Source organism: Natator depressus, chromosome 25, assembly GCF_965152275.1.
Source record: "Natator depressus isolate rNatDep1 chromosome 25, rNatDep2.hap1, whole genome shotgun sequence".
In the NCBI taxonomy this organism is placed as follows: Eukaryota; Metazoa; Chordata; order Testudines; family Cheloniidae; genus Natator; species Natator depressus.
In genome coordinates, this window is record NC_134258.1 from 8279616 (window position 1) to 8392504 (window position 112889).

Here is a 112889-nt window from a genome sequence, read left to right on the forward strand (position 1 = left end):
AGAGTCCAGTGCACCGGCCAGGCCAGTCTGTCTGGCCCCTTGCTTGCAGGGGTTAGCAGGAAGGGAAGGGAGGCAGCCTGCACAGATCAGAGAGAAGGGCAGGGGGTTTGGGGATAGGCCCGTGCCTGGGAGAGGGAATGATTCATGGCTGAGGCTTTAAAGGGAATTTGACATTTGGAAAAATACTGATTCATACTCAGAGGAATGTAGGATCTTTTCCCCAGAGGGACTTAGGAGAATTAAAGATCTAAATGAGCTGTTGCCGCTCAAGAAAGATCTTGGAGCCATTGTGGATCATTGTCTGAAAACATCTGCTTAATGTACAGCGGCAGTCAAAAAAGCTAAACAGTGTTAGGCACCATGAGGAAAGGGATAGATAATGAGACAGAAAATATAATGCCACCGTATAAATCCATGGTACGGCCACACCTTGAATACTGCCTGCAGTTCTGGTCACCCCATCTCAAAAAAGATATACTGAAATTGGAAAAGGTACAGAGAAGGGCAACAAAAATGATTAGGGGCATGGAACAGCTTGCATAGGAGGAGAGATTGAAAAGACAGACTTTTCAGCATGGAAAAGAGACAACTAAGGATATGATAGAAGGCAGTGTTATTTACCCCTTTGCATAACACAATAACCAGGGGTCATCCAATGAAATTAATAGGCAGCTGGTTTAAAGCAAACAAAAGGAAGTATTTCTTCACACAACATGCAGTCAACCTGTGGAACTCCTTGCCAGGGATGTTGTGGAGGCCAAAAGTATAACTGGGTTCAAAAAGGAATTAGATCCGTTCATGGAGGGTAGGCCCATCAACAGTGATTAGCCAAAATGGTCAGGGATGCAACACCATAATCTGGGTGTCTATAGCCTCTGACTGCCAGAAGCTGGGACTGGATCACTCAATAACTGCCCTGTTCGGTTCATTCCCTCCGAAGCATCAGGCACTGGCCATTGTTGGCAGACAGGACACTGGGCTAGATGGTCTGTTGGTCTGACCCAGTCTTGCTGTTCTAATTGATGAGTGCAGACATCGGGGAGGGACTGAGGAGCTCCCTGGAGTCCTGGGTAGTGTTGGCAGGGGCCATGAGACCTTCCCGTGCACCACCATGCCAACACACCCAGTTCCAAACTGGAGCTCCCTGCTATACCAGCTCTGGGCCCCACTCACAGCTCGGCCGGTGCCCTCAGCTCCAGCCAAGGGCAGCCCTGAGGCACACCTCTGTCAATGCACCCCACTTCAGGACTGCCCTGGGCTCCCCCTACATACAGCTTTGCTGATGCCCCCCAAACCCAACCTGCAGCCCCCCTGCTATTCTAGCCCTGGGATGCCCCCTGGCCAGCCCTGCCACTGCCCCTCAATTCTAGCTTCCAGCCCCGCTGGTATTCCAGGCACAGGTGTGCCCCTCAGCTCTGCCTTTGGTTTACCCCGTACCGTGAAACCCCTAAGCAGACTGGGCATAGGAAAAAAGAAAAGGAGTACTGTGGCACCTTAGAGACTAACCAATTTATCTGAGCATAAGCTTTCGTGAGCTACAGCTCACATCCGATGAAGTGAGCTGTAGCTCACGAAAGCTTACGCTCAAATAAATTGGTTAGTCTCTAAGGTGCCACAAGTCCTCCTTTTCTTTTTGCGAATACAGACTAACACGGCTGTTACTCTGAAACCTGGGCATAGGAAGGCGTCACCCATCTCCCCCGCCTCCCGTGCCTTTTAAGCCTGATCTGCAGCATGCAAAGGGCCTGGTCTAGGCAAATGAGTCCGAGCACAGCACACAACCCCTGAGGCTTCCTCCCTGATCTGGGGGTGGGATTAGCTCCTTGCTCACAGCCCTCCTGGGACTGTGGGAATCACATGGCTATTAAAAGGTGCTCTGGCGTTGCTCTGGCGTTACCCGCAGAGACCCCCTTGCTCTGCAGCAGGGCCAGTCGCCGCCTGCCGGGATCTGGATTAGCTTCCTCTCTGGTGGCAAGGGCACACAGCTGCGCCCAGATCCACCCATGGGGCATCATTCCCTCCCTTTGGCACTTGCTGCTTGCCCAGGCACGTGGCACCCACAGACCACATCACACCGGGCTTAGGGGCAGCCACTCTGAGCCACGGAAAAGGGACAGCCAGGGCCCAATGCAAGGTGGCAGCCTTGCCCCTAGAAAAACCACCGAAGGGCCCAGAGCTAAGGCTCTCTCGGTGGGGGGGGGGCTGCGAGCCCTACAAACCAGTGTCTCACGGTGCTGGGAAAGGGCCAGAGAAGAAGGGCCGGGCCCTGGGTACATGATCAACGCTGCACAAGAGTCGGGAGAGGTTTGGGGCCAAGGTTTTGTTCCCCGAGAGGACTGGAACCCTGTGTTCCCAGCAGAACCCTCCTCGCCCGCCATGCCATCCGTGCAGGGCAGCGGGTCAGTCCTCCAGGTTGGCTCTTCGTTCCTGTAGCTTCCGCGCCAGCTCCTCTGATATGTCTACGGGGAGAGAGAAGGTGGGTACAGAACCCCTCTGGAGCTGGGACTAGAACCCAGGGGTCCTGACTTGCCATCATCAGCGCTAGCCACTAGTCCCCACCACCTACCAAAGCTGGGACCACAACCCAGGAGTCCTGGCTCCCAGACCCCTGCTCTGGCCATACAATGACCAGCAGTGCTACAGTCAACTGAAAGCCAAGGGCAACGGCCACATGCAGCCCCGCCTCTCGTGCCAGGGGGGCCCCCCTTACCTGTGGGGAGGTCTCCGACCCACGACGTGGCCTGGCGGGAGGAGCTGCTACCATGTTGCCGTAGGTTGAGGGTGCTGCTGGGTGTCTTCATATACTGGCCTTTAGCGGCTGGGTATGGAGAGTGCAGAGCTGGTCAACAGAGCACAGGAGCCCACGTCCCCTCCTCTTGCCCCTCCCGCTCCACCTCCCAGGCCCGGAGATCCTTCCCAGCACTCAACCCAGAGGGTAGCCTGGGACCTGCTTGCATGGGTAGCCCTGGGGGAATCCTGCAGTGCATTGTGGGGGATGGCGAACTTGGGCGCTACACCTGATGCCCTGGGCAAGTCACGTCCCTTTCCCGTGCCTCAGTTTCCCCCTCTGTACCACGTGGCTGTGTTTGTGGAGGGGGGGAGGGATAGCTCAGTGGTTTGAGCATTGGCCTGCTAAACCCAGGGTTGTGAGTTCAATCCTTGAGGGGGCCATTTAGGGATCTGGGGCAAAAATGGGGATTGGTCCTGCTTTGAGCAGGGGGTTGGACTAGATGACCTCCTGAGGTCCCTTCCAACCCTGATATTCTATGATTCTATGATCTACAGACAGGAAGTGCTGGAGAAGTACTCAGGGTTATTACCCACACTGCTGGAGGTAAGGTCGCAGTCCAGACAGCATTGCCCAACCTGCAGCTGTAAGGGGCTCCTGGACGCTGGGGTCCCAACCCAACAGGGTCAAATGAAAAACACCTTAGGGACTCGGGACAGCTCCCCCTTTATCTCCATTCTGGCACATCCCCCTGACCCCCTCACTGGAGCCACACACCCTCTGCTGCGCCCACCCTGCTCCCCACGGGGCTGAGCTTCCCCAGCCCCACTGACCTGCCAAGCGGGGCAGAGGGAGATGGTGGCAGAATGGGCTTTGCAATGGGGCCAGCAGGGCTCAGGGTTGCTTAGACCCCGCGGTGTGATAGCCAGCCCCACAGGTGGGGCAGGGGGGGGTGGTTCTCTGCTCCTGCATGGGCCAGTGGGGCTGGGGGAGGGAGCAACTCGAGTGGCTCCCGGGGCCTGAGCAGTGCCAGGTCAGGCCCCAAGTGACTGGGACAAACTGGGCTTATCCCGTGGGAACCTGCACCCCTCACTGCCCCAGGGGCATCCTCAGCGGCCAGCCGAGGGCTCGGGCACGAGCTCTGGCACTCGCGATGGGAAAGGGGGGTGGTTAGAGCAGAGAGCCCTGGGGGGAGAACGGGGGTGGGCACCGAATCAGCTGGCAATGGCTGTACCTGGCTTGCCGGGTGGTACAGGCGGCGCCTTGGTCTGGCCGCCCCTTTCCCAAATCACCTTCACGGGGCCCACTGTGGCTGAAAACAAAAGTGAAGATGCTCAGTCCCCTGGCTCCTCCCAGCACATCCCCCCACCCTAACCCCCCACCCCAGAGCTTGTCCCTGCAGCCGTCTGGGACGTCTGTCCCGTCACTTCTGAGCACTGGGAACATTTGGAGCTGGAGTCAATATTAGGGGTGGCCCTGGGCCGCTCAAAGCCGGGCTATGGGGTCAGCATCCTTGGCAGGATGGGGGCCACCCACCCAGCTCCTCTCCCTCATGTGCCCATCCCAACCCAGCCACCCTCCCGATCTGTGCCCTCCCACTGTGACATCCACTGAACTCCCAGTCCAGCAACTCATTTCAGCGGGAGTCAGGCACCTAAAGGCCTTTGTGGCTCTGGGCCTGGGCAGCTAGAATGCGGTTTCCAGCAGTCCCGGGTCACGTAGCATCGCTGCTCCCGTCCAGTCCCCAGCCAGGCTGGGGAGGGATCCAGAGGACTAGAACCCGGCTCAGCTGCCACCCACGCTGAGCTGCATCCTCGCACTCTGAACCCTGGGGGACTGAGCACCCCGCCCAAGGGAGACCCGATTGGCACCACCACCCCTCCCGAACCTCGGACTGGCCAAGGCACGCTAGGTCAGCATGGAGGAAATTCCAGGAAGTGGCTTGTGCCAGCCGGCAGCACCCGGCCTGTCGCCGCCACCAACCCCGCTCTCTTTCCCTGCTTCAGGCTCCGACTCGGATTCCTGGCTTTCCCCTGGCGCCGCCCTGAGGCCTGACTCCTGGTTTCCAGCTCCAGCTCCGCTCCCTAGCCTGACCCTGGCTCCCACACCAACCACCAGGCCCTGCTTCTGCTCCAACCACTAGGCCTGACTCCTGGTCCTACCCGCTAAGCCAAACCACCCACGCCCTGGTCGTGCCAGGCTGCCTCTGCTGGTCCTTTCACCTCTCCCTTTGTGCCCCGCAGGTTTCCCTCCTCCCTTTTCACTGGGATTCCTCCCCCTTCGCCAGTGACCGTCAGAGAGCCACCCCTTCTCCTACACTAGCCACCTGGGGACCGGTCTCCCAGGGGAAGTGATGGGAGCACTAGACATGACCCATCCCACCTTGGCAGCCATGGACTGGAGGGTCCAAAAGCCTTTTCTGTCCCTGATCTCTGGGAGGCCCCTTAGATCCACTGCTCTGCCCCAACAGCCCCCAGCATCCCCCAGTGGGGCTGGCTCCTTTCACCCTCCTCTGAGCTCCCAGGGGTGCTGCATCTCCCAGTTGTATCGCTGGTCTGGGGCAACAGATTCTGCATGTGACCAGAGCATTTTCCTGCCCCAAGGGCAGCCGTGGGGAAAAGGGCAGCGCAAAGCCCAGGCGTGGGGGGCGGGGGATAGATCTTCTGTAGCAACGTGGCCTCTTGTGTTCGACACACTATCTCCGTTCTGAAAGGTCTGGCACAATAGCCAGTTTACTCACGGCAGGCTGGCTTTGGCTTTGTTCCCTTGATGGCTGCCACATCTGAAAAAAAAAAAAAAAAACACAATTGCATGAGAGAAGGGGAGGGAGGGGGGAGCCTGAGCTGGGATCGCAGTCTGGGGTTTCCCCTGGAGACTTTTCTCCAGTACCAGGTCCCATTCCCGCTCCCCGGCGCCAGCCTGTCCCTCCTCGGGAGGGATCGTGCCCTTCCACGCGGCACCAGAGATTCCCCTGAAGAACCGCACCAGCCAGACTCAGCGATGAGGCCAGTGTTATTTCATTCACCGGCCAGGACGGGGAGCAAGATTTTACCCAGCTGTGCCAGCACAAGGCTAGGACCCAATCTCCCCAGACTCCAGCTCACCTTCATCATTCACGTAGGTCTCTTCTTGATCCTCCTCAGACGCTGGGGGCGTGGGAAGGGGCTTCGACAGAGGGCTTTGTCTGGAGGTGGGTGGAATCATTGCCTCCACTTTGGCACCGGCTGGGGAACCAGATAGGCACAGGGTTAGGTAAGGGGCACTGGCTGGCATGCAGTGGGGAAATGCAGACCCTAAAATACAGGGCTCAGGGAGAGCAGGCCAGGCCGGAGCACTCTGATTCAGCCTGGGCGGGGGGCAGGGTATCGTGGGGGATGCAATCGTGTGTGATGAGCACACCGGACATGTCAAATGCCACATCAAAATGGTGCCACTAGACATCAGGGCACTGCTGGGGGGGGGGGGGGGGGAAGCTCGCAGCGCTGGAGTCCCAGCCGGCAGGGGCAGGGCACTGCTGTGGGGGGGGGGAAGCTTGCAGCTGCCCTGTGCCAGCTCTCCAGAGCTGTGTTGCGGCCAGGCCATGGGAGGTCTGTGGGGCCTGGCATGTACATTCTTCACAACCCAACAGCCCCGAGCCCTGGAGGAACAAGCCAGGGCCCCTGAGCTGCAGCCTGGAGCAGGCGCCTGGAGCAGGCTGGGCACATTCACCTTTGGGGGGCTTTGGGCAGGGGGGCATGGATGTTTCCCAGACGCTCTCTCCATTCTCCTTATCAGTCTCCACAAACTCTGCAAAACACACCACAAAGAGAGGGGTCAGAGCTGGGGGGGCTGGCAGGGGAGGGAGTCTGGCCATGGGGGAGCATGGGGCTGGTGGGGGACGCTGGGCAGCCCTGTAAGGGCAGGGGGCAGAAGGGACCGGGTGGAGAGGTGGCTGGGGGGAGGGGGGGAGGGAATCCCCAGCAGTCAGATCCTCTCCGCCCCTGCCCTACCACCCCATGTGCCCTCTCCCCACCCCCCACCCCCCCAAGTCCAGGCACCCTCTCCCAGACACACACTGCTAATGCATGTGCCCCCCTGGGCCCACCCTGCCCCGCCCCCTTCACCCAGGCCCCATTGCCCACCCCCACTTAGCCATCTAATGTACATGCATCCTCCCCCATGTGCACCCTGCCCCCCCCCACACACACACAGGTGCCCCTCCCCAGAGGTATCTGCCACACACCCATACCTGTGCCCCCCAGCATGCACTGGCCCCGGCTCACCCACCCATGCAAACCCAGCCCCCCTGCCCAGAATTCGCACCCGGAGCCCTCGAAAAGGGGGAACCCACCTAACTTCTCAGCGTAATCCTCGTCCAGGATCAAGGGCACCAGGATCTTCTTGGTGTTGGAGACGAAGTACTCCACCACGTCGGCCAGGGAGGAGCAGTGGTACTGGGGCAGGGTGGGAAATCCTGTTAACCTCGGCTTTTGGCCACCCTCAGGCCCCTGCCCCGGCTTTGCACAACCCCCTCAGGGATCCTGCTTCCAGCCTAGCAGCCTGCGGGTAGCGCTCCCGGCCTGCAGGGCTCTCTGCTCCTAGCAGACACCCCCAGCTGGCAGTCAGCATGTGCCCTGCAGCATGGGGGTTGCCAGCCCCTGGTACGGTTATCCTAGCTGGTGTAACAGTCGAGGTTATTCTTATTTCTACACCTGTGGCTTTTTGGCCACATCATTGGTTCATGATACAGGGATGAATGGGAGAGCACAGCTGGGCACTGCTGCCCAGAACTGCTTAGCTGTGTGTGTGTGTGTCCTAGGCCCTATAGAGCTTACAGAGATTCTCCTGTAGCGTAAGTGATCAAGGCCCGGCTTCTATGCCTGCTATCACCATGACGTTCCTTGGTGGCTGTGCTTCCAGGAGCCGTTTGTTCCCCCTGGGGCCCAGACCCAGGTCCCAGTCTCTGCATAGTGGGGATGCAGAACTGGCCCACTCACCGGCCGATCAACCTCAACGACATATTGCTGTCCCGCACGGCTCACTTTGTAGTGCTTCACAACCGGGGTGCTGCAAGAGAAGGACGGGGAGATTGCACAACCCGACCCTCACACCGCTTGTGATCACAGCCCGTGCACTGGGATTCCCCTCTCAACACTAGTGCCAGGATTCACACTCCCAGCCCTGTGTGCACTGGGGTCACCCCCCCACACACACACACGTGCCAGGATTCACACTCCCAGCCCTGTGTGCACTGGGGTCACCCCCCCACACACACACACGTGCCAGGATTCACACTCCCAGCCCTGTGTGCACTGGGGTCACCCCCCCACACACATACACGTGCCAGGATTCACACTCCCAACCCCATGTGCACTGGGATTCCCCCCTCACACACACTAGTGCCAGGATTCACATTCCGCCCCATGTGCAGGCTAGTGTCAGACCTGCCCCCTTCCAGCCCTGGGCCCGTCCCCCCAGCAGGAAGCCCCCAACCATCCCCCGGCTTCTCACCCGTTCAGCATCTGACACGTGGTCACCGAGATGCTCTTCCCGTCGCCCCCTGGACGCAGCAGCATGTTGCCGCAGTCCAGGTTCCTCTCCAGCAGGACCCGGGCCTCTGTCCTGGAGACCTTGAAATAGCAGCTGCAAGGACAGGACCCAGTTACCGCGCCAGGCCCTCCCTGGGCGACCTGGGACTCTCCAACCCCCCAGAGCCGCTGGCCCATGGCCCAGAGCCTCTGGGCTATTGCAGCTCCGAGACCATCAGGATGGGGGAGACCGTGAGCTGCAAGCCCCCCTGCTGCTCAGTTCCCCACCGTGGGCTGGCGCCAGGGTGGGCAGCTACGGTAACAGGGGCCAGGCGGCTCTCCTGCTCCAGAGCACTGACAGAGGGCGGGAGGCCCTGGGCAAGGAGGCTGTTGGTTGGCATGCGCCGGGGCGAAGGGCTCGCTTCCGGGGGAGGCGCCAAGGGCTGGCCACTTGCAAGGCAGGATGCTGAAACAGACGGACCTTCAGCGGGATACCGGTACTGATGGGTCAGTGGTGAGGCAGGAGGGGAAGACGCCAGACAGGCTGGACTAGTGGCCTGAGCTGGCCCGACACAGGCTGGGGGACGCCAGACAGGCTGGACCAGTGGCCTGGCCTGACATGGCAGGATGGAGGCACCGGCCCACCACGCACTAGGCTCTCCCTCCAGCCCAGGCCCCACTCACGCTGGCATCTCCTCCTCCATCAACTCGTAGTGGAGGGAGCTCGTGGTGCGGCGCTGGCTCAGCTGGGCCCGTCGCTCCTGCTCTTTGGAGAGGGCTTCGGACATCATGTAGATGTGGCCGGGCAGCAACGTCAGGTTGGAGGGGACTTGCATCTGCAGGGACAGGGACAGGAACGACACACTGAGTCTCCCCTGCAACGGGCTACAGACCAGACAGGGGCTTCCACTGACACCGCCCTCTCAGGACCTCAGTGCTGCTCCCATCCCTGGCCCGGGAGTCCTCACACCCACCCTCTGTGCGGCCCAGGAATCAGCCAGCAGGAGGCACCAGCGCGGCTCCCACCTGCCAGCCCTGGACTCTGACCAGCAGGGGGCAGGCTCCTCACGAAGGGCTTCCCGGGAATGAATCCGACATGGGACAACGGGGCTGGGAACCGCTGGGAGGGGAGCCCAGGGTGGGCTCAGAGCACCCGACGGAGACCTGCCCCGACAGGGTTGTCAAGAAACACGGACTCAAGCCTGGACAAGGGCTCTCAAAGATGAGCTCTCGCCGCATGGGATACCTGGGGGAGAGACGGGGGACAGGAGAGAGGGCAGGGCTGTGTCTGCACGCGCAGGGTTGGCGGGAGGCGGGCACAGGTGAGTGTATCTAGGGTGGGCAGGGGCGGACAGGAGCGAGCGTGTGGGTACACAGAGTGAGCGGAGGTGTGGGGTGGGTTGTGTGGGGCGGGGATGAGCACATGGGGGTGCAAGGGCTGGGTCGGGTGGAGGGGGCCAAAGGGAGGGCAGGCAAGGGGGGCAGATTTCTCATTCCAACATCAGCCAGGTGCGTTACCTCCACCATGGTGAAGATGAAACCCTTCCACATCTCCCGAGCCTCCAGGCTCTCGGCCTGCAAGGGAAACACACGTTACTGGGGTAAAACCCAGAGCGCGGGGGTGAGGGAGGCAGAGGCCATGCAGGGCAAACGTACCTTTAACTTCACTTCCTGCCCCCTCAGCTTCAGGCTGAGCCCCACCCCCTCGTTGCTGGCCTGGGGGCCGCTCCGGAGGTAGCTGTCAGTCAGGGACAGGAAGTTGTCCAGGTCGATCTTCTCCACGTACTGTGGAGGGCGAAGCACAGATCAGTGCGGGGGAAAATCAGCTAGCCCCACTCCTGCAACCCAGAGCAGGGCCCTAGGGAGTCAGGGCAGAGAGGTGCCCACTAGGGAGCCCTGCCTGGCTGGCTGCCCCCCACCTCTTCTCTGGGATGCGGGTGCGTGAACACTTCTGGGTTGCTGGTTCAAATCCAGCCCTGCTCAGAAGCATGGCTGACAGGAGTCGGCTGGGTCTCAGTGGGCTGGTGCCCACGTCACCAAACCCACCCCTGCCATGGGCACCAATTGGCTCCCCAGCCACCAGGCCCATGGCCGCGCAGGCTATGCAAGCCTCTCACCCTTAATGGTGGCTCTAGGGAACAGCCATCCCCATGGGCGGGTTGGGGGGGAGAAGGGACTCTTTCCCAGGTCAGAGGGATCGAGGCCCTCACCACCCAGATGGGCATGGCAGACCCCCAGCAAGCCGAGCCTCCCCAGGAGGGATGTCCCCCAGCCAGGGCTGGAGGCCACCAGGAGAGTTGAGATAGGAGGGCCTGATCCAGAGAGGTGCTGAGCACCCTCAGCTCCCAGTGGTTGGGCACCTGCCAGGATCAGACCTCGAGGAGACAGATCCCCCCCATGAGGCTTTCCCAGGTCTGACCGGGGAGTGTCACAGAGCGGCTCCTCCGTGGGGCGGCTTTTGCGTACCTGCACGTCTCGGTTGGTGTTGTAGAAATACAGCGTGAGCCCCTGCAGGCCTGTCCAGTATTTCTTATATCCCTGCAAGGACAGAGCAAAGGGGCATTGGAGGCTGGGACCAGAGAGGGCCAGCCCAGGGGAGGGAGGCCCCTAGTGAGCATGCACTGTGCAGATACCTGCCCCCCAACAATGCCCTAGCCCTGTGCTAAACCTGGCATGGCCAGGAACCTGCAGTGGAATGTTCCCGGGATGTTACGTAGGGGGGACGGTGAATCAGCTCTTTGGCGGGCGGGGGGGTGTCTATGGAATGACAGTGCCCACCCCCTCTCCCTGCAGCCTGGTTCCATCTCTGCACAGTGGACCCTGCCCTGCCGGGTCAGCTGGTCCAGCCAGGCCAGCATCCCCGCGCCCGCCATGCCGGAGCAGGGGATTGGTCTCGGAGGGGGCTGCTTTGGCTTCCCTCAGCCGCCAAACGACACGTTGTCGTGCATTTTTCTCCAGCCGTGTGGGAGCCCTGGAACAGGGGCAGCCTGGTGGGGTCCTGTTGCCACCAGCGAGGGCAGAGCCTAGGAGAAAGGGTCGATTCTCGGCGCAGGCTGATGCTGGCCTGGCCTGGCCTGACGTGGCAGCCCCAAGTCGGAATCAGCTGCCAAAGGCCCGTGGGGGAGGGCAGAGCCCAGACATCATCACGCGTGGGCTGGTTGGGAGGGCTCAGGAATCAAAGGCCATCACTGTTCCCTGTTCGCCATCAACAGCGAAGTGTTGTGACCCACAATAAAGGTTCTGCAGCTGCCCCCCCCCCAGCGCTGCACTGACCCCGATGGGCCCCAAAGTGCCAAATTCACCCACGGCCGTGGGCATGCACGTGCCAGGATCATGCCCCCGCCCTTGGGCCGTCAGTGTCACAGAAGGGTGCCGGCATCTCACGCTCACCAGGTAGAGCAGCCCCACACGTAGGTGGGTACGTGTCAAGGCCACGCGTACGTCAGCATCACACGAGTGCAGCCACGTCACGGTCACACAAACCGGGGATGGCACGCTCATGTGTGGCTGTCCACAAGCGGAAGTTGTGCTTGACGTGAGTTTGAAGTCCCGGGTTTAACAGCAAGAGGACGGGCCTGGGAGTCAGGAGATCTGGGTTCTGATCCTGGCTCTGCCACGGACTCACTGGGTGACCTTGGGCAAGTCGGTGCCCCGCTCTGTGCCTCAGTTTCCCCATCTCTAATATGGAGCTGATGCTCCTCACTCACCTTTGTAAACCACCCCGAGATGTAGGGCTGGAAAGGAGCCGAGCGAGTGCAGTGTACAGTTTGAAGGTTATTCCTACGGGTCGCGTATAGGGTCACTACCCATCCCCAAACTAACGGGACAATGCTGCTCATCGCATCTCACTCCCACACTCTGAGGGCCTAGAATTCTCCAGGCTTTTAAAGAGACCCCAGATCTTCTCAGCCATCCCGAGAGGATGACACTGCCTGCTGAGAAGTCCTTATCCCATGACAGCAAGCTGGTGAAAGACCTCATCTGGGACAAACACCCTGCACGTCACATGGCATGGTGTCTATCCCCTACCCGGAGGAGCGCCTCCCTTCCCATTAGGTATAGGGTGTGAACGCGACAGTGTCTTATCTCCATGCCAGAAAGAGCTGTGCTCAGAAATCCAGACGGCAGGAATGTTTAGGGGCCATAAATGCAGCCAGGTTAACTAATGGAGGCCAGGCAAATGTATTTAAACGTCCAGTGTGGTTCAGCAGCGGATCATTTGCAGTGTTCGGAAAGAGAATTGCCACCTCTCGGGCTGTCGGACTGGTGCCCAGCACTAAGGGCCCGGCTACATCAATCCGCGTCTCGAGGATCAGGCTCATACTTCGTCCAACGACCACCAAAAAGAATGACCCAGGCAAACCACGTGGTAGAAAGCGACAGGGGGCTCAGCTTTGGCAAGAGGAGGGTTTGCGATGGAACAGACGCCCGCGAGCACAGGAAGCCTTCACCAGGCAGACCAGACAACGCACTTCCACAGAGCTGGAGGAAGTATCGCCTGTCCAACAACCCACCACCCCCACCACTGGGCCCTGCGCTCCCTTTTACACACGTACTCCAGGATTTCCCAGCCGTTGCCGCTTGGATTACCCTAACACTGGGGCTAGCTGCACCGCTCAGGGGCTGCCGTTTCTAAGAGCCGGTCTTCGTGAGAAAGCTGCATTGGTTTAACTCAAAGGGTGAATTTAAACTGGGGCCAGAGGCTGTGCGGACGCCCTGAGTGCCGGTTAAACCAAGCAGATTTCGGTTTAGCAAAAGTCGATTAGAAACCGGCTTGAGCTAAACTGAAATAAGTGGGTTCACACTACGCAGTGCACTGGTTTAAAGCCACACCTTAGGTTAAAACAGTGCAACTTTCTTGTCTAGACAAGCGAAACAGGCTCAAGTCCAATCAGGATTTCAAGTACCCCAAAGCCTGTGGTTGCCCTAGCTTGTTAGGAAAATGGGGGCTGCCAGTAACATCTGGCTTTGCAAGTTTGCATTTGGCTTCTGCCCATCTATCATCTACACCTGAAAGTGAATTCAGATTAAGGTAGGAAGTGGATTTAAAGGGTAATTGTTATGCCGGAACAACGGCGTGCCTAGGCAAGCCCGATGCAGCCACGGCAGGCGATTCTAGGAGGCCTGTCCCCGGGGTATCTGAGCACCCAGAGCTTGCGGGGAGGCACCTGGCAGATCCAGTCCTGCCTGCAAAGTTCAGCCCTGGCTTGTGGTTTAGAGTCCGACTCGCTGCAAAGTCCTGGAGAGCCTGATCCTGGGCTTTGGGATCGGGGCCACTTCTAGGGGGGGCTCTAGCTTCTTTCACCCCGAGCTGGCTCCTTGCCCGGATCTCTCCGCGCCAGGGCGCTGGTGTGGCAGAGCGGGCCAGGGGCTAGGGTGGGGGGAAAGACGACACCAGAGGCTTCAAGGCCATGGCTCAGCCCTTGGCAACTCAGAGCCTGACCCGGCCCAAGCCCCGGCCGACCACAGCCCCGGTCCCAGCCCGGAGGGGGGGCGGCCCTACCTTGTCCTGGGGCCCCTTCTTCTCCAGGAAGCCCTCGTAGTAGTGGGGGGGCAGGCTGGGCTTGGGCTTGGCGCCCCGCAGCGGGGGACGCAGGGCCATCTCGCCCCCGGCTCGGGGCCCGGGCCGGGCAGAGGGCGCAGGGGAGGCTCCCGCACGGCGCCCGGAGTCCCGGAGCAGGAAGCGCGGGCGGAAAAAGAACCAGGCGTCGTGGGGGTTTTGCAGCCCGGGCCGGGCCCTCCCATGCGCGCACCTGATTGGGCCGCCCGGCTCCCCGCAGGTGAGCGGGCCAGGGAGCGCAGGCAAGTCCCAGCCCCGGCCCTGGGAGGAGGCGCCGCGCCGCGCACCTGCCCGACCGGGGCTATTACGGGGGGAGCTGCTCCCCCCCCCCCGGCCTGGCCTGGGAAAGCAGAACCCCCCCTCACTGCTCCACCTCGCCCCAGCCTGGGAAAGCAGAAGCCCCCCACTGCTCCCTCCCTGGTCTGGGAAAGCAGAACCCCCTCCCCAGTGCTCCCCCTAGCCCCGGCCTGGGAAAGCAGAACCCCCCACTGCTCCACCTCGCCCCAGCCTGGGAAAGCAGAACCCCCCCACTGCTCCCTCCCTGGTCTGGGAAAGCAGAACCCCCTCCCCCCCAGTGCTCCCCCTAGCCCTGGCCTGGGAAAGCAGAACCCCCCACTGCTCCCCCCTGGCCTGGGAAAGCAGAACCCCACACACACACTGCTCGCCCTCGCCCCGGTCTGGGAAAGCAGAACCCCCCCACTGTTCCCCCCTGGCCTGGGAAAGCAAAGCCCCTCCCCCCCCCACTGCTCCCCCTCACCCCAGCCTGGGAAAGCAGAACCCCACACAGCTCCCTCATCCTCCTTGAACTGATTTGGCCCAAGACTCCCCTCCTTCAGTCTGCTTGAACCTGCTGCCCAGCACAGCTCCCCGCTGCTCTGTGCACCACTCCAGGCAGGGGGAATTCAGCCCCCTGAACCAATGTCCCCCACACACAAAGCCTGGGGGGCTGGAGTCAGGCCCCCTGCCACCAGGGAGGTGATTTGCTTTGATCGGGTGATTTGGGTTTTCATGCAAGAGCTGCCAAGCCGGCATTGTTATGAGTAGGGTTATTACCTGTACTGCGGTCGCCTAGCCGCCCCCACCCCCCCGCACACACACAGAACAGAGAGAGTCCCTGCCCCAAAGAGCTTCCAGTGTCAGTAGAAGATCAGAGCCAAGAGGTGGACACAGAGCTCAAGGGAACAGCGAGACAAGCCTGAGCACAGGCCGGTTCCATTAGAACCAGGAGCTGCTGCTTCGACCCAATTGGAGCCGGAAGCCACAGGCTCTAGGATCGGCCTGCGGTTTAGGCGGGAGGGCGGACGGCCGCTAAACCCAGCCCTCTCTCCTCCGCTAAACCAGGGCCCGCTTCGACATGTGGCCACACGGGCTGGCCGGTAAGTTCCCTGTTCCCAACTACTGCCTGGGCCTGGAGGTTGCAGTTTGTCTGTACAGCCTGGTGCCTGGCCCGGTCGATTTCACAGCTGCTGTTCTGAACAGTGGGGCAGCAGTCATGTTAACGTCCCATTCACGGGAGAGGACCCCACCCCACAGATAAAGGGGGCTGAGGGAGAGCAGGAGTATAGTCCCCCACTCCCCCCCCAGAGTGAGAGTGCTAGGAGCCGACCCCAACAATCAGGAGGCTGGCAGGCCGGGCGGAGAGCATGGGATGCGTTCTCCCAGCTAGGAAGTCCAGCCGGAGGGGTGCTGAGAGCGTCCCAGGTACCCACCCATAGTAGCCACCCTGAGGCGATGGCATCACTCAGATACTGCCCTGCTCAATGCTGGGTGCCCTGAGATTCCCTGAACAGAGTCTAGGACTCACACAGCCCCAGCTACCTGGCCTGCAGATGGGGACTGTGAAAGTGCGGGTATTTGGGGATGCTCCCTGGACTCTTGACACTTCCTATCTCCCTGGCCCCATGCCACAGAGCCTGCACTTTCCCCCCTGCAGCCTCTGCCTCTTGCACAGCAGCTGCCAGCTCCCCCCAGCTCCCTAAGACAGGCTGCTGGCTTTTGAACCACCCCACCATCTAACCCTGCTCCGAGCAGAGCGCTGGTTAAAAGGCCAGCAGCCTGTCCCCATTGGGAGAGATTTTAGGGGGGAATCTCAGCGTCAGCAAAGCCCAGCAAAGTTAACAGCGCAGGTTGGAACCCTGCAGGAGTAATTAAACAACTAAAGGAAATCCCCAGAAAAATACCGACTAAACTCATCTGAACCTTGCAGCGGAATGAGGAACTTGGCAGAGCTGAAAACAGATATTGTGGAATCTCCAGCCATGAGAAGGTCAAAATTCAGATCCTCCCCAGCCTGTGTTACTGGCAGCTATGCTGTTAAGGGCTGAGCTTCCCAGAAGGAGAGGCTGGGCAGCGCATTGTGCCACTCTTGTTATGCACAGGCCCTTGGACAACACCCGTAAAGCGATCTCTTGCAAGCACTGAGTGATGACCGAACACCACGCTCCCCAGTAAATACCAGGAGAAACCCAGTTCATAATAATGATCATAAATAGGCCAGGAAAGATTAGATTGTTTCATTTTTAATTAACTCGTTCACTGTCATTTCCAACTCTTTGTACATCTTACAAACTCCAATTTCAATTTAGTCCTTTCTTTTTGCACCAGCAGGATCATTTCTTTTTTTTAAAAAAAGCCTCAGATCCTATTTTGAATTTTCTCAGAAGAAAGGTCAGATTGGGGCTGTAAGGACGGTAAAAGGGGAGAGCCAGAAATAGAATTAAATATTATCATTGCATTTCCAATTAGTTTCTCAAATGACTGACAGAGCCGAACCTGGCAACAAAACGGGGCATTTGACATCTGCAAATTGTACACAATCTGGGCCCAATCCTGCAGTTGGATCCAGGCAGATGCAAGCCTGGCCAAATCCAGTTGTAGGAACGGATCCCATACGATTCTAACTTTGCGTCTTGCGAGTTTGTTTCCAGTGGCTTTTGGCTGCAAAAAGACAAAGAGGATAATGGACTATTACTGCTTACAGTCAAACCCTTCCGGCCTTAATTCCCTATATCAATCCCTGGAATTCCTCCCAAACCCTTAAGGAAAACAAATCTTAGCAGAAAAATGGTTTAAAGGGTACTGGGGCCATTGAGGGATCTGGGGCAAAAATTGGGGATTGGTCCTGCTTTGTGCAGGGGGTTGGACTAGATGACCTCCTGAGGTCCCTTCTATGATCCTGCTTTTATTGCTTGTGTCCCTTGCCCCACATTTTATGCACCAGTGGGGTCAAAAATCGATTGGCTGCATAATTGGCATGGGCCACTGGTCAGAGCTTCTTGCACTTCTTGGAACTGACGCTGGCTGGCTTGTGCCAATTAGATGAATAGTTTCAGAGATTAGAACGATTAGAACTGCAGAGGGACCAATGTCCACTTAGAAATCAATCTTGTGCATCTCATCACCTGTTCGTTACCTCCTGGTGTGACTAGCAAGTGCCAAAGGCGGCATGGCCTGAAAGAGATGAAAGGAGAAAACCTGTTTTCTTGTCTGTTTTCCTCTCTCTTTGTGCTGTTGACAGGGCACTGCCCGCAGCCAGTGTCACTGCCGGCCCTGCTGTCTGTGTGGGTCTTTCACACATACCCGAGAGAGAAAAAAAACATTAAAACCACAGCAAAACTGGCGGCTGCAGACTCCTGCTATGAAACTGAAACCATTTCAAGGTGGCGCTGGCCCTTTAAGGCCCAGTCTTGGGTGGCTGGCTCCTGGAGAGTGAATTTGTCTGTATTATCTGTGGCTGGGGTTGGATTTTGCCCCCTTGAGCCCTGCGTGCACCTGACAGGAAGACAGCGCGTCTGGATCCTGTTTGTTGCAAGAGAAAATATTTATTTATTTCCTGCTGCCCTTCTGAGGAACAATGCCCAAGACACAAAGAGCAGGCGCCCTCTGGTGGCAGAATGGCGGGATCACGCTGTCAGCCGCTTTTCCATCGCAGCCCCACATCACAGGGTTAGCTGCCGGTGGGGCCGCCCCTGGCTTACGCATAATTGAGGTTACAAATAAATATCGCTCCTTTCACCTTCAGCGGTTAACTTATCCGCACAGCGCGCTGGTGGGAGAGGTTAATATTCTCCCCCCACCCTGATGTACAAAGGAGGGAAACTGAGGCACGGAGTGAGGGAGCCAGAGTCAGGGACGGTGCTGGGAATAGAACCCAGGACCCTGACAATAGTATCTGCTGGTCAAATGAGTTGATTCTAACTGAATAAGGGAGGGGAGTGGGGTCTAATGGTTACAGCAGGGGGAGGGGCAGTCAGGACTCCTGGGTTCTATTCCCAACTCTAGGAGGGGAGTGGGAGTTAGTGGCGAGAGTGGGGCAAATGGGAGCTAGGGACCTGCAGCTGATTGGATCCGGTGTTTGCAAAGTGGGGGGGCTCCATGCCCCCCCCAACTGCACCCCCTCAGGAGCTCCATACACCCCCACCACCCCCCATCTCTCCCTCCAGGCTCCATACACCCCCCCACTACCCCCCAGGGGCTCCACAGACCCCACCACGCCCGATCTTCCCTCCATGCCCCCGCCCCACCTCCACCCGCCAGGAGCTCCGTGCACCCTCCATGCCCGGCCCCCCGCGCGGGGCTCCCCGGGCTCTCCCCGGGGCTGGGTGTCCCCGGCTGGGGAGCGGGAGGCGGAGACAAGCGGGGCCGCATCATCACGTGCTGGGAAGAAGCCGCCGCCGGAGCCCCAGTGTCTGATTCATCCTGCGCCGAGGGGAGGAACAACAGGAACCGGGGCCGAGCGGAGCCATGGCAGGTACCGGCCCGGGGGGCCCGATCTCCCCTCCTGCTCCCGCCCCCCCCCCCTGCGCCTGCACCTCTCCCTATCTGGGCTGGGTCCCCCCCCCGCGACCCCGCCCTGGCTGCAGACCCCCGCGCGCGGCCGCCCCCCTCTCCCCCAGTCCTCTCTCTGCGTGGCTCCAGCTGCCCACTGCCCGCTGCCTGCCCCCCAGCGCACCCCCCCGTCCTCCCCCTGCATCCCTCGGGCTGCAGGTCCCTTTCCAAGGTCCTGTTCCTGCTTGGAAGGATCCCCCTGGCTTCATCCACCTGCCTCGGGTGTCCCCTAGCTCCGCTGGGGGTGGGGGGGTGGGAGTGGCAGGGGGGTTGCCCCCCGCGTCTGACATCAATTCCTGGGAGAGGCTGGCCTGGACCGGCCCTTCCTGAGCCGTGGGGGCTTCCTGGCCGGAGTGCGGGAATAGAGCCCCCAGTCCCGCGGGGGGGTGGTGGGTGGGTGTGTGCACAGGGCCCCCAGTCCTGCGGAGGGGGGGTGCACAGAGCCCCCAGTCCTGCGGGGGGGGGTGTGCACAGGGCCCCCAGTCCTGCGGGGGGGGTGCACAGAGCCCCCAGTCCTGCGGAGGGGGGGTGCACAGAGCCCCCAGTCCTGCGGAGGGGGTGTGCACAGGGCCCCCAGTCCTGCGGGAGGGGGGTGCACAGAGCCCCCAGTCCTGCGGGGGGGGTGCACAGAGCCCCCAGTCCTGGGAGGGATAGAGGGGGGACTTGGATCTCCCAGCCCCAGAATCACCATTTCTGTTTGGGAAGGGGGCAGCCACCTGCTCAGCATGATGAGTGAGGGCTACATGAACCCCCCCCCACACACTCATTCCAGCCCCATGTGCCTCATGGCAAGGGAGCTATAGAATAACGCCCCCCCCCATCAGAGTTTAGGGCAGTGGCCTCTTCCCCCCCCCGCCCGGTGGAACAGGGCTGCGAGTTAAGGCCCAGCTCAGATTGTTACAAAGCTTTTCTCCTGCTCTGGCCAAACTGGCAACCTGCGGGGAGCACTGGCCGTCCGCAGGGACTGGCGGGAGGTTTGCCCCTGTGGCTCGACGGCTCCTCTGGGCTGCAGCTGCTCGGTGGCTGGGGGGGCAGACGCGGGCGCCGGGCGAGAGCAGGGACGGGCACAGAGTGCAGCAGGCCGTCGTGTGGCCCGAGAAACACGCCATTTTGAATTGACACTAACCTCCCCGGGGGCCTTTCACCTGACGTGTTAGGAATCTGCCCCACTGCTGTGGGGAGGCAGAGGGGGCGCTGCCTCCCCAGCTACCGCCCACCCCCTTGCCCTGCAGCCCCAGGAGCAGCTGCTCGGTAGCACCCCCCAAAGGTAACCTGGGGTAGCTCGGGCGGCTCTGTTGTCTGCTGGGATGTGGCAGCCCTAGCCAGGGTTGGAGCTCCACCCGCCTGGAGCCTCGGCAAATGGGTCAAATATTGATGTGGCCTCTGGACCACTTTGAGATAATGTGGCAAGGCTGGAGCCCCCCCGGGCTAGTGAAGAAGGTGGGTGGACCAGAGCCAGCAATTGGCGCCGAATGCTGACCCAAGCAGATGCTGCCCCCTTTCCCCAGCTTGCGAATTGTCCGTGAAATTCTCCGATTTGTTGCATATTGAAAATTCTTCGTGGCTCTCCCCCTCCCAGGCCCAGCACGCGCCCGATAGTCCCATTCGTGTGGGATTAGCCGGGTCACATGGTAGCGTTGCTGGTCCTTGATTGGGCGGTTTAGGTGACGAGCGCCGGCTGGAAATTTTATTCTCGAATGGGCCAGTTGGGATTTGGTCTTGGTGGACATTCAGACTCCAAAGTGACTTCTGGAGGGATTTGCCCTGGGGACGCTCTGGCACTTGGCAGCCCTCGTGTGTGACCGGGAAAGGGGCCGAAGGCGACGGCATCAGAACTGCCCTTCGAATTCAAACCAGGGTTCTCAGGCAGTTTGAACTCGGCTCTGAGAGGGAGGCTGGGCTGCTGGGACAGGCAAGCCCAGCTGGCAAGCGGTTCAAGCGCAAGGGCTCTGCACAGCCACGAGCTGTGATGGTTTCTGTGCCGATCCCTGCTTTGCGTGAGTTGGATGACCAGGACCCACCTGTCTGGCAGGGCCCCGCCCATGCAGGCACACCTGCTCCCTGTGCTCGGGCATCTCTGGCGGGGAGCCAGGGGCCACGTAGCCAACTCCCTGGGGGGTGGGGGGAGGATTCTCCCTAGCTAACCCACACAATACACCTGCCAGCCATTCAGAAAAGCAGGTGGTAGGTGCCTTTGGCTGGTGGGGTATCCAGCTCCATCTCCTCCCCAAGGGGTCCCAGCAGGGAGACTTGGGCAGGGTGACAAGGGTTGGATCGGCATAAGCAGGACTCTGGGGTATGGGGTGGCGGAGGGGTGCATGGCAGTCCGAACAGCGGGTACCTGGTTTTCTTTTTTCCTTCTAAAAGAGGCTTGTCCTGGTACGAGCGAAACTGTCCCAGGAAGTTTAGGAAGTAGATGCAACCTGCAGCTAAAGTGCTGTATATTGACCAGCTGAAAATTTAGGTCTTAAAATTTTTTTTTTTTAAGCCTGGCTTTCCATCTCCTTGGGCTAGACGCTCCCAGAGAAGTAAACTATAAGGGCCCAGCTCCTCGGGGAGGAAAATCAGCAGCGCTCCATCCAAGTCACGGGAGGGTAGGAGCTAGCGTCAAGCACTGGGCTGGGTCCTAGAAACCTGGGTTCAATTCCTGGCCCACCCACAAACTCCTTGAGCGAGTCACTTAAGGTGGCACTAAAATAGCCTGTTGGATTTATGATACAGATAATAATTATCATCCCTAGCTCCTCTTTGGGCCTTTCCATCTGTTGACCTTAAAAGCAATTTACAAAGGAGGGCAGCAGCATTATCCCTATTGTACAGATGGGGAAACTGAGGCACAGGGGGGCAGTGACTTACCCAAGGTCCCCCTGCAGGCGTTTGCAGAACCAGGGGGCTGCCTAACCCCCTCCTCCTTTTTGGGGGGACTTAATAGTGAAAAGCAGTTTTAGGGGCCAAATTTTCAAAGGCAACAAGGGATTTTGGGGACCTGATTTGAGACCCTTCAGAGGGGGCTGATTTCCAGGAGGTGCTGCATGCCCGCCCCTCTGCCCCTCAGCCCCCTGTAAGGTGCCTGAAGATGGGCACGCAAAATCACTAGTCCCTGCTGAAAATGTAGGCCTTAAAATTTCTTTTTTAGTTTTAAAAATCACCCAGGTTGTTAAGATCTCGGGTAAAGCCATGGTATGTTTGGGGTTTTTAACGGTTACCCTTTAAGAGACTCATTGGTTTATTCTCATGAGCTATTATACTGATCCTGTATCCTTCCATATCCCACCTATCTGAGGATCTCAAAGCACTTTGCAAGCTTGAGTGAGTTCAGACTCCCCAGCCCCTTGTTAAGTAGATCAGCATTGCCATCTTCAGTTTAGATGGGGAAACTGAGGCACGAAGCGGGGAAATGGCTTGTCTGACATCACACAGGTGGTGAACTCTGGAGTGAGACTAGGGCTCTGTGGCCCACAGGTCTTTGCTCTAACCACTAGATATGACACTTAGAGATGGGGTGTTGGTGGATAGATTTCACGCCTTTCTCAGAGCCAGGAACAAAACTCAGGACTCCTGACTCCTTGTCACCTGCTCTGATCCATAGACCGTGCTCTTTTCTGGACCTGGGGATGGAACCCAGGAGTCCTGACTCCCACTTCCCCAGGTCAGGCTGTGGTGTTTGTTTCCCAGCTCTGGATGCCGATTCTCCTGGAGCGGAGGAGTGCCTGGAAGAGGATGAGGAGGAGCTGGAGACGAGCTTGGAAGACCCTGAGAATGAAAGCGCCGGGAAGCCGGCCCCAGGGGGGCGCAGCTGCATCCTCACCCGGCGCGGCATCACCCTGCGCGTGCTGCTCAAGGACGGCCTGATCGAGCCGGGGGCAGGTGTGCTCTCCATCTACTACCTGGTGAGGGCAGAGTGCACCGGGCTGGTGCTCCTTCACCGCTGGTGGGTGCTGGTGCGGGCCTGGGGCTCCCTGGGGGTCTGGGGGTGCCCACAGCTCCAGAACTGCTGCCCTTTGTTCCAACAGCCTCTTTAATGGTGACTTAGATGCTGGGGCCCAGCCTGCAGCCATAGGGCCGAGCAGAGGTGGACTAGCCCCAAGCAGGAAGCACCACAACCTTGCGGGGGCTCTCTGATCTTCCTCCTGCTTCTCGGACAGACTCCTCCATGCCTCGCCATCCCTTCCTTGCCCCCTTGACTCCAGCTTCTTCCCCACATGCAGGCTCCTGGTTCCCCACCACTGCACTGAGCCCCCTTCACACCCCCAGGCCTGGGTCTTGCCTGGATCCGCTTCAGGGGCCAGAGTAGGGTTTTGGTGCTGGTGAATTCGGCCTGGGAGCCATTTGCTCCTGTACCAAGCCCGGTGAGTGGCGGGGAGGGGAGTGCCTGCTGCTCTCCGAGTCGGGTCTGAGAGTCAGTGGAGAGCAGGGCTCCTGGGTTGGTGGCTGCACACCCTCTTGAGGGGCAATGCTCGGGGCACCTCTAGTGACAGGTGAATCCCCTGCCCTCCTTCTCCTCGCTGGGCCTTCCCCAGCGGGTTCCTCCCCGTGCCAGTGTGTTAACGGAGCCTGCTCCTTCCCTCCTGCTCTCCCAGGGGAAGAAGTTCCTAGGGGACTTGCTACCTGATGGGAAGATCACCTGGCAGGAGACGGGGCAGGTGTTCAATTCACCCAGCGCCTGGGCCACATACTGCAAGAAGCTGGTGAACCCGGCGAAGAAATCAGGCTGCGGCTGGGCCTCGGTGAGGTACAAGGGGCAGAAGCTGGACCAGTGCAAGGCAGCCTGGCTGAAGAAGCACCAGCCCAATGCCCCCGCGGCCGAGGAGGTGAGCGAGGCGCCCCCCCCTCCCTTGTTTGCCCCCAGGGCCCCGGGGGAGCTGAGTCAGCAGGAACGTCTCGAATATGATGAACCCCCCTTTGCTGCAAAGAGGGGCACTCAGGCCTTAGCTTTTCAAGTGTGTTGGCCGCAGGATATTGGAGACAAGGTGTGGGAGGTAACATCTGTCATGGGACCAGCTCCTCATGGCGAAAGAGAGCCAGGCTTGGAGGAGAGCTCTGTGGGGCTCGAAAGCTGGTCTCTTTCACCCAGAGAAGTTGGGCCAATAAAAGATGTGACCTCCCCCCACCGTGTCTCTCTAGGTTTTTAAAGGGGCTTCGGCAGTTAGTACCTATAGGAACCTACCTGGGGAACAAATATTTAATAACGGGCTCTTCCATCTCGCTGAGAAAGGGCTGACCCAGCGCCTGGCTGGAAGATGAAACTGGATACATTCAGACTGGAAATAAGACTGTGTCAGACTGGACACATTCAGACTGTGTACATTTTTGCCAGGGAGGGTGATTAACCCGTGGAAGGATTTCCGTGTGAGCAGCTGAGCTCTGAACCCCAGGAGAGCAGGAGGGAGGCTGGGAGTCTCCCAGCTGGACCTTAGTTACCCGAGACGGGCCCTAGACTGGCAGGCATTTGGATGCCCGAGGGAACGGGCAGCGCAGCGGCCGTGGGGCACTGCCGGCTGGGTTCAGACCCTATGGGAGTGCTGGGGGGAGTTGCTTCTTGGTGTCATTGTGCCAGCAGAGGGTGCCCGGGGGAGGCTCTGCCCCTGCAAAATGTCCGTTTGCAGGGGCAGAGAGCTGGACCCAGGAGCATAGGCGTCCTTGGGGGTCTGGGATGGGTGGTGAGTAAGAAGCACCAGTTCCGTGCTGAAGCTGGGGTGGGGGGAGGCTGTTTGTCCTGCCACATCCCCTCCTCTCTCCCTCCCTGCCCTGCAGAGTTTGGTGAGCGAAGGGGAGGAGGAGGAACTGGCCGAGGAGGAGGAGGACGAGGCCAGGGAAGGTAAAATCGCCATCTCGGAGCCTGCGCTTGGCAAGAAACTGGAGGAGAAAAGCAGGAAGCACCAAAGCAAGAGCCTGGTGGAGCAACACAATGCTGGTAACGCTGGGTCAAAGGCCTGCTCCATGCTGGGGCTGGGGGGTTCCGGTCTGCTCCGATCCATGGCAGGAGTCTAAGGGGTGGGATTTGGACTGACCAGGGTAATTCTTAGACCTTGCAGCTCGCGTCTCCCTTTCCCTGATTCCTCTGCCCATCTAGGCCCGCAGTCCCTGCCTCGGCACTGGGTGCGAGAGCCTTCCCCTCTGCAGCCCCTGCCTCCCGAAGCTGCCACCCTGCATCTCTCTGCCTCCTCGCTGCAGAACACAGACGGGTCTAACATGGCCTTGGCGAGCTCCAAGTCCAGCAGAGATGAGGTGCAGGTGGTTTTTACCTTGCTGGCGCTGGCACTGGTCCAGGCCAACCCTAGGCCCCTCTCCATGGGGTTGGCTTCCATCAGCTACAGGGAGGTGAAAAACGACGGAGCCTTGTCTCCAGGAGGATTTTCGGGTCTGCCTGCACCGCAGTCGGGAGGTCAGATTGCAGCCTGTGTAGACCCACCTGACCTAGTGTTGGTGGCGCTAGCTCGAATAACAATAGCAGTGAAGCCCTGGCAGCTGCACGGGCTCGCCCCGCCCGCCTAGGATCCTGGTTCCGAACTGGAGTGGCCCCCGTCGGCACGGCTGCAGGTTTGCGGCGATCGTTAACGTGAGCTAGCTTGGATCTAGCTAACGCAAAGCTAGTGGAGTACGTCTACACCAGGGGTGGGCAAACTACGGCCCGCTGGCCGGATCCGGCCCTTCAGGGCTTTGGATCCGGCCCACGGGATTGCCCCCCCTGTGGTCGCCGTGGGCCCCGCGCCACTCCCGGAAGCGGCCAGCACCACGTCCCTGCGGCCCCTGTGGGAGCAGGGGCAGAGGGCTCCGTGCGCTGCTCGTGCCTGGGGGTACCTCCCCTGAAGCTCCCGCCTATGGGTACCTCCCCCAAAGCTCCCATGGGCCGGGAGCTCAAGGGCCGGCTTAAAACGGCTGGCGGGCCAGATCCAGCCCGCGGGCCGTAGTTTGTCCACCCCTGCTCTAGGCGGAGAGAACCGCAGAAGATAAGCAATCAGCACCACGAGCGAGGAGCCAACTGGATTTTTAAAGCTTCTTCAGGAGCGTAGGAATTGCTGTCCTGGGTCAGATTGGTGACTCCAACGAGTCCGGTGTCCTGCCTCTTTTTCAACTGAATTGTCAGGAGTTACTAAGACCAGGGCCCCACTGGGCTAAGCACCGCCCAGACACAGAGCAGTAGACAGTCCCTGCCTTGGACGGCTTACAGTGTACACAGGCAAAGGGTAGGAGGGCTAGGGAAACACATATGTTTGTACAGCACCTAGCACAGTGGTCCATGATTGGGGCACCTAGGCGCTACCCCAATACAAATCAAATAACGCCGCACAAGCAGAGTGAACATGCTGGCAGCAAATGGGACAGTGGCAGCATCAGATGCTTCAGAGGAAGAGGTGAGGAATGCTGCAAACGGCAGTTATGGGAGAACCTGCCGTTAGGGGATGTTTCTTCCTGACCCCAGGCAGGCAGTGGTTCGCTTATGCCCTGAAGCATGAAAGTTATACACAATTTTATTCTGTCTAATGGGCTGTTTGTCCTGTTGTAGCGATCTCAGGTGGTCACAGAGAGGAGGAAATGGGTTATTTGTTGTTAATAATAATCCCTAGCTCTTATAATTTCTCATCAATCTCAAAGCACTTTATCTGTAAAATGGGAATTATGATCCTTTTTAGAGAAACTGAGGCACAGAGCGGGGACGTGACATGCCCAAGGTCATGCACAGGCTGGTGGCAGAACCAGAATCAGACCCCAGGTCCCCTGAGTCCCAGTCCCCTGCTCTGTCTACTAGGTCACACTGCCTCCCTGGTTTGATTTTTAACCTGACAGCATCCCCTTCAGCTGGAGATCAGCAAATCAGGACAGCAGATGTAAAAGAACGGTTAATTCTGTCTGGAGACTTGCACAGGAAGTGAGAGGAATCCCTGAGAACTTGTCTCCACAAACCCTCTCTCCCCGCCTTCCCTTCCCTCGGCGTGTCCTAAAGGGGCCAGGGTGCAAATTGGACTATGTGGAGACTGGTCTCTTTGTCTTTGCAGATAACGGGCCCTACGGGAAGAGACCGGAGAGCAAGAACCGCACCCCCGTCCGTTACTGCACGTTGGGAAGCCGGGACTCTGCCAGGTAGCGCCCCACTGCAGCTCCCTTCCCAGCGTCCTCTGGCCAGCTGTTGGCAAAGTTCTCGGGAGAGCGAGTTCCGTCAATGCCATCACGTCCCCTCCCACCCTGACCTGCAGCGCCCCCTGCTGCTCCGCTCCTAAAGCTCTGCCCTTCCGTGGTATCGCCCCCTGCCATTCTACTTCTGAGGCAGTTGCGCGGCTTGGCGGCTTCCCTCCGCCCTGTCCCGCAGCACCCCGCTAGTCCAGTCTGGGATTGCCCGCCCCCCCCAGCATCAATGCTCCCTGGGAGCAGAGCGGGGCTATCTGCCCGAATCCAGCCTGGTCCCCACCTGTCGCTCCCCTGACAATTCAGCTCCAGCATCGTCCCCTTCTCCCTGTCTGTCCCGGCGAGCCCAGCCCCGGGGAGGGAGCCTGACTTTCCCACAGCACAAAAGGCTAATCCCCCCTCTGCCCCCCAACTCTCCTGGGTCCTTGGCCCAGCGTGCTGGGGTTCAGAAGAGACAAACCCCGGAGGGTGTCAGGTCAGCGCCGGCTGGGATTGGGGGATGCGTGGTGGAGAACGGGGGTCTTCTGTTCCAGGAACCCGCACACCCTCGTGGAAGTGACCTCCTTCGCGGCAATCAACAAGTTCCAGCCGTTCAACGTGGCCATCTCCAGTAACGTGCTGCTGCTGCTGGTACGTACCGGCCCCCCGCTTGCCCCCCACCCTGGAGCGCTCCCTCCAGCGTGGACCTGTTCGGCTAGGCAAGGCTCGTGCAATTGCCTGCATCCCTCTGGCTGGTAGCCCCCCCCAGCCCGCAGGGAGACAGAGGCCCCACCAGCTGATTGAAACTCCCAGGGTGGAACAGCTGCTGCACACAGTCCGATCGCTAACCGTAGTAGGGGCAGTTTGAGGGAGGAGGCGGACGATGGGTGAATAATGAGCGCCGCTGAAGGATTTGCTGGTTGCCAGGAGACATGTGGCAAAAACTTCCGAGCTGGGGTGGTGAAGGCAGGCAGCCCCGTGCTGGTGACCGAGAGAACTCGCAGACTGGGAACTTCTTCAGAGACTGCAGACAATGATCTCCCCTCAAAAGGGTGGCCAGCCTTTGTGCACCCCATCTCCTGCAGGCCACATCAACTTGTAGACTATTAGCAGGGGCCTGAGAGTCCTTCAGGATCAAAGCAAGATCCTGGGACTGCAACATGTGATATTAACGTTGCCTCGGCCGGAAGGGCAGCTCCCAAGGAACGTGCGTGTGTCGGGGTGGGACTCACGGATCCGCATGGCCCAGGGAGATGTGTTAAACCAAGGGTGACACCCACAGAACGCAGAAGACTCAGGGCTGGGATGTCACCCAGACACCTCCTGGTGGAGGCTCCCGGGGAAGGGGTGCGCAATGCCTTTGGATGCAGGGTGGTGGGAACTGAGGGGAGGGGTGCGGGGTGAAGGGAGGAGAGGGGGCGGGGGAGAGACCGGAGGGAGGGCAGGTGGGAACTGCCCTGGGTTTAAACTCTCCCCCCGTTCCCTCTTTAGGACTTTCACAGCCACCTAACGAGGAGCGAGGTGGTTGGCTACCTGGGAGGCAGGTGGGACACCAGCAGCCAGGGTAGGTACAGGCCGAGGTTTGGAGTTCATTTCCCGGCCGCGCCAGGCCCTTCCGAGGCTGCCTTGGGCCCAAGGTGTGAGGCCCCAGTCTGGGCCTGGGGTTCAGCCCCCTGAGGCTCGCAGGCTGGGGGGCGTTCGCTCTAACCAGCTTTTCTCGGCTGGGTGGAGTCCATGAGCGGCTGGGCCAAGCTGACTCCTGGCGTTTCTTGCAGTGCTGACGGTGCTGCGAGCGTTCCCCTGCCGGACGCGCCTCGGAGACGCCGAATCGGCAGCCACCGTCGAGGAGGAGGTAACGGATGGGGGGGCATTAGCTGGCCGCAGCCTGCGCCATCCCGCCGGTGTGTGCTCCAGGCCCGAGCAGGGCTTGCCCTGGGCAGCTGATCCCAGAAGACCTCTAATGGCTCCTCCCTCTTCTCTGTGCCCGTGCCTCAGATCTGCCAGAACCTCTTCCTGCGGGGGCTGGCGCTGGTGGGCTGGTACCACAGCCACCCCTTCAGCCACGCCCTCCCCTCGCTGCAGGACATCGACGCCCAGATGGATTACCAGCTCAAGCTGCAGGGCAGCAACAACAGCTTCCAGCCCTGCCTGGCCCTCATCTGTGGTAAGGGCCGGGCCGTGCGGGGGAGCCGGGGACCCTGCCCTTCAGCACGGCCAGCTGGGGACCCAGCTCCCCGCCCTGGGGCACCGTCTGGCACCTTGGGACCTGCTAGGGCTCAGCCACTGGGCAGCCCCCGAACCTCAGTCTGGCGCCCCGTGGTGCAGGGCGTCAGGATGCCCCTCACCCCCCGTCACGTCGGGGTGGGGGATGGACTGCAATCCCATGCTCCTCGCTCTACTTCAAACCCCCTCCCGGGGCTCCGGGGAGCTGCAGTCCAGGCCCTGGGCAGGCAGGCTGGGCTGCGGAGGGTGGTAACCCGGCCCTCAGTCCAACTCCTGGTGCTCTCTCCCCACAGCACCATACTATCCCGGCAACCAAGGCATGGAGTCCAAAATCTCGCCCTTCTGGGTCATGCCACCTCCTGAGGTGAGTTCCACACAGTGCCATGGCCAGGCCTGGAGCCTCCGCCCCTGCTCCCCCTGGCTCTCTGGACCATGCAGCCTGCTGCCGGCTCTCCGGGGGGGGTTCCTGGCAACGGCAGACATTGCCCTCTGCTAGTTCCCATGGCGCAGGGGCATTGGCCGAAGGAGCAGACCCTGGGCTGCTAGGGGCTACTGGAGCGGGGCCCCTGCTGGGGCGTGGGGGAGGACACAGTCTCTCCAGCCGGAGAAGCAGTCGGACCCCTCTCTGCCCTGGATAAACATCCTGGACACCTAAGGGAGCCGTGGCCAGGAAAAGGCCTTTTCCTGACACTTGGGCCATGACTCCACCAATCACGCGTGTGATTCGGCCCCAAACTGGCCCTTGCCCGAGGCTGGGCTGAGTTAACGCTGGTGCACCAGCCTGGCCTGGGAAGCTCCCGGCTCGTCCTGTGTAACCCAAGGCTGTGCCTGGCTGGAAACCACTGTGCTTCCTTTCCTCTCACAGCAAAGGCCCAACGATTATGGCATCCCCATGGAAGTGGAGCTCACCTACGTGCAGGACGGGTTTCTCACCAATGACGTCCTCCATGAGATGGTGAGATCCCTACTTGGGGGGAGGGGAACCTGAGCAGGGGCTGCGTGGAAGACCTCTCCCCCCACCCCTGGGAGTATCTAACAGCACCGTACACATCTCCTCGCAGTCCTAGGCTGGTCTCAGTAATTTCATGCTATGTGTGTATAGCACTTCTCCAGCGTAGGACCTTCATGTCTCCTTCCCCATCGTACCAGTGGGTGTGTTCCTTCACGGGCCCATGAAATGCAGCCATCCTGGGTTTGAGAGCCGCCTCGGGTGGTGAACGAAGCCTCATCTCCACAGACGGGTGTGGTGAGGGTGTCTCAGGAAAAGGGCTGTGATCATTAGTGTCAGTGCAGCTCAGACTGAACAGCGGCTGAAGGTCTGGGATGACACACACATACCCATGGTGCTCTGTCTGTTGGCTTTAGCCAGACGAAGCAGCTCCACCAGGCTCTCCCCATACCTCCAGCGAGTCCTCTCAAACCTGTTGTTCGGGGTCCTTTCAGAGAACAAAAATCCCACGGCTTGGAGCAGGGCGAAACATGCAGACAAAGAGCCCGGACGGAGGTGTGGGGTGTAGCCACCCTGTGGGTGAGCAGCGAGAATCAGATCCATTACCTGTCAACAGTTCCAAGCAGCAGCCTGGGCCCCAGCCCAAACCAAGTCCCCTCTACTCCTGTTAGCAGTAAGGAAGAGCTGGAGAGGTGGATAAGCAAAGACCATCACTAGAACCAGATGGTCAGAGGCCTAACGTCCCTCCAAGTCTCTCTAGATTCCAATCCTAGTCTTGACCAATCCCCTCCTACAGGCGACAGGAAAGCTCGGGGTTTCTTGGGGCTGACAGGCCAATCCTCTCCTCTCAGACCTCTTCCCCCACTGCTGCAAAACGGCAGGGCGCAGGTCCCGCTTTCAGTGGGACTTGAGCAATCCTTTGGCTTCCACTGACTCCCCTTTCCCTTTGCGGCTCCAGATGCTGCTGGTTGAGTTTTACAAAGGGGCTCCGGACCTGGTGAAGTTTCAAGATATATGGAGCCAGGAGCAGACCTACTTGGACAAACTAAAGGTGAGAAAATGGGGTTGAAACGGGAAAAAAGACTACCCATTAGATGCCACCTGCAGAGAAGATGGTGGAGAGGATGCGGGGGTGGCTTTTTCCACCTGGTTTTCTAGGCTTGCTCTGAGCTAGGTGAGGTGTTTTTACTACCTCCACATTAGCACTTCCGTGGCTGGGGAAGGTTGGATCAGTTTTCCTCATTGTAGCCGTACTCTCTGTGACTTGCACCAAGGTATTATGCGGTACTGAAACAACTCCAGCAATGTGGATGGAGCACACGGGGGTCTAATAGCTTATACCAGCTCCACTTCTGCGCTCCTTACTCAAGCAGAGTCATTGGAGAACAGGTCTAGTGGCCGGGGGCAGATAACAGAGTTAGCTTGTCCATGGTGAAGATCCGCGGCATTGGGTAGAACTCTCTTTCCTTACCTTTTAGGGGTAGACCAGGTGCTCGGCCTAGTGGGATGGGTAGTTCTGTACTGCTAGGCCCCTCCCTGAGATGGAAAATAAACAAAGCCGTTTCCATTTCAGGGCTCCCTCGCCTCCAGGACTCCCAAAGATCAGGGCTTCGCCCACGTCCTGGAACAGATTTACAGCCTCCTCAAGCACAGCAGCTGAGGCAAGGCTGGAGCCTGAATTACACTGAACTCATACCCAGGTGCCTTTACACCAGCTGGGGCTCAGCCTGGCAGCCCCACGCTTGGGGAGACTGGAGTCTGAGCCCAGTGCGGAGTTAGCAGGGACGTTGGATCTGCAAGCCTGGGGCAGCTGTTATACAGCCCTGAGAGCCGAGTCATCCTGCAGACGGGATCAGCGCTGGGGCTCGGGTTCGTTTGCCGCTGGTGGAGACGGGGCCTGGCTCGGGGAGCGCAGTACAACTCGGTGGTGTAGCGCGTAGGTCCGATGAGGGGGGGATGGTGGCAGCCTCTCTCCGGGTGTAAGTTATTTGTACAAGTGGTAGTTCTGATTAAAAAATGTTGCTGACCCACCCCGTGTCTGTGGGAGACTCCCAGAAGGGAATGTGTGCGTAGAACACTCCTACTGGGATTGAGTGATGATAAATCCGCCCCCTCTCGGGGAAAAGGAGCAGCTGGAGTCAAAGCGAAGAGACTTGACTGCTCTTTCCTGGAACAAGCCATCCCAGGTGGTTTTAAAGGCACAGCCTGCTGCGAGTGGCTTCCCGTCCCCATGAGAGGCTCTCTTCAACACAAGAGTGAAGTCAGTTCTGGAAGCAGCAGCCTTGTTGAGCCAGAGGTGGCAAGTGCAAGGGGGTAGGTGGAAGGGTCAGCCTGGCTGGTCCACTCACTCTGTGGCTCCTTTGGGGGGGGTGGTATTTCCACCCCAGGGACCAAGCAGTGCCACCCGCAATATGAAGTGGTGACACACACTAACGCGTGAGCAGGTAACGTGGTGGTTAGCCAAGGGGGTTTGCCTGAGTGAAGGAGAGGTTCTATTTCCATATTCCACTCCCAGCTGCCCTACCCCTTAGGCTGCTTGCTAATTCCACAGCGGTAGGGGAAGGAGCCCGCGCCTGACCCCCGAAAGAGAAGGCACACGCTTTAGAAAGAAAACATTTAATACTTTTATTTAGAGATTACAAGTCAAGATTTGTGGGTGTTCCCCCCCCTAAAACCAGGAGGAACTATAACAAAAGTTCTATTAAATTGTCCCAACTAAAAGACTTATTTCAATCCAACTGAATGTTCGCTGGACCATACCAAAGACACAACTCGGCCAGGCCACGGGTTTGAAAAGAGAAAGTTAGAAGCTACAACCTCAAAAAATACTAACCAGCTCTTATGGCAGGTCCGCCCTAACAGATAGGGGACCTGCCTCTGCCCAGCAGACCCAAGCCTGAGCCTGGTCCCTACTCCTGGTGGCTACCAGCTGCGCAAACAGGGAGCCTGGGTGGCTGTATGAGCCAGCTCTGAACAAAGCGCCTGCAAGTCTTGGCCTCTGCTGGGAGTTGGGTCAGTGACAGTATTGATGAGAGTAATAAACGTATATCAACATGCATGGTTAAAAAAGTTAAAAAGATTCTGTGTGTATATGTAACAGGACACCGAATCTGGCGAGCGAGAAAGGTAGAGGAAAGCACTGCGTCATGAGACGATTACATAGCGACAGGCCGAAACCCCCCACCTGCCGGCAGAGATTTGTTTGCTATTAAAAAAATACAGATACAGAAGCAATGCTGGGGCTGACGTCAGAAGAACCAAAGGGCCAGTGGTACAGGTGTGTTGGGCCAGGCCTTGCTGAGGGCAGGAAGACACCAAGCCCTGGTTTGAGGGTGATGTGGTGAGCATAGCATGCCCTGGCTGCCACACGCTGTGGGAGCACCCGTCACCAGCTTCAGTCCCTTGTGCTTCAGCTCCCTCTCAGCAAAGGTGGAGCTAAGGAAAGCAGGGGAGGTACGTTCTGCAAGACGTGGCTTTAGATGCCCCCTGCGGGTTGCCCTTGGAAGCAGCATCTCTCTTGTGCTGCGGTTCAGAGAAAGTGCAGTAAACCCCAGAGCAGCTCCACAGGTGAGATGGTTCTCTCTAGGCAGAGCTTCTCTTCGCTTTGAGCCCATCTATGCTGGACACAGCTGGGAGAAGTGGGGCAAGTACAGGAGCCACTGATGCCCCTCAGGGGTTGCGCTTTGTCCCATTGCCAGCAACAGGATGGGTGCTGAGATGGAAGCATATTTACATACTGAGGGGCAGAAGAGAGTTCCTGCGTGATTCCACCTAAACAGACAACACCAGGCCCCAGTAGATACCACCTCACGTTCTGCCTAAATACCAGGTCCCCCTGCCAAGCGGCTGCTTCTCGTCACCACAACACTGCTCAGGGAATGGACTGTCACCCCTGCTGGAGCAGAGCTGCAGGGCATCAGGCAGGAGAGAAGTATTGCAAGGACCGGTCCTAATAAAGGGCATGAAAAGAGGCGCGCCCACGGCTTCCCACTGGACCTCCTTTCTGGGTAAGGAAACAGGCCCTGAGTTAGAAGGTCTATGAACGCAGCAAGGCCTTCTCCCATCACACCAAGACAAGCAGCTCCTAAGGTTCCAAAGAGCCGAGGTGAAGGGAGCTGGGGAAGGCACAAAAGGATTAGACTAGATCAAGCCAAGCAGTTTCACCTTGGACTCAGCCTTTCATGGGATGGGAAAAAACACGAACATGGAGCAGGAGGGGAGATAAGGGCATGTTGGTTTGTGCCAGTGCATTATGGGCTAAGTAGCTGCCTTCCCATGATTGCTCTCATCTATAGGGAATAGTGCCTTAGCCATAATTTGACTATTGCATTATCCCATGCCCAGCGCCATACAAAAGCTGCAGGTACACTCCCCCCTGGCCAAACCAGCCTCTTCCAAGGGGAAGCAGCAGAACCAATTCATCTCTCTCAGTTCAAACCACTCTTCTGTGGGCAGAGGGAGCGGTTGCAGCAGGTGGAGGCTCAAGGCCTGTGGCCATGAAACAGAGCAGAGGCCAGAGACACTATGGGCTGACACCGGCCCTGGAGGACAGGAGGCGGCAAACAATCCAGCACAAAGCTGAGTGCACAGAAAGCAGGAGGTGGAAGCTAGGGGTGACAACAAGGGGGCTATTTAGTGTTTTCAAGCTGCTTTGTAGTGTTCCTCTGAAATACAATCCCCCAGCTAAGCCCTGTCCTTACACAGGAGCAGAATGGGTGAGTGGGAGAGGCCCATCGAGGCAGCAGGACAGGAAGCAGCCCTGCTTCTGCCTCCCACAGCAGCATAGAGAGCTTTGATCCATCACGGCCCCCCGCGTCAGTGTTAGAATAGGTGTGAACTGTAGGCAAACAGGAAGGATGGGTCAGTGTCTGACTTTCACCCTCATCGCTTCGCCCTTATCCTACAAGGCGAGCGCGGTTGCTGGTCGTGTTCAGTAGACACCAACCCCACCTAAGCTAAGCTGTGGAAGGTATTTTCCTTGCACAGTTTAATGTCTAGAGCCCCTCCTAGAAGAGGCTGCAGGTCCTGTTTCTCGCCCCCTCCCAACACACACAGGTGGTTCTCACTGGACTTGCCCTGTGCTTGGCCCTCGAGCTTGCCCGTAGGTAGGACACATGCACTCTGCTGCCCAGGTGCACCCACCTTCCCAGGATCTCCAGCGTGGCTGACCCGCTTCACGTGCTTTTCCCAAAAAAGACACATGACAAACCAGGAGATGCTCGACTTGGCTTATTGTACACAGTGGGAGGAGCCTGGTGGGGTTGAAAGTACCTAGTTCAAGGCCCAGAAGGGAAAACTTGAATGGGGCTGCCCAGCCCTTGCGGCTTGTTCCCTGCTGCCACCCTTACACCGATCCAGCACACGTGCAGAGCGAACGCCATCACGTTCTCTCAGCCCCGCCCCGCAGAAGAAGCCTAGTGTTGAGTTATAAAATGGAATGCAGAAGAGTAGGGCTCGCCCCGCCATGAGTTTGTATCCGGTGGGGGAGGAGGAAGGGGAAGGGCCACGGGGGAGGAGGGGGAAGATGCAGTTTCACTGTGGTAGCGGGACCAGCACTTCCACGTAGTTGAGTGGGAAGAAGCCAGACTGGCCGTTGATCATGCCCTCGTACCAGTTTTCGTCAATCTGATTGGTCAGCGTGATGATGTCACCCTCCCTAAAGCCCAGCTCGCCGTCGTTTTCGGGTTCAAAGTCATAGAGCGCCTTGCAGCAGGGCTGGTCCAGGTGAGCTGGAAAGAGACAGGCAGAGCCAAGGTGAGCCCGGCCCGCAGACCAAGGGAGCACAGACAAATCAGGCCTCACTGAGCAGCCTCACCCCCTGGGACTCCCTTACCCCAGGGCAATCCAGTCACCACTGATCGCCTTTGCAGGGTTTCCTATTCACTGCAGCACTGAACTTTTGAGCAGAAGTTAGATCCAAGAGCCATACTCGGCTCCCAACTCCCTGCCAGGGCCAACTGTTCGCTCCTGCATATTTTTAGTTATAAGAATGCCAAGGAAGGGGGCTCCCACCCTCCCCCGGCAGCTAATCCACAGTATAGCAGGGAACTTCCAGCCCAAGTTTTCCTTTTCCTCCTGCTATCCCATGCACCACGCTAAGTTACTTCTCCCTCCTTGAAAGGAGTTAACACCAAGCTGTAGCCTCATGAACCTCCCTTAGCCTTTCTGCCTTCCTAATCTATCCCTTCTTAGTCAGTCCCTCCAGCCGCCTGAGCCTGCTTGTTGCTCTTCTCTCAACTATCTCCAGTTAGTCAATGAAGATGGTTAAACTCCAGCCAGAATGATCCCCGCTGGGAAAGAGAGAAGTGAGAGTGTTACTACTTTAATGATCACCGTAGGGAAACCAACGGTCAGTTAATCTGTTAGTTGGTGACTGGGTTAGACTCAACACTGGATGGTAACGGAGAGAACTTGGAGCCTACAGCCCAGAGGGCCAGGATGGACTATGATTTCGGGTGCCTCTATGATTCGGTGCTCACCTGGAAACATCGTCCAGAGGCCTGATCTGCAGAAAGGGCCAAGCACTTGTCCCTCTGAAAATCAGGCTCCTTTAAAGGTGTGTCAAGTGGGGTCCCTAAACATCACTAGTGATTCTTCAAATCTTGGCCTGCGAAGCCAGATCATGTAGCAGCTTCGGTGCTAAACTAACCTCTTCCCCTTGTCCCACGGACCAATTTTCCACCCTAATTTTCAGGTGAATTGTGAATTTTAGTGCCCAAGTAGACAGCCCTGGAGAGCACAATCCTCTGTTTAGTCGAACAGATCCAGTATGGATGACAGTAGTTAAAGCGTCCCCTGTACCCTGCTCCATCCTATCTATATGCATCAACTCCGAGGCAGACACCCTCCTCTGGGTCTCCGCAACCCTGTCAGTCCTTGGTGTCTGTGCTGAGGATACCGACAGACAAGCAGAGGGCAGGGGAAGCTGCAGTTTCAAATACAGGTGAAATGTGTCCCCACTACCATCCTATTCAGTTCCCAGAGCCTTTTCCTTCCCACGCTTCGGCGAGAGAAAATACACCACCCAGGGCAGTTGGGGTTGGATGGACAAACCCCTCTGCTGTCCCCCAGAAGGAGCAGCATCTCTGAGAGGCTTCACGTTTGTGCAGCACTTCTTATCGGGTTTTCAAAAGCAGCAGAGGGGAAGGTTGAGGAATAAGGGACTTGCCCAAGGCCACAAAAGTTTCTTTGGCAGAGCTGCGAGTAGAGCCCAGATCCCCCGATTTTCAGTCATATGTTTCAGCCACAACACATTCCCCATACACAGGAAATGGGAATCTGGGGCATTTGGCAAAGGGGGATTTTGACCAAACTCACTAAAGCCAGGAGGAAAAACAAGAAGGCTTTCAGAATCCGTTTCTCAAGCACATTTGCCTCATCACCTGGAGTCCAGCTTTTACCCTTGGGACCCTTTCCAGGAGTGGGCTGCGTGAGATGCGTTGTTGTAGGGTCCCATACACTGGCCCAGACTCCCACTGCACTACAAGGGGCCAAGTAACCCAGCAAGTGGAATCCAAGAGAGGGGAACACAACGTCTCCGTAGCCCCACTTCCCACTCGATACTTGGGAACTTCCAGCTGGTTCAATGGATTTTCCAAACGGATGGGGTGACCGGGGCCACCCCAGGTAGTTGGATATTACAGCCAGGAACAACCAGACACTGGGAGAGGAGGCAGGAAACACCACAAGCTGCAGCAGGTTTATTTTTCAGAAGAGACTTTCCAAATTAACTCTGCATTTCCCAGCAGCAAAGGTTTCCCACAGGCAAAACAGCTCAGCCCCATACTGAAGCGAATAGCATGGGTCAGGCCACGCAACACAATCCCTTCCTGAGTGCTCAGTACCCAGTCCTCTCCTCCACCACACAGGGCTCTGAACTGACAACCCGCATGCAAGGCTACTCCCCATCAGCATTTCGATGCTGTTACTCTGTTTCCCCAGTAACCCAGACCACCCCTTCCAAAAGCAGAGGCCCTCCATCCCCACTCTCCTGCCTGTCTGAACTGTGCACCCAAGTTCAAGAACCACTCCAGCACCTCCCCAAACAGATCTGCTTGAACCTTCCCCTCCCCAAAGGGAAATGCAAGACCCGATCTTCTCTCTTGCTCAATATCACCACTTCCTGCCTGGACCTCCCATCACCCGGGAAAGTAACTGCAGAAACACCTCAACAGAGCCACGCTGAGCCCGCCCCCCAGTTCTCCCGTATCCTACAAAACTTTCACGGCATGCCAAGTGCTCCTTGCTTTCTAACTGGCCTCTGGCTATGTTGGCGTGACTGTTACAGCTCCAGGAGGAGTGAAAGAAGGAGGCAGAGTATTTGCTGGATGGGCCATATGTAACAGCAACTTGTTTTCAAACACGTGTGTAAGATTTCCTTTATGGCCAGAAACATTTCTATGGACAAAACGGGGTGGGCGCGCTTACGGAGGAAGAGGGGAAAGAGGCCACAAAATAAATGTTTCCTTCCAATTCATCGGGGGGGGGGGGGGGGGAACACTCCAGGCATTTTGTCCATAAAAATGAAATAGACAAGGGCCCAAATCTTTCCTTCAGTTACAACCCAAGTCACTTGGATGTGCAGGAGTCAGCAAGGGCAGAATTAGAACAAAGATTTTTAGTGGACAGACTAAAACCAGAATGAGTTATTTGGTGGACAAAGTGTTAGTGGCGCCAAGTGGCAGCTTATGTGAGAGCAGGAGTGAGGAGAGAGAAAGAGAGAGGGAGGGCACACTGCATGCAGTGTGGGGGAGGGGAACTCACAAATACTCCTGCTGGGGGTCCGGGATGGCTTGTCGGATCGAAAAGAGGAGGAAGCTGCTTCCAAATAAAAAAAGAGACATGCTTAAAACCAATATATAAAAAAAGAATCCCTTGGTACAGCCCAAAAGGGAGGGGTCTGTTAGTGGGGAGGGATATGGTATCCTACAGCCTGAGTTAGGTCAATTACAGGGGCTGGAGTGTGCAGGGGGCAGGAGGGAAGGACGACACACGATTTCTCCTATCCACCACTCACAGACCGCGATTAGATGACAACGCAGGGCACTAAGTGAGGTGGGCCACTGCAGAGTCAGAACACAGAGAGGCAGCCAGCCAGCACTGGCTGAAAATGGTCCCACTCGCACCAGAGCCAAAGCCAAGAACAGGGAGGATGCGTGGGCCAGGATAGCAAAGGGCCCCTGCTTCTAAACATTTCTGCCACCTCCTGGGCCGTCTGCGGCTCATCCAGCACAGGAACATTCTCGTCTCCTCCGAGAGGGCAAATCCCCTCCATTCCCAATGCCGCTTGCTATGCCAGCGCCTACAAAGCACCTGTGACAGCAGGCACCGCACACCAGTGACGTCTTTACCTGAGACTTTGGGGGTGGGGTTGCAAGAAAAGCCTCCGTTGGACTGGTCGGCGTCTCCAAAGTCATACGTCTCTCTGGGCTTAGGTTTGTACTCCCGCTTGGGGCGTGAAGAGGCCTCCTTCATTCTGAAGAGGCAACAGAGACAGGGTGAAGTCAGAGCGAAGCTGCGTCTGTGTTTATAGCGAGAGACTCTGGCAGCAGCAGCCAACTCATCCCGCTGCCCTGGCTGAGTTTCCATTGGTCAGTGGGAACTGGCTCAGGCCCCGGCCCCAACTATAGTAAGGGGCCTGGCCAGGGACTGTGATGCCCTCACCCTGATTTCAAAGGAAATACCACATTAGGACCCACCTTGTATGACAAACTCTTCAGAGCAGGGACCTTATCTCACCTAGCACACTGAGGTTAACACACACAACCACCTCTCCTGCACCGTTCGCACATCATCCCCTGGACAGGTGGGATGAAAGCTGAATATCCCCTACCACAATTGTGCCCATGCAGATGGAAGAGTCAGACTGTGACCGTCACCATTTCAGACCCAGATCTGTCTACATCCTACACAGATCCTGAGAGGTTAGACAACATCGCTCACGCCACAGAAATTAACACATGAAGCTCTGAACCAAGGGTTCGGAGAGGCTGAGGTTTGTGTGCAGGTCTCTACTAACCACAAAGATTCACAAAGAGTCTGTGTACTGGTTGGGGGAAGAGAGGAGTCATATCCTACACAACAAGGCCTTGCAACCCCCGGAGCGTCTAGATGAGTTACACGTAATTCAGTTCTCTCCCATCTGCCTTGCTCCTACCTCAGCCTCACCTGGCCAGACCAGTTTGGTTCTGGAATCCAGTTCCCCGGAGTCACTGGCATGAAATCTGTCAATTGAGTCCCACAGCATGACTGACTGGTTTTATTTTCACCATTCCCCCCATGCAGAGATCTGCTTTTGCCCTGGAAAAGGCTCCCCGGCTACCTCTCTCAGGCAGCAAGGGCAAATTCCCACCACTCTTGCCTTAAAGGGAATCTGCTTTCGGAGCATTATTTCTCTTTGGCCAGCAGAGGCCACTGTTCCAGTACTTTGCATTCTCTAACTTTCCAGGATACTCCCAACTCCTGCCCATATTAATTTAAACCAGAGTCTACTTGGCGCGCATCAATTCTCATGCATGAAGGAGGAACTCAAACACAAGGTAGTAATAGATGGAGAATAGTCACACTACTTTGCAGGATTTCTGGGGAACATGGCCTGAGGGAGATACCCTAGCAGGCAGCCCAACGCAAGCCCCCAGCTCTTATCTAGTGCGTTCCATCAACAGATCTCCAAGTGCTTTAAAACGGAGGTCAGTATCATTACTGCCATTCTACAGATGGGGAAACTGAGGCACGGGGGGAGCGACTTGCCCAAGACAATGCAGCACGGTGGCAGCAGAGCCAGGAACTGAACCAAGGTCTCCTGAGACTTTGTCCGGAGGCTCTAACCACTAGACCACACTGCATCCCAGTGTGGCAAAACTACACATATTTAGTTCTTTCAGGCTCTTTTCATGACTCAGCCCCTCCAGCAGAGCAGCCTAACCAGTATGCCTAGGAATCCAAACACATTTGAACACCACACCGGGGACAGAATCTTTTAACACCTCATTTGAAAAGAAGGTGCATGTGACTGGAGTGTGAATAAAGTTACATAGGGGTTAAGGGAAAAAACTGGGAACAGCAGGGGGATTGCAGAATTAGCTCCCTGCACGAAGATCTTTATGGCTGGCTGATATTAAACCTGGAGCCTCTTGCTTTTAACAGCCACAGTAAAGGTTCCACAGCCCAGGCCAGGATTCCTCCGAGCCCCAGTGCAGAGTCACTTGGGGAATGCATTTCCTCCCGTTCCTCCACACCAGACACTAATCTGTATTCCATTTACAAGACTGTGCTCCAGGGTTCCATCTGCAACATGCCAGGGGGCACATGGAAGTCACATGTTTGCAGCCCAGGTTACAGAGACACACTAACGTATACAGAGGATAGAGCAAGACTTTGCTGAAAAACAAGGAGTCACCCAAGCAGGCACCGAGATCCATCATCTCTGCTTTGCGGAATTGTGCTTGATTTTAGTGGCTGTCACCAGCCTGTTACTACTGTTCTCCTCCTCCTCTCCGCCTTTCTGCCGCCTGCTTGTGTCCCATCTTTAAATAGATCACAAGGTCTTTAGGGCAGAGACCTTGTCCAACCATGTGGGCCAGCACATAGGACAATAGGGCCCTGATCCAGATTAGGGCCTTTGGATGCTACTGTAATAAATCAGACACAGAGCCAGACATTCAGATGACAAGGGAAGCCAGAGGGGGCTAATTCAAAGGTATTTGCATAATGCTAGTTCATCTTCTTGATAACAGAGGCGGCAGGGTCTACTGAGTCGAAACAGAATCAAATCAGAAATGCCAACAGCGTTCTGGCCACAACTCCCACATCCAACACCAGTGGCCTGTTAAGGAGCTGCAATTGTTTACATGAACACAGGATTCGGTGTGTGCTCTGCCCTGCTCCCCAGCCTTTCCCCCTACCCGGCCCCCAGTTCAAGAAGGAATCAACTTGCATCTTCAATTTCATTGGGAGCATTTATGTTTTAATCCAGAGATGGCCAAGAGTGGCAAGAAACTATTAACCCAGGGAGTATGCAGGGAGGTTTCACACCAGATGCCAGAAAGTGCCTTTTGTAGAAAACTGATCATGCAGACACAAATCACTCACCATGAAAGCCTAAGAGATGCAGTGATAAAGCTACCTCAAAGGCTCCTACAGCTTCTATTGCCAGGGAATAAACCGCAGAGGAAGAAGCCAGATATTTTCTGGCCCCTAGCTCCCAAGTTACAGTGACCACCACGCTTCTCTCCTCCCACAGGATCCACAGTGGCCCTAGGAAGCCTCACCTGCGTTTGAGTTTCTCTGCAAGCTCATCCAGGATCTGCACTGCTTGTCTGTGGTAATCTACCTGGGCATCCACCAGGGCTGAGAGCTGGCTTACTTGCTCAATCTGCAAGGGTCATAAACTGCAGTGAGTGGCTTTCACACGCTACTACAGGAGAAGACTTCCATTGTTCCACTGGGGGCTTACACCCACACTGGGAAACATGTGAAAAGCAGCTTGAAATTTACATGCAGAGAGAAGTCTTAAGAGTTAGGGACCTTAAAGTTCAGTCATTCGCTAAGGCTCAGCGAGACAGTGGCCGATAGCTTGGCACCTCGGAGGACATGGGTTTAGCTGACATTTTGCATCATGACTGAATGAGCTGTGTCAGCCATGTCCTGACCAAACACAGAAGAGTCTCCACACTGCCTCATTCGCAGAATTATCAGTCTCAGCCCTGGACTGCATCAGCAGGGAGGGGGCTACAGGGTCAGGACTGAAGGGCATTTGCAAAGGGGAGGGCCCAGAATGGAAATATCAGGGGAGGGGGGTGCAGGATCACAATAGGGGCCCACTGGAAGGGGCACGACAGGAGATTCGGTGTCATTTTTTAAGAGCATTAGAGCACCAGACACTCTCCCCCGCCCCCCGATAAAAGCACTCAGCCCCCTGCTGCCCCAGACGCACATACAGCAGTGCTGCCGCTTAGGTAGCGCCCCAGCAGTGCGCAGACGAACGAAGAGGGAAGAGCGCAGTGATCTCTAGGGGACACTCACGTCAGTCTCCAGGAGGTTGTGCATACTCGTCTCAGCTATTTCCTTGGACTCTTCAAATTTCTCCAGGGCCTGGCGGAGCTCCTCATCCGGGATCTTCCCCTGACGTTTTTTCTTGTAGTCAAAGTCCAGGCGCCTGCCCTCCAGCTTCTTAAGATGGTGCTTGGGAGAGAAGGGTTATGAGCAGTTAAACTAAAACCACGGGCCGGGGCACCCAAACTTTTCCCAATGAACACAGCAAAAAACCAAACAACCCAGCCTCCCACCACCCAGAATAGGCAACTGCTGGCATCACTTTCAGACAGGCTCCCCGCAGACTACAGATCGCAGTGTGCAATGCTCCACAGGGGATGCCGAAGGTCAGGAATGAAGAGCAGTGCGGGGGATGAGGGAACTACTTGGATCCAGTTCAGCAGAGGATTTATGATTGCTGTGACTATGGTTTCTTTTTCATTGTTTGGAAACAGCCATAAAGTTGGCAAGAAAGTACATTTCCACCCCCACCCCCCTTTCTGTTCATAAACTGGAGGGGAACCAAACTGCCCCAGTTCAGCATGGGTCTGCTTGCCATAAATCACTTTTAAAGGAGAACTGCACAGCTGGCCCCTTGCCTTCGGTTCTCCGCCGGGCAGTCAAGAGTCTTTAGATACAACACTTCAGTTACAAGCCCTGGGCTCGTCACCTCTCTTCTGAGGCTGAAAGCAGACCGGGATCACGTCTGTCTTAATTTGTCTGTATGGCACCTGACAAGTTTGCGGGTGCTCAGTAAATCTATTATATAGCTAGTTCGGGAGTCAGTTCATATAGGTCACATTGTAAGCGAGAACCTGCTCTCATGCGATTTTGACTGGTTTGATATAGGTTTCAACGGTTCCCACTGCAAAACCTTGTGGTGTTCAAGAGCCTTGTCTCTTGTGAATGCGAGGAAGGTGCGGGCTAGCTATGAGCAGACCTCCTCAGCGGGGAGAAGTGCTGTGATAAAACATCCTTGTGGGGTTGTTTCTGGGCTTCTCATGATACGTAGGTGAGCAAGAAAAAGACACATGCAGCCCTAGATCTATATTTCAGGATACTGGGACACTGGAACTGAAAGCTGATCAATGGCTTATAAAATGCACGCAAGGCAATGTCCCCGTTTGTCAGTCTCAGGAATCCACAATGCAAACAATCGAAGTACCGGTAGCTACACAACGTAAGTCAGGAGATCTAAAGTATGTTATGAAGGTAGCTTAGAGTGTGAGTGAATAAATCTGGAAACTGTTGCAAGAAACATCCCCCCGTCATGGGCTGGTCAAGGAACAGCAGCGGCGGTGGCAGGGGATATTAAACACACCAGAGGAAAATGCGAGTGGATCCAACAAAAACACAGAGAAAGCATGCAAAACGCAGGGTAACAAAACCAGATGCTGTGCAAGTCTACTTCGGGTCCTGCAGTGATACTGGACATTACTGCAGGTGCTAAAAACCTGAAGAGGCCAGAGTCTGAAAAGGGTAGGTGGGGTGGGGAGAAAGAGAAAAATCTTCCGAGTTACCTGGATCTCTTTCAGGTCTTTGTCGCACAGGTTCTGGAGAGGATCGATAAAGTTCTGTTTGACTTCAATATCCAGCGAGTCTTTCACTTCAGCCAATCGTTTCATAGCTTCGCCAGCATCAAGAAGTGCATCACCTGCACATGAGAGAAGAAAGGAAAAAGAGAAAAAAAGAGCCAGATAGTTAAAGCCGGAGTCTATGGCAGCTGCATGCAGAGCCGCTCTGCCGAGACACTCAGCATGCAGGAGCCCCAGTCACGTATCAAACACCCACAAGTTCTCATTTGGATCAACTGGAGTAGCACAGGGAGGGAGCACAACCGAGTGGTTAGAGCAGGTGGTGTGGAATTGGGACTCCTAGCTTCTATTTCCAGTTCTGACACAGATTGTGTGACCTCTGGCAACTCATTTCACTTTTCTGTGCCCCACGGTCCTCACCTGTAAAATACGGAAAATGCCTACCTTTTTCACAGGGGTCTGAGACATCCTGAAGGCGTCTCTATATAAAATGATTGGAACTCTCTGATGCAAGGTGCTACAGGAAGGGCAAATGCTACGGTGGCCCCAGCTAAGTCTTCGGATTAGTCTCAAGGCATTTTGATCCATTTTTAAAATAAAATTTCCCCAGATGTTGGCAGCAACCCAAGATATTTTTCTTCATTTTTTCATTCATGCTTAGGTCGTTAACTCAAATCTATTACTGTTAGGTTCAATTTACACCCAAAATTAAAGATCTTATAAAACAGGTTTGTACAAAACCTTTCTATTTTCAGTTTTTCCTATGGTCCTTCCCCTGCCAGGGTGTCTAAAGTCTGACAAGCTAATAATGTCAGATGAACAGAAATGCTTCTGTGATTTGTTTTTTAAAATTCCAAAGGAAACAATTACGAATTAATAAACGATCTCCTGCCGTGTTTGCAACCCAAGCATTTCAGCACCGGGCTAGGGCAAGAGAATATGAAAGTAAATTTATTTATAGTAAATTTCAATCTATTTTCATCGCCCCAGCTAAAACAAAAATGTGCAAAAAGTCCATTTCTAAAGTTCTTTCAGAGTTAATAACCCAAGATACCGCAACACAGGGAAGGCTGCATTATTAAAACATACATTTCTAAACCTGATGGTGTCCCTATAAAGGAGAGGCTGTTTAAGGTAGCTATGTTTTATAGGGTCCTCTTAAAACTTACTTCCCCCTGCTACTTTTCAGATCCTGTATTGTACCAATGTTTTCTCCAGCCAAGGAGAAAGCTAGCCAGGGAATCACTGGAGTACAGCCACTCCCCCCAAAAACCTAACTGTTTTATCTTCCAGATCAGGGAACGTTCCGCCCCATGCTATGAAGTGATCACACAGCTGTGAGCCGTCCTGAACCCAGCCACATGGGAAGGCTGCAATGTTTTGGTGGATTAATACTGCTGTCATCAAATGGCTTCATTCCTCCGCCCCCACATCCCCACAAGTCACGCATGGCTTGCTTCATGGGAATGAGGCAATACCACGAGGAAAGATTTTTGGCTGTGACCCCCTCGGAGTCCAGTTGCAGTTAAAATTGCATTGTAGGGCTCCTGATCTCTTCCCTCGCTACTTTCCATGTCAAATTTGCTCAGTTTGAGTCAGCAGGAGAACTCTGCATCTTGAGGAGGCAGTTGACTGGGACTTCAAAGTTCTGGGTTCTAGACTCTGCTCTGCCAGATTCCCTGCCTGACCTTGGGCAAGTCAGTTAAATGCTCTGTGCCCCTCTTGTAAAATGGGGATGGCGCTTATAGGGGTGTGGAGAGGATTGTGACTGAATGCAAGGCGCTCGTTACAATGGGGGGAGCTGCAGAAGTGGCTACCGTGAGTTATATCAGTACTATTAATAAGGATTCTAAGCTCATTTCTGAGCCACGCGCCACCCATCGCACCAGGGAGCCCTAGAAATACAAACTTGGTCTGATCCTGCATGGTGCTGAGCACTTCCCAGGAGGTGTTGGGAGCAGAGGGTGCTCAGAATTTCCTAGAACATGCTCAACTCCGTGCAAGGCCAGGGCCAAACCTCAGATCATCCACAGAACTGTCGGCTGTGAGACAGTCTAGACTCCAGCTCATTTTTCTGTAGATGCATCCACTCCACAGCACTGACCAATGGCTGGTTTGGGTCACTAGAGGCAGCAGTGGCTAGGACTTTAAAAGACACCTGAAAGCAGATTAAAGCAGCAGAAAGATGGCTGGGGGCAGGGTTAAGAGTCTAACAAGGCATATCAGGAGCTCGGTTTGCATACACTACTTCTTTAAGAGGTGTTTTTGCCATCCCCTAATCCTACTCCTGACCCCAGTGAAATGTCATTTCCCTATCTGCACGGTCAGTTTCCTTTTTTTCCTCCACTTGACTCACGTGACCAGGTCAGTGATTTACAGTAAGATTTAAGGAAACCCAGTAACAGGAATTTACTTCCCATCAGCCCACTTAGGGGCTGGCCGGCCCAATGGAGCACTTACCGAAATTGGACTCGTCGCCCAACTCCTTCCCATACCGGATCATGCTCTCCCCTAGGAGCCCTTCCGACTGTGGATAGCCAGGGTTTTTCACCTGCCCGCGGATCTTCGACATCGTGTTGAGCATTGTTAGCTTGGCTCTGGAAGCTGGCACAAAGAGACAGACACATCTGTGTTTGCAATTAGTGGACTTGGCCAGCAAGCAGTGACTGTTTGCCAGCTATCCCCCCCCCCCCCCCCGCCCCAAGTTACTCCACTGGCCAAGAAAGCTTATTGTTTTAGTCTCCCAGAAATATCGCTGGCTCTAAAAAATGGCCCCTTCCAAGACAGCAAGCAGAAAATAGTTCAGAGCTCGCCAACAAGGTCTAAAGAGAAGTTCACCAGCCCTCCTGTCGTTCTAGTTAATCCCTGGAGTGCTGGAGTCAATGAGCCTGACTGGACTGTAACAGGAAGGCAGTCAGGCTCCAGGAATGACCGTGACACACTCGCCTCCCACCTCACAGGAGACAACTCCGTTCCCAAACACCCTGGAGTCAGTAGCCCGTCTGCTGCATCTTGAACCCAAAGGACATGGGTGACTATTTGACAGTCAATCTGATTTTCTGGGCTCAGAGAAAACATCACAAGGATGGAGGCTGCCCTTGAACAAGTGAAACATAGCTGGACAGGGGCGTAATTGCCAAGCGCCAGCTGGAATAGTCTAGAGAGGTTACACAGGGTGACATCAAAATTTAAATTCAGGTTCACATGGGCCCCAAAGCCCGAATGAGCTCTGCTAGAAGCAGAAACTCTACTTGCTCGTGGAAGGGGAGGACATGGCTGTCACACAAACTGGGCCAGCATATTTCCAGTAGAAGGCAGCAATACTTATAACCCAGTAGCCCACTGGGAAGGGGCCACCCAAAGCCAAATAGGCTGGCATTTCTGAGCTTTCCCCACTCTCTGCGCGATAATGGCCTCTCTCCCCTTGTGCAATGGGAGGAGCACCTGAAGGATGCTGGCAGAGCAGGGCTGGCTGTGGGCGCTTACCTGGGTTGGGCTGCAGGTATTCTGTAGTTCTGGTTAATACTTCTGTGACTGCCTTGCTGGTAACATCCACTTTCTGCAGGGAGAAGATGACCCAACAGCAGTGCAATCCAGTCAGTACCCGCCTCGGAAACGCGCGGAGAGGCACACAGAGCCGTCTGTTACCCTACTCACCTTTTCCATTTCTTTGAAGTCATCATCGAGCTTGGTCCCTTCAGCTCCACCGACCTTCTCGCTGACCAGCTGTAGAGACACAGCGAACAAGGGAGGGACGTGTCAGTCACGCTAGGGGCCATCCCGTTACAGCTCTGACCGTGCTCTTCTACTCCAGAATGAGGCAGACCCCAAAAGCAGCCTACCCCAGCTTTACAAGTTATAGGTCTGAACCTGCACCCCTTATACCCACTGAACCTCAGTGGCAGTTAGTGGCCCAATAGCATCAGGCAGCTATAAGGGAAACATCACAAAGAGATGCGATTCCTTGAAGCTGCAAAAGCTGGTGGTTAGAGTCAGCGCTTCCATGAGACTCTCTCATGGGTTTATTTTCTTTTCTTTTTTGGCTGAGCTTGTATGCCAAGGGATAGCTTTCGAACACTCCCTGAAAGTCGGAACCGATTGGCTGGAATGTCCCTGGCAATGGTCATGACCCCACTGATTTTGGAGAACATGCAGAACCCCTACCATCTGGTTAGCTGAGCCACAGCTTCAAGCCCCAGCGGTCTTTAGATTAAGGAACTGGTTGGTGGCATCTGTTAACACCTTCCAGTTAATACCTCTAATCCATCTCTGCCCCTTCGCCCAACAGAATTTAACCTGTCAACAATGCAAATACCTTATCTCCCTGACAGAAGAGAAATAATCAGGGTGGGGGAAGGAAGTAATGGGGCACAGAATTATGGAGCGAAGAGAAGCACAAACTCCTGGCATACGTGTGCAGAGTTCCTGGCATGGTGGGAGAATGAGGGGCACACAGAGCCCCTGAAAAGAGGGAGAGGGTGTGGGTAGCACTGAGCCCCTGAAATAGAAGGGAGCTCATGGGGGAAGAATGGAGGCACCTTGTGGGTGCAGTGAGGTTGGCCTAAATGAACAGTGTTGCCACCCCCTAGTAACGCTGCTTCGAGGTTCCATTACAGGGTGCATGACAGAACCTCGAGACAGACAGCTGCTAATGTGCCAGCAGCATCTTCAAATGCACCTTCAAAACTGCAGCCACACAGGAAAGTCAAGTCATTCAGATCACCGGACAAACTGCATTTTCCTAGCCTTGGAGAAGCCACAATACAGCTTCCGAAATTACAACAATCAACCGTTTCAAGTCAGCTGTTTGGGAAGGGTGGGTGCAAGATTTAATCAAGTTTTGTTTAAATATTAAGCAGGATACAATGCTGCTTCCACCTCGCTTTGGAACGTCAGTTCTCCTGATTACAGCAAAGGGGAACCTCAGCAGCAAACGGACCATACATAAGGAGAAGTGCAGAAGGATTCTCTCCTGGTGGTTAGGTATAGGTTACAGTTTATCCCTTCTCATGTTGTATAGATGCCAAACCTTAAAGGGCATAGGTAGGACATTTCATGGTGCACCTGCAAAGGAGTTACATACAGAGAAGAGCTACAGCTGTGCAGTCACTTGCAGAGTCTAGTGCTGAGTATTTTAACAGTTATTTTGTGACAGTGAAATCTGTGCTAATGGTCACCTAATAGTCAGGAAAATTCCAGTCCCCCTATATTAAGCAGCACAGTATGGTAACAGGAGGTTGCATAACAGAAAAAAAATAGTAGCCCTTTGATGGCCTCTAACAGGTTTCGCTTTAGTAAATATTTAGAGCTGTGTAAGCATGTAGGGCACTGTACAAACACTGGGGCAGGACCTTCGGAGACGCACCGTACACAAAGAAATATTAAAATACAAAGGGTCACTGGCGATCAGAGTTTTTTTTGAGCTTCAAAAAACAAAAAAACATTTTCAAAAGACCTGCAAACAAAGGGGAGAGGGTGAGAAATTGAGCTTGTGCCTCTTTCTAATGTAAAGGGGGGCTGGAAGGTTTGCGTTTTTAAAAAATAAAAAACTTTTCTTTTGCATTCCTTATGTAAAAAAAAAAAAAGAAAAAGAAAAAAGCAAGTCTCCGCAGGGCTCTGGCTTACCAGTAAACTAGGAAGGCAACGCCATGAGGAGTGAAGCCTAATTGAGAGGGAAGTGGTTTTGATTCAGATAATAAAAACAAGCAGCTTTTAAAACCAACACCCATGTAAAACTTAAACACTGGGAGAAGGTGGAGAGACAGGATCTTAGTCCCCTTCTTTCCTCAATGCAGGGTATTGGGAGCGCTCCCAATCCATGCCAGATCTCCAGTGAGTCCTCCAGCAAAATAAGGGGGAAGACCAGATCTTGCATGCATATTTTTTTAGGCCTTCTTTACACATCGGAAAGCAGAGAAAAAAAGTGAACAACCCCATTAAACTCCCAGGGGTGGCAGTTCTGTAAAGTGCTATATTCACTGAGAGTTCCGCCATGTAAGAGATTTGCAATTAAAATGAAAAACCTTCTGCATTCAGGTTAGAAAGGGCCCATGCTTGTGTGCTGTTCTTTCACTTCCTCAGAGGGGAAAAAATAATCCCTGTGAAGGTTTCCCTAGCATACTTTTGCCTTAGAAGACACAGAAATAATATTTTGTGCTTCTATTGGTCTTTCATTCAAGAATCTCAGAGTTCTTAAGCTGCACAGCCCTGTTTTGAGGCAGGTATTATCCCCATCTTACAGATGGGAAACTGAGGCACAGAGGAGTATGTAAATTACTAACTAAAGATTACACAGCAAATCAGAATAACTGGGCATAGAACAGAGGCCTCTTGATAGAGCCCTACTCTAATCCCGAGACCACAATCCCTTGCCACACTAATTGGGGGATTCACCAACAAGCATTGCTGTAGGAAGTTAAAAAAACAAAAACCAAACCAACCCTAGTTTCTAAGCAAAGGACACCAAGATCTGTAAGAAGCTACAGCAAAACCTAAATCCATTTATCAAGGTGTCTTTGGAGCCCAAGTCAAGATGGGTGACCAGGTGAGGTGTCTGAGTAAAAGAGAAAGCTCCCATTTGCTTGTCCAGACTGGGGTGACCAGATGCCCTGATTTTATAGGGGCAGTCCCAATAGTCAGGGCTGTGTCTTATATAGGTGCCTATTTCCCCCCCCACCATACCCCACACACACTCCCCTTCCTGATTTTTCACACTTGCCATCTGCTCACCCTAGTCCAGACAGAAAGACCTTGCGAAAAGTCTTTATTAAATCCGCCTAAAATAACATTCTTCCCTGCAGTCCAAATATAAGGAACATTTTCCTCCCAGTGCCATTCGGATTCTGAGCTGATAGCAGTGGAAAACACTGAGGAGACAATATACATTGTCTTAATGGCAAAGGGGGTCAAGTGATTTCTTTAGATCAGTGGTTCTCAAACTATGGGGCAGGCCTCCCAAGGGAGGCACAGGAATGTGTCAAGGGAAGAGCAAGCTGTGGTTTGGTTGTTTGTCTGTGGTTTTCTCTTTTTTTCTTTTTTTCAAAAAGAGCTCTGGCTGTCAGCCCCAGATGGCTGGGGCTCCTGCAGAAGGGCCATGCACACCCATGGGGAGGAAATAAAGGGGACAGCCAGAGCCCCGCCACACGAGTTGGGGCTCTCCTCCTCTCCGCCCCTAATCCCTCACCGGGAGGCAGTGGGGCTCTAGCTGTCAGCCCCCGGGGTGGTAGAAGCAGCGCAGAAGTAGGTGGCAATGGGCAGCTAAGTCTGCTGTGAAAAGTGATATTGGCGAATATCACTTCACATTGCCACCCTTACTTCTGATCTGTGTTGGCACCGCACCGCCTTCACAGCTGGGCACCCAGCCAGCAGCTGCTGCTCTCCGCTCTGCCTTCAGACACAAAAAAAAGGGGGCCCGATCAAATAATTTTAAGAACCACTGCTTCAGATGATTTAGCAGTGCTAGGCTCCAGAGGGAATGGTGCCCCAGGGTGCTTAGCAAAAAGAGATGGGGGCTGTCCTGCAAGACTTGTAGGAGGAATGATTGTTACAGTAGCGAGGGGGAGGGACCTTCAGAGTTCCAAAGAACCCCCAGACCTCAGAACCAGGGCTAGCAGGAAGGAGAAAGGAAACTGGATACTGCACAGTTCAAATGGTTCTCAGTATCAGCCTGCACGGGTATAGATAAGGAACCTGGATACTAAAGGTTTGTGATCAGAGGACAACCAGGATCAACAGCAGCAAAGTACTAGAAGCAAGAGATGCATCTCCCTCTTTCCTTGATATTTACAATTTTGGAAGTGTCATCGGGCCATTCACAGCTACAGAGGGCAGCACAGATCTCTCCAGGGAAGAAATGCTTGGAGATCAAGCAGCACCTCTGTACCAAAAGGATACAATGCTGATCAACAGCAGCAGGATAAATCCTTACAAGGCAAAAAAAATACAACAGTTCAGTGACACTGACAAACAAGGGAACCTCACTTGGGCCTAGCTTCAGTAACTGGAAGCTCGATTCTTTTTGGAGGAAGGGAAGCTGTGGTTCTGAAGAAGGCTGGAGACACTAGTCAGACAAGAGTTGCTATATTTAACCCACAGACATTCCAAACACTGGGGGAGTGGCTCAGGCTTCTGCTGTCCAGTCCACCCAGTATGACTCTCAACTGGAAATTACACTTGCCAGGTGAGATTCCTGTGTACCTGTAAATCATGTTGATCCAGATCATGAAGGGGAATCTCACCAGACTATCCAGCCTCACAAAGTGTGTGCAGGCTATTCTGAGCAATTGTCATCTAATGCAATCAAGCTTTTCCCTATTTACTTTGCTTCCACTCTCACAGAGAAAAGCCAGAAATAGTGAAGATGATGGAATCAACTTGCCTGGGATATTGACAGGTGGTGAGAAGGTACGCCTAGGAAGGGGCTCTGACCAAGCCCATTATACTCCAAACAGAGCCAAGTCATTTGCCTGGAAAACATTCTACCTGCCACCAACCCAGACCAGGGTGTCTGCATGGAGGTGGTCCTCCCTGATCTACTTGCTAGCAGCAAACAAAGGGCACTTGACTTTTTGTTGCTTTTTGAGGGGGGGCTTTTTTGCACAGCCACAGCTCAGAATCCCAGCACACACTTCCACAGGGTAACTACTAAATCAGGAAGAAAGATGAAGACATTCCTTACTAACAAGACTAAAGGCTTATCTCCGAAGCAGGGAAAACAAGAATCTCTGCCCTCCATTCCCCCACCACAATGGGCAACCTAGGATGGGTCTCTGGACTGGCAGAGCCAAGATGTACATTTCCAGCAGCCAGGCTGCCTTTCCTGCACCTCTCACACTCACCAAATCGGAATGGATAAGACAATTGTATTGTAATCATTACAAACAACCCTCATAAGAAACCTGTAACAATGCACATGCAGGCTGCAGCTGTAGAAGTAGAAACACCTTTATTATTTTTTAATGCATTTGAGAAGGGTGTGACTAGCTCTATGCAGTTCCATTCCTGAGTCTCCTCCCTACCCATCCACCCACTCAGACTTTCTGCCCAAGAAGCTGCAATAGCCCCAATGAGGTCAGCTCCTATTGTAGTCAAGAAGGCAGTGCATGCCATACAAAACACACAGTTCACCACAGTGATTCTGGAGGTTTTAAAACCTGCCAAGAGCAGGGAGAGTTTTCCTCACTCACAGATTAAATTAATCCTCCTTTTAACATTCACAAAATCCTACTGGTGTTCCTGCTGGGTGGGAAGAATGAGATGGAGACTGCCTCCCTGGTGACTCTAATTAAACTGGGGGGGCTTCCTTAAGGGAGGGATGAGGGAACATACTGTAAAGAGCTACTGCTTCCCAAGGAAAGAACAAGTCAGGCTGCATGCCGGGAAGCAAGACACTAACTCCCACCCCCCCAAATGGAGCTGTGATAGACTCAAGAAGAAAACAAGCTTCTGAATCTGCAGCAGCCTTAACTCAGAGTCTAACTTGAAACCAAATTTATAAGCCCCACATTGTCTTTCCAGCCAGACTACCTGGAGGGACTCTGCAAAGTCTAGCAGGGAGAAGGTTTCTCCCCCCTCAGAAGTGACAGGGAGAAGAGTAGCACAGTCTTGGCCAGAGTACTGTCTCTTTGCTTGTGGAGACAGAGGAAAGCGTCCACAAATGATCCCTTTACACTCTGGTTTGGCTGAGCTGAACTGCAAGGATGGCGGTCACTGACGCTTGGAGGCATCTACATCAGATCAACCAATGCCTGATATGGAATGGGCATGACAGCAATCCCTGTTGAGAAAGATAAGTCAAAGATGGAGCAGGGAACTGCCGAGTCTCTTAAGATACTGACCAAAGATGTAGTGGATGTTGGCTCTTGTCTATCCTCTGTGCCAGTGGTTCTCAACCTCTTTACCATTGTGGGCCACACCGCAGCCCACAATATGTTACCTGTGCCTCCGGTTGAGAGCCACAGCGCACCCCCCTGACTCCTCCCCACAGACCCCTATGCCCAGCGCCTCTCACCTAGAGACCCCTCCACAAAGTGGAGCCAGGAGCAGAGCCCTGAGCGGGGGGCCCAGCAGCAGGGCCCAGCAGCAAGCCCTCTACAAAGTGGGGCCGGTTGGCAGGGCAGCAGCCCAGACCCCGACCCTGGGGCAGGCTGGCAGCCCCGACGCCGACTCCGCCACGCAGGGCCAGCCAGGCGGGCAGCCCTGGACCTCGCCACGTGGGGCCTGCCGGACCCCGTGGTGCTGGACAGTCAGGCAGCTGGTAACCCGGACCTGCACAGCCCGTGGCCTTTAGCACACAGCTGGGCTGCAGCTGTGTACTAACTGGGCCACGTGCAGCCCGCGGGTTAAGAACTGCTGCTCTATGCAGTATGGGAGAGAGGCCAAATGAAATGCAGTACCCAAGGCTTTATGCCTTCTCTGATGCACAGAGATCTAGCTGCCCCAACTGGATCCCTCGAGGGCCGGCTGAACAGAAGCCTTACAATCTGTTCGCATTTTCTGTCCTTCCTATTTTCTTCATACAATTTTGAAATGGAACAAACGACAGCAAAATAGAGGTCACAGACAAATTCTGAGCTGCAGAGAGAGAAGCCAACAGAGGTTGGAAGGTCCTGAAATTGCCCATTCTTTGTCAGTTGCTGGAACCTGACAGACACCATCATGAGGCAGGTGAACCCTTCAGTCTGGGAAGTGGTCGACTCAAGAGAGCAGATGCAGAAATCATCAGCATTGCTCAGGTCAGCAGATGGGAAAGAGGAGTGAGCAAGACTGTAAAATTCACACTCATTGGCTGCTTTTCTTTACCCCTTCCCAGCAGGGCTGGAAGACCTGCTAAAATGTTCCCCTGCTCCCAGGTTCCTGAAGCAAGTGCTGGACTATTACAGAGAGCAAGATCAAGGCAGGGCGGAAACACAAAGCCAAACCCCTCATCTGCCACCCAGCCTTCCTGTAGCAGCAGAGGTGGAATGTTTCTTACAGCAAGTATTTACACAAGGCGATAAAGTTGCGTGCCATGAACCAGCACAAGATAGGTGATTTCCCTGAAGGGCTGTGAAACTCACATCAGAAGAAGTGCAAATCAAAAGGAAGGGAGAAAAGAGACCCAGACATGCTCAATTATAAAAGGTTGGAAATAAACCTCACACGAATCTTAGATAAAGATTTAACAATTAAAAATATGGCCGAGATAGCTACGAGCTTTGATTACATATGACAGGTAGGTGTAGTTTAACACCCTGTCTAGCTCCTGCAGCTCCCCACCTCCAGAGAGGGACACGAGCACCACTGTTCAAAACCCATTGTCACCCCTGGCCCCTAGGTATCCGAGATGGAAGAGACTCGTTTGGTCACAACTAGTCCATCCCCTGCCAGCGATGGACTGTTCCTGGCAGCATGTTCCCTATTGCTTTGTCCAGCCTTCTTTTAAATGCACCAAGTCATGGGGTCTTCCACTACTTTCCTTATGGAGCAGGGTGGGCATCGGAACAGTCAAGGTCTCCTTCTGCCATTTAAAAGGAATGGAAGGACTGTGGGGGGGGGGGGGAAGATGTTCAGAAATGGGCAGTCCACATCTGACGCTGATTACTGCAATAGGATCTTGGACTAAGTCAAAGGAGTAAGAGGGGGTGGGTAGGCAGGTCTGGAGTTAAAGAATCATGGGAACATCTCCAAATAGATCTATGCGAGGTAAGACATTTTAAAGAGTTCGGATCTCACACAACCCACCACTCACTCACCCAACCAGTCTATGCAACTGCTATTCAAGTGGAGGGCAACCAACTTGCAAGAGAAAGGATCAAAAGGGAAATACTTGGTACATTGTGCTGGATACATCCAATAATTACAAACTGGAGAAATGAGGAAGCGTGTTAACTCTATAAAGCAGTTGACGACATTTTGTCCTGCCCACTAATGCCAGGACAGTTTCTATAAACAACAACATTTTGAAACATACACACACCCTCCAAAATTCCCTGGATTATATTTAGGTCGTGTCTCTGCTGCACCTGCTGTGTTCTCATCATCACCCAATCACACTGTAGTGACTAGAAAGGTGTGTTAGGAAACGTTCCACCACCTGGCACGTGTTCTCCCAGGACGTGCTCAAATACATCCAGCAGCAGCAAACATTAGAAGAGATCATGAGTATATAGCCTCCACTTTTGGGGAATGGTCACCCCTCAGACAGCAACAGGATTTTCCTTACAGGACTAGGTCATTAGTAAGAGCATCCAAGTACTGGCTGCCACCTGAGGAAGGATGCCAGAGCAGAAGGACTAAAGACCTTAAAAACGGTTGTTTGACTGTGATTTTTATATTAAGTCATTGGCCGAAATTTTCAAAACTGCTTGGTGATTTTGGGGGTGTCTGTTTTTGGTCCCCAACTTGAGACATTGTAAAGAGGGCCAGTCTCACAAAGGGCTGTGCACCTGCTATCTGAACTTAGAGGCCTTTAGAGGTGGGTAAGGTTTTTTAGGTGCCGAACTTGAGACCCCCCAAAATCACTCGTCAGTTCTGAAATTTAGGCCATTTTGATCTGCTTGCTACGGTACAACTTTTCCTCGTAGTTTTATATATTTGATTCTTCTGATGTTTTGCTCTCTTTTAAACTATTCATGGCAGCGATTTCACACTTTTCTAATTTAAAATTAACTTAAGATGTTGCAGGCCATCACTCTGCCTTCCCGCCCCTCCTCCCCCACTCAGAAAGCCTCCTCCAATAACTAATTCTTTTGCTGGGACAAACACATGCAACCACTGAATTCAAAACAATGTCCCCACTATAATGGAAAGTTATCCTTCTGGATCCTGGATCAAAGCCTTCCTGGTCCCTAAGCAGCTTCTGTGAATACTGATTCCCAACAGGAAAGTTTAAAATAAATAAATAAATAAATAAAAAATAGACCCACACCACCACCACAACCTGCTCTCGCCCAATAGAAAGGGAGGAAGTGGCGTGGGAAAAGCCAGCCCACAAGGTGCTACAATGTTTTGAGTCCAAGATCAATATGCTTAGAACAGGAAAGCCCAGTAGAGACACAGCAGTGGTTAAGAAAAGAAATTCTCCTGTAACACATGCTTTTCTGTGGGCTGTTCACATGAATGCTCAAGAAAGCCACCCTTACTAGCGTAATTCAGGTCTTCACTGGAAGCCGCACCATCGTTATTTTCAACAATGGCAGACTGGACAGTTTCAAGTTTCACTTACCCAAGCAACAATTTACTCTGGTGCTATGAATAGATTTGGAGTAATGGGCACTGTCATTCACAACCACAACCTTAATGTGCCTTTTATTATGGTATCGGACAGCTGGAGTCTTGGTGATCACCCCACAGGGTTCCCAACTGACCTTGCAGTGCATTTGTGTTTCTATAGCACGCTCTGAATGAGCCTTGCAGGGCACTGTTGGAGTCAATTACACAGTGCAGCACCAGCGTGGCTCTTGGAAAACACGGGTGTGCTCCCAGACTTGCCAAGTTTCTGCCTCTTTACTCTCTGGGCAGTGGAACCATGGATTGCAAGACTCCTATCAAAACGAGCTCCCGAGGGGTGGTGTCCTGTGTAAGTATGCAGTGATAACCTCATGGGTGTTTACACAGAGACCAAGTCTCATTTTGAGATTCCATGGCCTAGTCTTGGCACAGTCTTGTGAAAGGTCAGTTGCCACCTTCCGACCTGGTGCAGGCCCTGGAAATAAAGCAAGAATCAAAAGGCATTCATCTAGGTTAGTCTAAATCTACTAGAATATTAGGGTGTGCACATAGCTGAAGATGCAGAGACGCTTCAAAAATGTAAGCGTGACACTCTATCCCGTGGGGGAGGGCCCTGTAACCCCCATATTCATCATATGTCTATAACTGTGATACTTTTTAGGTTTTTAAGGCCCGGCTTGACAAAGCCCTGGCTGGGATGATTTAGTTGGGGATTGGTCCTGCTTTGAGCAGGAGGTTGGACTAGATGACCTCAGGTGGTTCCTTCCAACCCTGATATTCTAGGATTCATATAAAGCATGCCATGTAAGGTATCAAGGGGAAAGAACAAGGGCTTTCAGCAGATCAGAGCCTACCTAAATATGTAGATTATTAGTGCACATGAAGTTATGGATATGGTTGTCACTAAAATATGTTGTGAATTGGGGTATTGCGCAGATATTAGATCCCCAGAGACAACAACAAGGGAGGTAATCAATGCCCAGGCAGGTGTGGACCCACCATCAACAGCCGTTGTCCAGCAAGGGAGTTGCAATTCAGTGACGCACTTGGACAAGGCCACACCAGGGGAATTGCTCAGCCTTGCCTGGTGACTCAGCAATGCCCACCAGATATGCCTGAACTTATGTTCTGCCCAGTCTATAGGTTGAGAATTTCAGTTGCGTGTTTATCTTTTATTTTGGTAACTGCTCTGACTTTTTGCCTATCTTTTATAATCAATAAACTTAATCTAGTATTTATCCTTACCAGTGAGTTCGACTGAAATGGTTGGTAGATCTGCTCAGGTTACAATGACTGGTGTATGTCCACTTTCCATTGTGGAAGTGGTGAACCAATGAATAAACTTGCATTGCTCAAGAAAGGGTCTTGAGCAGTGCAAGACAGTGTATTCCGGTGGTTCAAGGCTGGGAGCCCGGGGGGGGGGGGGGCGGGGGGGTTGGTTGGTTGGAAGGGATTTGGCTGTTGCCTTTCTCTGTGCGATTCATCAATGGCTCTGGGAGCATTCATGCAATCTAGCTGGGTGTGGGGCTCCCCATGCGTTTGTACTGAGTGGTAACACCTGGAGGGGTTTACTGCTTGCCACCCCCAGTAAGGCATTGGGAGAGACAATCCAGAATGGTGAGTAAAAGGGGTGCAGCGATCCCACAGTCCCAGGTTGCACCCTGGGGATCCCGTCACAGTAAGTCTTTCAGGGGTAAGTCACCAAGAGAACACAGAACTGAAGGAAGTTATTGGGTGGCACTGAGTGAATAGGTCTGATGAAAGATCAGCATATGTATGACAAAATTTCCACCAATCATTACCCACTTTTTTAAAGGCGCACAAAGTTATGAGCATTATTTGTGCACAATAAGAGATGAGTAACTACTACAGAACTTATAAGTGGAGAGGAAAGAAGAAAAACATAATTCTAAGATAGCTTTAGCGAGGAATTGCCCATGGGATCCCATGTGCTTGGGGGCTTTGCACAGCAAGAGCATCTTAGACCTGTCTGCAATTCACAGATCAAAAAAATTAATTTGTATAGCAGTAATGCCTAGAGGTGTCGTTGTGCTGGCCATTGTACATAGACCTCATAAGAGAGCGCTCTTGCCCGGAAGAGCTTTCAATCTAAACAGACAAATGGTTGAAGGAGAAATGTCTTGCCTACGGTCACACAACTGGCTGGTGGTAAAGCTACAAAACAGAACCCAAGTCTCCTGATGCCCAGTTTATGACAAACACTAAATCAGGGTTCCCAACCTGTACCCCCAGCGGTGCACATACCACATGAGCTTGACGGTCCATCCAGTCACTTAATTTTTTGAAGAGGTGGGTACGTAACCTGTAAAATTTGGGGGTCGCTGTACTAGATCTCTCTGCCTCTCAGACCTCACTTCAGAAGGAAGGGAACAATGAAGAGGAATTGAGGAGATAGCTAATAGTGCTAGAAAATCTAGCCTGATCTCGCCATAGCATATTTGCAGTTTATTCATTACATCATTCCTGTTACTATCTTATTTATGCTGCCATTGAGTAGCTATGGACCCTGCAACTTCACCATTTACCTTGGTTGTCTATTCCACTGCCAAACGGCTCATATTAGGAATTCTGCCCTATTATCGAGCCTAAACTTTTCCTTCCTTAGCTTCATGCAATTGCTTTTTACACTGCCTTCATTTGAGTGTAGGAATAATTCCATTCATTTTTATCTATTTGAGCACTGGTAAACGTTCTTGTGCAAACTCATGTGGAGACTAATATCATAAGTACCTTTGGACAAATGCGTTACGGAAACATGTCTAGAAATCATAAAAATACTACTCTATTCCACACACTCCCTTCTCATTTCAAACACATCTGTGGCAGTTGTTAATGCCCCTCCTAACACTGGTTCACCAGAACTGGTGCTTTGGTTTACAGGGAAAGGAGCAGCAAACCAGACATCAATGAAGGGGTTCTTCAATGGACGTTAAGGTTACAGAAGAAATGTCTTAAAGAGGGAAAGAGACTGGGTCCTGGTCTACTCCTGAAGATAGGATTGACCTAGCTACATCACTGTGGAAAATTCTGCACCCTGTGCAATGTAGTTAGATCGACCTAACCCACACTGTAGATGCAGCTACATTGATGGAAGAACTCTGCTGACCTAGCTACTACCTCTTGGAGAGGGGGATTAATGACACTGATGAGAAAACCCCTTTGTTGCTCTAGGAAGAGTCTACACCTCAGTGCTACAGAGGTACAGCTGTAGCACCATAGTGGTGCTGCTGTATCGTAGACATACCCCTAATGAAGTTGTCCAATCATAGAGGAACTTCCCAATGGAGGTGCTGTCAGTGTGCTAAAAGGACTTTCTACAATTCAGTTTTGTCCTACTGATCATGAATCACCTACAAGAGAAACTGAATCCCAGCCAATTCATCCCCACCCAGCCAATGGGCTCAAAAAGTGATCAAGATCTAAGTCCTTACTATGAACTAAGGCCTGGTTTACACTATAGAATTAGGTCGACGTATGCTGCCTTTCATCCACCTAACTATGGAAGTGTCTACGCTAAAATTTCGCTCCCGCCGACATGACTGCCCCGCTACACCAACTTAATAACTCCACCTCCACGAGAGGCAGAGTCAATGTTGATGTAGTTAGGTCAACAGAGAGTGAGTGTAGACACTGCGCTGCTTACATCAACCGTTCTTGGCTTTCAGAAGCTGTCCCCCAATGCCTCCACACTGGTAGCACAATCGGTACAAGCGCTCCTGGTGAGGATGCGCACCGTCAACACAAGGAGCAAAGTGTAGACATGTACAAGTGATGTAATAACTCTGGTGGCTGTATGCCGGTATAAGTTAGGTTGCCCTAATTTTGTAGTGTAGACATGCAGCTAGTTAAGCAGCCATCAGGACACACACCTGTAGTGAAGCTAAAGCTGGGTACGAGAGGGTCTGTAAGCTATGGCCCTGCCACTGCAGCTTTCCCATTCTGTCAGAGGGTTAATAATTTACTGTTTAAAACACAGTCAAACTATGAAAGCCGGGTTTTGACCCCTTCTTATGTAGCTGATATCCCCCTAAGAGATAACTGCCGAAGGCCTTGCTTCTGCAGAGATGTGGCATTCAGCAAAAGCGGTCTGAGCTGATTAATTATGGATGCGCTATTATATTACAGAAATAAATAGCCACTCAGTCACTGAACAAATCAGAAGACCCATCTCTGCCTCTCCCAACACACACACAATCCTTTCCCTGCTCACTGGCTACCACTCTATGCACAAGAAGCCTTTCCAAGAATGTCTCATGCTTGTCAACGTATCCATGTTTTCCAAGCTACCCTTTCAACAAGAAAAAAAAAAGGGTCCCCCCCTCTCTTTAGGAAAGGGAAAAAAAAAAAAAAAAAAAACGAAACACCTGACAATTTGGCCTGGTCTTGGCTAAAGTCTAAGTGCACTGTACTGTGTTAGGGGGAAAAAGTGCAATTGTGCTTTAAAAACTGACTCATACTGGAGAAAAAAAATAATTTCAACAACCATTTTCATTTCAAGTCTCTACCCCTATTTTCTCTTGACATGTTAAGCCTCGGTTAGCAACAAGGATTTGCACAATACATATTTTTAACTATTTATCATCATCTCCCATGTGCTGCATATAATACAAGACAGCCCTTGACTCAAATTTCTTATCTAATGTATAAAAATTAGGGCTGTCAAGTGATTAAAAAATTAATTGTGATTAATCATGCTCTTAAACAATAAAATACTATTAATTTTTAATATTTTTGGATGTTTTCTACATTTTCACATGTTAATTTCAATTACAAACACAGAATACAAAGTGTACAGTGCTCACTTTATATTTATTTTTGATTACAAATATTTGCACTGTAAAAACCAAAAACTTATTTTTCCAACTCATCTCATACAAGTACTGTAGTGCAATCTCTTTATCATGAAAGTTGAACTTACAAATGTAGAATTATGTACAAAAAACTGCATTCAAAAATAAAACACTGTAAAACTGTAGAGTCTACAAGGCCACTCGGTCCTACTTCTTGGTCAGCCAGTCACTCAGACAAACAAGGTTGGTTACAATTTGCAGGAGATAATGCTGCCTGCTTCTTGTTTACAATGTCACCTGAAAGTGAGAACAGGCATTCACATGACACTGTTGTAGCTGGTGCTGCAAGATATTTACTAGCCAGATGCACTAAAGATTCATATGTCCCTTCATGCTTCAGCCACCATTCCAGAGGACATACTTCCATGCTGGTGATGGGCTCTGCTTGACAACGATCCAAAACAGTGCGGACCGACGCATGTTCATTTTCATTATCTGAGTCAGATGCCACCAGCAGAAGGTGGATTTTCTTTTTTGGTGGTTTGGGCTCTGTAGTTTCCGCATCAGAGTGTTGCTCTTTTAAGACTTCTAAGAGCATGCTCCACACCTCGTCCCTCAAGATTTTGGACACCACTTCAGATTCTTAAACCTTGGGTTAAGTGCTGTAGCTATTTTTAGAAATCTCACATCGGTACCTTCTTTGCGTTTTGTGAAATCTGCAGTGGAAGTGTTCTTAAAACAAACATGTGCTGGATCATCATCCGAGACTGCGAGAACATGAAATATATGCAGAATGCGGGTAAAACAGAGCAAGAGACATACAATTTGCCCCCCAAGGAGCACAGTCACAAATTTGATGCATTTTTTTAAAAACGAGCAACATCAGCATGGAAGGGCATACGAATGTTTAGCGCATCTGGCACGTAAATACCTTGCAACGCCGGCTACAAAAATGCCATGCAAATGCCTGTTTTCACTTTCAGATGACATCGTAAATAAGAAGCAGGCAGCAGTATCTCCCGTCAATGTAAACAAACTTGTTGGTCTGAGCAACTGGCAGAATAAGAAATAGGACTGAGTGGACTTGTTGGCGCTAAAGTTTTAGACTGCTTTTTTTGGTTACATAACTGCACTCCAAAACAAATCTACATTTGTAAGTTACACTTTCACGATAAAGAGATTGCACTTCAGTACTTGTATCAGGTGAATTCAAAAATATTATTTGTTTTGTTTTATCATTTTTACAATACATATATTTAATAAAAAATATAAAGTGGGCACTGTGCACTTCGTAAACGTCAATTGGTATTCTATTATTATAAGAGTGATTAATCGCTATTAATTTGTTTGAGTTAATCACGTGAGTTAACGGAGATTGATAGCCCTAGTAAAAATTACTAGTGAAGATAAGCGCATAAGAAAAGAGAGAAGTAACAGGTTTCCACTACTCACCCAACACAACCACTAGAACTTAAGTTATTGGGGCCCATTAACTTACGGTAAAAAAAAATTTATTTAATGCAACTAATGTCAACTAAAAGAAAAGGAGGACTTGTGGCACCTTAGAGACTAACCAATTTGAGCATGAGCTTTCGTGAGCTACAGCTCACTTCATCGGACGCATACTGTGGAAATTGCAGAAGACATTATATACACAGACACCATGAAACAATACCTCCTCCCACCCCACTCTCCTGCTGGTAATAGCTTATCTAAAGTGATCATCAAGTTGGGCCATTTCCAGCACAAATCCAGGTTTTCTCACCCTCCGCCCCCCCACAGACAAACTCACTCTCTTGCTGGTAATAGCCCATCCAAAGTCACCACTGTCTTCACAATGTGTATGATAATCAAGGTGGGCCATTTCCTGCAGAAATCCAGGTTCTCTCAGCCCCTCACCCCCCTCCAAAAACCACACACACAAACTCACTCTTCTGCTGGTAATAGCTCATCCAAAGTGACCACTCTCCCTACAATGTGCATGATAATCAAGGTGGGCCATTTCTCACCCCCCCACACACACACAAACTCACTCTCCTGCTGGCAATAGCTCATCCAAACTGACCACTCTCCCCACAATGTGCATGACAATCAAGGTGGGCCACTTCCAGCATAAATCCAAGTTTAACCAGAACGTCTTGGGGGGGGGGGGGGGGGGAAGGAAAAAACAAGGGGAAATAGGCTACCTTGCATAATGACTTAGCCACTCCCAGTCTCTATTTAAGCCTAAATTAATAGTATCCAATTTGCAAATGAATTCCAATTCAGCAGTTTCTCGCTGGACTCTGGATTTGAAGTTTTTTTGTTGTAAGATAGCGACCTTCATGTCTCTGATTGCGTGACCAGAGAGATTGAAGTGTTCTCCGACTGGTTTATGAATGTTATAATTCTTGACATCTGATTTGTGTCCATTTATCATAAACCAGTCGGAGAACACTTCAATCTCTCTGGTCACGCAATCAGAGACATGAAGGAAAACCTGGATTTGTGCTGGAAATGGCCCAACTTGATGATCACTTTAGATAAGCTATTACCAGCAGGAGAGTGGGGTGGGAGGAGGTATTGTTTCATGGTCTCTGTGTGTATATAATGTCTTCTGCAGCTTCCACAGTATGCATCCGATGAAGTGAGCTGTAGCTCACGAAAGCTCATGCTCAAATAAAATTGGTTAGTCTCTAAGGTGCCACAAGTACTCCTTTTCTTTATGTTAAACACTAGAGATCGAAAAGCACTAAGACTAGGATGACAAAAAAAGCAAAAAATTTATTACAGTTGACACAACACCCAGCAGTGCATAAGTGCCGAGTTCAACACACATGAATTCATGGGATACAGAGATGGGCAGAAAAAGTTATTTAGAACCTATAAAGATTTCCCTCTGAAGAGAGACTGAGGTCAGGTCCACATTAGGAACCCTGTGCAAGAGAAGCAAGTGCTAAGTTTTCCTTTGCCATACTCTAATTCCTTCCGCAAGGCAGATGTATTTAGTCAGATATGGCAAGCGAGACAGCTACATAGATGAGGATCCTTATATGGATCAGCAGGACCTAGATCACAGAATCACAGAAGTGCAGGTCAGTTGGTCATCTAGCCCAGTCCCTTGCACTCCAGGTAGATCTAAGTAATAGCTAAACATTCCTGACAAGTGTTTGTCTAACCTGTTCCTAAAAACCTCCATTGATGGAGATTCCACAACGTCCCTTAACGATTTGTTCCAGTGCTTAACTACCCTGGCAATTAGGAAGTTTTTCCGAATGTCCAATCTAAACCTCCCTTGCTGCAATTTAAGACCATTGATTCTTGTCCTCTCCTCAGAGGTTAACAAGAACAATTTTTCAACAACCTTTTCACTTGAAAACTGTTATCATGCCCCTCTCAGTCTTCTCTTCTCCAGACTAAACAAACCCAATTTTTTCAATCTTTCCTCATAGGTCACGCTTTCTAGACCTTTTATCATTTTTGTTGCTCTCCTCTGGACTTTCTCCAATTTGTTCACATTTTTCCTGAAATGTGGCGCCCAGAACTGGACACAATACTCCAGTTGAGGCCTTATCAGTGTGAAATAGAGTAGAAGAATTACTCCTCGTATCTTGCTTCCAACACTCCTGCTAATACATCCCAGAATGATGTTAGTCAGCGATCACACTTCATCAAACCTCTGACCGACACAGCTGTGCTGGCAAAAGTCCGCAGTATGAATCTGGCCCAAGACGGCATTTTAGAGGAGACAAATAATAAGATTACCAAGATCACCTGCATTAAAAGTACAGAGAAAGTAAGTTGTGACTTCCTGTTTACCACCTCTTGCAATACAAGGCCAGTCAATGAAACTGAGGGTTTTTTTTTTTTAATTGGTAAGAATTTATGCAAACACATTTAACCTGTCGTTCTCATTTGCCACAAATACTGAGATCAAGCGTTTAACAGGATTCAGAACAGGAGTATACATTTATGTCTACAGTTGCATTAGGCAGAATATTACGTTTATAAGGCATATGAATCCTTGTGCTTCATGGCATAAGTCAAACACTAAATGATGGAAGATAGGAAGAAACTTACCCAAGTTTTTCCATAATTGGACACGGGGTTTCTTGCACCTTCCTTTGATGCATTTGGTACTGGCCAGTGTTGCAGAGAGATGGACAGATGGACCACTGATTTAACCCAGAACAACTATATTCCTGTACCAATGAAACAGCAATTTCACCAGGATTTTTCCTAGCTAGTGAAAGTGGGCTGCAAAAATGAGTGGAATAATACAGTAGAACAGCAAAATCCTGCAAGAGCAAAGCCAGTGCCCACTTTTCCTTTGCCATACTGTAACCTGCTAGGCAGATGTATTCAGTCAGATATGGCAAGTGAGACAGCCACACAGATGAAGATTTTTATATGGATCAGCAGAGCCCATACACACCTTTTGCCATAATGGCAAAACCCCACATAAAGCATATATTCTAAACGGAGGCAAATGCCTTCATATATACCAGAGCTCATGATAAGATTTACACTCCTTACAAGGAGGAAGAGTTGGGGCTTAATCAACTATGGCCTGATTTTTCAACGATGCTGAGAATTCACAATTCCCAATGATTTTGATAGAAGTTATGGGTGCTCAGCACCACTAAAAAAAAAAATCTGACCCCTAACATTTGTACAGCACTTTGTACTGCAACAGTGTATTTCATCCAAGGACTTCAATGTATCACTCCAATTCTTGAAGTGCTACATACTAATTAAGATCACTGTTTTTCTCTTGCCCCTCATGCCAGATACTAATGAGATTTTAATGACAGACTGAGTACAGTGGCAGTTTCCAGAGATTCACTAATTTCTGCGGCATAAGCAACATTTGTAATTCCTTACCATGAAATGTAATAAATACTGAGGTACAAGCTATGTACAGAGCATACTTGGCTAATACAGAAGAAATAAGTACTTCTAGAGAATGTGACTTCAACCAGTGTTATGGGGTGAGAGCCTGGAAATTAGGAATGTCAAGAGAGAAATTTAGAGCTGATAAGTAGGCAGGAGATTAAGCATGGATTTGCAACACTATATAGCCAGCTCAGGTTTGGGCTCTATATACAGAGGCTTCATGTCACACAGCAGGTAGGTTATAGATCCACTCTAATGCAACTAACTGAAATACTGCATTCAGTTCTGGACATCAATAGAAAAACCAAAAAAAAAACAGTGGGGAGAGCTCATGGAAGAGCAAAAAAAAAAAAACCAAAACAAGGTCTCTTCCTTCGCTAGTTTCTATTCTTCCAGGAGCATTCCAACATGCCGCAGCATCAGGGTATGGCACCTTGTGTCACACCTCTAGCCTTCACAGCAGGACGCCCCAAGACTCATCCCAATGTTGTTTTGCCTAGGTAAAGCTCATCTTTGCTAACCATCAAGAGAACTTTGCTAACATAATTTTCATAACGGTTTAAACGCCGACAAATGCTGCAGATGCTCGGTAGATCATTTTTATTTTTAAGGGCCTACCTAGATTTTAATGTACGCTCAAATGCAGTTCAATTGCCTTGCTGCTACAGTCAGAGCTACATTCCAAATCCTGAGTCCCACCGATAACGGGTACTTAAATGTAACTGTCCCCTGCAGGCACAAACAAGAGTCATCCCTTAGCATTTTACTTTTCTCCGATACACAGAGGAGCTTTATAAGTGAAAATAATCCCAATATCTGGTTCTCCAGGTTTGTGCCAGATCAATCTCTCAAAAATTCCCAACACCATGTGTGCACAGATGTGCGTCTGGGACAAAAGAGGTTGTGGGTGTTTTGTTTTTAAATGCTTCCCCCCTATAGCAGTTTCAATGTGGTTAAGATCAGAAACCTGTTTATGTGGAAAAAAGGCACCTTCTTACTAAAGAGATCTGTTCTGTGGGTGTATATTCAGAGTGATATCTGCACACACTGATAAAGGTAACTTTTTTGTTTGTTTGTTTTGTTAAAGTACTGCTCGCCCTAGAGTCAACAGAACTTTGGAGGATGAGCTGGACTCTATTCTGACTTCATCAATTGAATGCTTAATAAGTTTTCATTGCTGGGGATGATGCCTGAGCTAGCAAGAAGCCTGCTTGACTTTCAGATCCAAGTGAGAATTCTGAAGGGCTGTTGTAGTTAGAAAAAGCGCCTTTAAATCTCGTTAACGGAGCAAACTTGACCTTGTAGCCACCGAACGATAAGACTGCATCTGGGGGGGGGGGGGTGTCCATGTTTAAGTCACTTTTCAGAACAGCACACTAAATATTAGTGACACTATCAGGTGTTATTATCTGGTAGTTAGTATGCAATAAGAGGATTCTGAAATACCCAGTGGCTGCAAGTTTTATTAATAAGATAGCAGAAGCAAAGCTAATTAAACAAGTCACACAATAAAAGGCCTTCTTTGGAAGAGACAGTGGCACGGTTCTTAATGACAGTCTTGATTTTCATGCAGTATTACTGCAACAGGGTTGAGACATCTGGGCTACTGGGATTCATAACAGACTGAATCAACATAAACATTGCTACATCTGGCTGCTGAGTTCCAAATCTGTGCATATCAGCCTCAGAGGTATAGAACTTGTGTGCGCCCTCACTCTCTCTGGCAGGATGGTTACCATTTCTACAACCTGAGACACAATGATCAGTTAACACAATACTGAGATAAACACACACCGTTACTGGACTGGATCCAGGAACAACTTGTTGATCCTCTCTCTAGCTTAGGGATCCGCCACTGCTCAGTCCCTGCCCACAGAGCGCATCCATTTCCTGTCAACAGCAATCCCTTTTTGAAAGTGATGGGGTTGCAGTTTAACAGGATGGGAAAAGGAAATCAGACATGGAGAAAGGATGCTTTTTCTAACCACAAAGAGGCCATGACAGGGTCAAAACCTGAAGAAGTTACAGACATGTCACACACAAGCCTGTTCGAGAGAGAAGCTGGAGGTGCCCTACAGGGAATTTCTAAGGCTTCCCAAGAGCCTACATCCTTCTCTGTCACAACTGAGCACAGATCTAACTCACCCCTGCCCAGCTGGAGCAGCCTGACTCATGATTTTGAGACAAGATTTCTGCATATGCAGTGAGAAATGTGATTTGGCAGATAGCAGCCATGGCGGATAATATATTAAATTACCCATATTCACAGGGTAAAGGCGGAGTCACTCATCACATGTTAGGCTCCGATCCCAGGACTTGCCTATGGCCCCTCGTTAATGATTTACAGTAGATAGCAGGACAGACCACGTCAGAGCTAGAGCACGGAAGTCTTCTTGTGAAACAACTCAGCAGCACCCCCAAAGCTGAACTTCTGCACAAGCAAACCTCCGTGGAGGCTGTTAACCCTGGGGCTCAACAGCTGCAGGTTGGTTTGGTTGCTGCTCTTTGCCAAAAATTTGGCAGCACATCTGGGACAGATAAGGAACCACTAGAAGTGTCTGTGAGAGGCAGCAGGACACTTCCCCAAGTCGGCCTGCAGCAGATTCTCACACTGGATGGGCACCCTCTCCTGTTCTGTCCCATAGCAAATCCCCAATGAGTTTCATGGAGGCATAGATACTACTTCTTTGGAAATGCCACGTATCAGAGGAGTGCAACTATTTTCATCTGTGCATGGCACTTCATGGGCCCCTACCGCAGAACCTCTGCAGAGTAGTGCAGGATACATGGCCTCAACAAAGGGGTGAGATCACTGGAAAAGCCGGGGAGGGTGTTCGTTAAGGAGCAGGCTCCCCCACACAAAACATACCTGCAATATGGCTACAGCCCAGAACTCAAAGCCCCACATTTCTGCTACTTTGACACCAGAATGGGATTGATGGGGAACCTTTTCCTTTGGCCTAACGTGCACTTTCCCCCAAAAAGAGCTTGCAGCCTCCCCAGGAAGGATATCAAGAAACAGCAAGCTGGTGAAATCCACAATTGTGCCTTGAATCTATACAAGTGTTTCAGCAATTCCTCAGAGAGGGTTACCTAGTTGGCTCCAACCACTGCAGAAAGGAAAAAGACCTTCTGTGATGAGGTTGGCAGCTCCTCCAGAATTGCTACCCATTTGATGGAGGTGTGATGGGGCAGCAAGCCTGCACAAAGGCATTAACGTATGCAGAATAAGGGAGAGAAACGAGGACGTGCTATAGAAATGAATCCGTTTTTACAACCTGGCCTGATCTCATCCTTACTTTGCTCCCTCCCTGGGGGGAAGTGTTGGTGGGGAGAGATGGGAGGAAACATTTCCTTTCTCTGCATTCAGGAACCTATCCCCCACCACCTTCCTGTTTCCTGACACTTTCGATAGTTCACTGACACTCACCCATGACCTACTGATCTTTTATAAAACAAGGACAGTTTCCAACTTTAACACATTTAAATAGAAACAAATAGGGGAGAGTGGTGCGGCCCAGTCAGTGAAATTAGATCAGGACTAGGAGCCGGAAGTCCTAAGTTCTGTGCTTGGATCTGCCACTTTGGCTTTGAACGAGCTGTGTATCCTTCCTGCGTCCTGGATTCCCTCATCTGTAGGGCCCTATCAAATTCACAGCCGTGAAAAATGCATCACAGATCATGAAATCTGCCCTTCCCTGTGAAATATGGCTACTGTAGGGGGTCGCAGTACTGCCACCCTTACTTCTGCACTGCCTTCAGAGATGGGCAGCTGTTGGTGGGGTGTCCAGCTCTGAGAGCAGTGCAGAACTAAGGATGGCAATACCGCAACCCCCCTACAAAAGCCTTGCAACCCTTCCCTTTTGGATCAGGACCCCCACGGTTACAACACCCTGAAATTTCTGATTTAAATACCTGAGACCATCAAATTTAAGATTTTTAAAGTCCTATGACTATGACATTTACTCAAAATGAACCATGAATTTGGTAGGGTCCTACTCATCTGTAAAACGAGGATAATACTTTCCTCACTCATAGATGAGGGTGTTGAACTGGGCTGTGCGTACTGAACTTGTACTTCTCTCAACTGCCACCTTTGTGATCAAGAATCTCAGCTTTCATTCAAAAGAAATCTACCAAGCCTTTACGGTTGCAAAGGAAACCTTTAAAACATGAAGAGATTGCAACCAATGCAGCAGCATCTGCCCGAGTTTGCAGGCAGGCTGAAACCATAGCTCAGAGAGGTGGGGCCGTTAATGCTGATCTATGATAATAGAAACAGTGTTATTTTAACTACTTCATTGCTGACAAAGGATGCAAGAAAGGAGAGGGCCAATTGCATGGGCAATAATATAAAGATACACTGTGAGCGACGTCTCTTTTTAGGTGGCTGCAATGGCAAATGTTTGTATAAGTGCTAAGTATTATTACCTAGGATAGAATGGTAAATTCATTGCCAACCAAGTTCACTGTAGAAGAAATGGGTGTAACAGAATTGAATGCTTCCCAACTCTCCCACCTCCACAGATGCACACAGCTCGGCAAACACATGAATCGTTTAAACAATGATCTCCAGCGATAGCAACTGGCACCTCACAGGAGCTCTGTGCCTCCCTGTGTCAGGCTAGGATGACAGGACTGAAGTATAACGAAGGCTGATCAGCTGAATAGGGGAGTCCCTCTTGAACGTCCTCTCAACAACATACCGGATTCCACGCTGTGTAATACATGATTGTCATGCTGTACATGGGACACCCATGCTTAAACAAGTCAGGTTTTCCCCAGGCTCTGCCCCTCAGAAGTACATGAATGCTGGAAGCCAGACCTGGAGGACCGCAGGGGATTCCTGGCTGGGTTAATATTAATAGAACCTGTGCCACGTGAGTCCTATTTATTGCTGCCAGGAAAACACGTTTAACTTCACCCATTTCAGCTCGCCACACCTTTGGATGGGGCAACAGGGGCCCAATCCTGCATGGTGCTGAGCACTCCTGGCTCCAGTGGGAGTTGGGGTGTTCACTGCACCACAAATTTGGGCCTTTATTCTGCTTTCAGTCTTGATCATCAGAACATATAAACTCACATAGCTCTACAGATGTCAGATCTTACCCTGGGTTGTCTTGAAGTGACTTCTCCCAAGAACTGTCTGGAAGTAAAATTGAAGTATTTGAACTGATGGTTTCAAAACTGGAAACTACCATGACAGAAAAGTCCACAAATAGTGACAAGGTGGAGCGAAGTTAGAACTTAGTGTTGTTTCTAAAAACCCTTCCGCTGTGATGATTACAGAGAACGCTTTTTCCATGCAAGGTCGGACATAACAGAATGCTGTATCAGAAATAAGCACATAGGAGAAAGAGTATACTCTCATTCAGTGGCTTTCTAACCTTGCCATTTAATATCATCTTCCTCCTTTCTGCTGCAGGTTCTAGTCCGCTTTGCAAAGTATTTTCATGTTTCCAACTTAGACTGTACATTGATTTTTGCTCATAACCATTTACTCTAGAGTGAATCTGACACTGAAAATGAACAGTTTCAAAATATCTGTTGAATCTGTCTCTCTCTTCAAGTCATTCCTTACTATATTGTAATTCCTTTTCCCAGGCGAGTATCACAACTGACCATGTTGCCATTTTTAAATACGCATTTTATATACATTTGTTTCCGGGTGGTTTAGTTTTGCTAGATTTTGTTTGCTACTAGAATGCTTTGTGCATGACAATTTTTTAAAATTAATCTCTTGTGAGATCACCCACTCCACACTTCAAGTCCTAGGGGACAGGTTTCCATATCACAACACTGCCATCTATTCCACTAATTAGTTGGGGATTAGTCCTGCTTTAAGCAGGGGATTGGACTAGATGACCTCCTGAGGTCCCTTCCAACCCTCATATTCTATGATCACCTGACTTAATGCAAGTGATTTTCCATGCATCAAATCATTATCCACTCATTTAGTGCAAATATGCTTGCTTAGCATCAATTGGCAATTTCCACTGAAATATTAACGAGACAAGGCACCAATTTCCTGTTCCAAAGACCCCTCATTGTCAATGTTTGCAGGAAGTGAAAGTGGGCTTTCAATAGAAAACTGAATTTTTAAACCAACAGTAGCTAAATGTTTTCTATTCTCATTGGGGGCGGGATTGTACATGCTCCAGTGACACAAAATCAAGTCAGGAACCCCAATTTTATTTGAGCATCTCATAGCTGGGGAAAAGCCACCACACGCTTGGCAATTCTGTTTTTGGGTTGATGAAGGTCCCAGATCTCTTACAAAATCCGGATGAACTAAAAAAGCACTGAGGCAAAACGATGTTTCCATTAAGCAACCTTGGCTATCTCCTTATTGGCAGTCTCAGCAGAAAGGCCAAACACTGAGCAAGCCATAGAGATTGAATTCTCTTTTCACTCCCTAGACTCAATCCTGCAGAGCAAGACTAAAGCACGCCTGCAGGAGGTACCATGCTGGTCATTTGCCCCGTGCTGTGTTGTCTCTGGAGATCCTTCAACACACAAGAGCATCTGAAAAATGAGTCTCTCTGAAAATTATTACACAAGCTCAGGCCTGTCAAGAGAAATTTGGGCCCCAGATATATCACATTTGGTGGGGCCCCACCTCCCTCCCATTTCATTTTATTTACACAGATGTTTCTCCCCATCACTCCCCAAGCTCAGGGCACCAGTACAGTCTCCCCCCGCCCCCGTCCTTTCCTCCCTTCTCTTCAACCCTGGTTAAGTTGAAACTCAATGGACCTGATTCTCAGTTACTTGGTTCCGGCATTTGGTAGCTTTAAGACATTGTTATGCTTCTGGGGTGAATTCCTGGCCACACTGAAGTCAACAGGAGTTTTGCCAATGATCCTGTCCTCAGAGCCCAGCCTAGCATCCATTGCAGAGTTCTGGCAGCCTCTGGGATGCTTTCACTTACATTAGTTCATTGCGGCTCACCCTAGGTGTGCTGGGGTTTTGAGCAAGGGTAACACAAAGTCCTATGCCACTTCTACATAGCCAGGGAGGCCCCCTATGGCCCCAGAGCAGCACTTACATCCACTTTAATACCTGTGTACTGCCAGAGTGATTTAAAGAGTCTGTAAAGTAACAGAAAGCTGTTTTGCTTTGGTTTTTAACAAAGCTTATCCTGCACATTGCACAGCTAACAAGCGCTTTCCCTTTTACCAGAGGATCACATGCTGTGCAGCTAGTCCTGAAGCGACACGTTTCCCCCGCAGACATTCCAGAGGAAACCACCACCTGGCCTCTGTATGCAGAATGAAGGAAGTGAGCAGAAAGACAGATACTACTTTGACAGAAGTGCTAAAGGACAATGTAAGGAACTGACTTGATACAGCTCTGCAGATTTTTTTTTTTTAATATACTTCTTATAAAGCAGCAATGAAGAAAAATGCACAAAGATTCAAGTGTAAAGCCACAAGAAGAAGAACATGCCTCAGGTATATAGATCAAGGAAATGCCAGCCCAGCCTGCATGAGAATGGGAGAAATTCTATCCACCTCCTGTCAGCTGCATTCTCTCCCCCAGCCACAAAACTATCTTTGTACTGCATGCCTGGGACCAGACCTCATCTCCCAGGCACTTCAGTGCATACCACCACATTGCTGAGCTGGTGTTGCCAAATTAAGTGGAAGGAAGTTCTGGGGACTCATTAGCAACTGGCTGGACAGGGAGCATGCATGCAAGTTGATCCTAGAGATCTCTTGGCTGTTCCAGCTATAACAGCTATCATCAGGTTACAGAGAATTGTTCTGGCTCTTGGACTGCGCTGCAGGAAAAACTCTTGCTATCAAAGGAAGAGATCATGAAAGCAGTCACCAGCCTCACGAAAGAGAGAGTGGAGTTACTGACACCTGCCACTTTTCAGAATTGCCAATATCTGCCATAGGGTTGTGGGGATTGTTAGACCTACCTACTGCTCCCCATCCTTCCCTCAGGCAACGGCTTTTGGGTTTCATACTCGGGGGGAGGAGGTTGCTGGGCTTTGCAGTTCAGACTAGGAAAGGGGGAGCAGTAATGCTCTCTCCTCCCCAAATCCTGCCAGGGGAAGAGGATGTGTCTTTATTTCACAGATCAAGCAGCACTGCTTTCTTACTATACAGTTCACCTTTTGATTCAACTATTAGCTGCTGCAGCAAGGACCTTTGTGGCGTTTGGAAGTCAGAAGCTCCCAAGGATGGGATGGGCGAGAAGCACCGCTCTAGCCCATTCCAATGACCGGTTCACGGACCAGCACCAGTCCCTGAGATCCCCCTGGCACAGTTGAGGAAGGCAGTAAACCGGTCCCTGGTATCAAAAAGGTGAGAAACACTGGGCTAGAGGATAGAGAAGCAAGGTCCAGTTGCACTAGAAAAATCATCCATTATTTGCTGAGCCAGTTTATAAAGAAGGACAGGTTCAGCAAGGTTTGTGGCATCAGCTTGATTAAGACCAAAGCATGTCGGACCTGTTTTAGAAAGACATTTTGGTCTAGTCTCCAGCCTGTTTTATAAACATGAAGACTCGGTCCAGGTAGATGTTAGACTGAGTCCATTATAAAAGCGATGCTCTTGTTGTGTAGATGGGCCTACAGAAGGGGTCCCAATGCAGTGAGGATGAGCTAGAGAAGCGGTTCTCAAACTGGGGGTTGGGACCCCTCAGGGGGTCACAAAGTTATTACATGGGAGGTCGCGAGAGGTCAGCCTCCACTCCAAACCCTGCTTTACATCCAGCATTTATAATGCTGTTATATACATAAAAAAGTGTTTTTAATTTATAAGAGGGTGGGGGTCGCACTCAGAGGCTTGCTATGTGAAAGGGGTCACCAGTACCAAAGTTTGAGAACCACTGAGCTAGAGAAAGGCCCCCAGTACATCAGCCCTGGCAGGATTGAGCATGTGCAAGGTCACAGCTTCAGTCAGTGCAGACTTCACGATTAAACAGAAGTGACCCAATTTACAGCCCTGCCCATACTCGGACAGAAATCAAGAAAGCAGCCAACAGCTATTGCTAGCAAGGTCTAGTTTTGCTACCCCCAAACAGCGGGGATGAGGATTTTCCCCTAACCGAACCAAATCTGCTATCACCACCACGGCCATGTCTACAAAAGGAAATTTTAATGAAAAATAAATAAATAAAATACGAGCCCTCACATTCACCTGAATCAGTATTAGCAGAAATGGGAGCTCTAGTATAGACAAGACTGGCAGTTTACATCACTTTGTACTACTGTGTTAGGCCTTGTCCACACTAGAAAGTCGTACTGCTTTAACAATGCCACCCTCCGTCCCACAACTCAGTGCTATCGGTATAAAGGTGATTATACCAGTACAGCGGTCATCATACAGGAAGGGGGATGACTGTACTGGTGTAAGAAGAGAATACCTAGCTCCTATGCAGTAGATCTCAAAGTAATTTACAAAAGGTCGTCACAGTATCCTTATCACCATTTTACATGTGGGGAAACTGCGGCAGAGGGCAATGAAATGACTTGCCCATGGTGACCCAACAGGCCAGCGACAGAGCTGGGAATAAAACCCAGGTCTTCTAAGTCCCATTCCAGTGCTCTAGCCACTAGGCCACCTTTATACCAATATAACTGCATCCATCCTAGGGCCTGTACCGGTATAACTCCACCGATTAATACAAATAAATTTAAAAAAAAAAAAAAGGCAGGGGAGGGAGGAATCACACCCCATCCAACATAATTATACCAGTACAACTTTCAAGGGTAGACTAGGCCTCAGTTAAACCTGCTATGGGGCAGGTCTGATTTAACTTAAGATCAATAAGGGTTAGATATTTATATGGATATCAAGAGTTATCCTAAGCAATGCCACCAGAAGTTTTGGAATGGATATTTGGCTTAAACTGTGAGGCACAAAGTTTAAGCCAATCTCTCACTGTTAGCGAGCAGGATGAGACCTACACGGGAGGTGGATTATTCCCTTCCCCCCTCCCCACCCCATCTACCTACTGCAGGGCTCTTACACCTTCCTGTGAAACATCTGGTACCTAGCCCCTGTCAGAGACAGGATACTGGCCTAGAAAGACCTTGGGAATTGCCAGACTGGATCAGACCCATGACCGACACAGTGGTAAGAGTGCTCCAATGGTTTTTCCAAGCTTGCTCCCAAACCCAGATGCTGAAACTCAAAACCAAACAGAAATCTCGAGACTGTTTCTTCTCCTCGCTCTAGGGAGAAATCTGCATCTTTTTTTTAAAAGAGGGACATTTAACTGTGAAGCAGTTCTGGACAAGAAGGACTTGTTCTGCATGCACACAGGATAACTTTTCACCACCGGAAACACGTTGCCAGGACGGGTTGTTCTGGGTCGGGTTTGGGTTTTTTTGTTTTTTTGCTAAAAGCTCCCTTGCTTGCTGCTGCCTGGGAGCCTGGCAGCTTCACTCACGAAGAGTGCAAACCACGGACAGAGAAGCCAAAGGCCTCTCTAAGGAACACAGTGGGGCAGGATCAAGTCCTCTTCATGGCCACCAGCACCGCCTTGCTCAGCTAGAAGAGGATTTGGCAACGTCTATCGTTGGTAGGGAGAGGATCCCACACTCACTGGCACAATAATGCAGTTTTTTTTTTTTTTAAGGGAGGGAGGATTGCTAGATTCCTTTGTAGGCTTAAATTCTTCATACATCTTGCCCTGTTTAACAGCAGAAATTAAATAGAGCTTTTTAAGAAAGCCACTGCCAAATCCACATGTGTGGAAGATCCAATGCCTCCGTGAGAGCCAAAACATAACTAATCAGCCTGTGACGTCTTCTATTCTCACCCTTCACCTCAGGAGCACAGCAGAAGTGGGTGGGATACTGTGCGTGCGTGCAAGGGAGAGAAACAAGGGAAACAGAATGGGTGTGATTGGTCCCTACCCCCCAGAGAGAGAGAGAGACTGTAGCTTGAGCAACTCAAACACCTCAGAGCAGTTAGCCATGTCCATCCTCAGAAAGAGAAGTGCAGCAAGACAGATTCCCTTCCTCCCACCTCACTGTGAAACATGCAATTCACTTCTGCAACCATGCCACGAACACTGGCAGCAAGCCTCAAATTAAACTAGGTTTTGCCAGAATTAGATCAGTTTCCAAATCTTGGCGGCGGCAGCAGCGGGGAGATGTGAGAAAGGACTCCAGATGCAATTGTGCAGACTCCTTATCTCCTGTTTTTTAAAATGCCCTCGGACACAGTCCAAATATTCAAATAAGGCGAAAAGGGAGGGACAGGCCACCAACAAATTTCTGCACTGTGGCTATTGCTCACTTCAGTTCTGTGAGGCTTTAACATTCGCACAAGTGCACAGAACCTGGGATCAGTGCCTGTTTTACAAAATGAACTGAAAATATTAGAAACAAAAAACCCACCACCAACCAAAGAAGTGGGAATCCAACTCATTTTAGATATGCCCACCTGAAGAAAGCTTTCATCACAAGTTCCAGAGTGATGTATTTAGTCTGGAGAAACACCTTGCTTTTGACTCAGAGATGAACTTTCACATCTATTTGCTCTGCTTAAAACACCACAGCGCTCTATGACAGTGAAATCCTCCAACAAGAGATTCCCAGCCGACCTTTCCCCTTGGACTATCTTAAAGCACTGATCCAGGAGTTTTAAGTAGCCAGGAGGAGTGAAGTCTTCAGCAATCTATTAGTTTGTTTTTCCTTTTAAGCAAAGTTCTTTTTCATAAACGTAACCAAGAAAGGAGACAAAACCACTTAGCAAACATACTTGGATTAAACTGCACTTCACTAGAACTGTTTGTTTACGCTTTGTGCCTGGAAAATATAACAAGTCTATTGGTAGCTGAACACCGTGTATTTCCCTATCACTTTAAATGGGGGAGAATGCATACTGTTTAGGGATATCTGAGGGGTGCTCTCCCCACAGAAAATTTTGTTGATACTTGGTGCATTCCAGTGATGATCTAAAAAAAGGGTTCACTTCAGAAGTATTAATAAAAATCAAAGGGATAAGTCATCTCTGACCGGGATGGTTAGCAGAAGCCAAGAGGACAAGGGAGTTTGTGAATTCCATGAGAAGCAGGAAAGTCATCCCAAGACTCACTTAATTTATCTGAAGAATTTTGGATCCCATCACTGATTTGTGGGTAGGATTCCTTTGTAATGAAAGCCTGAACACAGAATTTTTGAACTCAGTACCATGGTTTTTACCTGTCCTACTGAGGGAGTTTTTAAATAACTATTTGGCTAATATGTCATTAATAATTTGCACAGGTTTTCTCGCAGAATCTTAAGGTCGCCATTTCCTGTAAAACACCCCCCCTCCCCGAAATCCCAGATTTCGCCAGATTCACATACCACAAAGTCTTTTCCAGTTCCTGATGCCAGCTACTATCAAGGAAGAGGGAATTTCCTGAGGTTATGCTGCAGCTTGTTGCTGCCCTTTACTAGACCCTAGGTACAACCAGGGCCTGTTATTCCTAGTTACAATCCCACCTTCTGGTCCAGCATTTCACTCCTCTTGGTACCTTCCACAGTCTTCCCAACTTCCTCCAAACTTTTTTTTCTTCCCGTCTTTTCAGATTTGTGACTTATTTTTTTAAATTTTAACTCAATGTTCAGAGAAGTGCAACACATGAGCATTGGCCTGCTAAACCCAGGGTTGTGAGTTCAATCCTTGAGGGGGCCATTTGGGATCTGGGGCAAAAATTGGGGATTGGTCCTGCTTTGAGCAGGGGGTTGGACTAGATGACCACCTGAGGTCCCTTCCAACCCTGGTATTCTATGATTCTATGATCTTATAGTTATGCCATTTAGAGTTTTCTATCCAATAACCTTAAGTTGTACTTGCGCCTACTGACTAGAGAACTACTGCAATTCACTCACAATAAACTGCCCATTACAAAACAAGTTCAAAACATAAGAAAATTCTCACTCACTACTTGCAGTGCACCTTTGAAAGGTGCACATATAGCAATGAAATATACAGAAGCACTAGTAGACAATCACCCTGGAACACACACCTCTCCGCTTACTGGCCCAAGTGGAAGACTCATTTCTCTGAGAGACCATTTCCACTAAACACCACATGGCCTATTTGAATTTTAGAAGTGTTTATACATAGGAGGAATTAAGATGACACCTCAGGTGACAGAATAGCTTCTTGATCATCTTCCTGAGTTCAGAACAAACAAGTAGTCATGGTGATGGTATAAAAGCCTAAAGAGCACAGAGTAGCCTAGGAAATAGATCACTTTGGCATCTTATTGTTTCTCTTGTGGATTTGACATGCAATTTAAAGAGGACCTATATGCCACATCCAATACTTGTCAGGAAAAGAACTACACACATACAAATTTAGGAACTCAGAGTATTTCTCTTCTCTCTTTGCTGAGGGGGGAAACCCAAGACACCAATATTGTAGAATGTGGCAGTGGACAGCTCTTATCTACCATTCCTCCCCCTTCAAAACAAGGAAACACTACAGCATTCCTGCCACAATCGTATTACAAACACAACTGCGTCCTTATTTCCACACACAGATCTCTACTACAATTTCACAAGAATAGGATCACCAAGTCACTAATTTGATTGAGCTCATCTTTTTTTAAACCAAAAACATTTAACTTCTGAATTAGACTTCTGCATCCCATGGTGATTTACTCCATCCCTTCTCTGCACTTCCAGAACAAACTCGTTCCCAGTGAAGAGACAAGACAGATGGAAGTCACGAAGAATGGTGGCTATAAAGCAAGTAGGAATTGAGGGGGAAGAAGAAATGGATGCAAGAATAATAAGCAGCCATCTGTTTTACCTGCTGCCTCCCTGTGCACATCTTTGTTTATATCAGAAAGAACATTACAGTGAGCCTACATCATTTTCACCAAAATGCACAACAAATCTCATTAACGAAAGGTAACTCAGTATGCACTAGAAAGGCTAGATCTCTTGTGAGAAAAGGTGGAGACACTCAGCACAGGCAGACTTAAGATATTAACATAGATATTTTCCTGGAAGATGAAGCCATGTATAGTCAGCTGGCAGTGCCACAGCCAACCTGAAGCTTTTAATTCAGAAATATCTCCCTTTGCTGTCACAAACCCCTCCTCCGCAGCTACAATTTCAAGCCATCTTCCTTTCAACATCAGCCCATTCTAGCCAGCCTCAAAAATAAACTGAGGTAAAGCAATGCAGTGTCAAACCATTCAGAGACTGGGTCAACACTCAAGAAGAATCTATTTTCCAGGTAGGGAGCAGCACTAGTACTGGACACACATACATGGACAACAGCAGAGAAATCTGAACGGGGGGCAAATGGTGATGCCAGGAATTAAAAGGCACCACGTTAGCTGAACCCTGATGCTCCAGAATCAGTGTGAGTGCAAGTGTCCGAAGGTGTAATGGGGAAAGACTTTCTGAGGGTGCAACTGTAAGGAATCTGTGGAGAAGCCCCTGTAGGCGTGCAAGTGTTGGATAACAGAGCCAGGGGAGCACCTCTGAGTGTCAATATGAGACTGGGAACACAGGCCCCTAAGGCTCCATGCACAAGACTTCCCAAACTTGGCCAACATTTGCCAAGCTTGCCACGCCAGTGAAGCGTATCTCAACTGGGGACAAGTATCGGAGAAGTAGCCGTGTTAGTCTGGATCTGTAAAAGTGGCACCTTATAGACTAACAGACATATTGGAGCATAAGCTTTCATGGGTGAATACCCACTTCATGGGATGCAACTGGGGACCTGCAAGAGAGGGGAGGCAACCTGCTGTAGATGTGTGCGGGAGGGGATCTGTCACGAGGAGTGGGTGGGGTGGGGGGCAGGGTCAGTCTGTGGGTCTCTCACCTGGCTCGCTTTGTAGAACTGCTTCTTCAGCCCAGCCACAGACATGCTGCCTCCTCTCCCAGCCTCGGGGGGGCCCAGGCACCGACCAGCCCTGCACCGACCAGCACCCAAGACACACAGACAGCCTGAGACCCAGGACAGACAGACCGACCACAGCCTGGTCGGGGAGAGCCTGACACAGGGACAGACAGACAGGCGAGACCGTGGACAGCCCCAAGCCTGAGACCCAGGACAGGCAGACCCGAGCCCGAGGGGAACACGAAGGCAGACAGACAGCGCCGGACACAGGGACAGACAGACCCGAGGGGAACACGAAGGCGGACAGACAGCGCCGGACACAGGGACAGACAGATCCGAGGGGAACACGAAGGCGGACAGACAGCGCCGGACACAGGGACAGACAGACCCGAGGGGAACAAGAAGGCGGACAAACAGCGCCGGACACAGGGACAGACAGACCCGAAGGGAACACGAAGGCGGACAAACAGCGCCGGACACAGGGACAGACAGACCCGAAGGGAACAAGAAGGCGGACAAACAGCGCCGGACACAGGGACAGACAGACCCGAAGGGAACACGAAGGCGGACAGACAGCGCCGGACACAGGGACAGACAGACCCGAGGGGAACAAGAAGGCGGACAGACAGCGCCGGACACAGGGACAGACAGACCCGAGGGGAACACGAAGGCGGACAGACAGCGCCGGACACAGGGACAGACAGACCCGAGGGGAACACGAAGGCGGACAGACAGCGCCGGACACAGGTGCGGACGGACGCCCCAGCAGCCCTGGGAGAGCGCCACAGACAAACAGACGGACACAGCCCGGCTCCACGCGCAACGCCTCCTCTGCCCGCTCCTCTCCGGAAGTTACATGGCACCCCGCCGCACACTTCCGCCTCTGCCCAGGCCGGAAGCGGGCCAGCCCCGCGGAGGGACTTATGGCCACTTTGCTAGAGCGTCACGCCAGGAATCATTCCGCCCCCTGCCGGCCCGGGGGAGCGAGATCCACGGTCTGGCTAAGCCACTACCATAGATATGGGCGCGTGAGAGAATGTCCCAACCGCAGGACCATAGAAAGTGTGGCCGCGGCTAGAGAGTCACCCTGCAGACGATGTGCTGCTACAACGCCCCCTGCAGGCAGCAGTACCATAGCGTGAGACCCAGTAACAAACGTAGGCCAGGCTGGGACAGCAGGTGTACTGTGTACACTTGTGATTAACAGCTATCACTATTATTATCACTATTGAGCAACAGAATTATTATAATTCCCATTACTAATAGCTCTACTTTTGATCACTATTATCGTTTTCACCATGACCAAGTAAAACAGCTATTATTTTCACTACTGTCACGATTCCAATGGTTTTATCACTGCTAATTTTCTCATCACCATTATTGCAATGATTTACTATTAACTATCAAAACTGAGGAGCATTATTATTATTTATCATTTACATACTGCCAACAGTGCCCTAAGCATATTATAGATGGTATGAAGTCACAGTCCTTAAACAGAAGACCTTTCACTCTCAGAGCTCAGTCCTTCAAACACATAGCTCCCCCACCATCCGGCAAAGGCTTATGGAGTTGCTTAACTTTTTGCATTGTGAGTAGGCCCACTGACTTCATAGGCATAACCATTGATGGGACTAGTCACATTAGTAAAGTTAAGCATGTGTATAAGTGTTTCTAGGATTGCAACTACTTAAAGTGATTAGTTTTACCAGCACAATCCCATTATTCCATATTATTTCTTGGTGTCCCAGGAAATTCTTTTGGAACACCTGATATGTTCTGGTTTTTAATTTCATAAATCAGAACCTTAGGTTTGTTCAAGACTTGTTATACCGGGTAGCATTAGTTCTAACATCAGAACCAGTCCAGAATCAGAAACAAACAATCCAACAGAACAAGCAGTCAGTGTAATTAACTGTTTGGAGTGAAAAATCCAAGCTAGTCTTTTGATTGCAATGAATGTTGACGATACATGATCAGTGTTTCACAATAAATGCATTCCTAACACTGAATTCCTGGAAAAAAATCCTCCACCCCAAGAAATATGCCCACGGTTGAAAAAGAAGCTAGCAACAGTTTGTTAAGTGCATGTTTGTCTCATTTGAATATTTCGCAACCCTAAAAAAGGTTGCCACAAAATTGTCCCTATTAGGCACAACCACTTTTTCACCCCAAACTCTGTTTCTTCTCCCCGGAGATGAGTTCCTACAACTCTATCTGTTCTATACCTGGAGAAACAAATATGAAAAGGTTTCTCCTGTTCCCTTTTTCGTGTGTGTGGCTGTTGCGGGGTGGGGGCTTTTTGGGTTTTTTTTTTTCTATGCATTTTTTAAATTTACTTTGGTGTAAATCTGAGATTAACTCCATTGACTGCAGTGGAATTATTCCAAATTTACACCAATATCATGGAAAACAGAATTTGACCTTGTAGCTTGTGCTTTGTCTGGGTTTAATGTGCCTGCCTGAAATCACAAATTGGACAAGATTCAGCCACTGACACCTCACTACTTTCCGCTCCACATATAAAATTCACTTTCAACATAGCTTTCCCCTTAAGCAACACATGGCAGATACACCACCACAGCATTCCATCTGCAGCTATGTTACTACTTCACTGTCATCCTGAGCTGCTCACTAAGAATACTAGCTTTTGATATATCAACCCTGAAGCACCAGAGACAGCGTATCATAGATCATAGGATTGGAAGGGACCTCGAGAGGTCTTCTAGTCCAGTCCTCTGCACTCAAGGCAGGACCAAGCATTAACTAGACCATCCCTGACATGTGTCTGTCCAATCTACTCTTAAAAATCTCCAATGAGGGAGGTTCCGCAACCTCCCTAGGCAATTTATTCCAGTGTTTAACTGTCCTGACAGTTAGGAAGTTTTGTGCAAGTGTCTCAGAGAGAGGACAGGGACACCCCTCTGAGTGTAAAAGCCTGGGCACGTGTTCTGTTTTTGTGCATGAGACTTTCCATATGTGGTCAACATGTGCAAAGCTTGTCACACCAATGAAATGTAACCGAACTGGAATGAGACCGGGCATGCAAGGAGTGTATGCAGTGACTGAGAGTGAGTCCGTAATCTGCTTCTTCCGCCCAGTCGCAGACAGGCTTCCACCTCTTCCAGCCTCTGGAGCTGAACACCATCTGGCCCAGCATAGATAGGCCAGAGCCAGGGAGACACAAGAATAGACAGAACAGACTGCGAGACACAGGGACAGACAGATGGACATACCAAATCGAGATTCAGACACAAGGCGACAGACAGATGGACTCCCAAGTTGCCTGGGGCGGAGCTTCCCAGACAGACAGACAGACACCACCCACTCCCAAATGTTACAGACCTAATACAAAATCCCGGCCTCCACCAGCACAGCCGGGCATCATTCCATGAGTCTGCCCTGTCATCATCTCACTCCAGAAGTTTCTGGCCTTGGGGTTATGCCTCCTCAGAGGTCTGGGGCTTCTGGGGTGCCTAATGTGAATTGAGCCAACCTGACAGGGTGCACTGTGAGGCCTCTGAGGACCCCTGGGGGGCACAAGCCCATGGGCAACACAGGGCCCTGTCAGACACAGTTCCCTCTAGAGAAGTGGTTCTTAACTTGGGGTGCATGCACCCCCTGGGGGTGTGAGATGCCCTTTCTGGGGGTGCGAGACATGCCAGATTTTTTTAGAAGGTAAATAATTGAAAACACAAATTAAGCACAGGCACGTAAGTACAACATTGGCAGGTCCCCTTCGGTTTGCCTCATGTGGGACCATGCTGCCCTGCTTCACACCTATGGCTATTGGATCTCTGAGTTTTCTCCCACCTCCAGTGCATCGGGGCTGACGCCTCTGCAATAGGGGGGAAGATTGTCGCCAACACCCCAACATGCTGGGTGAAAACAGAGGTTATAACTGGTTTATGCTATGATGTAGATCCAAGCCACAGTTCTGATTGGATTCCTGCTTTAAGTGCAAAATTTCAGGTCACTTTGTAACTTTGTCAGACTTCTGGTTTTGGCAGAAATTTTGCAAATAAATAATAAATAAAATGATCAGCCTGAGGCAGACACCCAGTTTGGAAAATTTCAGCAGAAATGGTTAAAGTTCGGTAAACTTATAAGCACAACAACAAGGTCTTATAGTGGGAAGTGTGTGGCAAATTTAAGAATAGGCTTGCTTGCCAAACAGTCCTGCCTGTAATACCAAAAATGGCCAATCTTCAAATATTTAGTTTTTAAAATTAGGTATTTTTTCAAAGAATAAACGTCCCAGGAAGCCTGGTTCTACCCACAATTACTGTTATTCAAACACTGAGGCAAAAACAGAAATTACACAAACTCCTGCTTCAAATCCCGATCTCCATAGAACCTCAACTGTGAGTTCCTGATGATGTCTCTATGAAGCATTCTGCCTACTTGGCTTTCTGAGTGCAGGCTTCAGGATTCTCTGTATATTGCTTCAGAAGCCCCATTAACGACGATCTTTGCCTTCCCTTTGCAATGGTGCCCACTTTTGCTCAAATAAATTGGTTAGTCTCTAAGGTGCCACAAGTCCTCCTTCACTTTTGTTAGTGGGCACGAAAGGGCAGACTGCATTTGGACCACAATCTGTCCTTTCCTGGGAATTGAAGTCACTTGCTCTGCTCTTCAAAAACCGTCCCAAACCCAAAGGAGTTCAAAATAAGCTCTAAATTGTTGTGAATTCTTTACATTGTCTTGAATGCACTTTTCTCTGTGATTCTTGCTGCGTCTGCGTTATGCTAGAATTTTGGCTAAACTCTTTGTATGAGTTCTTAAACAAATGCTCATTAAAGTCTGACTGGATGCCTTGATAGTTTGTATCTGACTCTAGTTCACCACTTTTTGATAATATGAGGCCTATAGGACTGGATTGGCAGAACTGACCTGAGAAATCAATACTTCTTTCCTATGGGCAATAAACATATGGTATAACAAGTCCTTTTCAATGACTTCCAGATAAAGGAGTAAGTGAATAACTAGTAACACTCAGAATTAAATTATTAGATTGATGTAAATAGGTCCAAATACTGCACCTGCAAAATTTGCCCCAGTGTTCGTGAGCAATCAGTTCATTTCACATTCATACATATAGAGTTACACACACCAGCCACTGCATGTTTTCCCCACCCTAAACCATTTGTGTGCATGCATGCTCACTTACATTGCAGAACCCCTCTACATAACTGCTCAGGAACCTGGGGATGGTGCCACAGGATTTTTTGGGTTTGTGCCAATAGGAAACTAAGTCCCCTTACATTCTTCACTACCCCTGTGCTCATATACTGGCAGGGAGCACTATTCAGTAAATTAGAGAAGGGACTAGGAGTCAGGACTACTGGACAGACAGAGCTGTCAGAAACTCAGCAGGTTTGGGTCACATTTCTCCAGTGTCTTTGCTTTGGTTCACATGGGTACACACTGCATGGCCAAATTATTCTATTGTGCCAGTGTAAACCTGGGATCAATTCACTAATTTAATTGGATCATTCAGGATTTACACCAGCATGACTGAAAGCAGAATTTGGCTTTATGACTCCTGCTTTCAGAGGCAGATTACAGTTTGGTGGGGCTCTGGGCCAGAGCAAGTGGGGGGGGGCCTTCCTCCCTCCCTCCAGTGCTCCTGCTGGGGAGCTGGGTCAGTGCATGGGGGTTTGCCTCGCTTCACCCACCCAGCACTCCTGCCGGGGAGCAGGGTCAGGGCATGGGAATTTCCCCTGCCCGCCCAGTGCTCCTGATGGGGAGTGGGGTCAGGGTGCGGGGGGCTTCCCCTGATCCGCAGCAGAAGCACACGGGGTGCCCATTTTTCAGGGGCCCCCCAGTCCACTTTGAATATATCCACTGCACACCCAGGGAGGGCAGAGTTGACTGTACACTTGGGCATTCCACTCAGGCAGAGCAGTGGTCCTTGCACACTTCTTGCACACTCAGGATCCTAGGTGATTGCATACTCAGTCATTGCATGCTAGGGGTCACACTTTGGGGAGCAGGCCCTCGTGCACAGGAAGGAGGGCCGGACTCACTGCACGCTACGGGAGGAAGGCCCCTTGCACGCTCAGGGGAAGCAGGGCTGATTGCACACTCAGCGTCATGGCACTGGGGGAGTCACACGCACGGGAAGCAGGGCCCCTGGCAAGGGCACACACAGAGGGGAGGCGGGTCACTGACTGAGTCACAGTCACGCTCTGGCTAGGGCCCATCGCACAGGAAGGGCGCAACAGAGCGGCGCAGCCCCCTGCGCCCACCTGCGCAGCACGAGACCCTCACCTGTCCAACCTCACAGCCACGACCCAGCCGTGGGTGCCGCAGCCAATCATGACCCGGGCACGGCACGATGGCAGCTGTTTGCACCAATGGCACGCAGTCTCCTTCAGCCAATGGGCGGCAGCCCGCGGCCTCACCCCCGCCTCCCGGAGCCGGCTGCGGCGGGGGTGGGGAAGGGGGCTTCTCGCGAGGCTTCGCGGGGCCGAGGTCACATGGGGCTCTCTGGGCCTATCAGCGGCCCGAAGCGTGGAGCCGCCGAGGCTCCCGCCAAATACGAGCGGGAGAAGCTGGCGCGCCCCGGTCCTTGCGGCCGCCGGGGGGAGGAGCCAGGGCCGCGCTCCGCGGCCGGGGTATGGCAGGTACGGGCTGAGGGGGAGCGGGGCTGTGGCGGGGGAAGGAGCTGAGGGGACCGCCCCGGTGTGGAGGCAGCGGGGCCGCCGGGGTTTCCGTCCCCTGGGCCCGGGGGCTGCCGCAGAGGGGCGGAGGGAAGGAGGCGGCGCCCCCGGGGATGGCGCCCGGCGCCCCTCGCAAGGCCGGCGCGGCCCGAGCCCGGGGTTCTGTTCCCGGCTCTGGGGGGCCCCCCTCGCCCTGTCTGTCGGAGAGCCTGGGGCGCAAGGGGCATGATGCGCCCCCCCCTGGGGCAGCCTAGGTGTTGGGGGGGCGGGGGGGGTCAACACGTCGAGCTACCAGCCCCGGCTGGTTCCCGGCTGGTTCCCGGCTGACGGGCTACGGCCCCGACCTAGGGTAGTCGACCCGCCCCGTCGCCGCGGTCGTGCCGCTCCAGAGGCCACCTGCCCCATCTTGCTCACCTTGCCCGCGGTCGGGGGAGAAGGGTCGCATGTCCCGTTGAACAGTCAGCGGGGTCTGGCCCTGCAAAACCCCTGCGCTCTCCGCTATTCATCCTTTTGATCCCGATTCATCCCCCTCCACTTGCGATTAGGACAGGGAGATCTTATTCCTCGAGCCAGCGGCAAATGCTTTATCTCTAACGATGTCGCTGCTGATAGACTGACATCATAACACGAATGTTGCCCGAGTCTGTCGGAAACGTGAGCTAAACATAAATGTGTGTCTGTTTTCTACTTACAGCCATGGAGTGCAGAGACAAGCCAGTTATCCCCACAAGGAAACTAGTACAAGGTAACTTTCTGGAGAGGGTTAGAGACTTGTTCCTGACCCAGCTTGCTTTCTAAAATATTAGACATCAAATGTTGCATAGACTTGTTAAACCAATCCTGTTCAGTATATGTAGTAACTTTACTTATGAACCAATAAAGGATTTCTTGTACTCTTAAGAACCCATTAACTTTCTTAATATGTTTCGTTTCTCCCCTGCTGATCTGTATGATTTTACTAAAGTAATGAAATCTTACTATTTCAGCACGGTTGCCTTTCAAGCGTTTGAATCTTGTACCAAAGGAGAAATATGACGCAGGCATGGAAGTCAAGAAAGCAAAGAGCTCACAAGATGTTCTTGGTCAAAATAAAGATACCAGTCTAGATACATCACATGCATCCTTGGACAATATGGAGAATGACTGCCAGTTGGATTCTGAAATGCAGTTCACTCCCAAACTTGTTAACGGAAAGGGTCCGTTAGATAACTTTTTACAGAAAAACATGAAAAATAACTTAAGAGAAACGGTACTCATATTTGACTTGACAGAGGACTCTAACCACACACTAAGTGATGGCCTAGACCACAGTAAATTAAATTCAGAAGCATCTTCATCTGTAGAGACAACTAATGGTATGATAGAAGATACAAGCCAGTCGAGTCCATTAAAGCCCGTTCAGAATGCCCAAATGGATGTTTCAATGGATACCAATCCACCTTATGAAGCTACTGCAAATAAGGATGAAGACTCAATAGATGTAACCAAATCCTGTTCTAAATTATCAAATACACAGTGTAATAATCTGGAGAATGAGAGTGAACTCAAGGGTGTTATATTTGAGGGGAAGATGCCTGTAGTAGTTCTGGAGGATATTATGACTGCGAGGTCTCCCCAGGTTGTGTCTTTGGAAGAAAGTATAACCTCGGAAAGTGAGACAATGGAATCTTCTCCTGAAGGAGACTCTATACTTACTAATTCCTCATTAAGCTCCCCCTCTTCTACCAGCTCACCTGAGGCACAGCCTGTCCCACAGAACAGGAGTGATACTAGTCCTTTAGCTGCTTCAATACCTGTTCGGAAGGTTGGTTTTTTTGTTTTTAAATGTTTTTCATTTGCATGTAGCTAGCATGGTCTCCCACCACAAAATCTATCCTAGGATTTTTAAATCGCTTTGTTCTGCCATTTCCAGTTGTTAAAGGTCATGGAAAGAAGAGTTCTGAAAAGTATTGTAAGTTGATATACTTTTGCAAAAAGTTCATCACTCTTATGGTGAGCAAGATTCTCAAATGTTGACTCTTTTAAGGTAAAGAGCTGGATTCTTAGCGATTTCTAAAATGACTAGTTAAAATAATGTGCGTAATCAGTGCATCTTAAGATGTGTATATTTTAATGTTATCACAAGTATATTTTCATAACTTAGTCATGAAGTCCTGTGACTTTACACCTGGGTAATATGTGGGTAAACAGCAGTGTCCAAAAATAATTCTTTTTGTAGACATCTTAAAATCTTACTTTTTACGAAGCTGTCGGAATTGCAAGTCCTCCTATATATACAAGATTGAGTTTTTAGGTTGTGGAAAAAGCTGTTGAAGTGTGCAAAATACTTTTTTTTACAAAAAAGGCAGTAATATTTATGTAAAATTGCTTGAAGGATAGAAAATGCTCAAACTGCAAGCCTTATTTCAGAACAACATAACTACAAATCCCTGTGCTCTGTGGGAGTGGGAAGAGGGCAACTCAGACTACTTTTCTGCATCTCTTAAAACTGGTGTGCAAATCTTGTGCTGTCAGCCATCTTGTTAAAGTATAACACTGTCTGATCATGTGCAGTTATCCATTGCTTGACTTTTCCTAAAGAATTAGTACAAAACTATTTGAGGCACATGGTGCTGACTGACCAACAGCATGGAGAGTGGAATATAATAGTAAACACACATCTACACTAATTAAGCTTCATGGTAGCTTGGTGTGTTAATTCTGTGCACTTATTGAATTAGTTTCAACTAAGGCTTCTGTTCTAGTGATTGTTAGAACCTTTACAACACCATGATTTTTGGCACTGCACTGAGAGGGAAGCTTGGGTTTTTGAAACTGCAATCTGCACCAGTAGTGCTCAAACAATTAATCAAATGGCTTGAACAAAGTTGAGAAGTGAATAGGCTTTTCTGGAATCTATCAACTGAGATGTAAAGTGGGAGTTTCTCTTGCCTGAAGCACAAAGACCTGATGCTTAATATTGTTGAACCAGAGCAGACCTTGTAACTATGCTTTGGGCACTGCAGTCTCCTTCAGTGCAAAAATGGGGTAGACTGTCTAGTCTGTGTACTTGTTTAGTTCTAGCTACCACTTAATTTGTAATTGTTTTTCTAATAAAGAGGTTCAGGGCTAGGGTGTGGGTACTGCTCTATGAAGAAAGATTGAGAGCAAAATGTGTAGCTTGGCCAAATGATTGAGGGAGTGCGTGGTGGGGGGACACATGCAGCTGAAAGGTATAAACACTGAGAATGGAGAGAAATTATTTAGGGGATACAAAGGAGTAATAGAATACAATTAAAGGGCTCATAGCCTAATACCAGAAACTTGCTGATGAATTAGATTGTGGAATAGCTTCCTAAGTGAGGTAGTGGAAGCTCAATTACTGGGGATATCATAACTGAACTGGAAAAAACACTAAAGTGTACTGCAGAGTACTATTATGCACTAGCTGGGGTTTGGCCTTCATGATGTTACATCTCTTCCGTTTCTAATTTCTGTTACATCAGTGGCTGCTGTTTTTAGCAAGAAGGAGTTATTGAGTTAAGTTACAAGTAGGCTTGGCAGAATTAAATTTTTTTAATATAATTTTGATGGATATCAGTTGTTTAAGAACTTCTGTTTTTTATCCATTTACGTTTTCACAGTTGTGGGAAATCATGGAAGGATCTGACTAGACTTTAAGGTTCAAAAACTTAAAACTTTATAACCATTAAAACACAAACTGGCAACATTACATGTCAAAATATACAATGTAAATATCCTTAAATTTCAGAGATAGTCAATAGGTGGACTGCGTGCCAAATCTGGACCACCAGATGCTTTTGAACAGATCCTGAAATCCTTTTTATTTACTTTTTTAAAATTTTCTGTAGAACCTGGACCTTAACTATATACCTTGACCAAGAAATTTAGACCTTGACAAAAAATAACTGTTAAGTTCTCAAGCAGCATTTCTTTCTTTGGCTACCTGTAAATTTTGATTATAGATGGAAATATTTTGTGTGTACAGTGAAATTGACGCTTACCAAAAAAAATGTAATCCTTCCAAGCCTAGTTACAACTTATGATCTTGATCCCTGAATTGACAGTATGCTCCTATCTAGTACTATAAGCTTGTCTGTTACCATACTTGTAACAAGCATGAAGTACTGCAGTATGGCAGCAAAGGGTAAATGTGCTTGGCTTTTGGTATAATGAGGTTGTAAACCACTGTTTTTCAACAAAAGCTCCACTTGGAAATCTTGCCACAAAACTGCCAGTGTAACGAAATAAAGGATTTTGGGAGGGGGGTAACCTGCGTTCCACACACTTCAAAATAATGTAAAATGTCATATCCTTGGTATTTGAATGTAATGGTTCTTTTGCCAGAAATGAGAAAAACAGCACATACTAGAGTGTCTGTTCTTTGTGTCCTGGTATTGGCTTCTTTACAAAGTTACATTAAATAAAAAAAAAAAATTATATGGCTTTATTGACCCAAAGGACCTTGTGGCAAGCACTGCATCCTTTCTTATACGAGGCTGAGTGCAGGACCATTGCTTGGTTATACTGCATAAGCATACATCTTTCAGAATAGGAAATTGTGAATTGAGTGATCTCCTCAGATGAGTAAAACATTGTACTACCTGATCTGTATTGAGAAGCCTAGAAAAGGAGAGAATAGAGGGATTTAGCAAAGCTAATGAAACTACATAAAATACTACAGACAAACTTAATCCATTTAATAATCATGTGATTTGAATTGTTTGGTATTCCACAGTTGCCCATACAGAAATTTATACAATTCTAAAACAAGCATAGATGTACTGTTTGGTGGAAGGGGAAGAACAAGAGGGGCCTTTCTTCTCTCTGACAACTTCTTGTCCCATGGTTGTTAAGGCCAGTCCTTTTATTTGGGTAATGAGGCTCCACCATCTTGGCCCAAATCAGTGGCATGCTAGAGCAAAATATTGGCAGTCAGTAGGATCTAACTTTGCTATAGCTTTGGCTCCCCTTGTTATGTTTTAGTGGTTTTGTGATTTGATTTCTGCTCTTGTATATGTACAAAAATAAAAACATATTTTGGTTTTCTAAATATACCATGGTGATGGTACATTAGAGAAGAATATACTAATGCTAAAGTATGTAGTGTAGCACAAGCTTCAGTTTGCAATAAATTCTTATAAATACATGCTTGGTAAATCAGTCAGATTGGCTAGGAATAAAAAGAGTTGAAACCTGCTTCCTAATCTGTAGGAATATTTAACCTATCAAACATGCTGTTGGATGTCTAAAATTATAGCAAGTTTTGGTTGAGCTCTTCTGGAGAAAGTGCTCTAGCAATTGAGATACTGAGAATGATGTAGGCAGTATGAATCTAAAAACATCTGTAACTTTCTAATTTCAGGTGTATCAGAAATTCCTCAAAAGTTCTGCGGAGAAGGAGAAGCTGAGATTGCAAAGAGTAAGGCATTTTCACTGACCTAGAAAGTTTACCTGCTGTGCTTTTTGCATTGAATAGTAAGCAAAGCCTTTTGCGTTTCCTTTTGGTCCACTTTAACACCTCTCTTCCTGCTTCTCCAGCTCTTCTAACTGAGGAATGTGGAATTTTTATGCATGCAGTTAAAAGTTCTTGGCTTGTCCGGAAATTGCCTAATGCATTGGTAGTTTTGCTTATCTCATGTGTGATATGCACTATGATATGAATTTAAAAAAAAGGTTGTTTCCCACTGACTTCAGAAATGCTGAGAAGGATTCTTTATTTTCCTCAAACTTTTTAACTGACTATATCGATACCCTCTTGCCATGCATTTTCACCAGACAGGTTGGAAATCCTGAAGAACCTTTGCTCTTGGGCCACCTCCTTCAACTTTCTTCCTCTTTTCTTGACAGCTACAAATATGGTGTCCAGTTTCCATTTAATAAATAAATCTGACAGTGGCCTGCTTGCCTATGTGAGTTGCTGGATGAGCTGGCAGGTGCCGCTCCAGCAGCATTTTTGAGCTGCATCCTATATCCACTAAAAAGCCACAGGTCAGCCACTCCCTTGGAGTGTTATGGTGCTATCCTGTAATGTCACTTCCATACAACTCTTTCCTGTAATGAAGTGCTAATATAAAGCCTCTGATTAAACAGAATTTTATGCATAATCTGCAACTTTGTTGCATGATGGAACTAGACCGCCATTTTGCCAGAATTACTAAAACAAGCATCACTTAAGAGCACCTACCATGTTCTCTCAGTAACTTGGTTACAAGATTTAATTATTGCCTGAATGTTTCATATAAGCTACATTAACATTGTAGTTTGGATGGAGTTTGGGACAGACTTAAAAATCTTTGTCGGCACAAAGTATGTTGCATATAAAAAGCAATCTGTTGTACTCTCCCATTCCATATATACATACTCCTACTTTCAGACATTTGAGTGGGCTGAGTGGAAGCCTCTTTAGTGCACTGCTGCTGCTGTTTGCTTATATATAAAGGTTTGCTGTTCTCTTGACAACTTACAAAGCCGCGTCGGCCAATAAATCTTCATTGACTGCTAAAAAGACTCAATCCTCTGAAGTTCTTACTAACACATTCTTTACAGGATTGCTACCATAGACATAATTTTGTATCACATTTTCAGACTTCTGTTGCAGATATCTGTGCAGCGCAAGCTCTGCTTGGTAAATACAGGCATCTGCTGGAGGCTTGAAATGTGAACTCAGTAGACAGAAGCTAGAAACTGACAGTATGGGGTATTTGGATGTCTGACTACAGATTTCCTTAGCTCCCAGGTATAGCATGTGCATGTAGTGCTATCAAGACGGGGGCGATCTATGGCTGTACTAAACATAACGCAACCCAACCTCAGAATATTTCAGTACACGCTGCAGATGAGAAAAATAGCTCAGGATTGCCTCAGGATATTATAATGTAAGTTCTAACATCACTTGTGTTTGCCTTCCCTACTCCTCCCATAATACTACTTAAATCATCATAGCAACCCAAGGTGTCAAATTACATGAAATGAACCTGATGCACCAGTAAAAATGTCTCCTTGCTTTTAGAGTTCTGTAGGAAATAAAACAGCTGCATAATGCAAATGGTGGTGTTCATCATGTTTTTAGGAAGTAAAGTGGGTCTCCTTCAGAAACTCCATCTGGATATGAAAGTGATTTCTGAATGGGTTTTCACATTAGGAATCTCTAATGGTAGGTAGCCATAAATGAAAATAAGAGCATGAAAATGCAGTACATAATAGGGTATGTATTTCCCCAAATATCTTTTAAAAACTACCATAATCAAATTTAGAAGAGTCTTCTGTATACTTAAATTTCCATAAACAAATATGTATTCTCAGATTTAATTATTAAAACATACAGCAAAATAGAACACACTTCCTTCAGTATGCAGAACATGATTAAAACACTGTACAACTGAAAGGCCCATTGAGGAGGAGAGGGAGCCAAACCCATTCATCAACAGGTGTTTGAGGACCAGCTTCACAGAATGGCTTAGCTTGCCCAGGCAACTAATGACAGTTCGTAAATCCTCTGTCTCTTCCTCCTCTCTGGTAACCTGAAACAAAACCAGGCCACAGGCTAATGATTCAGTGCAAGAACTTACACCAGTAGCCCAACAGCACAAACAGTTGTGCTAATCTATTCTTTTGATACACAGCTGCATAACCTGCATGATAGGGACATTTATTGAACTGTTTGTTTGGCAACTAGGATCAAGAACGTGCAGATAAGCTGCAGAAGTTGCAAGCAGAAAAGGAGGAAAAAGGGAGGCTGAAAGAAGAGGCAAAAGCCGCAAAAGAGCGGGCCAAGGAAGAGGCAAAGAAGAAGAAAGAGGAAGAGAAAGAATTGAAAGAAAAGGAAAGGAGAGAGAAAAAGGAAAAAGATGAAAAGGAAAAGGCTGAGAAGTTACGAGTGAAGGAGGAAAAACGGAAGGAGAGACAGGAAGCTTTAGAGTAAGTGATTTGTGTCTGTAACTTATATTGGCATAGCTTATTTCTATAAGCACCTTTAAACCAGTATAACTGTATCAACATTAAGGGGTTGCCTTGATTTAACTATCTGTTTCTAAATAGTTTTAGTACCAGTTTTAACTATGTGGATCTGCCCTTAGTCCTAAGAATTTTCTACTTGAATGCAGATGATAAACTGAGCTCCTATGAATGGCTGAAAAGAGGTTTCCTGCTCCTTCTGAGGTTTTTCCTCTTCATGTCATGGCTGGGGAACTTCTTTTTTAAAAAAAGTTTGTGTTACAAACACAAATCCCTCTTCTGGGTGTTGGAGGGAGTTGAAAATGGATAACTAGTCATGTAGACATGGTTGAACATATAAACTTCCAGTGCAGAAGACACAAATAGTCTCTTTTGTTCCACATTCTTGCTGGTTTTGATCAGATGAATGGACTGCCCTTTTGTTCCATTTGTACAATGGGTCTTGGTCCATGCCTGGAGCTCCTAGGCTTTACCACAATACAAATAATAAAGACTGTCACCTTAATGACTTGTATGGTAACTCCTTAAATTAACTTTATATTTTAAAGGGCAAAACTTGAAGAGAAAAGGAAGAAAGAGGAGGAGAAACGGTTAAAAGAGGAGGAAAAGGTAAAAATTTCTTTCTTTATTTTGGAGTCTTGCTGTCCCTCTGATGCTTTCTATCTAGGTTCTTGTACTGGAATTGGAGACTGCTAGTGTTCTTGATCGCCCTGACACCCACATTACCCCTTGCTAGATCATCCAGAACATAGCTTCTAATATCCCCTTCTGTCCCCCTCTTTGAATCTCTCCATTTGCTCTCCCTTCAATCTAGTCTTATTGCACTACTCCACCAGTGATGCTTTGGTACCTCTCTATCCATTCCTACCATGAGTGCTGTTGCCTTTGTTCATACTTGTCCATCTCCACCTTCCTCTCCCCCAAAAAACATAAAAGCTTCCTCTGTTCTGATCTGTCAAGCTGCTGGCCTGTCCATAAATACTTGCTGAACTTGCCTCTTTCAACAATGCTCACAAATCATGCTGCAGCATGGAGTTATTGGCCTTCTCATTTTGTTTGTGAAGGAGTATCTGGACCAGTATGGAAATTCTCACCTTTCAGGACTCTGTGCTAGAAATGGGGAACAGTGGGAATATGGAAATCCTTCCAAAAGTCATTGGGGAGCAACTCAAGTACTTGTTCAGAAAGGATAATGTGATGGGCTTTCGACAGATCTTCCATCAAAAGCTGTCATAACCCATCCTCTGCACAGGATAACAGTACAAGCCCTCCACCACAGCATCATTCTTCCCACTCAAATTCTGACAGTCACTCAAGTGATGAATTTAAAGCAGGAGAAAACAGAGCTGGAGCAACCCCTTATCCGAACACCTAGCCTCCTTAGCCTGCACACTTTTGTTGTGTTCAGTTATAGGATTCCAACGCAGGACAAGGCAATAGTAGTACATTCATTTGTTGTTGTTTGTTATTGGTGTCCAGATTCGTACTAGGTGTTTCACAGAAACCAACAGCCTTTTTGTTAATGTTTCATTGTATTACAGGATCTGAACAAAAAGACCAAATCCCTCTCACTCCATACCTCATCTTGGACTTCAGTGAGCTAAAGAGTGTAACCCCTGTTAAAGACTGGGCCATATTAACATTCATTTAACAAGTTAACATGTATTTCAACTCTCTAATTCCAGCGCATTAATGCACAGAAGGCAGAAATCACCAGGTTCTTTCAGAAACCAAAGACTCCACAAGCCCCCAAGGTGGGTTATTGCGAATCATTTTCTTTATTTCTCTGCTTCATTGACTATCTTCTGAACCAACACACTCGTTCTGTTAATGACATGCATCCACACCTTTTTCTTTTCAAATGAACAAACTTGGACTGACTTCTAATTTATTTTAAAAAGTAATGGCTGTACATCTGTGGTTAGACAATTGAAAACTTTGTGGCGGATGCTGTGAGGGACAGAACTGTAATCTCTTATGGTAGAGATCATGCTTCTTGCCAGTTATACTGAAAATCCATGACTCTCAATAGCTTTTCCAAGAATGATTACAAGACTTTAATTCCCCTCAAGGGGATCTGCTGACTTCACAAATAGGAAGTACGTAATCCAAGGGTAGTCAATAGGTGGACCGTGGGCCAAATACTGATCACCAGACACTTTTGAACAGACCCCAAAATGTTTTTATTTATTAATTATCATTATTTATTTTTAATTATTTTCTCTGGTGTCTGGACCTTGACTATACCTTGGCCAAGAAAGTTGGACCTTGACAAAAAATAGACTACCCCTGATCCTAGCATCTCTTGAAGTATCAGGACTTTAGATTTAACTCAAATGGGCTGGTGCTGTTTTTCAGATGCTGATGGATTCAGACTTTAACATTTTTAAACGCACTTTTAATTTCAGACCCTTGCTGGCTCCTGTGGGAAATTTGCTCCCTTTGAAATTAAAGAGAACATGGTCCTGGCCCCACTCTGTCGTGTTGCCTTTGATCAGGACCTCTCAGATCAGTTAGATCAGTTCCTACAAGCACAGAATAACGACATATCTTTCTTGGAAGAACTAAAGTGCCGCAAGCCACATAAATCTGGACCTACCGTTGTCTATTACCGCAGTGCTGACATAGTCAACAGGTTAGTCTGGGGCTTGGGGTTGCTGTTCACTTACATACCAACTGTGAAACCAGTGTCGGAAAATGGTTTGCACCAACAGCAGTGATCACAAAAAAGTGAGGTTTTCCTTGTATGAGATTATTCACCACAGGAAGCAATGTATTGTGATGCAGATTTCCTTGATTCCATACACAAGCTCACAAATCATTCTCCACAGGCAGTCTTGCACTTTAACAGTGTCCAATGCAGAAAGGGAGCTCTGTTTGCTTCATCTAGGGCTTTGTCTACACGGGCACTTTCATCAAAACTTTTGTCGCTCGGGGGTATGAAAAAACCACACCCGTGAATGACAAAAGTTTTAATGGCGAAAAGCGCTGGTGTGGAGAGCTACGCTACTGCCCCTCGTTGGAGGTGGTTTTATTTTGTCACCAGGAGAGCTCTCTCCCGGCGATAAAGAATGGCTACACCGCAAACCTTACAGCGGCGCGGCTGCAGTGGCACAGCCGCCCTGTTGTAAGGTTCACAGTGTAGACGTAGTCTAAATAACATGGCTTTAAAAAAAAAAAAAAAGACACTGTCACAGTTAAAACAGAGCTGCTATTACACACTGGTTGGTGTAGTTATTTAGGGAGGGACCCTGGCCTGGATAGAAGCTTTGTCCTTGCAAGAAGATGGTGGTGATGTGTAGTTAATTCAAATACTTGAATTGTTTGAGACTGCTGAACTGAAGAGGGTCTCTCAGGCCTTTAAGTGATTTCTGTAGGGTCTATCTGAGCAGCAGTGGAGTATGAAACCACTGAGGGCTGTGTTTGTTTCAACAGTGATGTGGTGATAGTGGATAGCTGCAAAATGGACAGTGTTCCTGAAAGGAAGAAATTTGGCAGGATGAAACTGCTACAGTTTTCTGAGAATCATCGACCTGCATACTGGGGCACATGGAATAAGAAAACTACTGTTATTCATCCCAGGAATCCCTGGTCAAAGGACAATGTAAGCATTTCACAATCAGTATGGTATTACCCATGCCTTACTGATTGCTTTCTCTCAATTCTGAAGCAGACTTTGTGTCCAAATATCCATGCGTTCTTCTCTTGCATTTCACAGACCAGTGGTCATTTATTCCGTCTTGCTGCTGTTTGAATTGTTGCATGAACTCTTGCATTGCTCTCTGAGCTCATTGACTGAGTGGTGACATGGACATTTCTCATTACAGAAACTGCTCGACTATGAGATAGATAGTGATGAAGAGTGGGAAGAAGAAGAACCAGGAGAGTCTCTCTCTCACAGTGAAGGGGTGAGGATTTCCTGTGCTAGCTAGCCTTAGTTATGGAGATGATTCAAAAGAAATATAGCTGTCATAGTGGACTGAAGGCTTTGTTGTAGTTAGTCTCAAACCAGACAGATGACATTCTTTTCTGAGACTGTTCATGTCTGGATTCTTGCTGCTTTTTGAAACTCTTACTAGGTGACTTATAAAGTGCAGTTTCTAGTAAAGTTAACTTTATCTTCAGGATGATGAGGAGGAGGGAGGAGAAGATGAAGATGATGATGATGGCTTTTTTGTACCCCATGGGTACCTATCCGAGGATGAAGGAGTGACAGAAGTAAGTGAATTGAGTGACTGTGGGTCTTAATTTCCTCGTTTCCCAAATGTACTGTGTAATAAGTTGCATACCTTTCAGGAAGGCGCTGCTGTGTTGGCTCAAACTCCTAAAGACTTGGGCACTGTTCTCATTGGTGCAAACTACATGCTTTGCTAGTTGGTAGAGGAGATGCAGCCTGCTCAGAATAGGACAGGTCTGCTTATCTGTTTAACAAATAAATGAAATGTATCCTTCAGCCTTTAATACTAGCACACTGTACGGTCAGCGTATCAATGGGTTTGCACTTCCAGACAGGTGTATACTGCAGCATTTTGATCCAAACAGGGGAGAACAACATTTGACAGAGGCAGTTTTATTCACTTACAACCTGCTGTTACAAACAGGGATGTATCAGAGTTTAATATGTTGTGTGGTCATATGAAAATCCGAGGAAGCTCTTCTATGGTGAGCGAAGTAGAGGAAGATTGAGCTAGGAGAAGGAGCTACCGATAGCATATAACGATGATTTCTCCCTAACCTCTAGAATAGCACATTTGTATAGTGAGTGGGAATTAGAGGAGCATTTGAAATACAGGTAACACTGTAGTGAAAGACCACACTGATTGTAAGGGCTAGCGGCAGCGCTGTAATGTGGCTTGAGTGGTCGCGGCAGAGCGCTGGGGGAGACCTCTCTCCCAGTGCTCAAAAAAACCCACCTCCACAAGAGACGTGGCTCCCAGCGCTGGGAGGGCACTGTCTACACTGGCGCTTTACAGCGCTGCAACTTGCTGCACTCGGGCGTGTTTTTTCACACCCCTTGAGCGAGAAACTTGCAGCACTTTAAATTGCCAGCGTAGACAAGCCCTAAACTTATGTCCAGGATGAAGAGGGTGTGTTAGAAATTCCACCAGACCCAAAGGATGACAAACTTTGCTGTATGGGCAACTTAAAACAGAATGTGAGGATGTCCTCTTCTCAAAGTGAAAACCCACATCTAGGAATATTCCAGCCAAAAGAGGAAATAAGCAGCTGATAATGGCCACTTTAGTGCTTTAGCTTGCTGGTCTCAGGGAAAATGAGTGTAACATCCTGGGAAAACGTCTACAACAGGGTGACCCTACACTTGGAAGCTTCACTTCTAAACAGCTTATAAAGCGATATTCATCAGGAATGGGCTGAAATCCCATTCTTGAGCGTAAGGATGACAGGGCTTCCCATCTAGTGTTTGAAATAGCGCGCTATATATATGTGTGTGTGTGTGTATAGCTCGTGTGCTGTAGCTCACGAAAGCTTATGCTCAAATAAATTGGTTAGTCTCTGAGGTGCCACAAGTCCTCCTTTTCTTTTTGCGAATACAGACTAACACAGCTGCTACTCTGAAACCTATATAATATATACACACACACACACACACACACACACACACACCCCCTCTTTTAGAAGAGTTGCAATTTTGAAAACTTTGTTGAGACAGTATTTCTTAATGGATATGGGACTCAGGAAACCAGAGTTCTAGTCTCAGCTCTGCCATTGGCCTACTGCGTAACTTTGATTTACATCACCTCCCTATGCCTCCATTCTCCATCTGTAAATGGGGCTATTTCCTGCCTATAAGATTCATGGATGACAAGCTCTATGACCGCTAGATATTTAGTAAATCACCATCAGTTCATCGGAGATTGAGAATAGGGGGTTTTCTGGCACACTTTTACTGTAAAGCTGTGACTGTACTATTTCTCAGCCCTGTATGGGTCCATTAATTTGATAGCTTTCTTTCCGAAGTATTTCCTTCAAACATTGTACCTCATACTTTTGATTTTTCATAACTCTGAACACACTATGAAGCAGAAGTGAGAGAATTTCAATTTTTCTGGAATTAGTGAGTCAGAGGCTTTTCTTTACTTTCAGGAGCATGATCCAGAGAATCAAAAAGTTCGTCAGAAGCTGAAAGCAAAGGAGTGGGATGAACTGATAGCCAAGGGGAAGAGGTTCCATGTTCTTCAGGCTGTGAAGATTGGCTCCATCTGGGAAACAGAAGAAAGCAACAGCAGTGCAGATGCAGACCTAAAGGTGCTTCAGCAGTTTGCAGTTTGTATTCTGGATTCATCTGTTGCCGAGGAAGAGCAGATGCAGAAAACTAGCAAAAAAAGGACAAAAGACCAGCAAAGTAAGACTGGGAAGGGCCAAACCTTTGTGCTTTCTCCTGTGTAGCACTAAATCGGATGCCACCTGTGAGGAAACCCCTCATGTATCCAACCTAAGTTTGTTTAAAATTCAAAATAATGAATAGTGTTAGATGACTAGTGTGAAGTCAGAAATATTTGCAGGTGAATTTCGTGGAAACTTTTCCATGCTGGGTAGTTCTATGTTCCATCTGAAATCTGTTGCTTGCTATAAACACTGGAGCCTTTTGCTGTGAAAAAGATTAGAAATAAGACAATTTTGTGTTCAATTATATCCCTATATACTATTCGTTGTCTCTAATGATAAATGCTAAAGAGGCAGAACTAGTTAACAGGATGCTAATACTGTGAAAACAGAGGGAGGGCTAGAGCAGGAGATGGAGTTGGACTCTTGGGTTCTGTTCCCAATTGATACTGATTTATTTAAGTTTAACAATATTTTCCCTCTCTGTAAAATAGTGGGTATAGAACCATACTGGGCTGTTGCACTGCTTGCATTGCTTAACAGAATTTTGGAAAGTGCTCTCCCCATGTACTTTGAGTGACCACAACTCCTGTGTGTGGGGTGTTTTTTTTTCTTTTTTTGTTTTTGGTAACAACTGCTTAGTTTATATCAGTGAGTCAATGACTTATCCTGAGCTGTAGGCATATAACAGCTTGCCTTCAAAAACATACATGCAATTGTCTTTTTCTCTCCAGTCTTGGGACAACTGCTTCCGCTGCTCCATGGGAATGTCAATGGAAGTAAAGTGATCATCCATGAATTCCAGGAGTGTTGCCGCCAAGGATTGTTCAGTGAAACGCCCCTAGCCCCAGATATTAGTGATGGTAGTCCTACAAGTCCCAACACTTCCCGCCCGCAGACTCCAGTCAACGAGGACTCTGCTATCCCTTCCAAAGCCAGACTAAAGCGAATTATTTCAGAGAACTCTGTGTATGAGAAGAGACCTGAATATAGGATGTGTTGGTATGTCCACTCAGAGGTGCTGAAAAGCTTTGACCAAGAGCACCTTCCTGTTCCTTGTCAGTGGAACTACGTCACACCAGTCCTTTCTGCAGCCAAGGAGGACAATAGCAGTGGACCAGGAGTGATACAAACCACTCCAGTTTCAGTAAAGAGGAAGTCAACAGGAAGCATGTCTATCACCAAGTTCATGAAAAAACCTAGGGATCCAGAACAGGTGAGTTTCTTTAAGAACATTTTAACTTGATGTACTCGGAAGGGGCTGAGAATCTTTAACATAGAATAGTGGTGATCTAACTAGGCAAGCATGGATCTCCCTATAGATGGCAAAATGTTGGTTTTGCAGAGGGAATAGTGTCCTGAATTTCACTGTATTGAATCCCTTGCGATATGGGGTAGCGAGAGAGGGAAAGCTGATACATTAATTTGATAGGTAAGATGCTTCTTTGGAGTTCTAGTTTTCAAGTTGAATAGGAGTCTGATTTAAAATATTGGCAACTTTTCTTTCTGTCCCTCCACTTTCCCCTATGTGGGTAATGATCACCTCCAAACCACAAATGCTTTCTGAACACCTAGCTAACCCTGTTCATACTGCAGTGCTCATCCTGTATGCATGTGAAACAATGCATTCTATCGCTGTCAGATATCTTCCTTGCAGCCTAGCCTTGACTCACTACTCTCACCTCTTGCTCTCTGTTGCTTGTATGTATTGAACATAAGCTGTAAGTACCTGTGGACTAAATCCTTAACTGTTGCTTGTAAGGCCTCATAGCGTGGTAGATCAGCAAAATATACCCACCAGGGTAACTGTCAAGACAACCGAATACTCTTAGGCAGTCCTAGAGTACAACATGACACGAGGCAAAACTGAGTGTTTATAATGTGCTCTAGTTTTAGGCTACCTGTTTCCTTCTGTTCTCTTCCCTGCTTCTGTGTAATTGCAGATTTTAATAAGAATTTCAGCTGTTACATTGCTCTTAAATTTCACTTTCAAGATCCATGATCCTAAATGTGCCTATCATAACACGAGGCGTACCTCATCTAGTGTAGTAAATGCCGCAATAGCAACTATGTGGGTGAAACTAGACCATCACTATGCTCTCAAATAAACTCTCATAGGAAAATGATAAAAGACAAATATCATATAACCTGTGGGTGAACACTTTTCACAAAGTGATCACTATATCTGACCTCTCAGCCTTCAAAGGAAACTCGCACACTTTCAACAGACAAGCCTCGAAGCTTAAATTAATAAATGTACTAGATACTAAAAATCATGGACTGAAAAGACACTGGATTTATGGCTGCTTATTATAATCTATAACCCACTAAGAACCCCCTTTCCTTTCCTCCTTATGACTGGAGGGATATTAATGGGCCACTTCACTTTGAATGGTCCCTTGAAATGTGTTAACTACTCAGGCTAAACAATCTGTTCCATCTTGTATTTAGCTGTGACACTTTGAGTAAGTTTCCCAGACCTGAAGAAGAGCTCTGTGTAAGCTTGAAAGCTTGTCTCTCTCCAACAGAAGTTGGTCTAATAAAAGATATTACCCATCTTTGTCCCTCTCATATCCTGGGACCAACAGAACTACACCAACACTGCATACTTTTATTAAAGTTATTTCAAGAGAGGTCTATTTGTAAGTCCAGTTAAAAGCTAGGAAAGACTGTGTTCATTAAAGTCACAACCAGGGCTTTAAATTCTTTGTATTTTAATTATTTTCCCAGCTGCCAGTGTGTCTGCTCTGAGTCTGGGGCAATAAAGAGGGAGCTAAAGGTTGTTTTCCAATTCAATGCAGTGAGGGGCTTGCCTACTAATGCAGCATGGAACAGAGGTAGAACTTTGCTCAGCAGACTGCATGCATTTCTTGTCCCAGCTGTGACTGAAGCTCCTTCCTCTACTACTTCATCTTACTCTTAGCATGTTGGGCCTTTTTCTCTTCCTCCTGCATGTGAAGCTGCTCTGAGTAACATCATTTTGGGGTCTTGCACTGAAGCTGTTCCTGCCCTGAGAGTTCCTGGCTATTGATTGGCCTACACACTGAGTAAGGCAGAGCCTAAAACCTCTGCTTGGTGTTCACTCAAGCAGTTAACTATGGGCCATGATTCTCCTGCAAGAGGAAGGGAAGAAGAGGGAGACTGAGCGTACTGGTAAACAGCATTATTATACAGACACTCAAGCTCTGCTCTGGATGCTGCTAAACGCAACTTCTTAAAGTAGAACTCAATGCTGGGGACACAGTGCAGTTTGGAACAATGTGCAGAAAGCTTTCAGAAAGATTATATTTGCATTAGTGCCTTCCAGTCAACTTGTCACTGCTGCTATCTGTCGTCTTGTTCCTCCCCTCAGATAGGGTGGATGCTTGTTGGAAAAATCAAAATTGGATTGTTTGGGTCCATGCAGCCAGGTCTCAGTGAAAATACCTTTCAATAAGCTGTTTTCTTTTCCCTCTTGTTACCTAGTCATCCTTCTGCTATCCTGATACTCCATCATGCTTTCTGGTTCTGTCTTCTAAATTCTGGTGCTCTTAAGTTGAAGAGCAAAAGCAAGTCACTACTATAACTGTTGAGAACCAGTGCACATGTGAACAAACTGAATCTTGATTAATGCATAGCTTTAAATTAAAACATGAAGGATATTATCAGACACCTTAAAACAGTTTTAAGATGAGGCATATTTTAATCTGAGTGGTGTGGGAGAACCTAGCTGGGAATCTAGGTTTCTCTCTCTAATTTCAGGAAAAATAATAGAAGCAATTCACTGTGGAGTAAGCACAATGTCCCTCAGTTCCTTTAATTGCACTCTTGTACTCCCTTTGGCTCAAAAGCAGCAGTCACCACTGTTCCCATTACTGTTCCATAAAAAAGGAAAAATTAGTTCCTTTTTAAACACGGGGGGGCGGGGAAATCCTGAAGGGGAAATTTTGGTAAGAAAATGATAATTTTCCAGATGTGATTCCCTATTGAAAGCAAGAAGAAACTTTTTTAAAACGTTTTAATTTTAAAAAAGTGAAACGTCCCTTTCAGAACAAACCTTGAGATCATGTTTCAGCTCAGGGAGAACAGTTTGTACCTTACACAAAAGGCAATTAATAATAGCCCCTATGTTTTAGCAAGCAGTTTTTTGATACAGCAACTTGTGTTGCAGGAAATCTGACATAGTAATATAGATGCTGACTTTTGACAAGGGGCCCAGGTTGTGTGTGAAGTCAGATTAGTTCATCCCTGCGGAACACTATGCCTAACTTTGTTCAGGAGATCCTGAAAGCACATACTATAAGAAATGCTCACTATAGAAAGGCTTGAATTCCTTTCTGTGCTGCCTAATCCACTGGAGAATGTGATCTGATCATTTTGCATGTTAAACAGTCAGTAGCAACTAAGTCTGCCAGTATCTGGTGCAGCTTTTTGGTTTATTTAAAGGCTGAAGCTGTGGAAATGGATGGGTTCCAAGCAGACACTGAAGAAGAGGAGGAAGATGACTGCATGATTGTGGACATACAACCAGGGAAAGGTGAGAAATGATCTCTGACAAGTGGCTCTTGACAGATCTGCTCCCAGGGGCCACACAGTGAAACACTGCTTAAATGGCTAGTAAATTCAGCAGAATGTGAACAGGACATACCTCTAACACCATTGCAGTTCTTCACACCATTATTTCCACCTGGGCTAGTTCATTCTGTATAACACCTACTATTGACACCTCATCTGTTAGTGCTGCGGTCACCCTCCTCAGTCCACATTTGCTGTTTGCTCCCAGATGCCAAGTTGTCCTAAACTTGGCTGAGTGTTTTGCTGCCTGCTCTTCTGACACTTCCCCACACCACTTAATAGGTCCCTAGACCTTACTAGTGCTCCCTCCTCTAACCACTTCTGCCATTTCAGAGACCAGGTGCGTGAGGTAATATCCTGTATTGGACCAACTTCTGTTGATGAAAGAGAAGCTATCCCCAGAGCTGTTGTCTGAAGAAGAGTTCTGTGTAGCTCGAAAGTTTTTTTATTTTTCCTCAACAGAAGTTGGTCCAATAAAAGATATTTCCTCACCCATCTTGTGTCTCTAAGATCCTGCGATCCACATTGCTACAACAATACTGCAAATCTCCCATTCCAGTCAGTACTAAGCTGGACCTCCTCTTTCCTACCCTACTCAGCGCCTTGGTCAGTCATCCGGATTATAATCCGACTCCTCATGCCTGGAGGAAAAGGTGACCTTGGCACACCAAAAAGAGTCAGGGTTGGGTGAAGATATGACAAGAAGAGTTTGGAAACACACTTTGCATATATGCAAATTGCTTGAGAGTTGTTTTTGGCTGCCAGGCTAATTATCACTGATTTATACTGGTAGATAAAACACTGTTCTCCCCTCCTTTGGGTGAAGTAATCTTCAACAGAACAAATGAAACCCTGACAACACACCACGTGCAGAAGGTGCTATGCTTGCTGAGAACTGTGAATGCCTAGCTTCCTGCATGTTCAGAAGTGCCAACTGTTAACACAAGAATCTCTCTAAGGTTGTGTATGCTTTTGCTGCAGGACCCTTACCTACCTGGCTTTGTGAAGCATTACACGTACACATATACACCCTCTCTGTGGCATTTCTCCTAATGGAAATGGGTCTAGGTAATAAGCAGGGCTCCTGTTTAGCAGATGAGCAATCCAATCCTTGCTGCAGAATTCTGCTCCAGGATCTAAGTAATCATTTACAAGCATCTTTTTTTTTTTTTTTTAGATCTTGTTGTGAAAAGGACCTTAAGAGTATGAGTCAATGCAATATTTTCAGTCTGAAACCATAGCTGAGGGGGTGGAACTGCTTCTTTCCTCTCGATGGGCTTTTACCCGAACCCTGAAGTTAATTTCATTAAGTATTTCTCTGCTGGTCACTTTAGTACAAAACAATACTACAGTTGTCAGAGCCTTCAGTTCCCCTAACGACTTCTGCAATGGAGCTCATCTTTGTAAGACTGTCTCTGCAGAGCCGCACTGTAGAAGTTACCTGGCACAGATATGGGGTGGACAATATTCCTTGATCCTACATTCCATAGACAGGGAGGGTATAAAATGTCCCACCCCTTTGAGCCATCTCTGTTCTCTGCACCAGCTGGAAATGTCATGGTACCATCCTCCCCTTTTTTCTGTTGCTTAATAGACAATATTTTTAAACATTAGATATCTTTAAGATAAAATTGTGTGCATTATTTGAAATGCACAGCAAGATTCTTTTGAAGTCCCAAAAAAGCAGAGCAACTTAAAGGCTGTAACCTCTTGTGCTGAGAAATAGGGCTCTTTCTGTTCAGGTTTTCCTCTAAGGACTTATCCAAACACAAACTTGAACTGGTTTGATGAAGGGATTTAAAAAAAAAAGTAATTAAATCAGTGCACAAGGCTGTGGATGACCATTTTAGGTGTAAACAATTTATTTTGGCTTAGTTTGTCCTTTAACTCTCTAAGCTAAAATCAGCCACTGAAAAAAGTGTCTACACAGGGACTTGTACCAGTAATGCATATTTTGAGTAGACAACCCCGAAGACTCAGCCAGAGCCTCTAACATGAACTACACTTTTTAATGAGGATATATTGCAGCTGCTGAGTTGCCCTGTATTAGTTGTGACAGTGTAAAACATTTTTCTACTTCACAGATTCTACATCTGCAATTAGTGAAATTACTTCAGAATCAGATGGTGCAATGGAGATTGTCCCCATTCAGAAGGCTATTGCAGTTGGCCCATCTAACAGAGTTTGATACTTAATACCTACTAACCCCTCTGTATGTATGTAGAATTTTTAGGATTTTTTTAAAACTTGTGTATCTTTGTACAAGATACTTGAAAGTATTCCATATTTCTTGTAAAGAGAAGACAGCACTTTGGTCTAAAGCAGAACAGATGAAAGCTTGAAAATTTTAGTTTTAATATTTTTAGCTAAAAATATTGCATATTAATCTGTCTTTAATAAAGCATTATTGAAATTGATATTTTGTATGAAAGTATCTAACTTGTGCTCTCCAAGCAAAGTTAGCTGTGTGATCTTGAATGTAAGCTGACTGCAATGCCCATGGGCAAGTCTTCTGATCATAATTCTGTATAGCATGGCTTTTGGGGCATAAATGGTGACATGGCAGCAAATTCAAATATAATTGTACATTTTGTCCTTTTTCTGGTCCCCCTTCCTATAGGAACACTACCAGGGATGAGTGTTCTGTGCTGGGAGGGAGAGAACATATGTGAGGTGGTATAGGCCAGTGTTTCTCAACGACTGGTCTGTGGGCTGGCACTCATCCCTGAGCTCTCCCTGACACAGTTGAGGAAGGCAGCAAGCTGGCCCCTGCTATCAAAAAGATTGAGAAACACTGGTATAGGCTAAAACCAACTGAATCTGGGTGAAGAGATTCAAGTGTCTGACATACAGACTTTTTTTGTTCTTAAAACCCTGATTATCTGTATAAATAGGCTTGGCAGAATTTGATTATTTTGATGGATGTTTATTTTTAAGCTTTATTAGTTTCAGTCTTCAGTTGTGCAAAATTGTGGGTTTTAAACATTTTTCAATATTTATCAATGTAAGTGTTCACCATTGTGGGAAATATTTAATGACATTGAGATTCAAAACATTAAAGCTTTAATGGTTAAAACACATTGTCAACATGTCAAAATATACAAAGTAAATACCCTTAAATCAAACTCTAAAGTTCTCAAACAGCATTTTTCTTTTATCTATAAATTATCAATAGAAATTTCTTTGGTTTGTGTGTATGTGACAGATTGTTTACTGATGATTGAATCCTTCCAAGCCTAGACATAATCAGTGATGTATGGATTTTTTGCATATACAACTTTAATTGAAGCTGAGAGCAGATCTAATGGTTGAGCTAAGGGACTCTACTAGCACATAGCTAATCTAAATTTATTTAAGCTTTCAGACTCTAGGCATCTCATGATCTGATTGCAATTTGAAAGACTGTGCTGTAATATGTTGACTGTCAGTATAAATTTACCCATGAACCTACAATCTCCAAAGCATCTGAGGGATAATCTGACTCTGCACACAGCTTTTTTGCTCTTTCTGCCAGACTGTATGTACTTGTCATTGACTAGACAGGTTTCATAGATTGGGTTTTTTTTTAAATGGCTAAAAGGAACCATTAGATCTTCCTAGTCTAAGCTCCTCCAAAAGACACTAGAATTTCTTCCACTAATTCCTGCATTGATTCCCTGTAACTTGAAGTTGAACTACAGCAGATCTGTGTTTAAAAAAAAAAAAACAAACCACACCTGAGTAATGGAGAATGTTAAATGTATATTATGTTCAGTTTGAATTTGTCTGCTAGATTAGCCCTTCTAGCATGTGTTCTTTGCCCTGTGTATGTATTTATAGACTGATCAAATTGCCTCTTTCATAAGGAACCAACTCTTACTGGAAAGCATGGTCCAGCATTCAGATAATCTTGCAGCTCTTTTCTGACTGGACTTCCATGTACACTGCCTGCTTCCTAGAGAAGGGGAGTGGAGAGAGTCTGTTGCCATCAGCTAGATCTGTGTTGGCTTCTAGTTACAGTTCAAAAACTTAACTTCCTGGAGACCTCCCCACTGTAGCCTTCCTCCAGGCCATCCCTTTGCAGGGTATGATCTTGAACTCAAGGGGCCAGCCTCATCTCTATCCACTTGATAGAAGTGAGTCTAAAGTGAGAAGAGAGAGACCTTAAATTGTTTTTCCTTTTCTTACCATTTTACTCCAAACTCTGCAGTTGGGATAGGACTATCAAGCTCTAGTGGAGGGAAAATGAACCCTTTAAGAAACATACAACTCAGAGTGTGTTATATCTATACTAAGGAAAAAGTATATAAAATGTGCATACTTTCTTTGTAGCCATGGCCACTGACATCACCACTGTGTCTCACAGAGACCTTAAATGTGAAATTGTCAAGACTAGCTAAATGACTTTAAAGTCTGCACCATCTGTATGTTTAGGCTTCTCCATTTTTTTAATAGCCTTAGTGAAATTAATTTAGTACTCATATCTCACTCAGCTTCTGCTGGAAGCACCACTTAAGCTGCAGGTTAAGTCATTTCCCTCCTGCATTTAGGTTTAGAACTTACTCCTATGCTTAGGAGCATGCAAATTCCCTTGGTTTGTATGTATAATTTAGGAAAGTAGCAGGCTTGTATTTTTTCCCCTCTTTAATTTGTGGGGAGAGGGGTATCCAACAGGCTGCACCCTTCTGCACCATGTTATTTTCCCACTTACAGCAGGATGCTCAAGCTTTCTCCTAAAATAGGGGCTTTAAGTTAGAGATGCATTATTTGCTCTCTAGTTGGTGCTGGGGTAGACCCCTCCATTCAGCTCTAGGGTGGCAGTTTTGCCTCTTTCTCCCTGGCCAAGTTCACTAGCTTGTGTTAAATTCCTCACTTGACCTCTACTTCAGTCTGCAACTGGAAGCAGCAGTCGCCTGATATCAGATTACATAGACATACAGGCTTGGTATCTTCCCTCCCCCTCGTTCAGAAATTAAGCCTGGAACTTGTCTCCTTCCACCCCCCAGGGACTATAAGCAAGGCTACATTTTAGTCCAGTATTTTTAGGAAAAGTCATGGACAGATCAAGGGCTAACAAAAATTCACAGGCCTGTGACCTGTCCATGACTTTTACTAAAAATATCCACTGTGACCAAGACTTGGGCAGGATCTGGGGGAGGTGGAGAAACCAGTAGGGGCTCCCTATCCCTGCAGCTCCTAGGCAGTAGAGGGGCCA

General features: G+C 49.4%; 4 protein-coding genes across 6 annotated transcripts; 2 read left to right on the plus strand and 2 right to left on the minus strand.

The window, feature by feature from the left end:
• Window positions 1–1574: 1574 nt before the first annotated feature.
• On the minus strand, window positions 1575–13887 carry STAP2 (signal transducing adaptor family member 2). The gene is made up of 14 exons (XM_074939754.1): window positions 13739–13887; window positions 10702–10773; window positions 9892–10020; window positions 9754–9810; window positions 8920–9071; window positions 8219–8350; window positions 7705–7774; window positions 7059–7161; window positions 6437–6514; window positions 5833–5952; window positions 5469–5510; window positions 3963–4040; window positions 2711–2818; window positions 1575–2459 (listed from the first exon to the last, which is right to left on the minus strand). Exons 1-14 carry the CDS (start codon window positions 13835–13837, stop codon window positions 2401–2403), a joined length of 1299 nt encoding a protein of 432 aa, XP_074795855.1. The 5' UTR covers window positions 13838–13887; the 3' UTR covers window positions 1575–2400.
• Window positions 13888–18371: 4484 nt separating this feature from the next.
• On the plus strand, window positions 18372–32913 carry MPND (MPN domain containing). Its single transcript, XM_074939748.1, has 13 exons — window positions 18372–18545; window positions 22298–22512; window positions 23203–23433; window positions 24377–24536; window positions 26620–26704; window positions 27280–27376; window positions 28217–28289; window positions 28501–28577; window positions 28721–28889; window positions 29242–29312; window positions 29814–29903; window positions 30856–30948; window positions 31471–32913. The coding sequence occupies exons 1-13, from the start codon at window positions 18539–18541 to the stop codon at window positions 31555–31557; spliced, it is 1455 nt and encodes a 484-aa protein (XP_074795849.1). The 5' UTR covers window positions 18372–18538; the 3' UTR covers window positions 31558–32913.
• Window positions 32569–83039, minus strand: SH3GL1 (SH3 domain containing GRB2 like 1, endophilin A2). Of its 2 annotated transcripts, XM_074939750.1 has the most exons (10): window positions 82158–83039; window positions 48122–48190; window positions 47951–48023; window positions 46925–47068; window positions 44450–44583; window positions 42921–43079; window positions 42167–42270; window positions 39248–39372; window positions 38661–38714; window positions 32569–35626 (listed from the first exon to the last, which is right to left on the minus strand). In XM_074939750.1, exons 1-10 carry the CDS (start codon window positions 82200–82202, stop codon window positions 35430–35432), a joined length of 1104 nt encoding a protein of 367 aa, XP_074795851.1. In that variant the 5' UTR covers window positions 82203–83039; the 3' UTR covers window positions 32569–35429. The 2 variants fall into 2 exon arrangements, with proteins under 2 accessions (XP_074795851.1, XP_074795850.1); XM_074939749.1 differs by lacking the exon at window positions 38661–38714 and having other exon boundaries at window positions 32570–35626; window positions 82158–83022.
• Window positions 83040–88648: 5609 nt separating this feature from the next.
• On the plus strand, window positions 88649–110578 carry CHAF1A (chromatin assembly factor 1 subunit A). Of its 2 annotated transcripts, XM_074939440.1 has the most exons (15): window positions 88649–88804; window positions 89535–89585; window positions 89827–90644; window positions 94206–94262; window positions 96519–96760; window positions 97345–97405; window positions 98482–98550; window positions 99205–99431; window positions 100232–100400; window positions 100624–100704; window positions 100922–101014; window positions 102902–103160; window positions 103876–104357; window positions 107567–107657; window positions 109780–110578. In XM_074939440.1, exons 1-15 carry the CDS (start codon window positions 88798–88800, stop codon window positions 109881–109883), a joined length of 2811 nt encoding a protein of 936 aa, XP_074795541.1. In that variant the 5' UTR covers window positions 88649–88797; the 3' UTR covers window positions 109884–110578. The 2 variants fall into 2 exon arrangements, with proteins under 2 accessions (XP_074795541.1, XP_074795542.1); XM_074939441.1 differs by lacking the exons at window positions 88649–88804; window positions 109780–110578 and adding an exon at window positions 108873–109165 and having other exon boundaries at window positions 89245–89585.
• Window positions 110579–112889: the final 2311 nt, after the last annotated feature.

Bases quoted from the DNA above. Each gene is read 5' to 3' on its own strand.
- STAP2 (XM_074939754.1), bottom strand. From the start codon at position 13,837: ATGGCCCTGCGTCCCCCGCTGCGGGGCGCCAAGCCCAAGCCCAGCCTG. The intron at 9,072-9,753 runs GTAACGCACCTG...CTGTCCCTGCAG, and splicing joins TCATCTTCACCATGGTGGAG to ATGCAAGTCCCCTCCAACCT. The intron at 6,515-7,058 runs GTGGGTTCCCCC...TGTGTTTTGCAG, and splicing joins GGATTACGCTGAGAAGTTAG to AGTTTGTGGAGACTGATAAG.
- MPND (XM_074939748.1), top strand. The intron at 22,513-23,202 runs GTGAGGGCAGAG...CTGCTCTCCCAG, and splicing joins TGCTCTCCATCTACTACCTG to GGGAAGAAGTTCCTAGGGGA. The intron at 28,290-28,500 runs GTAGGTACAGGC...CGTTTCTTGCAG, and splicing joins GTGGGACACCAGCAGCCAGG to TGCTGACGGTGCTGCGAGCG.
- SH3GL1 (XM_074939750.1), bottom strand. From the start codon at position 82,202: ATGTCTGTGGCTGGGCTGAAGAAGCAGTTCTACAAAGCGAGCCAG. The intron at 44,584-46,924 runs GTAAGTGCTCCA...TCTCATGTGCAG, and splicing joins GGGCGACGAGTCCAATTTCG to GTGATGCACTTCTTGATGCT. The intron at 35,627-38,660 runs GTGAGTTCCCCT...GTCTCTTTCCAG, and splicing joins GACCCCCAGCAGGAGTATTT to CTCACCTGGACCAGCCCTGC.
- CHAF1A (XM_074939440.1), top strand. The intron at 94,263-96,518 runs GTAAGGCATTTT...TTTGGCAACTAG, and splicing joins AGAAGCTGAGATTGCAAAGA to GATCAAGAACGTGCAGATAA. The intron at 104,358-107,566 runs GTGAGTTTCTTT...GTTTATTTAAAG, and splicing joins AACCTAGGGATCCAGAACAG to GCTGAAGCTGTGGAAATGGA.